This window comes from Aptenodytes patagonicus, chromosome 3 (genome assembly GCF_965638725.1).
Source record: "Aptenodytes patagonicus chromosome 3, bAptPat1.pri.cur, whole genome shotgun sequence".
In the NCBI taxonomy this organism is placed as follows: Eukaryota; Metazoa; Chordata; class Aves; order Sphenisciformes; family Spheniscidae; genus Aptenodytes; species Aptenodytes patagonicus.
In genome coordinates, this window is record NC_134951.1 from 16,816,434 (window position 1) to 16,929,132 (window position 112,699).

General features: G+C 38.3%; 1 protein-coding gene across 1 annotated transcript; it reads right to left on the minus strand.

Annotated features, from left to right (window-relative positions):
• Positions 1-4,958: 4,958 nt before the first annotated feature.
• Positions 4,959-109,322, minus strand: GREB1 (growth regulating estrogen receptor binding 1). The gene is made up of 33 exons (XM_076332768.1): positions 109,316-109,322; positions 67,012-67,168; positions 60,360-60,479; positions 59,421-59,597; positions 52,601-52,783; positions 52,141-52,284; positions 50,704-50,829; positions 48,694-48,816; positions 47,683-47,820; positions 47,315-47,500; positions 46,402-46,752; positions 44,815-44,943; positions 43,115-43,240; positions 42,451-42,648; positions 42,180-42,360; positions 40,152-40,344; positions 39,406-39,542; positions 37,699-38,038; positions 36,041-36,156; positions 35,128-35,327; positions 33,218-33,307; positions 30,554-31,164; positions 23,159-23,261; positions 21,535-21,693; positions 18,948-19,090; positions 18,035-18,196; positions 16,149-16,353; positions 15,168-15,342; positions 13,980-14,198; positions 11,554-11,689; positions 10,814-11,014; positions 9,042-9,180; positions 4,959-7,178 (listed from the first exon to the last, which is right to left on the minus strand). Exons 2-33 carry the CDS (start codon positions 67,166-67,168, stop codon positions 7,015-7,017), a joined length of 5,832 nt encoding a protein of 1,943 aa, XP_076188883.1. The 5' UTR covers positions 109,316-109,322; the 3' UTR covers positions 4,959-7,014.
• Positions 109,323-112,699: the final 3,377 nt, after the last annotated feature.

Here is a 112,699-nt window from a genome sequence, read left to right on the forward strand (position 1 = left end):
CATAGCATTGAGTAGAGAAATAGCCTGTTGCCAGCGTATGGTCTCTCATCGCTGCGAGTGTCGTTAAGCTGGGCAGCATGTAAAGGCAGAGAGGACTAAAAAGTGACAGCCCTTTCTGATAGCTGGTAGCCCAGCAGGCATCGTCAGCTTGAGGGTTAGGGTATCACAGTCGCACAGGCTGTGGGTTGACAGTGTGTTATTTTCAACAGCAACATCAGCATCAGCTGTACTTGCCTCCGTCATCCTCCTTATCCCAAACTACAACATGCAGGGCTTTTTAAAGTCTGAAACAGTTTCCTAAAGCAATTTATTCTGGGGTCTCAAGAAGAGCAGTGACATCCCAGCTGAGAGGGAAGCTCACTGCTGCATGGAGTTGTCTTTAAGCTTTGGGAGTATTGGGAACGAGGTGTTATTCCTGTGCATCAACCAAAACTAACACAGCTGCCAAACTGCTGCAAATGTCTGACACGGCAAAGGAAATGTCAGTTTGCATCACAGGACAGGCATCAGGTGCAAGCAACACCCTCTCGGCTCACTCAGTTACTCCCTGGGCCTATGGGAGTCCGCTGGGGTGCCCTCAGCATCCCTCCTGTGCTGGCAGGCAGCCTCGTGCTGCCATCTCTGACCTGCTCCTGTCCCTGAAACTCTGCCACTCTGGCCCACTGGCGCCAGTCCCCGATGGACATCCCTCCTGATGGGTGACTTAGGATCACAGGACATTGACTTGGAAGACATCTGGAAGAGACCTGATTTTCAGAAAAATTGATGCTTACTTAGGCTCTTTCACGTTTCACATTAGAAACTCAGAATCTGAAGTGGCCCAATAGCCAAGTCACTCTCAAGGTGTAGGCTAACACTTCCAAGAGAAAACAGCACAGCACTTAAGTTACCAAGATGCTCGAGTTACTCGTTTCTGTTGTACACCAAATGTTGTAAGTAAGTAAGCACAGAAACCCATTTATTAGCTATCTGACAGATCACATTTTCTTTCTGGAACAATTTTGGGGAAGGAAATTCAATACAATCCTTCTCATTTCAGCTAAACAGGGAAACGCCACACCTAATGAATTTCAATGGCATTCCTGCTTCTGCTGAAAGGTCTATTCACTAAACTTAAAAGATAGGAACCACTGTTTGTTGGAGTAATTTTCCACTGTCCCACCCATTTCTTCTGTTGAATTTGCTTTCAAGCTGTGATGGGTAAGTATAACAATCTGTCGGAAATACTGTTTAAATCATTGTAATACGTTGCATAATGTTTATTTCTAAAATTCTTCAAGAAGTGGCTGTGCGTCTTTCCCAGCACACTGTATTTCTGAAGCCTTTGTCATATTCTGCACCGTCCAGCTTCAGGACCTTTCTGCTTTCACCAGGAAGCACTAACAAGTACGAGCATTTCTTCTGTGCAACATACACGAACGCAACGACTGCTGTTCCTAGATCAGTGCATCTGATAGTCTGGTATCCTATGTCCAAGGGTGACAATCACCAAACACTTCTGACCAAGATATCCAGAAATGGACTAATAACCAGATGTAAAAAGAACTTTCTCCATAATTTTCATAAAAGAGGACAGTGGTTCCCAGCCTTTTCCCAAGGTTGCCATTCCACCACCTGCTCCCCTTCCCACCTCCTCTGCTGCCATGCCCCCACAGCCAGGCCACTGGCTCTTCGCCTCCTTCCCAGTGCTCCCCCACGACCCCAGCAGTTGCTTTTCCCTCACTCCCTTCCCATTTCCCCACTCTCAGGACTTCACGACTTTGCTGCTACTTCCCAAGTTGGTGTTTTCAACCAAAGACACGCGTGGAACAGGGGGGCTGACACAAAATTCACAGAAGATATTCTCAGACTCACGGTTCACATGAGCTTCACAACAGTTTTTGGACTCCTGCTCAGCTTGTAGCCTCTGTGAGATCCTGTAGCTACGAGTTTCATTGGATAATTATGCAGTGTAAACAGAAATCTTGATGTCAGTTTTAAACACTGCCTAATGATTTCACTGCATGATGACACAGGGTAAACAGGAACCAACTCCTTTTTATAAACAGCGTTTGTAAGTGCTGTATCATGAGAAGCAAAAAAACATTTGCAATCATCCCAGAATATTTAAATATAGTAATATTAGCTCATGGTAACCTTCGTGTGAACTTTATTTTGCTGAACTGATAAGATTATGTCATCTTATTTTTAATAGAATAATTGTTCAACTTAAAGATTAATTTAAGATATTTTTAAATACAATCACAACTCTAATGTACTGGGACAGCATCACTCACCTAAAATAGTTTAACTTTCTCCAGTCTTTTCACGTTACTGCAGTTGCCGTGGACAAAGCGTATGGAACTGCTCTTTTCTATTTTCTTTCTGTAAAGGCTTTTGTCTCATAAACACCCATGGCAATTTATAGCACCTTGATACCTGAAATAGGGCTAACAAGAATAAAATCTACCTTACACAGCTGCTGAGTTGTAACTCTCCTGTTTTGCATCTCCTGCAGAGGTAAGATTCAAGATGTTGCACGTTCAGCCCAAACATGAGCCTAGTGGGGGATTTCGGACTGGTACACAGTGCTGCCAACCTGCCCCAACACAGGTGCCATCTTGTCTGGGACAGACCTATGAGATTTATGGCTGATAAATCAACAGTATTTACAAGAATAATTTAAGTTCGAACAGAAAGAAATCACACCATCACCAAAAAACAGGTTCTGTGTGTTTGGAAAAGCACGTTCTGCATAGGTATCCTATGATGCAGAATTAATCCAGTGGTTACCGCAATACCCTGTGAGCCAATAACTGATCTTCAAACTGTTACTGGTCCCTATAGGTAGTAACAAGTAAAAACTCACTTTCCTGTCAATCCTGTTGTCTCCAAGTATAAAGAAAACTGTTAAGTTGCTGTTAAGAGTGCCACTCAACATTTTCTATAGCACCTCAGCACACACTGCCAGAATAATACTCCTTAGTATGTTCAGGGTTTAAGTGCATAATCAACACATCGGTCATGTTCAAGTGTGAAGAAATTTCCTTCTGTTTATATTACTATGTAAATCTAAATCAAACATTTCAATTTTCTTGAGGATTTTAATCAAAACCACATTTACATATGAAGCAACTTTATGAAGCCTTTCTTAAAATCATGGCAGTTGATTCCAAACATCTTTTTCTCACTGAGTAGGAGTCTCGCTGTTACATCCGACACCCCATCACTCCCTTGCCAAAAAATATGTCAGCAATGGGCAATGCCAGCAATTGAACAATTGCCTCAAAACTCCCGGAGTTGTGTCCTCCCCAGTCATCAATGGTTATTTTGGGGGCTGTCAAAACAGGACTGGAAATGTTATAAAAACATTTGCAAATGACCAGAACCACTGAAAATTTCTTCAGGTGAAGACTGGAGCAGGGACAAGGGGTAGAAGACAGTCAACAGGCAGAGGATGTGTGGGACTAGTTTTACTTTTCGCCGAACAGCTGTGTCCTTAAGGAAGTAGGGGAAAGGAAAGAATATGGATTTTATTTCACACCAGCATAGCCACCGTATTTCAGTGACAGCTGATGAAATATTAAGGCTGGTTGCTAAAGGGTGGGGGACGGTGTGTGAGCGGAGGGCTCTGTTGGGAGAACGGAAAGGCAGGGTGGCAGATTGTGCGTGGTGCGGTGAAAGGCTGTGTAGCGGGTGTGTGGGTGCCTGCCAGTGTGCAGGACAGTGCTCACTGGGTAAGCGGCGCGTGGCAGGTGGATGCAAGCAGAGGTTGGTCTTTAAGATAACTGCAATGCGTTACGACTCTGAGAAACAGCTCTGGCACCGTCATTTCTGCTACAGGCGCCGTGGCAGTGGCTGGGGAACAGACCCCAGGAAGGAGTGATGCCCTGTGATCCCCCACCAAGCCCCGCAGGCAGCCCAGCCCAGCAGCCCGCGGCAGATGGCCGGGACCTGTTGAGCTGGGTGCTCACGCCACCCACCTGAATGCCCCCTGCCGTGGAAATCCTGATTCTTTTGCACTGCACACAGCCCCTGCCCAGGGCCCTTCTGCCCCAACAAACACTTCCTACCACAGCCAGGAGCCCTACTTGCCCCCCAGCTTCTTCCATGCTGCTGCCTCCATTCATAGCCCCCACTTCCCTCGCTCTCCATTTTCCACGCTGTAAGCCTCTCTCCTGACCCTTCCTTTGCATTGTCTATTACTGTACTTGTTTCTTTTTGTGTGAGTGACACATTTCACCACAGAGTGTCACAGATACAGCCTTTGAAAAGCAGCCCCCTCTCAAGCAATATTTGGCAGCTGCTTTTAGATGCAGAGTGGGAGCCGAGATCTGTACATTCCCTGTCACAACGGGAGGCACTTGCTAGGGAAGGATGAAACCCCTTACATCCTCTAGTGTTCAAATCATCTGTGATGATTAGATACCAGACATTAGTGATTAAGTGCTTGTGAAGAGTGCTTTGATAGTGGAGAGAGGATGGTAAGAAGGAAAATAATGTCACCTTCCCAGTAACCTCCTCTATATTTGGACTTCACTCTGACACACAATACAGAACATGCTAACAATACTATCTGCAGGTGATAATAGTGGGTGGCTAAACCAGCAAGCATGGAAGGCAATAGAGAAGAAAGTAGAGGCTGTAAAAAGTCTGCAAAAGCATGCAGGCAATGCCTTTTATTTTGTTTGCTACTACATTATCAAGTCAATCCATGTGACGAAGAACTCTATCTTCTTGCCACCTTAAAGTCAGAAAGGAAAGACTTAAGAGATCTGTGTACGTAACGGGCATGGGACAAGGTTTCTCGCAAAGGTAGCTGGGACTGAAAGCCAATAATTCCCTCCCACAAAAGGCAAGACAAGAGAAGGGTGGAGCTGGGACCTGGGTTCCCAGCCCAACACATGCACCCATGGTAAACAGCTACAGCAGGAAGAAGTTGCAGCACAGGATGCCAGTCCCACCCAAACAGATTTGCTTTTATTTATCATTATTATTTATTTGTATTACTGTATCACTTCCAAGTCTTAGTTGGACACGAACCCTACACTGTTGCTCTCCGTGAAAGCTTACAGTCTAAGGGAGCTTAGCTTGTAAACTAGTGAGGGATGAAGAAACTTTTGGATGGAGCTCTGGAGAGCGGCTCTCCCTGACGGATCCACCATTACCATTTGGCTCAGCTCCAAAACACAGGGAAAGTTTACAGACACTTAAGTTGTTTAAGTATTTGGTTACAGGAAAGGAGATTTCAGCCCACCGTATTTCGTTCTGAGTTCTTGTAAAAACTCTTATACCTTTGAGGCTGCATTATGCTTTAGGCCATTAAGCAGCACTGTATTTTCTCTTGATCAGTTCAGAGCATTCCTTAATTATATTAGCTCCTTTCAGCCAACCATTTTTTTCCCCTACAAAAGCATACTTGACAGTCCTGTACATCACCAAGACAGATGTCCATGCAGCATGAACTTTATTTATAAAGGATGGATTAAACATGAATGCCACACTTCTTTAAAAAAGTTTAAATTAACTAATTAACTGGTAAAAACTGAACAGGTAATACTATTTACATAGGACAATGCCCACCTTCCTTCCCAAAACTTAAAGTGAATTCTCACTCTGCATCAAGGACAATGAAATACAGAAACACACTGATTTCTAGCAGTTATCTTGTAAATAGCAATCTAAGTCTCTCAAACTTACAGAACTTACCTTTTCCCTGTAAATGAACCTAAATTAGCTCTTTGGCACAGTCATACTGATGTCTGCATTTCAAGGCCAGTACTGTAATGGACTCGGCCACCTGATGGCATTTCATCAGTATAAAATCAATGATCCTCCCATTGGTGTATCCAGCAAGAAAGGACTGTCCAAATATTAGATGTCTTCTGACAATGTCTATACTCATCCTTCCTGCACCTGGACTGAGTGAAGTTAACACTGATTCTATAAAGACAAACATGACGTTTGCAACTCAGAGAATATTTCCAAAAACCTAGACAAAGACTGTGATCACTGACTTCACATTTAGAACGTACAAAATACCATGATGCCTGGTGCCATTCTAGAACATGTTTTTAGATTTCCACCTGAATTCCTCAGAGATGTAGTCTCCATTTTCGTACACTTTTGAAGCACCTTGGCAGGAAAATATCCCCAGAAATTGTATTGGGAGTGTTTCAGAACCATCTCATCTGCTGTCTTGAGTGCACTGGGCCCAGCTTGAAGTCTGTAGCCAGTGCAACTATTTAATCAGAAACCGGGAAACACCACTGTTCTAGATGTAATAAGTCACTTGCAGGTCAGTCTCTCCATTTGGTCTCTTCAGTTACTCAAGGTAATTTCAGTTTCAGGTTTAAATGTTTAGATCTCATTTTAAAATCTACCTTCTTGATTCTCTTCCTTATGCTAATAAAACCAGACATATAATTATGCTTCTATTCCAAGAGTCCTGTATGGTAAAACTAGCCAGTGTGGCACCTGTTCCAAAAATTAAGGCTCCAACTGAGTTCCCATTATTTAAGAAATATACTTTACAAATCTTCATATAAAAAGCCTACCTGGATCAATCAGTAGCAGTATACTACAAAACTGTAACAATTTGGGTTGCCTTGTGCCAGCTGTTAGATAAATAAGACTTGTAAAACAAAATCTGCTCCTAACTTTACATTTTCTATTTCTGGAATGTACAAAAAGTTTTCTAAAACTCTTGCTTATGAACTTGCATGTGGTCTTTTTTGTCACAGAAGAAGTGCATTCATTGACCTCCCTTCTGATGCAAAATGATTTCCGCCATGCAGAGTAGTAAGTTTCTGCATCTCTCCCAGGAATTAGGAATTACTTCCATCAGAAAATTAAATTAGAAAAGTCACTTCGGTGTTTGGAAATATGAGCGCAAATTGACTGATTAGATATCATTCTAATAAACAATGGAAAACAGTCCTGTTTCTGTTCAGAAAGCAGAGCCTCTCAAAAGTCATTTCATAAGATGGTGGCAATTAGTCTCTTGTATCATTCAGGAAATGTGTCTCTTTTCAATTAAATATGTCGTCCAGTCAGGAAGAAAAGTGGTCTGTCCTCTTTTGCATTGGCAGTCTGGAATTCATCCCGCAGTCGGAACTGCCATTCGTCTTCCAGCTCTAGCCGGACAACAGTCTGGCGAAGAGAATTGCGATCTTGACAAATCACACACAGGGTGGCACCTAAGCAAGCAGTTAAAAAGAAACCCACGTGAGTATCCCCTTTGTTCTCATATCACCCAGCTCCCACCACCCCTTAGCATGTAGAACTCCACCACTTTCACAACAGGAGTTACAAATGGGCTTGGGAGAAAATTAAGACACTCATGTAGGACTGAGCAGAGCTATGTTCAGCTCCCTATTGATCAAGATCTTCTTGTGTAACTTGAGGTGTCTAGTATTCATCTAGTAAACAGGACTAACAATACATTCCCTACTCTTTAGGGTAAGGAAGGGTAAAACTGTCAGGTCTAAGGAGGTGGTGATGGGTCCTGGCAGAAAACAAGATAAAGCCCAACATCCATTACTGTTCTAGCCCTACTGATCATTACCTTGTTGAGTGAACCCCTCACTCAGCAGAACACTTACACCACAAGTCAATCACCATCACAGCTGACACAAGCTCTTTGTGCTTTGCTGACCAGAAATGGGCGAAACATGTCCTTAAAACTAATCACAAACTTTAGTGCTTTTCGGATTGGTGAGCTAATGTGCTGGCAAAGAAGAATCTGCTCTGTATGGCTATGGAGACAGGCGAATCCAGAATGCCAAAGTAAGAAATATCATATTTTAGTAAACAGTATCAACTGCCTTGACTGGCATGCTGATACCATTTTAACTTGCATGCATGATTTCCTGGCTTCCGAGAAAAGTGCTCAACTAAGAGGAAATAATTACCTCGCCAGCATTCAATAATCTGAATGAGAGATGGTGAGGTAAATGGAAATGCCCAAGACAAAAAAAGCTGAGAATATAATAAAAAGAAACAAGACAGACAGTCATGTGGTGTTTAATGTTCACGTGGTGGGTTAGAAAATCAAGCAGACTGCCAAGGGAGATGGAGAAATCCTGAATCAAACACACTTTGTGCTACACGCTATAAAAATTGTCTGGTTTATGCAAAATGAAACTGATTGATAGCCTCTGGTCACTCAAAAAATGCAGTACAACAGCACTGCTTTCATTTGCAGTTACTCTGATAGCCTTGTTAGAGAAACTACAGGCTGATTAAAATGTGGACACTGCTCCAGAATGAGCATAGACACTGGCACTCATGTGGCTTCAGTGGCGCGTGCAGGTTAAAGCACTGTATACCCCAGTTTGCACTTTGCTACACATACCTACATGAAACTGTACTAACTGCAACAAAAAACACAGCAGTTCATAACAACTCTGCCTGTTTCAAGAAGGCATTTGCCACGGTGTTCTTCCTCCAGCAACAGTTATAGCTGTGAGTGAAACGAGTCCCCAGAGCGCTAAATGCCTAAGATAGTAGGAGAACAATCCGAAAGAAGTTTGCAATGTGACTGCCTGCAATACAAATGGAAGTTATTTGTCTCCACTGTTATCCACTACCATAAGGACTACATGGAGGAACTGGTTAGTAGGAATAAATTTTAAATAAGCCAGCTTCTATTTCCAAGCATAGTAAATAGATTTTGATGGAGGCTTGTCCAGCACATATTTTCTATTGAAAGTTCGAAAACCTGCAAGAACACAATAGGTAAATGCTTCATACATAAATCTTAAATACTGTTTTCAAACATAAAGTAAGGAGTTACGTATATACACTAGGCATAATGATACAGATCCAACATTCCTCCCCATGTAGAAATCTGCAGAACTTATAGCACTGTTATATACCAGTTTACTACAGTACAGAGCCAGCATGATCAAGAATCAAAGATGGGTGGGGTATATAAAGACAAATATGAATACATGCATATACATATATATACATGTATATTTTCATATAAAATACATTTTTCTCCAGGTTCCCAGAGACCAGGTCATATAATTCTCTGTAATAAAATTATTGCAGCTCACCTTTAAGAAAATGAAACTTCTTCAAAAAGCTAGCTACAACAAAGGAGTCGCAGAGGTACAGCAGGAGACCACTGAATGTCAAACCAGAGGAACTGATATTCAGAGAGTGAGGCCGAGAACTCACATAGCAAACTGCAATCTGATTGGGAGAGGGGGGAAAAAAAAATTAACATTTTTCAAGCTTCTATATAAAGTTAAGTCTTGATATCAAGCTTTCAGTATTTGCACCCGACTCAAATTCAGACTTGCTTTCCAACTCCAAATATTGTGATCTTTATAGTTCCTTCTTAAACATCCCTCTACTTATTAAAAATCTACATAAAAGCACTATTAATAACTATGTATTAGTCATTACTATTCACTACTATTATTATCATGAGGTTTAGATATGATAGGGTTTGAAAGCTGCAGTAACATTAGCTCCTCACAACCATAATGTTGTGACCTGCCCAGCACAGTTTATCTACACATGAGTAAATATAGTAACTGTGCAGTCAGACACAAAAAGAACCCTTTAGAAATGCCTAATTTCATTTACATTATGACAGGATTACTGAAGTCAGTAAAGCTGTGCATATACATAAATGTGCAAGGTTTCCTCTTGTCTAGTTTGTTTTTATGGCTACTCCTCAAATCCACTAGGAACCAGGAATATTCGTAGCACTCTTTCAGGACTTATAAATTTAAATTAAGGAATCTTCCACACAAGGCTTTGTTTCCAAAGTGCCATTGTACTACTTAGTTGGGGCAGACCCTGGATCTAGCATAAATCAGCATGATTCAGTGGAGGAAAGTTGACCCACAGCAACTGAGACTCTGGCCCAGGATGCCTATATTTATCCATATTCCTTCAATCCTATTGTATCATATTCCAGCTCAGGTAACAATTCCAGAACTGAATTGAACTCATTTCATGTGCTGAATGGGTTAGAGCTGAAAGGATGCAATGGATGAAGACAGTAACAGTACAATGCCCTTCCACAGAGTTTGTTTTTCCAAGCATGGTGGGAACGTAGACCTGTAAGAGATCAGCCAGAAAGGAAATTAAAAGATATAGTTCAAAATGTTCTGGGAGCAGCGTATATGGGAAGGTCATTACACAGCTGTTTTGGTAAAGAAGTTTAGTAAATCCAGCAAGACTGAATTTCATTTAGTATTCAAGTCAGGTGAAAAGGTAAAAACAGATTCTCTCACCTGAACAACAACACCTTAGTATCATACTTCTATCCGACCTACATTTGAGTTTAAGTATGACCTTGGCTTTAGATCCAAACCCATCAGAGAGAGCCAACGGCTCCTGAGATCTCATGTCAGCTTCTCCCATTCTGACTGTTTTCTTGGTATTTGCTTCTCTGCCTCAGCTTATCAGTCAAAAGTGAACTAAAACATTTGTATTTTGAAGTGCTTTCTAAGAGCTAGCTAGTATTTGTAAAACACTCTTGTGGAAGAAATTTGCTGTAGGAAGGGCCAAATTATAGCAGACTGAGAAAACACTTCTTAAAGAAAAATGCGCTCTGTGTTAATTCAGAATCTAATATAATTCACAGAATACATTAGTATTTAGGACAACTCTGGTATTGTTCTCCATGTACTTTATCTGTAGCCTCTAATAATATCTCTACGGGACTAAGAATTTGATTTTAACATTATAGGGATCTAGTACCTGATTCTTCAAAGGCTGTGTAACTATTATTAAGGAACGCATCAAGGAACTCATCCAAAACATAGCCTATACATTTCTAGAGCTGCTTGAAGATTATTTTGTTCAGTACCTGTGGTCCTAAGTTAAGGTAACAGTCCACAGATAGCACTGGATGGCTATAGTTCTTCAGTGAGAGAGGGAAGAAGCGATGGCTGTGATACTGGAGGTATTTTTCAAGGAGCAACTGAGCAGGTGCTGCCAAGAAGGTATGCTTGCTGTCAGGAGCACAAATGTACTGAGCAGGTGAGATTGAAACTGGAGTGTCAGATACCTATGAGGAAAAATATTTCTGGTACAGATCAATCCTGATCAATCAAGTTGTACTTATCTGAATTTTGGTTTGTATAAAATGTATCTCTATCCTACAAATCTAAGATTTATATAAGAAGCAAAGTCATTCAGCCAAAAATATCTGCTACCAAAAAGTTTCAGAGTTTCACGGATTTATATTTGTATTTATAGAGTCTTTGGGGTTTCTTGTTTGAACCCAAAGTACTCCTACATATGAAGTCATATGAAGATGAGCAATTCAATAGCTATAGATAAAAAGCTCATAGTGAATGGTTACCTGGATCGTAAAGAGACACTTTAGATGTTTTTAAAAGTTTTAAAGGAAAATTATTAAGGAAAGGTACATTTATGCCAAGAATATTGTGGATTTCAGAAAGAAATTAAAAAAAACAAAACATTGCAGACATAACACATTACTGGCAACTGGTGATGCACCAAAATACCTCAGCTCTCCTGGTTCAGGGTGCAAAAAGGAAAACAGAATTTTAACAATAATGAAACAGAGGTCACAGTTCCCACCTTAGACTTAATGTGGAAGGATCGCTGTCCTCCTACTGCAATTTGCTTTTTCATGACACTGAAGTGATTGAACCGACAGATGAGAAGGCCAGCACTGTGGACGCGCAAGTTGAAGTCAACATCATCACACGTAAATCTGGAAAGAATAAAATCATAGCAGTTCAGAGGAATGTTTCTCATCACACAGTAACAAATACAAGCACTCAGGGTCTTTCATCAGCACCGTAGAAAGGACAGGTGTCAAACATACTGACCCTCCACCAGCGCCTATCAGTCAGGGAAAGAGGCTTCAGCTTTGTAATAATAAACTAGGCTAGAACGAGTTCAAGAAGATCAGAATGAGGGAGGGAACCACTTAGGGCGTGAAAGCACCAGAAACGCATATGAAAGTGGAAGCAGAAAGGTAGGAAATTGTCAAGGAAAAGACCTAGGAGTTAAAATATTTTCTTTGCCTTTTACTACAATAACGCAGTCATAGAAAATAGCTACATACATTACTACCCCAAATAAGGTGAAGGAAATTAATTCCTTTGACTTCTGAGGAAATGGATGAGGCCCTACATTTGATTTGTCAAATGCACAGAGGTCTCTGACTACTCATTTTTCCCTTAGAATACGAATATCCAGTAAATTTTTTTCAGTATTCCTCTACAGAAATAATGTCATTTTACATTAGAGACAAAAGGAGTCTTAATACACCAGAACTGGTGAGACATAGGAATAAATTAAGCAGAATGAGGCCAAACATCCCTGAGCTAAATTTGATCCATTTTAAAAATAAGATGGAGCAGAATAAAAGGTAAACTCCTAAAGCTGACTAAATTCAAATTCTCTGGCCTTTGGAAAATTCAGACTCAGTTCTCCATTTTGAATGTAGATATGATGATGTGCAGAACTGTTGGATTAACATCCAGGGCTTGGATTTAAGAGAGCTGAGCAATTACTGCAACAGTGAACATCAGTGAGAAATGTGGCATTTAATTATGTGTTTCTAAAATCTTGTCTTTGATCTTAGTAATATTTACATGGATATTTGGTATTCCTGAATGTCAGTGTCTCTGTGTTTTAAAATGTACCTTTTTTCCTTGCCAGCCCAGGCTTGGAATGTCATACAATACTTCAGGCTCAACAGCACCCACACAGAGGATTATGGTGAGCCACACATGGTTTAAGGACACAGGCAGGAAATGGGCGGTGTGATCTGGCATTCCTGACATTTTAACATTGCTGCCTGTACTCCAATCATTTTGCTTTATTGTCGTTCTCTTCATTAGCCCTTCATAGCGCTTCATAAGGTAATACAGTTAGACAGCCTGGGAGCACAGTTCTGCACTAGGAGATGCACTGAAGCAAGTTTAAAATGCTCTTTTAAACTGCCAGGCTGGTGACGATAGAAATTTAGGTTGTCTGTTTATCCACAGAATAATGAAAGCAGAAGTGCTTCCCTGCAGTTATAAGTAAACTTGCACTTCAGAAGCCATCGTCCTGAGATAGGAGAGTTCTTCTGAGAAGCACAGTGACTGATTTTCAGTAATCGAAGTCTAGGTGTGTAGAGCCACTTTAGATTACCTGGGGTACCCCACCTAGCTCACAGAAAAACACATGTAGATTTCATGTCATACCTGTCAGCCCCATATGGACATCTTGCATATTCTGAGGTGCCTAAAGACCAGCTTTAGACAAGTGAATCCCACCTCTAGTGATATCTATTTCATTCTGTTGTAATAAATGCTCGTCCCTCAGAAATGGGGCCAAAACCACAGTTTATTTCACAGAGATCAGTGAAATTCTGTGAGATGATGTACCTAGTGAATACAGTTCTGGTAACTGGTGATACTGCGTATGGCAATAATATAATCTGATATATCCTATGTGGCACAATAAATGAAAAAGTGGGATTTCTGAGACAGCTGAATGTGAGAAACAACCACCAATGTCAACGAGGTTTATTTATTCCTTTCTTCTGATTGTCCTGATAAGCACACATGCAGTATGCTCCAGTGTTGTGCTACTCAGGGTAAAAAGTCCAGCTATATCTCAGTTCCATGTCAGAACAAGACTTGGTTATGCGCCATTCACCCATACACTCCTGTTTCCTTTCGAAGGGAGTGCAGGTAAGCGGGCAGGAGGGGAAGTACAGTGTTTACCAAACGGCCACTTGGACTAGACAACTGGGGGACCAATACTGCAGGGCACACTGCTGAGCATGTCTACCCTGTAATTCAAATATGACTGTTTTATTTGGAACTATGGAAATTAGTGTCTTTTTCCAACTGCTGGCAATTTGGTAAGGATTTGAACCATCAGTAAGAAAACAAAATCTGTCTGCATCCCATTAACAACCTCCCCAAAAAACCAAGAGCTTTTGTAAAACTTCCTTTATTTGGTTCATTATCTCTGTTGAAAGATGCTACTGATTCACTTACCTGTTCTGATTGTACTGTACATTCTGTGTCAGATCAACATTCAGCATAATGAAATCATGCACATGGCAGCAGGAGAATGGTTCCTTGATCTCAGCACTGTTTGTTTTACTGGACCATTTCCTCATACCAATTAAGGCATAGTGAGTGACATTGGGAGTTGCTTCAATATGTTGCAGAATTTGCTTCAAGGAAACATTCCTCTCGGTCCATGTATAGTCACTACAATAATTACAAAAATGTGTTAATTTAAAGTATATAGAGAATATTCAGAATCTCATTCAGCTGAAGAGCAATTCTTAACAGTCGAAAGTAGTTATGAGTATCAGGTAGATAACTTCAGTGTTGTCTTACTTTACTGCAACTTTTTGTCTCTCACTCTAATCAAAACTTAAAATTAATTAGTGCTTATGTGGTGGGGACTGGTATGACAGATCTGAAACTTAGTCTGGATCTTCCAAAATATTCACTCAGATATGTAAACTTTTAGTTACCTGGATAATGTTCCAGGTGGGGAGGGTTGACTCTGGGAGGGTTGCTGACTTTGTGCCATAACCTAAGTGCAAAGTATAAGATCCTCCTAGCCCACCCCTACAGTCCATAAATCTCAGTTTTCACTGAGTTTAGTTCTCTTTGAGGGTTTGCTGTAAATCCTGCATAGCACCACTCTGGGAATAGATAAACATATCTAGTACAAACAATGCTCTAAAGTAATGGAAACAAAAATACTTGTTTGGGGACTTGGGGAGCTAATAAAGGAGCCATACAAACTGGGACTGACAAAAGACCCAAAGGAAATCAGCTGCACAATTTGCACAGAAATGTCTTTTAGCTTCCTTAGAAAAATCCTGTTAAAAACGTACATGTGAATGCCCATGCTTGCCCAGTGCATCAGGGATTGTTTACAGAGTCTGAAATCTGAAGTCCAAGTAACTCTAGTTTGAACTGGAGTCAAGCTATACAGCAAAGGCTGCAGGGCACTTAAATCCTCAGGGGACAGGAATGAAAAACAGGCATTAAACTATATGCTATGCAAAGGCAGATATCTAGGGAAAATACATCTCTCGTTAGGCAAATATTATTCTCTGCTTGTACAGGGTAAAAGTTGTAGTATATCGAACGTAATTTCAAACCTGATATGCAGTGAAAGGTTAAGAGATCAGCTGAAAAAGCATATATTAATCTATTTACCTTTTCCTGTCTCCTGAACAATCAACTTCTACTGCATTCCACATAACACAGGAGTCATCTGAAATGACAATGAAAGGCCAAATATCCTGGGGTTTTATCCCCAGCTCCTCCTGCCGATTTCGTTCAAGCTCCAAGTTATGATAAGACAACTCTTTTATCAGGAAGTGTGCAGCACCTGAAACCAAGGACAATAAACCATCAGATTAAAAGTAGGGGCAGAAATTATTTGCTTTTAACTTGGAAGATTTTTGAAGTGAATATTTCTGCAGACCAGGGTATGAATCACTCTGAAGATTTTAACACCCTAACACTTCCCAGAGCCAACTTACTTTGTCACTTGCCACGCAAGTGACTTATAGGACCCCACTGGGAAGCACACAAAATGAAGCCTGACTTCTGTGGTAAAGATTTGCTAGTGTCTTAAGGGTTTAGTGACTGATTCTTTTAACCTCACAGATATTGGCTCCACTAGCATCTCTAGCGCAAACATCTAGAGATGTTGATTGACCAACTGAATAACATGGGAACAATTTCCCCTGACGATCTACTTTGAATGTTTGTCACTACTGCTGTCTATAAGTTGTTCCAGCAGTAAAAGCAAGGTGCTGAATATTTCACAGATATTGTGTTAGCAGAACCTACCTAAGAGATGTACCTAATCAGTGCATCACTGCCTATGCAAATTGTACATAAGAGGAAACAGAGTAGGTAACTCCATCTGAGTTAACACCCTCAGCTCCCTTTAAAATCAACAGAGGAGAGTAAGTATTTCTAGGGTGCAATTCATCTAGCTTGTTTTAGGTAACCTGGATTAAATGAATTGCATCTTCGACTGTGACACATTGTCTTCAAAGAGAATCCAGACCACCAGATCAGATACGCTAGCTACAAGGTGTGTGTCTACATTTCACTATTGACTAACAACACTTCAAGGGCCCAAGTCATGTGTCCACATTTGTTAGAGCTTTCTGTTATACTTACCTACTCCTGCACTGTTGAAAATGCTTGGAAGAACAAGCATGATGTGGTTGGGCCAATACTTCTTATATATGGCCATTTCATATTCCTTGACAACTAAAACATGCAAATGACTGGCTCCATCCATTGCATGATATAAATTGAAAAGTCCATGTTCATGACGACCAGTGGTGGGAGTAAAAGTGGGGCTTTTAATGTAATCTTCACTCTGTAAATAAAAAGAAGTGTGAGTTTCTCCATTAAGCTGGAGGATGTTTAAACAAAGAGAACCAGATCCTTCAGGAGAATAAATCAGATTCATTGCACTGGACAAACTGATACATTTTAAATCAGCTTAATAGGAAAATAAGCAACTCTTGTAAGAGTTGGGAAAAAGAAAACTCTATCCCTTAGCTTATTCGACTAGTGAGAGTGTGGTGGACTGGATAGGACTGCTAACCTTGACCTGCCAAGTGCACAGGGACTTTGAGGCTAGATCTGGAAAAGGATTTAGGTCTGTATGACATAAGATGGTAAGAAACACCTTACTCCAAAACTGCAGTTTCTGACTGGCTATCACCCAATCTTGAATGCATTGAAACTCAATAGGTGCTTCCAAGTTTGATAGTAAAGCCTCTGAAAACCTTGTTTCTACAGACATCCAGGACTGTTCCAGTCTGGGCAACTGATTTTAGCCTGGTTCCTACTAAGGTCATTAAGGACCCAGAATGAAAGTGTGCCTCTTTACAGAGACTCTCCAAAGCCCCCACAATTAAGCACTCCAGATGTGAAACTGCTAAAGCACAAAATGGTGGATTTGATGCCAGTGGAGTTCATGAAAGGAAATTTAAAGTGGATCAAGAAAAATATTTTATAATGGTTTAATAATCCAGGTTGACATCCCACAGCACTTTTCAAGCTTGCAGCAAGATTGCAGGCACCATTTTGGAGCAAGTGAACAGAAAAAGAAGCAAAGGAAGAATAAATGGTTTTGGCAAAGCCTCAAAGCAGGTCAGTGGCAGAAGCAGGAAAGGAATCCACAAGGACCCAGTGCACAGTTCTGACTGAGTAGCCAAGCACAAGTTTACTGGGTGAGGAAGAGCAGGAGGTTTCATCCTCACATTGCACAGTTGCTGCTGTGCTGCTGCCTGGGTTTTCCCGTTTCAAACTTGAACTGGACATAAAAGCCTGAACTGGAGGGTGGTATTGATTGATTATTGTTTATGGGAAACAGTTTATTTTTTCCAGGATAGAAGTGCTACTGCTTACTACTGTTCCACAAATTGCTTCAATACTCCAAGCAGTGTGGCCTGAGCAAGGCACAGCTTCATGTTAGACATGGATATTAGGAGTCACTGTAAAGGCCAACATCAGAGTTTGCATAGCCTGTCAGATGGATGACCTTACAAAGTGTTTTCTACAAGCGTGACATGATTCTTTGGACAGTCTTGAAGCCATGACAAAGATTCTTTGAAAGCCTTATTTTTATATGAAAGCAACTGAGCATTTATGCAGAATAAGACAGGATAATCCGCTGCCTTCCTCTACAGTAAAAAATTGCTTCCTCTTAGTAACTGTATGATAAACACAATGATGTCTCTGAGGCTCACTGCTGAAACCATTGTCACTTTAACATCTTAAACCCATAACCAAAGACCTTTTGCCCCAGATAAGAGTGTTCATACCAAAGGATGAACCTTGATAATGAGCAAAAGAAAAAACGCTTATTGGTGGCTTGACGGTTTTGCTTCATGTCTCCCTTTCTGGGAGAAAATACAAGCTTAGTATCAGGACATCTTCATTATCTCTTGACAGCAGAACCAGAAGTATAAAGAATCCTAATTCAACAAATTGTAAAATTGGTGGTGTCTCTCTCCCGTATATGGCCATAAATATAATTATCCATCTACCTTATCTGTGACTAGTGGTAGCCTCATGCTTTCCAATTGTCGTCCTGGTTGGCTAAAGACAAAATGATGCTCCTTTGACTTTGGAATGATAAAATGCAGCTGGATCTCTTCTCCCAGCATAGAATAGGAAAAGGCAAATGCATGCAGAGTGGACTCATAAAGCTGAGGATGGGAAAAAATAGGGTAATTCCAGTGGTTAGAGTCAAACTACAAGGTCTCAGTGTAGTTAATACACATTTATAACATTACCAAACAGACTGCAATCACTTACTGTATCACATTCAATTTTACCTCATGATTCACTAGGCATTAAGCAATGCCCCCTAGGCTAGAGCATACACTAAAAAAAATATAAATTAAACTGTTCCCTCTTTTGAAACCATTGTTTCAGCTTCGTCTTGGAGATGGTACCAATACTTACAAGCCACTCTCGGCTTTCAGAAATACTGACACATAAAAACCAGTATTTGCATTGCTAATACGTTCTTCCTCACATTCTAATAGGCAGGAAATTGGAGGGTTACTCTGAGTAATAACAGTCTGTATGCCACATATAGACTACTCTACGCTGGACTACTCCTGTATCAGAAGTAGCATCTTTTGCAGTTACTCAGGTGAAAATGTAAGCAAGTCCCAGTGGGAAAAGTTTACTGGGAAAGTAGTTTTAACTGGTAGTATACATGTAGAATGCAGATTGCAGCACTGAATAAGCTAGTGTAAATGAGGCAAGGATTAGTCCTCTGATGTCCCCAAACCTGCAGTCTGGTCAAGGCAGGCAAACCTCAAGAATTGTATTATAACACATACATACAACTTCTAAGCCAATTCATATACAGTGAATGTACACAAAATTGTGTTTAGGTTGTGTCTGCTTCTATTCCTGATCTGCAGAGTAATATCTGGAAATCTTTACCTGGTACCTGGGATTGAAACCCATATACTGATGACACTGTTCACAGTGATGGTAGGTGTTATATGCTGCATACTTGGACAATCTCATCCTAGTTGTTTGACGGCGTGTATACATATCCTCCTGTCTCCTGTTCATTGATCTGTCTATTAAAAAAAGAAACAACTTAAATGTAACATATATTCAAGGCCAGAATGTATTCCCTTGTGACAAACTGTTTCTGTCACTGTAATTAGCTTCTAGGAACAATGGCAGGATTAAACACATGCAAAACAAACTATGAATTCATTCTGAGCATAGTATGTTTTATAAATTGTTATGAACCGCAAAGGGGACTACAAAGAAGTATCTGCAAATTCATGTTTATAATAATTCTGTACAGATTTCACATAAGGCTGAGGTGTAAGTAAAACCAGATTATTAAAATTATTATTGTCGCTGCTGTTATTATTGGTTGAATGCTTGCAAAAGTAATAAATAGTAAAAAAGACTCTTATGACAGACATTTGCAGTCCTGTGACAGACATCACAGTAGATTATGTGAAATGAACTTGGCAAATTTAGCGATGTTGCTCTTTAGATAATATCCACATTTTAAAAAAGGGTCTCCTTTGTGGGAGACTGAAGGAAGATGAGATGTAATTTCTGCTGAAAAAGACTTCTGTTATGTCATCTGGCCAAACCTTTCACTCAGATTTTCAGCATCAGATCAGGTTGTTCAAGGTTGTTCCTTGTCCTGTCAAGTTTTGAAAATCACTAAGAGTGGAGTTTCCACAGACTCCCTGGGCACCTTGCTCCATGGTTTGACCACTTTTATTGTGGAAATATTTTTCATACTATCTAATTGTAATTTCCCATGTTGCAATTTGTGTCTGTTGTCTCTTGTCCTTATGTTGTGTATCTATAATAGTTTGCGTCTATAAGTTCCCATAAGGAAGCTGAAGACAGCAATCAGATGCCCCTGCTAGACTTGTCCAGGCCGAACAAACCCAATTCTCTTTGATTTTCTATGTACATCATGTGCTTCAGGCCTCTATCCATCTTGGTGGCTACCCACTAGATTCACTTCTGTATGTCAATGTCTTTCTTGTACTGGGAAGCCAAAAACTTGACAGAATACTCCAGATGTGGTCTTACAAGTGCCATGCATAGAAGAATAATCACTTCCTTTGACCTGCTTGCTAGATTTTTAGTAAGCCATTAACCCAGTGGAGAACTGGTGACTCACGTTCAAATTGTTGTCCACCAGGATCATCAGGTCACCTTCCTCAAAGTTGCTGTCTATACAGCTGGCCCCAAGCTTGTACAGATGCAAAAAATTATTCCATCCCAAGTGCAAGATCTTGCATTTACCTTTGTTGAACTATATGAGGTTCCTGTTCCTGAGGTTCCTTCCTGGAGGTTCCACTTCTCCAGCCTGTCAAGGTCTTTCTGAATGGCAGTGCTACCTTCCTGCATATTGACTGCTCCCCCCAATTTCGTATCATCCATGAACTTGCTGACGTTGCATTCTGTCCCTTTGACCAGGTTATTAATGGCAATCTTAAACAGCATTTGTGTCACTATCAGTCTCTGAGTATTGCCATGCATACCCAGCTGTCAGTCAGAATTGTGCCACTCATCGCATTTTGAGTTCAGTGGTCCAGCCAATTTCCCACCCACTTTACAATCCACCCATCCAAACCATCTCTCTCCAGTTTTGGCTATGTGGATATCATAGAAGACAGTGACAAAAGCCTTGCTGAAGTCAAGATAAAACCACTGCTCTTCCTTTGTCCATAGTGCCAGTCATGTCATCATAAAATGCAATCGTGTTTACCAATCACGATTTGCCTATGACAGATCCATTCTAGCTGCTCCCAATCACTTTCCTGCCCTTCATGGGTCTGGACATGGCTTACAGGAGAGTTTGTTCCATAATTGTTTTGAGGACTGAGGGTAGGCTGACTAGGCTGTAATTGCTTCGATCCTCCTTCTGTCCTGTAGAGGAAGGGCACGGCATTTTCCTTTTTCCAACCATCAGGAACCTCCACCAATTGTCGTTACCTTTTAAAAATGATAGACAGTAGCCTCACAATGATGTTGGCCAGCTCCCTCAGCAAGCTTGGATACATCCTACCCAGTCCCATGGGCTTGTGTATGTCCAGCTGGCTAATTCAGAGGACTAATTCACACCTCAATACTCCAGGAATCTAGATCTGGACATACGCATCTCATGCTTTCCAAAGCTAAACCAAAACCTAAAAAATAAACCTATAAACACTTTTAAGTACATAAATAACTTTACCCACATAAGTCACTTCATTGCTACAGAGCAGGACAATGCTGCTACATAAAAACATTCAAATACACAAACTTATTGTGGAATCGGAGCTTTTTTAATGAAAGACTACCTATATAATATTCTATAAAACATTTATAAGGCTCATACTCTGGTGCTTCATCTGGCAAACTTCAAATCTTTTTTCACTATTACTTAGTCAAGTGCAATTGTGATAATTTCACTCTGTTTAAAAGTTTAACAGGATTCTCATGTTAAAAACAAATAAATACATATATGTGTACCAATCTAGATTTTTCAAATTCTAACCTTCACTGTTTATAGTCTGAAGCTTTGAACAAATCAGACTTGCATCTTCATATTTTGGGTCATGGATAGTGTAGTCAAAAGGCATCTTCTTAAATGTCTCCAAATCTGGCCACATATCTCCAGGCTGATGGTAGTATTGATCAGATTCTTCTTTTATGTCTATGATATTATTGAAAAATAAGAATTCCTGTAATCACAATTTTTAAAGCTCTTTATATTGCTATAGATGTTTTTGCTATGTCTATTATTTCTGTACCGTTTTTTCTTTCATCATTCTGAGGAAGCAATATTATTATGCATCAAGAGGTGCACTGAACAAATGTACCTCATACCTCAATGCAATTCTGGCTTTTAAACCTTTGTTATCATTTTAAGACCTCTGTAACCTTACTGGAGCAGTTGGTGGGATGATGATGAAAACAATGTCAAGGGTCTGGTACGGCTGATCTACCTGCATCCAGGCATTTGGAGTCTTTCCACTGACCACCACTGACCACCACGTTTGTGAACTCAGTTGAGGAAAGATATGTTATTCTCACTGAGGAAAAGAAGCCCTTTTAAAGCTTCAGAAATCGCAGTATTAAATACAGTGCAGAGTTAAAGTCAAATACCCGTTCTAGTGGTAAGACCAGAGGAATCAAAGATAATTCACCCTAGGGTAAGAGAAAAATAGTAAATGGTATTGGTATAATGTGCAGTGAAATCATGCCTTTTTCTGAAACAGGTTAACTGACATAAAAACCCAGATGTACACAAGTCCTTACAAAATACTTTTCTACCTTTGTCAAGAGGATGAAAGATCTGACAAGAGTAAAATGTACAGTAGTGAGGAGTTCAGTTTGGGGGTCAGCTGTAAGCTGCTGTAAAGAGCCATAACTCCATGTCTATGAGTATAGACTAAATTATTATTTACAACAGGTGAGACCCTGTCTTTTGGCACCCAAAGTAACTATGAAACTCAGCTGGAATTAGTCAGATGGTGAAATTATCTTCATGCCCTGACTGTGAGTTACCTCTAAAATCTTGCCTAAAATACAAAGGATTGCTTGCACAAACCTCTCCCCTAGCAGACTGGTCACCTTTTCCACAGCTGTTGCCATAAACCTTGGGGGATAGCTGCCTCTTTCTCAAGCACAGCTCAGTGTGGAGGAAGACTCCTGGGTACTGCCCCAAAAATCCCTCAGAGACAAGAGCTGAGGCACAGTCCCACAGTAAAATGACTGAACAGCTTCCAGCCAGGGTCTGGAACATGAGGACATTGCTCCTCATGGTATAAATCTGCCAGAATATCACTGATTCTTTTTATATACTTTACCACAAAAGTTCATTCCAATTCTAAACTCAGAAACTGGCTGGATATCATTTAATATACATAAATGCTGTTTATTACTTCCCAAGAAAAACAGAGGTATGTGATTTTCATACTGAGAGGAAGACTAAACTCTAAATGATGAGTAAAATAATAAAATATTCTTAAGTATCAGTTGAAGATCACACAAAAATTTTCTTAAAATATTTCAGTAATGTGAATTAATTGCAAAGGTGAATGGCATAGAATATATAGACAACTACTTTTCAATTTAACATAACAATTTTCTACAGTCCCCAAATATCAAGAACTTACTAATGTTGATTTCTTCCTCATCATAAACATCCACTTCTGTCAGTCTAATCAGCATTCGGGACAAAATACTGAGGAACTGCAGATAGGCACCTGTTTTTCCTATCTGTAAATATGTAAATGAGAAAATACAAAAGTAAACTTTCATTTTTCAACATGTTACTTTTCCACATATCTGGAAATTGCAGCTGCAGTGAAACCAAATATTAATATTCAGCACTTGCATATCCCTGTATTTGTATATTCCTTGGCATAAATGAAATGCTTAAATGATCAACAGTTTTGTTCTCTCTATGCAGGAACCTAGTTTGGAAAATGCATTTTATATCACAGGTCTAATTACAGGCCCACAGATGAGAATTTTCTCTCCTGATGTTACAGTTTCTACATAGGCAGTGAACTTTTAAAAATCCATACAAGCTCATAAAATGTTCCAAAAAAACTCCTCAAACTACAAGATAACTAAGGAATTACCTTAACCCTTTCATATTTGCATAATTTACCAGTACACTGACTGCTGCTGAAGTACAGTGACTATCCTGAAGAACAAAATGGCATGCATCTATAGGGGAACTTGTGCAGGCCACTTCCACTCCTGGAGGACGTAGTATATGTAACAATGTGTTGTTCCACCTCTTGTGATGAAAATATACTATTTCCCTTCCACTGTTTTAAAATTACCTTTTAAAAGTTCATTTTAAAATTATCTTAAGATTACAACTTTCTCCTTTCTTTTTTACCCCACCAACACACTAAATCCATTTTCTCTTCATTACGCCAAATAGTATTGCTGCCCTTTTATAGTTTTTTCAGCTGAAAGATAGAAGCCACAGCCAATTATTTACTCAATGGATTGTTCTGTGTCTGCCACATAAAGTTTGCTGATGATAACATCAAGTAAATAATGCCGTATCTAAGCAGACAGCTTTACAAGCCATTACAGTTGAACAGGAAGCAGTACACAATGGGTTTCAATGAGAAAAAAGAGACCGGCAAGCTCATGTCACTCTCACAGGAGAATGCACACGCCGTGATTTCTTGTGTGTGTCTATAGTTCAGCCTCAGAATGGCACTGATGTCCAGTTGACAACTTAAGACTAATGTCACGCCTGTGCAGGGGAGGTTAACATGTAGATCAGTTATGACACATTCTGCTGCAACTGTCTGATTTCACAAAATGGTATCAGATTTTGGACTAAGTCTATATTACTACTAAACTGAAAAGCCAGCTTCACTGCCATTACTGCTAGGACATGTCAGAAGCATAGGGTGTTGAATTACAAAATATAGTGTTGAATTTACTATTTTCCATATATGTCAAGTGACATTTTCATTTTCTCTCAACATTTGAGAAAGGGAGGCTTTGAAGCTGAAGCAAGAGTAGGTAAACATTTGTTTTGATCAAAGTTCAATATCTGTTGTTCTTAATAAATCAAATTGCACTTTAAACAGTTGCTTGCCAAGTGTGGAAAAGGGTATCATTATCCCTGTTGAGAGTCAAATAAGCCTTTCAGGTACACATGGTAGACCATGTGTTAGCACACAACTCTCTGTTATCCAGGAATAACACAGAAAAAAAGTGACTTTGAATAGAGGAAATGATAGCATGGACCATAGTCAGCCCATGGACCAGATGTTTCTAACTCCCAGTCTGGGTTTTTATGTAAAATCCATTCAGACTAATGAGAATCTTTCTACTGACCCTGGAACAAGGTTCTAAACTTGGCTGCAATGGCTATTGGTTGGTGAGCTAAACAAAAACATCTTATCTTCCCACATCCGAGGCAAACTTGATGATACTTTGTTCTAGAAGAAAATACTTTCAATGTTTTCTCTCAAGTCTGAGATTACCTTTATATGCCCTTATGAACGTATGCTTTTAAAGTACCTCTGATCATCATTTCATTAAACGCAGGGTGGCCTGATAGATTAACAGTTCCCTGATTTCAAACAAATGAGAGATCTTTTGTCAAAAGTACACAACCTGTTCCCTTGATATCAGGCATCTATGTGAAAACCTAATTCCTAATCTGTTTGAAGTATACACTTAGAATTGTCAACAGAACAACAGGCTGAAAACCTTAATTTTTCTTTTTGGTAACCATTTAAAACTTATTCTATCAAAATAATGTATTTTTCTTTCCCTGGGGGACGAGTCTTCACCAATGGTTTTCAACAATGTATCTGGGAGTGACTAGGCTACTACTACATGGTACTTAGATGAAAGGTATCAGTTGTCAATTGACTCAAGTATACACAAAGCTGTAGGGTCATGAGTCAAAAATGTTGGAAACCACAGGACTACAAGTGCTAGTCCCTAACCACTAAACAAAAACATAGGTACTTATGATATTCCATGCATCATTGTCTGTCACATAAAAAGTGTCCAATACAGTACTGTGAGCTTTATGAACTGTTATATATTAGCAACACTGTATGTAAAATGATGGTGGGAACTTGCAGGAATCTCTCCACGTTTTCAGAATTATTTTCTGCCAGGAGAGAGATGAGGCTGAGCACATAGCAACGTTCATATTTGGACTCCATTCACTTGCACATTGGCCTGCATTTGCTGCTGAAGAAATGAACTGGTGAAATAGAGAACACCTTTTCCAGGTCATTTTGAGAATAAGATTTTCAAAAAGAAAATGAGAAAAGAATGACTTCTCATTTACAATCAACATTTACTCCAAAAGAGAACCACCTTGAACAACTGAATTTGTAGCATGCCCAGATAGGTAAATGCACCTTTAAAATTAATTGTATTGTTTTCTATATGTACCATCTCTAGGCGAAATGGAACTGCACAGAGTGTCTGTCTTTGTTTGAAAACACTTAATAGCTGTCAATGAACAGAGCTTCCACATCTCTCCAAAGAGTCCTTGCCCCATCTGTCACCACCCCTCTTTTCGATAGTTTGGGCATCGTAGGTAGCTGCAAAGAGATCCTGCAAGGAGGATATGTACAACTTTGAAGCATAAAGCCCTACATTTGCCCATCCTCCATCTCCCAGCTGCAACAAAATAGAAGATCCGCAAAGAAATTTTAAACTGGATACATGATTGGGCTGTAGCTTTACACATCTTTAGAGAAGCCTAGTACAATGCCGTGTTGATCCTAATTAGCGACTCTGGGCTTAAGCATGATACATTAATAATGGTGACAGCTGGTAAGGAAGTACTCTGAGCAAGATGTTTTTCTCCATACCCTGTCTTTACTCTGCACGCAAAAGCTGCAAACAGATTAAAAGAATGAAGGAACCTGGAACTGGGCTGCATTTTTATGATTCCTGAAACAAAACGTACATGAAAGGTGCTGCTACTACAGACAGCTCTACTTCCCAGAAAGAGGTTCCTCAAATATGTGGCAGTGCCTAGCGCCTTAACAGATAAGGCACTCGGGGGCCAATATTCCCAAATAATGGAAGTATTACTCTAATTTGTTTCTATCTACCTGAATTTGGAAGACAGAAGTCTGATGAATCAGACTTGGAAGAAGAAAATCCCAGAAGAGTAAGAAGTAAAAATCTCAAATCTTGTGAAAACTTATGATAACTAAGGAATTTGGGGCCTGCAAAGGTTCAGTATTTTGGTTTCTATTTTCATCCTTAGTGCAAGGGATGATTTGCCCCATAAAAATCTAAGAATATGTTTACCCTGCAGCTTTTCATTCATGAAGAGTGTAGCTGTAGCTGAGCAAGAGGAAGAAATATGAATTCAAATTCTTCCTGCAGAAAATTCAGGAGGTATGAAGGTCTAGTTTTTGTGTCAAAGACATACACTACCTAAGAGGAGTGGAAAGCTCTCCAAAGATTTTGACCACTGAACTGTCCTTGCCATAGGTATCAAGGATAAGCTGAAAACAAACTGTCTGTCCAAGAATCTGAGAGAGAGAGATTCCAGTCAGAGAAATTACATGTATGCCTCCACACTTATTCATGGAAGTGACATCCAAAAGTGCTGTTGCAACAGGTCTAACAGTAACGAGTTCCCTTTTTTTAACTCGTTCCAGACACTGGACACCGGGATCATTAGAAGTACTTTATTATTCTTACATGTTGCTATGAAGTATCATCTGATTTCAGTCTTCACATTTGGAGAAATATGGCAAAAGAGGAAACAATTCCATAAGGCTTTTCTATTTTAATTTCCAGGTGACATAGTTCTTCTCATACCATGACAGTGGTTTTCAAACTGTGGTCTGCGAACCAATGGTGATTCATAGAAAACATGCTGATGGTCCACAGACAGCTGGCCAAACGGTGCTGGCTCTTCTCCTTGTTTCCACTTGCTACATTCTTCTAAAACACAGCTAACGATAGATAAATTAAATATTTCCCTAATATTTTTCTTACGTAAGCTGAATGGTATATAAGCCCATTGTAATACGATTTTAATAGGAGTAAAGGAAAACCAAATAATATGGGCAGCAGTTTTCTTCCTTAGAAAGTGTCTTAAGACGTGCCTGCTTCATTCCCTGGACGTGGTGCCACAGGACTGAGCCGTGCTCACAAGCAGGTTCCACGCTTAAGGAAAAGTTGTAATATCCAGTTAAAAAACAAAGGTACAAAACCTTGATTTGCAGTTTGGGGAACTTTAAGAAGAATGTTTCTAAGAAAAATATTTTAGTGAATTTAGGCTTCCTTATAGGCATTTTCTTGGGTGCACTAGGGACTAGATTTCTAGCTATAGATACGATACATGTTGTTCACGGTGGTGCATATTTATTCATACTCGCTAACCAATGGCTTAACTTCGATGATGTGAGCTAACTTACAGATAAGTATATAGATCTATTCCATACCTATCCAGTTTTTGCTGCATTTCCTAAAGCCTCTTGTAAAAATAATACATGTATTGCCTTCTAATGTACCTAATTGTCCTTGTAAAAATGCATCAAGTCTTCTAACAAAACATTTTGACCAGTACAGAGGGTAAAATGTCTCTGTGAGGGAAGGCTGAGTGTACTTTATTACTAGTTACCCTGACAGTGAGAATTGTAATTTTGGTTCACTAATGTGCCTAGTTTTCTTCCTGTGTTGATTTCATATTTTTCATTTTAACCAACAAATTGCTTCCTGATTTGCATTTTAGTAAAGTAATTGCTGCCTGATAAAGAAAACAACTACTTCCTAGTTTTTGAAACGACAGTACTCTGGAAGTGTTCTACTTTGGCTGAGATGTTATTTAACACTCAGATAGGTGCCGTCTAATAATTGTTTTTATTTCTGCCTATATCTCTTCATGCATTAAGCATTAAGTCCATGTAAAATGTTAATATTATCAAAACACATGTGAGTAAAACCTATTTCAGGAAGCAAAATTATTTCTTCCCAAAAAGAGAAGGGTAAGTCTAATTTCTGTATATTTTATTGTAACTATTCCCTAGAAGAAACATTGTATTGTTATACCTTAAACCAATAAACAATCAACATACTTTTACAGCTCTTTGTTTGGTTTACAGGAGTTTTTTGTACTTTGGGAGGTTAAAATAGTAAAGGAAGCAAAGCTGCTGTCTTTTTCCACATACTGAAATGAATATATACCCCTACATTTTGATACTTAGGAAGAAGACATGATACTCCTAATTTGATGCATGTGAATTTGTTCTGTGTGAAACAGGTATATTCTTCAGAAAGAACTGAGGAATATAAAATGAATAAACATGTGAAGAGTGTCCTTTAGGAACTGATCCAACTATATGACCCAATGCAAGACTAGGAAATAACCTGCATTGTGGAGACAGCTGGAGAAGAGATGGAGTTTCAAGTAAAAGAAGTGATATCAAGGCTGAAATTCACTGCTGTACAGAGGGTCAACAGGAGTCCTATTCAGTATTTGAAAAAGAAAGGTTTGATAGTGAAAAGTGGTGAATACCATACCCTGGAATGGAGCTGATGAATAAATAAGCTGCCTGTTTAATTATAATTAGTTAAATGGCAAGTACCAAGTGTGTGAAGCATCAAAACCTTCTCACAGGTGTGTAGTATGCTCTCAGAAGTCTCTGAATGACTCTTCTGAGAATCACAGATTTACATTTGTGACCCATAACCAAATGAATACCAAAGAAATATTTACTTATCAGCTAATCTGGATATTTAGGGTGGCTTTGTGAATAGTATCTTTGTGGGGTTTGATGTGTATGCATATAAAATTCTAACAAAAATTGTCACAGCCTGTGTTTTTCTTTCAGATGGAAATGAACAACATCTCTCTTCCAGAATGTATTCGTTTTTATGCTGCAGCTGAGTATGAAATTCAGTTTCTTGGTCACATACTACCTCAATCTTTGGCAAACACGGACAATTTAGATCAAAGGAATGGACAGTGAAAAACTGCTCATCAGAGTACTTTCTGGAATCCTTTATGAATTACAGTAACATTTGCAGGAAGTCCCAATATGAAAAGCCCATTTATGCTCTTTCTACTCTACTGCACCATAAACTTGGGTGTACAATGGAATACAATCATTTAACGAATAGCAGTATGCAGTTTCCTTTTGCAATGGATGGGCATAGAAGAGTGGATCATGTGGCAAGTTAAATCAGTAACTATCTTTAGATTAATTCTTTGGGTTGATGTTACAACGACTGCAAACATGGGTCTTTGTCTTGGTTTGGATTTATTCTTTTTGACTTCTGAGGTTCACAGGACATATATATGCTCTCAGTAGGCATGGTGTCTCTTCCTGTCTTGTTGCTTCGTACTTCAGCAGAACATGAGAGGCACAATATTACCTTCAGCATGTAACACGTGCATTGAACTAGGAGATACCTTGCTCAGAGGTAAGTGCTAAACATTCTTAGAGAATTTAGAAGAGAAGGAATTTCTTAGGAGTATACCCATTTCCATATATCTTTTCAAAGTCATTAAAAAACTCTTGGGTCAGCTACTCATCTTGTAAATAGGGCTCTACTAATGTTGAACTGGCCTTCTTGCATGTATTATTTACAACAGCTTCTATTTCTGTCTGCTGTGTGGAGGAAACAGATAAAATAACTTAATTACAAACTCCCAACTGTCTTCAGAGTGATCATAAGAAAGTGGTTTTGTGAAGATCTTTGATCTTTATTTGAAATGTAAATGCATATTCAACTTTAACAAACTGAAATTATACATGAAATCTATCTCTTGAGCAGACTCTTTTAAAACATTTTAATGGAGAGAGACTGACATAAAATGAACATTGCTGCAGCTTCACTGTCTTTGAACTCAGGCTAAGAGTAAAGAAAGAAAGATTATTTTATTAGAAAGGATTAGGAAATAAAATATAAGCGACTTACTCTCCACCAAAAAAACCCCTTCAAGTATGAATAATAATAACTAATCTATTTTTTCTGAGATTATGATAAAATTAAACAAAATAAATCAATGATAATACCTTGTTCTTATTACACACCTGTGGTGGCCCACTCAGCAGCAGCCTCCTTGGGTGAAAGGTGTCCATTCTGCCCTCATTTCTATTGTTGTAGTCCATATGGATTGGCTTGGGAACTGTCCATTGGCGGTAGTATAGAGACTGCTCCGTGCAAGTCATCATCTTACTCATAAGAGGACGAAAAGAACTTGCCCACATAACAGAATGATAAGGCAAGAGCGAAGATGATTTGGGAAGTCCACTGCTGTCCGTAGAAGTAATAATGTCATAAACCAGTTTGGGCAGGAAAACTATGGGAGGCTGTTTTGAGGCTTTGGTCATGGAGCATTGAGAGGTCTGTAGGATGAAGGAGTTATGAGTAGGTGCAGAGGAAGAAGAAGAGGAGGAGAAAGGTGAGGAGGATGACGAGGTGATTTGGGCGCTTTTTATGTTTTGTTTTGTATCCAGCTGTTCAGTTACCGGTGGCAAGTGTTTGCTGATTGTTGTTTGTGCTCCTTTGTCTACTTTCTGCTTCTGCCTTTCATAGTTATTTGTAGTTTCTTCAGCGCTGTTGCTTAGGACTTGGTGGGGGGATTTTACTGTATCCCCTGCTGCTATCAAAGGAGGAGATGACTCACTGCAGAATGCTGTAACTAAAAGAAAATTTGTATTTCAACACAGTGCAACTATCTCTGCTAGAAAAAAATAATCATTTAGCTAGAGTGTACATCAAACATTGCAATCCCACTCCTGTTCTTGCTTTCACCTTTCTCGTACAGGGAGTCATAATGGGACTAGTTTGGAGTATTCATCTCAATGCAGAAAGTGGCTTTTAAAGTACTGAAGTGCATAGGAAAGATGTCAGGGATTGTCCTGTCTTCTACTTCCCTCATCGATTCCTCGCTTAAGGTGTTCAGCAGATACTTTCATCACTCAAGACAAATACAAAATTACTGAAACCATTGTTTAAAAGAGTGTAAGAAAATAAGTATTCACAGGCTATTACCCCATCAGACTACAGAAATGTCTACACAGACTGACATCTAGAAACAGTCCTCAGCTCTAAGTCAGATCTGATCTGACACTCGTGTCTGCGTCACTGCAGCACTTAGTCTGATCTAATAAAACCTGGCTCTCAAGTCTCTGGTGCTCCATAATGCATTAATGCATTCATACAGCTTTTGGTCAGCTCAGAGCACATATTGGACTCACGAATGCTGGCCTTGAATAAGTCATGTAGATATACCCCACAGCTAATTGCTGATTTCCTGGAAGTGGTATATTTTTACCTTACATATTCTAACTACTAAGATTTCTTGAAAGTTTAAGGCCTCATTTTAAGTGGTTCTGAGCATCTTTAATGCTTAGTGAATTCCAAAGAGGAGATGCAAATACTTCACAGTCTTCAAAGTACACTGAGAACTGGTTGAGGAATTTGTCTCCACATGGTAATAGGAATGTCTGTCTGAAGCTGAACGTAGATAAAAACAGCTTTCCTCCCATGGTGAATATAACAGTCTTGGTTCTCAAAAAAAACCCACATTTTGAACTAATAAAAGTCCATAGCTTCTCTTGGTCTCAGGAAATAATAAGATATACTCTAGCTGCATATTAATCTAAACTACCCAGTAAAGGACATTAGCATAAATACAAAAATATCGCCGCCAGTATGAATGGTTTCAAGTAAAACCACTGTGACATCCCTCAAAATACCAGTATCCAAGAGCACAGAAAAATAAAGGAAAAAAGATTTCTTTAACTACAGGCAAATTGAGGCCACAGTGCCACAGGCAGGCCACAAGGACACTGTAGTACTGATGAGCAGTCCAACTTTAAAGGAAAAAAATTTTGAAAATTAAAGTGTTGATGAAGCTTATCCAAATGTTTTCAAGCTTTTTTTCCTTTTATAACCACCACTGTGCCTGTAGAAAAGAAATCATGGGCCAAATATGCATGTCACCATGTTGCAAACTACAATTAGATCAAAAAGAATTTACTGTTACTGACAAAAAACAACATGTTTTAAAAAGTTGCATGAGATTGCGACTCCTAGGAAGTCATGGTACAATTTATATTCCCCACTTTTATTCAGGTCTCCTCTTAATATTGTCTGCATAAAAAGCAAGCGAAGAAATTTATCTGACAAAAGAGCTGTAGTAGTTCTCAACATTGCCTCACGCTTTCTACATCACTTTGCAGATTAAAAAGGAACCGAAGATTTAAAATATTGTCCACCTCCAAAAGAGCTTTCAAACAGTGCAAAATTAATGAGTGAACATTCCAGAGCAAAAACAAAAAGGTAAAAATACCAATGAGACCAAGCATGCTTTTTCTCCTACAGATTTTCAAAAGATTTTTTAAAAATGTGAAGCATGTTTTCTTTTTAATAAATTGTCATAGCTTCAGTGAACGTTCTCAGCCATCACAGTACTGACTGAGGATTCATACCTCAGTGGCACACATTAAAGAAGTGCCTGGTTTAGGCACCCCACCCTGTGATTACTTTTCAAGCAAGAAAAGATCTTATTTCTTATATTTCAGAAGTCTGATGCTTTTTTTTTAGAAGTTATCTTTAGTGATCCCATTAAAATAGGCCTTACCAAAACCTTAGCGATTTATGCCTTTTATTATTTCTCTAATAAGCTGAATAAAAGGTCTCTTTTATGTCCTAAATGTAACTTAATAGAGATGATCTTAAGGTCTTACTGGAAGCTTTTGAAGAGAGAGATGAAGATGCAGAGTCATGGGAACGAGATCTTTCTCTTTTCATAGGACTTCTCTTTTCTGAAGTAGAACCTGTTTCACGAACGGTAGTAGCGGAAAATAAAAACAAAATATAATCTAAGTAAGCCTGTAAGAAGGCACAGCTACATTGTCAAAGTAGGGAAAAGCACACAAGAGTTTGTGTGGGTTTTGTCCTCATTCTAACACTGTTTTCAGTGTGGAGAGTATCTGTTCCTACCACGCAATATTGGATCAGCCTATGGTCTAATCTAACTATGCTGAGCTGCAACAGCTTCACAAAATCAATGCTGCAGACAGGAGCTGGTAATTTCTAGGCATGTCCCAACCATGTTTTCTCTTTCTACTCATGTCTTACTTTCCTCACTAATCCAGTGTCAGGGAAACCAACAGGCAACAAGCTCTATTTTGTCAGTATGTTATGAAATTACCTCCTACCCCGCACATTACAGCTTTATGGCCAGATTATATCTCAGCTGTTGATGAAAACCCATATTTGGACGGCCACCAAGGATATTCACTTGAGGTTCCTAGTTTAGGCTTCTAAGTTAAGATGCTTGTTTCTGTACAGTTTTACCATGATAACCAGAGCATAAGCACTGCCAGCAGAAAACTTAGACTGTAAGTCTATAACAGGTGTTCTGAATCGGACTCTGGAGGAGCATAACATACTTCATGGACTAGGAAAGCAGCCTTACAACTTAGATGCCGAACAACTTAGGTGCCCATTTGACTCAGATCACATACAATCTCAGTGTACTTCAAGTAAAGGGACAGAAGGACTCATCACATCTAAAGTAGGCCTCTATTGTAGACAGTATGAGTATGACCTCAGGTATTTCATTCCTCTATGAAAAGTACATATGTGATTAAAGTAAATATTTTTGTTCTGCTTGTTCTGCTATCCTTATTATCAATGAGTAATAACTTAATAGGTGAACAGTAACCAGCTCTCTTCCTCCTCATAGTATAGAAAAGGAAATGAAGGCAAGCAGTTTGAGATTTAAATAACCTATGGGGATAAAAATCCCTTGTTTTCCACAGTTGCAAGGCATAACAGACAGTAAAGAAAAATGTAAAGAACTTAATGATAACTGATAATGCCCATCAGCTATCACTCAAAAAAACCCCAACAGTTCCTGGGTAAATTATTTTTGTTTGTTTACACATTTGTATGTTCTTAATTGCTCTCTTAAGAAATTATAAACTCCCCAACTCTACATTGTCAATTTGAATTCATGGACATTTTCAAGGACTACTCAGAAGTTACTATGTTCAGATACATTGTCTAGCCATACTATTTAATACCTTACAAACTAGAGACTACTCAGCTGTACTATATACAGTTTCCTTGGGAGGAATCTTCATCATTGTCAGTATGTAAGCATAGGTTCAGTAGCATCAGTCAGGGACAGTTTAGGTGGAGTTGCCCCTGCTGTGAGGGAGGGGATCAGGTCACTGCTTCCCAGACAGCAAAGCACACACTTCTGTGCTGTGGGGAGGGCAACACAGCACAGCACTCCAAACAGTGAGCGTCACTGGATGTACCCACTCGAGCTCCACTTTGCAGCTGCCAGAACATACAGGGCAAAGGAGTAGGGAGGGAGCGGAGAGAAGGGAGCCAAAAAACAGAGAGAGAGAACAGGTGCAGCAGCAAGACTGCAAGAGATTAAAATGCTGCTGCAGCAGCAGCAGTCCTTGGGCAGGGAGGGTGACGAAACACAGATTCAATGAGATGAAGCAAAACCGAGGAGCAGAGCTGACTCAGTAAGGCTAACTCCAGAAACCCTCACCGAGTAGGTATCCATATAATCATGCTTTTTCTAATACAACTCAAATCATTTTACAGCTTCTTTTATTATCACTACTAATACCTTCCGTCGCTATTTCTTCATCTTCATTATCAGTGCTGCTTAGTTTCTCTGGGTCACTTTCTAACACATCATTCACAACTGCTTTCTCTGTGTGAATTTCTGAGCTCACAAAGTATGCTGCCAAACCAAGTTCTTGCTCCAAGGTTGTCCTTACCAAAGAAGATGAATTTATTAAACGTAGGTCACAGTATCTCAGTGACCTGGAGAGAAACAAGAGGGGGTAGTATGAAAACTCACTGTAATCTACTCCCTTATTTCTTTTGCAAACACAGCCAAAGGGGAATTTTTTCATGATCTGCTTAAACTACGGATGAGATAGAACACAGTATATCTTTTGTGCTTAATAAGTTTACCACTGTGATGCATACACTTTTCTTTTTCTTAACCCAGTTATGCAGCTTAATCTAGTGCACTGAACATTAGCATCAGCATAAGAAAAAGAATAATCATTTGGGTTCTAAGCCTAACACACAGAATGGGATTCAGCTGAACATACAAAAGCATTTAGTACCACCTTAACAGCCCCAGGGCATCCTGTCTGGCTTCCAGCTGCCACTCCAGAAGGCACTGATCTCTCCACACATCCTGTAGCCAGCATCATGCAGATGTCTCAGCTACCCTAAGGTATCTAATGTAGCTATACTTTTTTTTTTACATACCCTTATCTTCTCCCCTAAACTGGGACAATTCTCATAATATTTTTGAGCTATTTATATCTTGCTATAAACAGGAGGTTATTATTAATAATATGGGGTTTGTATTTATGATATAAAAACTGCCAAAAAATGGAAAAGAAACACCTTGACACTGAAATCTGTTTTATTCTCCCACAAGTAATTACACAGTTAATCTTTAGCCATTTGGTAAGCAATGGATAAAAAACTGTCACTGAGAAAATACTGGCTCTTCTTACCGTGGCAAAGACTCCCCTTGTGGATCCATACCACTAAATATCAATATACAAGGCAAACCTTCCAATTCCAAATAGGTCTGTGGCCTCCAATCTACATCTTCAATTTTCTGCCAGACCTGTATAAGGTAAGAAACACTGTTGGACATATCTATATGGCACAAATAAAAATACAGAAATATATACTTTTATCATCCATTATATGAAACAATTTGTACAGTAGATAGATGTTCCACCAAGGGAAGCCACAGAGCAGAGCCAATTTCAACATAGGTAGATTGCACAATTCCTAGAGCTTTACAGGTAGCAATCTGCCTGCTGTAAGTCTGAGGAGATTGGGACAGTATGTTCCAGTCTGAAAAGCCTCCCAGTTTCCCAGCTGCATAGCACTGAGGCCAGGGCATATATGGGTAGAGTGGGTACAGTACAATAGACAGTAAAGCTGAGTAAGAGCTTTTGGGGAGAGAAAAGTACAGAAGCCTGCTTCTTGTGGCAGATAATGTATGGATGTCTGAGTCCAAGGACAAAAATGAGCTAGGAATGAGACTTTTTCACCTTAGAGGAATAGGGGAAAGCTGGAAGTGTTCAACACACACATACCACTGTCCTCACTTGCTACCCTCCGAAGTCTGCTCTCACCCAAAGCTATCAGTTTTCCTGATAACTTCATGAGAAGTATGATAACTAGATCTATTGTGTGACCGTTTAGCATCAGGCTGTACTGCTCTACTTACACCAGTCAGTCCTTTTTGCTGTGAGACGGATCTACAGATAAGGAATACACAGTAGGACCAACAGTAGGACAACTCAGCCTCTGACATTCATACATGTACCACTATTATGCATGTCAGAGAACATAACCAGGATGTGATTCAGAACTAATACTGATTTCTCAGAATAAGTTATGCCTAATCTGTAGCAGAATGAGATCAGCATTAGGCCCTGGATCTCAAATGACTTCACCTAACATGTATTGAATCAGACACAGTACAGAGTGTACCATATATATATTACACCATCCTAGAATGTAAACACACTTTTGCTTTGGTGATCAGATGATGGTAATATTATGAAAAGCAAGGCAGTATCAGAGGCTTTTGTTAAACAGATGACACAAGACTCTGGACCTAAAGGATATAAATTAATCCATAAACCAACACATGATCCAGAAAACATAAAGTTCTGAGCTGTGAATACTGGGGTGTTCTAGGACCCATAACTAGCAACACTGATTTGGTGCCTTCATGCCACCTGCTAGTGACAAGAATAATATAACTCTGAACTGGTCACTGATTAAAATCTTTTTGCACTATGATGATTTTGTGAGAAAATTCTGCTAAAACTGTGACAATTTTATTTGGCTTTTTTCCTTATTGCTTATGGTCCCTGTAGATAAAAGCAGTTCAACTGTTTGGGAGGGTTGCTGCTGGAAGTCAAGTTCTACCCATATTAGTTAATACTCCACTGAGTATTACCAGAGGTAGGACAGTAGAGGAGTCACAGACAGTATGCCTAAAAGATGAAAGTCATGCTCCTTATGGTAGTTCTTATTTTTACTAGTAAGACCCGCACTTCAGCTCACGACCATAACTCTCACCGGTAAAGTCTCCCCACCTACCCATCTAATGAAGCTTCCCAGTATATGTCATTCTGCAAGTTACCTTTAGTTGCTCCACAAAGTGCTTCCCTATTGTGATTCCAGAATTAGGATTTCCCAAGATTATTTCAAAGTTATCTTCAAGGGCTAGTCTTTCCCTTACATTATACAGACGTTCATATGCCACTGCAGCCAGCGGAGTACATGGAATTCTCAACACTACCATGAGGCCATGACCACTAGGACATTGTCTTGAAGAGTTTATTAGGTTTTGGGTGATTTCCAGAGTTTCAACTGAGGTGTAATTCTTCATCTGAGAAAGACCACACACTGCCATCATAGCTGCAGAGTAGTGCTGTATGAGGACAAAAGTCCTTATCACTGCACTGTGTAATCTGGGGAACCTGAAATAAATGGTGAATTAAATAGTGAAGTACTAAAGGCTAAAGTGAAAAAGCTAATTTTTACAAAATATAGTAAACTCAGGATTTTCTCCTGTAAAGAATCCTTCACATCTGTTATACCATAGAATCTCACCAAATTGCAGTTGGATAGCCTTTGCAAGGCATCATTTCACAATCAGAACTGATGTTGTCTCTCCATTTCTTAGTAAAGATTTACTAAGCAAGTAGTCAAGTAAAGTTGCATCACTTTAAGTTACCAAGACTTTACTGCTGTTACAAAATTTATCACAGAGTATTTGCTAAGGCACTCAGTAATATCATCAATCAAAATTAAATTCTCTTATCAATAAGAATAGTATTCTTCATGATGTGTTATTCTTAAGGGGCAGGGGGTGGGATGGTGTTTCTCTTGTTTTCTTACTGAAGCCCTAAACCAACTTACTCTTGTTTCCAAGAGGACTGAATACGTAGGCAGCATCCAATGAGCACTCCAAGTTCCCAAGCCCAGGTACACTCTGTCTCAATCCCCAATCTATGGAAGGGAGAGACGTGGATATGCAATAGCTTCCTGTGCTCTGGTTTTCACAGAAATGAAATCCAGTTGCACAGTAAAAAGAGGAACTATGGCTTGCTCAGAGAAGTGCCTGATATGTGTGATCAGAGCTCCACAGCACCCTGTAGCAAGCCCGAGCAGTTAAGTGTGGATGTGCTCAGTCTCCCAATTAGCAAAACAAATTCACAAGATTTTACTTGTCCTGTCTCATTCTTCTTACGTATCCCAAAAAGTTCATTCACAGCTGCACGTACGCGCATAATATGTCACTACTCTTTTGCGGTGATTCTAGACTTGCTCCACAGGGACCAAGGAAAACTGATAATGTATTTTCAAGCTCTGATGATGCTTTGAAGTTTTTATCACTGATTTAAGTATACAAAACACAGTGATAAGTCTACTTCTCTTTGTGGTCCAAGTGCAGTATACACAAATTCTATACATCAAAAGGAGCCAGGGTCAGCAAGTGATAACATTGGACAAAAATAATAACGCATTTGAAATTACATGATGATGCAATGTTAGATTATTATAATATAGAAGTAGCTACTAGTCGCAACAAGAACACACTCTAAATTGGGCTAAACAGTGTGCATGTCCATAGTAAGAGACAGCCTAGACTGATGAGATTACAGGCCAAATATATACAAAAAAGAGGGAAGGAGAAAATAAGGAGTGAAATGCCCTTGCATACACAGCTGATTTGTGGGACAGCAAAGAAAAAAAAAAAAAGAACCAGGCTTCTAGCTAGTAACTCAAGTCACTAGAATGCACCTCCTAAATTTCCTGTGTTAAACAAAGGAGGGTACCATACCTCTTTCCCAAAGCCATGACCATTGCTTCAAAAGAGCTGTCGTACCGAAGCAGTGGAATACTATGTCCAGAGAGGGTGGACTCAATGAATTCAGACAGTCCAAAGTATTTCTTGTTTTCATGGTATAAATCTACACCCTAAAGCAAATGAAGCAATAAAAATATAAAGGTAAAGTCTATCAATTATTAATTTACAGTTGATTAACCATTGGTATGTGATATATTTGCAATCACATTCTCTAACAAGCATACGTCTACTCAGATGTATTAAAACAAGGAGAGAAAGAAACAGAATTAATTTTTTTGAGAGAACAGAAGTTTGACCCAATTTTTCCTTGTTTCTTTCTCTCTCTCTTTCTCTCTCCCCGCATATACATATACACAGACAGAACAGATATGTATGGAATAAATATGCACATATATGAAGAAAATCCATGTATGTACACATATTTACGCAGTAATGCACTAGAGACAGATTTTCAGATGGTTTCCATTTATGTAGCTCAAAGATTTTTAGCAGAGCTACTACAGTTTATAGAAGATATAAAAGGAATAAAGAAAAAAAGCAAGAAATGACAGGATAAGCAAAGGGAAAAAGAACTTGCCACAGACTGAACAAGAAAAAGATGCCATGCAAACTTCATTCTTGTTTACAAAATTCATGGGGCCTCCACAGTTTCACCAAGTATGTAAATGTAAAATAACTTATGAAAAGCTCACAAAAGCACCTCAAAGCATCCGTCTTACATTGCTGTATGAAGAAGGCCAGTGGATCTCATTGTAAGGGCTGATATGAGTATGCTGTGTCTGCAGCGCATAGGGGAAGGAAGTCACATGGAGGGTCACAATATTTGGCGCCTCTTTCACCTCCCTGCAGTTCAACAGTCTATCAACAAGTCCTGTAGACAGTTCTGTTTGAGGATAAAGGCTATGCATAGCACTGCAAAAAAGAAACCCAAAACTCTCCAAAGTGATCAGCACAAGGGAACATTTATATCAGTGGAATAGCTTTAACCTGGACGTGAAATTGAAGTTAAACACGTACAAGGAACTTAGGACTCTATTCTTCGCCCTGCTTTTGTTGCACAGAAGGATGGGAAAAGAAATGCAAATTATTTCACTGCAGCTGAAAATTTCTGTAAGTCTGATAAGCTCCCTAGGTAACAAACTACCAGTCCCTTACAGCTATCAGAATATGAGAGATAAAGGATGAAAGGAAGCTGATGTTTTGGCAGTTACCAATAGACACATAGTCCTGTAGTAACTTTGGCTAGATTGTTAGTGCTGCCCTTAAGAAAATATAATTCTTACCTACAAAAATCAAGATAGAAAATGACAGACAGTAAGTCAGTATGACAGACAAACAGAGGGAAACTACCTGTGATAGAGCTATTACGAAAGGGAAGAATAGTTATTGTTAGGGCAAATGCCAGCATCATGGAACACCTACAGTCAATTCCTTGCTCCGGTGTAAAACTTCAGGTCCAAATTCATGCTATTTAATTTTTGACATTTACCTGCAGTGACTAAGTTACAAGTCTAGTCACTGCAAGCTCCTTCTGTTACCAGCAGAGAGAGATAAGTAACTCCAGAAATTAACTATGTCTACCCGTGATCTAAGTCAGCCCTCAGAGATGCCCGTGTCTCTGTTGTGACTATGTAGGCAATTACACTCCTCTTTTAGGCACCTTATTTAACTGACTTCAGTTAGGTGGCATGAATCCTGCTGTGCAGAATGGTCACTTAAATATTTGTCACTTACATATCCTTATTAGACAAGAGGAAAAAATATCAGAGTTAAGCAGCAATACAGGTACTTCCCTACCACTCAAGGATGCTGAGTGATGAATAAATGCCTTAAAGGCTGTGACAGCTGTAATAGGTCATGTAAGTTCCTAAGACATAGAGGAGTTGAACAGGAAACCCTCACATGCAAAAATAAAGTTTTGGTGAAAATCATCATTCTTAACCAGTGTGAAAGACAAGACATTGCTATTTCATTCACAAGCAAGATTCCACAGTTTTTGGTTTCAGAAACACTACCATGCTCCCAAAGTTGGAATATGTTGGTGTTTCTGGAACTCAGTATGTTCTCCAAGCTCCCCAGTGCCTCAGGAGCCAGAAAGCAAAAGCAGCCCAACTTCTCAGCAGGCAGATTGTTGAGAAGCCAAGGAAACAGGGCTCTGTGAGGGAAGCAATGAGTTATGCAAGTGAGCTGATGGGGAACTTGGTAAACAGATAGGAACCTCCCTGCTTCCCTGAGAAATCTACCTGACATTACTATGTATCCACAGAAGCTTTCAGTTCTTACAAATCAGTGATTCTGGACAGAAAAAACATTGTACTGGAAAATTTCCAATCAGTTAAAAAAATAAGCAGCAGTGTTGGCTCACTAGTTGTCTACTCACTGTGGAGGGTTTTTGCATGTTTTACAGCCCAGAGGACACTGACAGAGGATAATGAGCTCTGTGTACTTTCACAGGAAGCTTTCCTTTGAATAAATGACAACCAGCCGAAAAAACAATAGCTGTGGCTGAAAGAAGATAAGACTGGTGAGCAAGGAAAGCTGAAATGTTCCACTGAGGCATAATATAATAAGCAGGATAAGAATAAGTCATGAAGGACCTTAAAAGATAACATGTTTATTCAACGCATGGGAAGAGAGAGTTAGCCGAAAGATGCAAACAAAGATGAAGGAAGGGATAAATCAGAAAGCTGATCTTGAGAGCTAAGGCAAACAATAATTTCTCTAAAAACAAGTTACAGTTTTCTTACCTCATTAGATCCCAGTGTGCGTGATCATGGATTAGGACAAACAGTGTATGTGGATTCTGCATAGAGTTTTGTAAAAAGACTTTGAATTTAATGTGGGCTTCTGCATCTAGTTTCATAACATACTGTTCCACCCTCTGCTTTGTAAGATGTTCCTTCTCTAATCCAAGTTCTAATAAAATACCTAAAGAAATAGAACAAATGTCAGTATTTCCAGATACAAATGCATTTAACAGTTTCCTGTAAATCTAAAATAAAGCTAACTAATAAGCACCTGAGTGCCAGAGATGAAACAATGTCTGCTGATAAGTCACTTCAGAGGGTGGAACACAAATCAAGAAATCAATTTTCTCGAAGGAACCCAAATCAAGATTTTGAGTGCTGGAGTCAGCAATTGAGCAAATATGGGACAGCAATTTCTGAGCCACTGCTAGCTGGAATGGACGAATCTGATGTCGTTCAATCTCATAACCTGGAAAAAGGCAAAATTCTGTTTAGATAATGCCCGAAGTCTAATCTAACGCAAAATGTTAGAGTCTGGCAAAGAATGATTGATCTACTCTTTAAGGTACTTTGCTTAGGAACAGGAGTTCCAGTTTATGAAAATCTATATGGAATATGCAAAGACATCTTTCTGCATTTGGGCATTTTGGTTCTATAAGTCTCTTAAATGTCTGAGAGCTGAAACTGAACTTGTGCAATAGTGTTCTGCTACCATAGAAGTAAGACTTAGAGCTTCAGACTACAATACCCAGTGGAATGAAGCCGAGCATCCATCAGTGTAAATGTGAATATCCCAAGACATGAGTTGCTATTTGCCTCAGGACCTTTGCCTTCAAGAGCCTAGGACTCTGCCCAGATGGATCTAACCTCACACCCAGAGACCTGGTCTCAAGTATCCTACTCTGTTACCTCTTTACAAAATCCTCCTTACTTACTTGTACACGCAGCTGCTCCAGTTCCATTCAGTGCTGTTGGTTTATTCACTGAAGCAGAAAGTGATGAAGATATGTGCCCTTGGTTTTCCTGATAAAATTTCTCCAGCAAAAGATCAATGTCACCCTCTATCAAATTGAAGGGATAGTGGAATAAACATCCATGTTAATAAGAGCTGCATTTCATACTGATTTTGTTTTGTAGATCTCAAAGAGCTTTATAGTGCAAGCTAGTTATCCTGCCCTTGGTTTATTGGCTGTTTTATACAGGAACCCTCTTGTTATTTTCTATTGCATCTGTTTTTACAGCATATCACTAATAAAATGCAAACCAGGCCAGGGAATGACAGACCAACTCTGCAGATCACTGGCTAGGACATTTATGGAGGATAGTAGAAAACTAGCCTCAAGGCCTTGATGCGTATCAGCAACAACAAAGACATGAAACTGGCTTAGTTTATGTTCAGACTATGGAGCTATACTGTTCACTAATAAGGATTACAAGAAGCTTTGGAAAATCTGATAAATATTTTTAAATCTTTAACATTTTTGAGAGACAGAAAGAAAAATAATTCCTTATAAAGCTGAAAGAGAAATATGAGTTTTGTAGCTACATGCAATGCTGAAGCAAGCAAGGTGTGTTTTATTGAACTATGTGTATCTGTAAATAGATCCTATTCTATTCAGCAGGGGCCCTGCTTACAGATTAAAGCTATGCAGCAAATACAGTATGCCTGTCCTGAGTATTTAGTATTTTCTCAGCAGTTGAAAAGATGTTTGAACATGTCTGCACTGAGCTCAGAAAGGCAGGGTCTGCCCCGTTAAGTGCAATCCAGTGGATACAGATGGCAACTATTTTTAGGATGCTCATTCACTTGTTCTGCTCAAACAACAGCAATAGCAAAAGTGATTTTAAGAACCATACTTGGAAGATGCTAAGAGCAGAAACACTAACATAACTACATGATGGTTCAAGGAAAATGAGTTTCTCTTAAGTGACCACTCAAAATACCATGACACATCCAGAAGGGTTCTTGTGATCTAAGTACAGATTTACCGATGTGACGTGAATGGCAAAGGGGACTGTGACATCCCATTAACATTGACAAATATGCTGCATTTGCTCTAGTTGTGTGATACGGTTTAACTTTCCATGGGGCTGGATGTATCCCCAGATAATCCTGCCTGTAGTAATCCTCAGTATACTCAGTTAAAAAAAGATCCAGTAACCCTGGCTCTCTGCAATTTTCCTCTCTTTCCCATGCATCATGATCAAGTTTACAGTATGGTAAGTTGAAAGGACAAATCCTTCCTTTGATAAAATAACTCTGTTCTATCATGGTCTAAACGAATTCTGTGCTTAGGGCAAAAGAATTTATACATTCATATGGATATAGACTTGCATAGTATATATGGATGGATTTGCATAGCTAAGAATAATATTATATATATTATATATATAATATATAAGAATAATATGCTCAGCTATTTGCTGGCATATTTTTATGAAACTGAGGGATTTTAGAAACTGACACTTTTAGGAGGAATTTCAATTGAAATGTACTTTCACAACTTCGTTCTGCATTTTTTATATATTTCTCATAATGTCTTGCTTCTGGAAAGGTAATGAGCACAGCTATTTTCTCTCTGACTTAAAAGTTTCAGGGACTTGGAAACATGCCTCCTTACAACCTGTTAGGTACCTGGGCAGAGTGTGCTAAAGAAGGACCCCAGAGTTTCCACTTTCCCTGTGACCAGCTGATAGTTCACTTCTTTTTGGTAGTCCAAAGGAGTGAGCATGCTCTCAGACAGAACTCTTGCCTGATACTTTCCTAAAAGACAAAAAAGTAATTTTGAAAGCACTTCAAACTCAAGTAAAAATGTTCTAAGTCGTAATAAAAATACTACCCAGTTAAATGAATACCACACACACAAAAATGGCAGAGATGAGTCTTTTCTCTCTCCTATAGATGTATGCACCAGACACCTGTAAGATAGATTCATGTTTTATAATTCTTTGTGTTTCTTTCCCTTTTTAGGAAAGATTTGTTGATGCAGTATATAAAAAGAGCATATAAATAGTCAAAGGAATTGTCAATTATCTTACACTCATAATGAATCTTTGAATGGCCATTCAAATAATTTGTTTAATTATCAGCATAGAATCGTAGAATAGTTTGGGTTGGAAGGGACCTTTAAAGGTCATCTAGTCCAACCCCCCTGCAACAAGCAGGGACATCTTCAACTAGATCAGGTTGCTCAGAGCCCCCTCCAACCTGACCTTGAAGGTTTCCAGGGATGGGGCATCCACCACCTCTCGGGGCAACCTGTGCCAGTGTTTCACCACCCTCAGTGTAAAAAATTTCTTCTTTATATCTAGTCTCAATCTACCTCCCTTTAGTTTAAAGCCATTCCACCTTGTCCTGTTGCAACAGGCCCTGCTAAGAAGTTTGTTCCCATCTTTCTTATAAGCCCCCTTGAAGTACTGAAAGGCTGCAATAAGGTCTCCCTGAAGCCTTCTCCTCTCCAGGAGGAGAGGAGAATACTCTCCAGGCTGAACAACCCCAACTCTCTCAGCCTTTCTTCATAGGAGAGGTGTTCCATCCCCCTGATCACTTTCATGACCCTCCTCTGGACCTGCTCCAACAGGTCCGTGTCTTTCTTATGCTGAGGGCTCCAGAGCTGGACGCAGGACTCCAGGTGGGGTCTCACCAGAGCAGAGTAGAGGGGCAGAATCCCCTCCCTCGACCTGCTGGCCACGCTTCTTTGGATGCAGCCCAGGATACCATTGGCCTTCTGGGCTGTGAGCGCACATTGCTGGCTCGTGTCCAGCTTTTTATCCACCAGTACCCCCAAGTCCTTCTCTGCAGGGCTGCTCTCAATCCCTTCAACCCCCAGCCTGTATCGATACTGGGGGTATCCAGGCTGTCGAAGGGAATGACATTGAAAGACCATCTTTTAGAAGCTAAGAAAATGCTTGGCCCTCTGCTCGCAGTATTATCGCAGTCACACAGAGCAAGAGAGCTTTATGCACTATGTGTGCTGTAATATGCCATTATCTGTTTGTAGTAGTGTTGGCTGGGATGCCTTGGTGAGAAAACAGGTAACTCGGGCAGAATGTGATTTGCTGGGGAGAGACCCAACTGTGCAGCATCAACTTGGGTTCATCAAAACCCATTATTTGTTGGTCAAAGCTCTGCTTTCTGAGGCAGCTTATTGAAACTCCAACCAAACTCCTCATAGCATTGAATTACTCTGTTTTGCCTGGAGATACACCCTTGGGATCTCACCTGTTATCACAATGCAGGAATCAATGGCTCGATTTCTACTGGCACATATGATCACCACGTAGTTTGTCTTTATTAATTTTCCTTCAATGAGCAGCTTAAACATTTCTGAAAGCCCTTCAGCCAGCGAGTAGCTGCACTCAATGATATGGACGCTATCATTACAGGAGCTAGCTGCGAGGCCCGCCAGCCAGGGGAGCTGGGCTGAAGTCACTGGTGCAATCTGGCTGGGCACTTGAGAAAAGGTTTGTGGAATAGCCTGTTGGTACTGACGGATTTCAGACAGGTGTGATTCCCGCCATGAACGCATGAATATTTGTTCCAAATCCTCAATCAAAGGGACCTGGTCCGAGGCTAAAAAAATTTAAGAGGAAAGTATTATGAAACAATTAAACAAAACTGTTGAGTTGAAAACATCTTTTTTCAAGATATGTACTTTTTTAGAGATGGTCATGTTTCAAGATTTATGCATGCATGACTCTATTGCCTTTAGCAGATGTGAACCAATTTTTTCATTTTGAAGTGCCTTTGTGATACTCAAGTAAAGCTGCCCTAATTGGAACCTGAGTATCAGTAATTAGAAATATTTAAGAGGTTGAGTGCTGCCTGTCTCAGCATAATACTACTTCTAAACCACAGACTGTATGCAAGAGCAGTGAATTACAGCTCTTTTCCTTTTTTTATTTTCATTTACCGAGGTCCCAGATTATAGAAGATGAACTTTGTATGATTATATTTCAATCTGTCTGATCTTCAAGAACTAATGATTTAGTTTTGTTTCAGTACCACAAATGAAATTGTTTAATATCACGTCCTAAGACTGATATTTAATATTGTCCTGCCCTAATATTCCCTTTCTCATTTACCAGCATGTAATATGTTCATTGAAGTCTTTCTGGATGTAAAATAATCTTACCTAGTTGAACAAGGTAGTAGACAGTCAGTAAGAGCTGCATTTCCTCTGAAATAGGCTGTATTGTGGAGGCGCCATATTGTTCATAAGCTCTAGATAAAGACTGTGAATTTCTGTAACAGGTGTACAACAAAGAGCTCACTATCACATCATTAATGTTCCCACAAAGATAAGGGAAGTTTCCATGACCTACAAAATAAACAATGTTTGTACACATCGCATTAATTTCATAATTTCCCATGTATACATTAAACAGTTCTAATAGTAAACCTTTTAAAATTGACAGCTTTAGCAGTGTTTAGCAGTAGGACATATCTTTACATCCCTTACAAAAAAGAGTTAAGGTCTTGTTGGAGGGTTGGGGTTTTTACCTTTAAAAATAACTGGCTTTGCTTTACAGATTTTCAACAAGTTGTCAGGAACTGAGACTGGTTCTCCTGAGCCCACCATTGGAGATGAGGCTGGCCCCACCAAAGCAGAATGTGGTAAAGATGATAGGCTTCCTCCATCTAAGATTTTAGACATATTATTACTGGAGTCAGGTCTAATAATTATTTCCTCAAAGAAAAGTTATTCAACATCATCTCATACCCACATTTGGTTTCAGTATTAAATGCTTTTTCTGGTTACATCACATTTCATGAGCTGTTACTACAACCCATACTATTATGCTAACTTTCTTGGAGAACTAATTATATTGTTACAATCTTGAACATTGCACATGCATCTGAAGATTTTGAAATGTTTATAAACAAACAGTTCCAGATATGAATGCAAGAATACAGAGACTTATGTGATATCAATGCACAAATAGTTATGATTTGTGTGTTCTGTATGATATATTTAATTTCATTACTTCTAAACAGGTTTTCTGGAAAGAAAGAAAAAAATAAGATTCAATGTTTGCTCAATCGTAACTTCTTTACTGTAATTTTAATTTAAACAATAGCACATTACAAGAAAACATTTTGGGGAAAGCAGGTTTATTTTACTGCACGTCACTCTAGTCTGTGTCTAGACTATAAAATCCAAGTGCCAAGAACCCTGTGACAAATAATTGAAACAATGGATGGTACCTTGTCCTGAGTTATGACAATAATTTTAATATCCCAAAGGTGTTTCGGTGTCTAAAGATGGACACAGGCACCAGTTGGGATTTGTTAATAACAACTTGATGACTGGATCCCAATGAGAGTTAAGCTCAGAGCCTCAAAAAGAAATCAATGGAAATGAAGCACCTAAATGTAGGTGAGCATGTAGGTATCAAACACCTTTCAAAACTCTAACGCGAATCTGCATCCGTCTTTAAAATATTGCCTCTTTTCCCCCATTATTTTCTGAATAATGAAACAAACATTATCGTTACCTTGGGTATAGCTTACCATTTTTAATTCTGTTTGGAGCCTGTGGGTTGAGCTGCAAGTTCCAAGTTTCAGTAGATGATGGAGATTCTGGTGACCAACCTTTATGGCGCTTTTTTGGAGGCCCTGAATTTGTTAAAGTGCCTGAATAACAGTAATATTTCAGAAAAGTATTAGAATAAAATGTATTTAGTTTTGTGCATGGTAATTCAATATGTTTTGATAGACTGAATGTGTGCATTAAGTACTGTGGTAGACAGGGTCAACTCCATGAATATAATAATTCTTTATGGTTTTTATTTTACTTTGCTATGTCCTGCTTAAATCTCTGGAAATTTTCTGGTGCAGAGAACTCTTAATTATCTAGGCAGACTTCACTTCTTTTATAGCAATGTTTACTCTGTACTAAGAATAACGTAGTAAGAATGAGACAGGTACTAAGAATGCTTCTGAGTGTTAATATTTTGAAGTCAACACTGTGGGCATTTTGCTCCTTTTATTTCTGAACACGACACAGTGTTTCATGTAACTTATTGCAAAATAAAATTCTCAAGGGTTTCAGGGTAATAGTAATAAAGATCTGAGTTCTTTTCAACAATTTTCCCATTTACAGGATTTTAATGCTGGTTACCATCTTTGGTTTTATGTTATTCCATATTAACTCCTAGCAAATTACTTCTGCGCTTTTCTCTTACCCACGTGTAGCTCCAACACCTTTGTCTGTAAAAACATAACTTTCTCAGTTTTTCTAAAAGCTCCTGATGATTAATTTCTTGAATCTTCTTGTGCACTCCTACAAAATCCTAGAATGATGAGCTTCCACTAACAAAGTATTTCTAATTATTGAGAGTCAATGGTCCTCCAGGAATTGCTCAGCATCTTGCAGGATTGAGCTATTTCTCTTTCTGGACATGACTATGCAGAGGTCATAACACTACTTCACACTGGCCAGGGCTTTATCTCCTGGCAGAATGGTTAGTCCCACATAAAATTCAAGACAGAGTAAGAATCTTATATAAAAAAGGGGGGGTTAATTTTGCAAAAGATATTAAAATTAAAAATAAACCTGAAGTCTTCAGATCTAGAATAAGATTGTTCACTTGCAGAAGAACCTTATGTACAGGTTTTCAAAGATGACTTTGTCCTTTAAACTTTTACCACGTGAGGGCAGTATTTAGCCATTTGTGCTACTCATTCTTTCGTTTAGTTTCCTGGCATAATGTTGTGACAAAAGTCACAAGATAGTTAGAGCAAAACAAAGACTTTTTTATTTGAAAATGTCGTACTCTTTCCTGCAGATATGTTGATATGTGAAAGTAATCTGTCTGAAATGAATTGGCAAGAGTATGTTGCTGCATGGAAGAAAGAGATCAAGAACCTGAATGGGTAGAGAAAGAATTTGGCTGTGATGCCAGCCGGGAAACTTGAGAAGACTTATTCTAAAATAGAGCTATAGCATGTTTCTAGCCATATTGAAGACTAACTTTCTTGCTTAAACAAGCCAGTGACACAGAGTACAGTTTGTGACAGAAAACAATTAACACAAATCATGATGATAATGGTGCAGTGAGGACAGTTTCTTTAATTTGGAGCCAGTTGTCAAAAGTCTAGTTCTCCATCCCAAGGTGAACTGCAACATAGGAATTATCCTATGAGTGTTTACTTATAAATCTTTCTTAATTCCCCTCACAAAACCTGTTGGTGAGATTGATGCAAACTGACACATTCTTTAAGAACCTGGATTCAAAATCTAGACTGTACTTCTATTAAATGAATGAACTGCAAATACAATGAAAAACTTCCAATTAATAATCTGAACTGTAACAAACTATGGCTGAAAACATATAAATAATATATTTTTTTTTTTAAATTAACAGAGAAAAAAGTGTTATGGTCAGAAAGGACTTGGAAGGGAATAGTAATTTCTATTCATACAGGAAATTACGATCATGATATCATTTGTTCAATGCTTCTATTATACCCATGGAATATAGAGTTTAGGGTTATTAAACAACAAATCCATACAAATACCTAATACCGAAGGTCTTGTCAGAGCAGACAGGTTATTTTTCACCAACTGTTGTTTAGGCGATTCCTTGCCATTATAAACTGCTGAGCTGAACGCTGCTGTTGAAGGGATGTGATCTATGGCTGCAGCTGGCAAGAAAAAAAACAAAGTATTTACATGAAACATTTCTAGATCAAGATCCCAATTGATATAATAAACTGATCACTTGATCATTTACTTTAATAGAGCCATATGGATCTGCTCAGAGTGAATGCAATGCTGAACAAAACAAACCCACTTCTGATCTTATACCAGATTATTGCTGACTCCCAAGTAAGTGCCTGAGTAAAATCCGATTCTGCAATTAAATACATATGTCAGATCCTTTAGCTTCTTTGCAGATGGACCCTAGCTCTTACATGAAGTTTACTCAAGAACCAGCTAAAAGAGTAAGAGAGGTTGTTTAAAATTTACTAAAAATCTCCTAAGCCTCCATTCCAATTCCATCCTCTTTCCAAGCTTCTTTTTAACTATGCTGCATTAAAGAGAGAGGTTTTCTCAAGCGTAATATGCTTGTAATTAATGTAGCTTTTTTATATATGTAATCTCTGACAAAAAAAATGCCAATCTGCTATTATAAAGAGATTAATGATTTGTTCTGGAGGGGTACCAGTATTCCAGATCACAACTATTTAACAGGCTTTTATCTCACCGAGAGAATATAACCACCAACAGATGCGCCTCAGTTCTGCTGTGTGAATCTCTGCAACAGTCACAAGACATTAAAGAGCTGTTTTCATTAGGAAGAAGCTCAGAGAGATCACTCCAGCCTCTATCATCCATCACCTTTCACATATGTCAAGCTAATGGAAAAGTAAATGTTTCAGAAAGAACTTTTAATACAAAAAAAGTTACAGATACTGATCATTAGTTTGTTTTTTAATACTAAAGCCACTTTTCTCAGCAGAAGAAAAAACCCAGAAGCTTTTAAACTGATGCCCATATAATGCCTGCAATAGAGAGGATTCTGGTCATAACATAAAATAGACTGGATCAGAAAAAAAAGCTGAAACGACACTGGTTCCTGTAACATTTGTCATCTGTGACCAGACAAGCAACAGCTGGAGGAACGTAATACCCATTCTCAGCAACTTTAAAAATAATGGCTTTTAAAAAATTTTTATTTGCCTTAGCTATGAGCAAGCTGCAGAACACCTATTTTATTATTTGCTAAGCTTTAATACATAAACCTGAGGGGAAAAAATGGACAGTAAGAACCCTTCAAAGTATGATTGTTTTCTTTATTTGTAATATATCTCTAAATCTATTCAACCTGTTTTATTTTATGTGGTAGCGTGCTTATTTGTTTGTCTTTCCATTCACACAAGTACACACAAATACACATGCACAGAGGAGTAAGAGTAGGTGCTAACCCAGCGTGTTTTCCTTCTAAGTGGTACCTGTTTGCTGAGTCCCAGACGGAGCACTTGGGTTTGCTGCTGGGAGCGGCTCACTTGAGGTGCTTCCTGAGAGGCCCGAACTTTCTGGCAGTTGGAACAATGTGCTTGAGCAGGTGCTGGACGAAGACTGCCGGCCTCTGAACTCTTAACAAAAAAGAAACTTCTTATCCCCTGACAACAGCGGCATTTGCTTTTTCTCTGCAGATTTGATTTGATAATTTCACACATGAATTACCTGGGGACTACAGCACTTGGAAGGGAGGAACCGATGTCTTCAGACATGCCATCCTCATATTAGGTCAGTCAATTGCTTTTTATAGCTGCTCTAGTAATCACCTAGCTTTAAAGAGTCTTTCTTTCAACTGATCTGTCTTAGGTTTAACACAGACGCCAGTCGCTGTGATAGCTAAGCTTGGATGATGAAAACCAGAGCTCGAGGAAGACAGCTTCATTATCTTACCTGCCCCTTTCCAGCAGATTACAGATCCTTTGGTCAGAGCTCCCTGTGCATTCCTGACCAGATAATACTTTAAGTGTTTCTGTTTCTTGGGCTGAGTGGTCAGTTTAAGATTAATGTGATTTGAGAATTCTGTAAAGTAGCAGAAACCCTTCTTGCCGCAGCCAACACAATTGCCAGAGAAGCCTGATAAAATAAACAATACATATAATCCAATGAGATAGGTGGGTCACTATTAATAACATCCAAACACAACTCTTTCCTGGAGAAAAGTGTATTTGTGGTTTTTTTTCACAGACTGAACTTTTTATTAACATTTTCCCCAAAAAAAATATTACATCAAATCCACTGTATTGCACTTTGGCTACCAGATTGCAAAAACAGAGCCCCACATTTACAGAATAATTAAAATAGGCCGTATTTTTCATTTTCTCACACCAGAAGAAGTTCACGATTCCTATTTATTACCTACCTGTGAAACGTGAAACCAAGAAGTTTCTGATTGAAGAGTACTGAATCACATGCTTAACCCCAGCCCTATTCAACACCACAGAAGATACATGCTTCACTTGTTTCAGCTTTCATTGAAATTAAACATGCAATTAAGTCTCAAGAAATTAAGTATATTTAATCTATTATATTTAATCAGATCTAAGTATATTTAAGTACCAAGTTCCTACTACAGATGCATTTTTCGAGAGGAAAAAATACTAAAGACTTCCTGGGCTATTAATGTAAAGTAGCTTTCTCAAATTATAGCTGGACTGTGTTAGCACTTCACAGCAGTTTAAACTATTTATGATTACGGAAACAAAGTGTCTGCAACTTTATAGACAAGACAGACATAGTCCTTGCACGTAAAGAAGCTTATTGTACTAAGGCTTGATGGGGCACTTCCAGGGATACTGCCATTTCCTCTCATTCCGAGATACACAGTTTGAGCCTCAAAGAGGGGCTCATGATGGTGATGTCGTTATCACTGTAAATAAAGGGCATTCCTTGCACAGCTGACTATCTGCCTTTCATTCTTAAACAGCTTTTTTTGTCCATTTTCCAAAGTATTTCCTAGGAAATTTGCATCTTGCATCAGACCAATGCAACTGTCTGAAAATACGTATTTTCTACAAAGAAATCCTACAGTGTGCAATTAGAAGATGATCTTTCCCATGGAAATTTTCTCTCTGTTCCCTACACGAGACCTGAACCATGAAGTTTTCTTTTATTTTAATCGTATCTAATATACATTTTTATGCATTGTCACAGGAATTGAAATGGAAAGGGTGTGTTCAGTGAATTGAAAGATGGCAAAAATAAAATAAAGGAAATGCATTTCACATAACAGATGGAGAATAACTTTGGAAATAAATAGTATAACTGGAGTAAAGGGTCAATAGTATGGTAGATAAAGTGAAGAGCTATTTAACGAGAATGATGATCTCAATCACATATTTCAGGCAAATTAAGTTTTCAAATTAACAGTCAATACTTTTTTTCCTTCTGTAAAATACAAGCACTGAAATACAATGTTTTGTAAACACCTGTTGCTTGGTTTACAAGCCGAGCACTTTCATTAGTTTTCAAATGGCTCAGAAGAATTTATTAAAAACATAAGTTCATGTGGAAATTGGTCTGGGAACCAGACTTGTTCCGTGGGAACAAGTGGCTAACAACTATTGAAAGCTGCCTATTATCTCTCTGATCCTGGTCAGTAAGATGATAAAGGTTATTATGACTCATAAAATCAGGACAAGGCATGACTCTGCAGAATCCTCTGTGTTACATCAGCACAAAAGCATCTGTCTAACATCACAGAGCCTTCAGTAGCTGCAATAAAAGTAACAACAAAAGGAAACAAAACTAGAACGGATGTGGCAAAAGCTGTAGAGTTTGCATGCATTTTATGCAGATTAAGAAATCATGAAAAATGCTTCTGCTAGTAAATGAAAACTTCCCATACATTTGGCAGCACACTGAGCATGACCAGCAGCACTGCAATTTTTGCCTGGTTGCCACTTACAAGCCCTTACATGTTTTCAAATACAAGCACAAGGGGACCATTCCCAAAAGTAAAGTAGAAGTACCTGTACACTTTAGGTTTTATCATTTTGCTGAGAGTGACCAGCAACTTGCCAAAGCCACAGGTAGAAATATTTGTTCAACAGAAGTTGGACAGTGGACATAAAATCTTTTCATGTGGACTTTAGATCAGTCATTATTGGTAACTTTTGTAAATCATCCTCTGCCTAAAACAGATTAACTTCTACCTGAAATAACCTTTTGCCCTAATCACTTATTTTTAACTCTGTGAGGTCTACTGGAAAATTAGTTTACACCACATATAGCATACAGGTGAGGCCTAGTAAGTATTAAACAGATCTAAATTGCCCACTTGTTTTGAAAAGTCCTTGGAGAACATTTTAGAAGTTTATTTTTTAATTTTCCTTTTAAGTCAAACTATCATCTTTCACCTCAAGCTTCCCCAGTTCCTCTGAGTCAGACTGAGTCCTTTCTTGCAAGCTCCTGCCAACACCATTTTTCATCCCATTCATTCTGACCAACGCTCTCGTTGATGACAGCCATTGCTTCGTTAATACAGCTCAGCCCTGACACCACAGATAGAACATAGCATGATCTTATAATTCCAATGCAATAAAACGCTGTTCAATCATCACTCACTGCAGGGCTCTGCCAACCTTGCTCGTAGCACTTTATGTAGCAGATTGAGGAACATGGAGAACCCAAACATTTCATCATCCTCCTTTCTCTGCACGCCCTGTTCACGTGCCGTGGCCCGAGGCAGCAGCTGATAGAGGGGACAGCTTGTTTCATAAACAAGCTGCATTAAATATTCTTCCATACATTATAGAGAGGACAAAGGTCAGGGGAGTTGGGGCAGCCATAAGGTGACTCAATACATCTATGTCATGGGATTGATTTCACAAGAGAATTAGAAATCAATGCCTGGAGTTTAGGGGCTAAAAGCCTTTCACCTTTAGGTCACCAGTTCATATCCAACTCAGTTCAGTAGTGACTTAAGGCTGTTATGCTCTGAAGATTATTTAATCAGAAGGTATTTGATTGTGTCTGGAATTTTATCATATGCATTTGCTTGAATTTGCTCACATCACAATGATCAATTGCTCATAATTTAAAAAGCTCTTCCACAGTAGGGACCTTGCGGTCAGAAGGACCTTGGACTAAAAGGGTATGAAACCCGATCTACCTTCTCACTGGGGAAATGGTTCCTTTGGATCAACAGTGAGCTTGTGCTAGGGATAAAGAGAGGACCTCAAGATGGAAGGATATCCATCTAATATTTCATAATCTAATATTTCATAATCCAATCTTTCATAAATTGGCAGAAAATTTTCTTCCTGTTTCTCTTTTAAATGAATAATAGGCTTTTAATTAATGTTAATATTTTTGTGGAAAGTTGGCAGCTTGCTTAAGACAAAGAATGATTATATTTCCAACTTTTCAGCAAAAGTATTTCTTCTTTTCAGTCCTACTCACAAGAAAAAGCACACAGACACTGACAATGCTCCACATTTTTCCCTCCTTCTTAGTACCACTCCATTTGAAGATTGAAGTCCTAAATTTAAAAAATAAATTAAATCAATATGGTCAAGCTGGAGAGCTCCATTGTACAGAAACTCACTACTGTTACAAAAGCCCAATAGAACATTGCACATTTTAACAGAAGCAGCCACAGTATTTTATACTACAACGTTTCCATCTTACACACAGCTAACAATGCAAGCAAACTAATCTTTTCCTCCGTCATTCTGACCTCAGGGACCCACTGGAAAAAAAAGGGATTTCTTATTCCCTGCTAGGAAAGTGGACAGCTGTTTGGTCTTTTGGGAAGGAAAATGATGGGTGAATAGCTGCTTTGTTTCTCATGAGAGACTCTCCTTAAGAGTGAGAACTGGGAAAAAAACCCAAAAGAGGAAAAAAACCTTTGGGAGTGGTACACGTTAGCTGCTTTTACTAGGAAACAATAAATATCGCACTATCACAGAAGTGCTTCCTCCATCTAAGCATTCCTTTAGGTCACAAAAACTCTGAGAAACAGCTTCCTAAAGGCAAAGAGCTGAATCTGTTTTGCAGAGTAGTTAAACCTGTGATCTAACTTGATTAACAGAAGTGTACGAGGTACATGCTCAGACACAGAGAACTTTTTGCTTGCCAAAAATATAGTGTTTTCCAGAAAAAAAAATTTTTTCTATGGAACCATACGTCAATTGTAAAACCAAAGAAACAAAACAACCTCCAACAGAAATTACTTTCAAATCACCAGCACATATGCCTTGATGGTGGGACAACTTATTACCATAATCAATAAACTGGCACATGCCCCACAGGCATATCAATAGCCCCTAATGGGAACAAGACCATAAGTCAAAAGCTGGCCCGGAAAATACCAAGACATTTCCTGTTTTCTTCTGGAATTTTTGTATGCTCCACAGGCATCTTCACAAACATATTCAGGCGGACCATGAGAAATCAGGAAACTATTGGGTAATTCATTAGTGTCTTTTCCCTTCAAATAAATTATTTTGGAAAATATCTACAGTACTGAGTAACAGCTTACAAAAACACAGTATATTAAGAGAAAAAGCATGAAATTAAGAAAAAACAATGGGGTTGAAGGGTTACAAGTGATGTGCCTGTATCACCAATAAGCCTTACCAGAAGTGTGGGATATACTCTGACTCATGATGACAGCTCATTTCAATGCAAAATGAATCCAATTCAATTTCCCTCTGAACTTAGAAAGGCTTGAGGGGATCACTTTCCATGCTGTTTCAAAAGGCCAACATGTTTGAAGGAGAACAGCCTAAACTCAGCATACCAAAAATAAGCCTTCTATCCTGTCTTTAAAAGCAAGACAATAAAAAGAGCTTCCCTTCTTCATGTATAATATTTTCAACTTAAATCTGTCATGAGACAGAGGTCAGTGTGTTATACTAATAGACAGAAAATTTAAAGCAAGAACAGTTTTGTCTTTTATCTCACTGTCTGAAACTGTGAGACTATTCATGTCTGCTTCTAATTTTACTTCCCTGATTTGACTTGCATCAGTGTATGAAAACCAGAATCAATAATTTCTATCTACAGTATGATCTATTGTACGAATAGTATGCTATCGTCATGTCAATAAGAAAAATCGTGGTTTTTCATTAGATTAGGGACCAGGAACATTATTTTTTTCCCAGCTTTCAGATGAAGACTTTGGATCTTAAAGTATGTAAGTTTTTTCACATTTAAGCTTGTTATAGAATACATAAAAGTCATCCTACAGAATTACTAAAATTATTTGCAAAAGAATGTGATTCACTGGTGTTTAAGTGCATAACAGCCAAAAATAAGCATTTAAATGGTTTCAGGAAACTAAAATGTATTAAATAAGCAAGCTGAGGATGCAAGTAGCATAAAAACCTCCCAGTTATGTTCCTGTTGCCTTTTTCTATTCTTGTTTAGCATGCAATTAACAAATACATTACTTCCTCTCTGCTAACAGCCTAAGGAGCTTAAGCTGTTAATAGTGCTAGCACTGAATGACTTGAGTGGTACAACATTCCTGTCTTTATCTTTAAAATGACAACACGTGTGTGATTTACAACCCTCTTAATTCTTTTACAATCACTGGCCAAATGTACTGTGACCAATCCAACTCTGCAAGATCACATGAGGAAAGAAATTACTGTACATAGAATTACATTATGCACCTTCACACTACACTGTCATCCCAAATGCCTTGAAGAGTTGCTCAAACTGACATAACCACTGAGTTCACATCATATCCCTCAGTGTTTGTGAAAGAAAACAGTTAAAAGACGTAACAAATGTTTCCTTTTTGCTATTTAAAGCTCGGACTGGTACACAGATATATGATGCAGCATTTTTTGGTTAACTAACTAAGAAAATAATACATAAGTACCTGAGAGTGCCTGACTGAAAAAAAGTGTTCTCCATCCGATTATATAGCACTTGTCCCAGAATAAAAACTATTCCATTTTAATAACATTAATATTCAGTTCATTCATTCACATGATTGCAGATCATCCCTATTTGGGTTGATTTGGATGAGGCTAATGGCCATCAGAAAGTCTATAATAAAAATAGATAGAAGGACCTAGTTTTATGTCAGAAGTTAGACTTTTAAATAGATGAAAAGCAAGAAATTAGAGTATCCTACAAACAGTATTATTCAGACACACAGTATTACCTGATTACACATATAGGAAAAATTTCAACTTATAATCATTCGTATTTATTTATATTGTGATAATAGCAAAAAGTCATAGGTTAGGATCCAGAACCCATGCTATTGTTCAAACACAGTGGAGAATATTACCCCATCTCAAAGAGATAAATCAAAAAGATCATAAATTTTTATAGTCCAAACTATCTTCAAACTGTTTACATGTATATAGTAGCCTGAAAGTTCCACTTGACAGATCTACTGTCTGTCCATGTTAGTATTTGGAAAGCTAAAATAGAGACAGGCAGCAGTTCAACAAGTCCAGTTACCAGATGCGCAGTTCCAGCGACTAGGACATAAACTGATCAGGCAATGGTTTTAGCCCTGGACTAACGGATAGAAGGTGGTGAAGCATTTCTAATGAACTGGCTCACTCTGTATCTTTCCAAAGCAAACATAGCCAGCTCCGAGTTGTTATCCTGTTGTGCGTCACCAGTGAGTGTTACTGTAGACGTGAAATGGAAATAAGATCTGCTGAACTCACTCTGCAAAAAAAGATTAGCTATTAATTGTAGTCCACAGAAGCATCCACTTACTGCAATCACAGACACTTACCCAACAGGGCATTGCGCCCATTGTCATCTGGCAGGAATCTTTTATCCACAGCACACACTAAAAGGTGATCAGGTAAATTTGGTGACTTTGCACCAACAAGTAAAAAACCTGATGGTACCTCAATATGTTCATTGGAAATTGAAACGAGTCTCAAATCTTTACCAGCCTGGCAGAAACCTAGAAAAAAATCAATTCAACGTATTTTTAAGTTGACAAGACTTTTTTTTGTTTAATACTCACAATTGTCTTTATTAAAGGACTTCCTGTATTTTTAATAAAAAACAAAGTTGTATCCTCTGAGGTCAAGGGCAAACTAAGAGATAATTTTCTTCCCTGCCTTTTGGTCAGCCATAAACAGATGCTATCAGTACAATAAATAAATAAAAATCTGAAAATGTACAGTGAAGTTTCTCTTAATGATGTTTTGCAACCTACATACTTATGGGACTATTTACTAACATCATCATAACTTAGGTCAGACATTCAAAAATTGAGATAACAGTTCTCAATATCTGGTGAAATTCACCGGTTTTTCCTGGGTTTTCGAATATTTTTTACAGCAACATTGAATAAAGTACACTTTAAATAGAAAAGAGCAAGGATAAAGCTGTAAGAATTACCACATTCATTTTCGCAAACGCCATGCCTGCAAACTCAACCTTTTAAAGGTCACATTGCCTAAGAGAACAGAAGTTCTGTCCTCATGCCAGGCGTTCCAACACAAACGCTTATCTGACACACTGGGCAAAGACCCTATCAAATATAAAAGCAACCAAGAGCAATCCAGCTTTATCCGGCAGGCAATGAACACTGACATTTTTAGTATTTCTATATTGTATAGATTATCTCATTCTGATGAATTATAGGGGAAATGGCCCCAATCCTACCCTTTTCAGCAGGGCAAATGCCTTCTGACAGCACGTTTAGTGCATTTCTTACCATCAGTAGTGCAACATCCTTCTGGGGGAGGCTTCATCTGGTAAGAAACAGGACTACTTGATTCTGAGCCTTCTTCCTCCTCCTCTTCTTCTTCTTCCTCATTATCTGCTCTGCTGCCTGCTACAAATTATCATAGCATAAATGACTTAAGACAACAGAAAACACTGGCAACAAACCAATGAATGAACAGGGTGACCCAGTTACAGAAAGTATTACAGCAAACTGGATTCTCTCCTCTTGACAATGACTTCACTGTTGCCAACTCTTAAGATATTTGTTGTTTCCTTAAAGCTTCAACTTCCAGTCATACTTACAATAGAATTTCTTTCATTAAAAAAATAAAGCTTTTAGCTCCTGTGCAAAAAAAATTCAAAAGCATGACGCAACTGCACCTGAGAAAGTAAAAAAAAACCCTGAAGGACAAATAAAAAGAAGCCTCAATTTGTTATTTTTTTAAATCTCATTATTTTTAAGCTAACCTCACAATTTTTAGAAGCCTAACTCCTGATGTTTGAATTCTTACTGATCACAACAGTGTAACTGTATCCTTTGTTTATAATATTAACAGCCAATATAAACCCAAAGTCATTAATTCTTAGCACTTTAGAATGTCCTGGCTACAGTCCAAGTACAGATTTTATTAATTAGGTATTGACCATGTCCTTGATGTTGTACAGGAAACTGAAGAAACGGTTCCTGTTTGAAACTAGGTTCACCACAGATGATGCCACGATAAGAACACCTAATTCTCAGGCCGTCTGTCTCCTACCAGAAGCCAGAACTCTGAGTAAAGCACTGCTGCTCCCCGTACAATGTCATGGAAAGGCAGATGTCTAGGAAGATGATTCACAGCAGCCTATGCATGGACTGTGCTAGTCTAGGAGGCAATACTGAATGCTGAGGAGAAGAATACATGATATAGGCTCCATTTTTTAGAGGGTTTTAGGTGTTTCTTCTTCAGATTCTCTGCTGTAAACTACTTTTCTGGTGCACCAGCTACCTAAATCCGCATTTTTACCTGATAGCTTGCTTGTTAAGAGAATTCACCTGTGTATTATTGGTGTATGTTTCAGCCTTCCAACTAGAGACTGCTTCTTTCCTTCTCTCTACCCATAGGGCAATAATTTTTTCATGCATAATGCAACAGCTCCAGCAAAACATAGTGAGCGATGACTCCATCCCCTCTTACGGCTCAGACATGCTCATGGCAAATGGGACAAAGCTGGCAAGCAGAGGAGTGCAGCTAAATAGTAAATGGGAGAACACTTCTACGGGCAGGACTAAGGAAAATTTCAGACAAGATCCAGCCTTACATATGACAGAGATGGGGCACAATTACTAAGTCAACCCAGTGGTGCTTATGTCTTAGGCTTCTAGCTTCCATAGGGACATGCCTGCAGCAAACACAAAGAGCTTTCACTCGCAAAATTGGGTGGTGAAGGGCTGCAGGTACTTGAGAATCAGCAAGAAGCCAAATAGCTGTTTGGACTTGGGCAAGTAAAATAGCAGTTAGGCTCCTACATTATTCTGTTGATCCAGCTTTTAGTCTTGAAACAGAAAAACAATGGAGCACACTGCAGTCATCCTCCAAAGTTCAGTGTCAACTGGACGTACTCTCTTTGCTTCAACTGACTTTGGATCAGGCACTCAGAATCCCATAGGATATTCATCGAGGATTTTTTTTTTCCTATGACCCTCCTCAGAATATGATTTTATTTTATTGACAAATTATTGTAGAAAGAGCTAAACAAATACTACAGGATAAATGAGAATTAGGGAGGAAGCTGAAGAAAGTAAATCTGGATTTTGAAGATTTGTCTCTAAGGGTTATTAAGACTTACACCTCAATCTAGAAGAGGATTTGAAGGGTATGTTTACTTTTAAGTATCTAAACATCAAGCTTCAGTCCTGTTGCACACAGATAAGGACAGAACGTTACACACGGCTGTTTTAAGGGTGTAGTCTAAAGAGAAAAATGCTGAAAGTGAACAAAGGGAGAAGTGAAGCTCTCTGTCTTTGCTATTTAAGTCAGGGGTAAGTTATGTGGTATGACTTAACCTTGACTAACTTCCAAACGCAATGCAAAAGGGGTGAGTCTGGCTCTCCTCTCTTTCCCCACACTCCCAGCCATCAAGTTCCTTCCTTCCTCTTTATGCCAGTTCTGACACTTACTGGAGCCTGTGCTGAGCCATCCCAGCTTGCTAACCCAGCAGAAAACTAAGCAAACAAAAGTGACCAGGTTTTTTTACTGAGTTTATGTATTAAGTTAGCTCAGTGGAAGATCCAAAAAATGCCAAAATTGATGAAAAGGGAGAAAATGGGAACATGTGGCTAGGAGGAGTGTGGGGAGCAGGATGTGGGATTTTCCCCTTTGGGCAGTGGTAAACTGTTAGGTTTGTTCAGCCATAACAGGTAATTTCACATTTAAAAAAAAAAAAAAAAGATAGAGACAAGAAATGGAAGTGGAGACTAAGAAATAGGAGAGCTACAGCACTTTCAGGTCAAAAATGAACAGAGTACAAGAGCGAATATGAGCTGCTGTCACCTGTAAAGGGCATCATTAGGGTTTCTGCTGCTTGTTTGAAAAAAGATCTACAGTTTCTTCTTCGTTTTACTTTTAAAGCAGGGCCCTTTCAAAGACCTTTATGTTTGCATGTGCCTGTTCCACATCTTCTTTTCTTAAACAATGCCAGAAGAACACACAATCAAGCACTCAAAACCAGAGACAAGGTGATGGCAAAAGTGGACTCACAACCATAGTTCTTCTGTTGTATGTTACAGAACTAGGCAGTCAGCTGACGTAACAATATAGCACCATTAAACCAATAGACATACTGTGAAGACTCTGTCCATATTTTACGGATTTTAAATTTATTCATAGATACTATAAACACCATTGTCTGCTTTAAGGAATTCTTTTCAGTTCTCACAAAGGATTTATTAGAACTTTATGCTTATACAGTTGTGATTAAGACATTTCACATGGAAAATTCTTCTCTCCTTAAGGTATAATTTAAATGTAAGTTAAGTTCTGCCAATATTTTAATATACATATAATTTTTTCTCAGCAGGACTATTCATAGGGCTGATATTATCCACAAACTGATTGCAGCATCAGGACTTAAATCAACAGCCACAAAATATATTGTATCCATGAACAGACAGCCTCCCTTAAATGCAGATCAAGGAAGGAAGCAGTTAACCAAAGGCACAAGTTCGCTGCAAAGTTCACATCAGAACGTGGTGCTGCTATCAGAGCTGAATACAACACCACCCAATGAACCACCTCACTGCAGTGGAGCCAACTGCCACACTGCTGCTCTGCATTGCTTTGCCACGCCGCTTCCCACCCTTTTCCCACTGAAGTCCCAGTGGTATCAGTGGTATAGGACTTGGATGCTAACAGAAAAATAATGGTTGTCATTAACTTTTGAAACCAACTTCACACCTCTTTGGCAGAAACATAATACACAGGCCTAAAAGATGGCACCCAAATGCATCTAAGAGCACAAGAGAAAAATGGCAGAAATATATTTTGTATTTGAGAAATAAGATGTGATTAGAGAATCAAAACTGTGAATGTGATTGTGATTCAAATGGGATTTTGATTTCAGAAGTGAAGAATTAGATTAAAAAGCCTCACTGATCTGTACATAGTGACTTCTAATAACTGGCAATCCAGTCCACAGGTTTAATTTGCAGTTTATATGGTAATAACTAGGCAAACAGAGATATGCAAGAAATCTAAACCTGTTAAAGCCAAATAACCTTGCCTTCTATTGCAAAGAGTTTTTAATGCACATTCCTAGAAAGTTCCTGAACATAGAGACCATTTATTGCCATTTGCAAATATGTTCTGCAATTACAAAGGCTAAGAAAATTAAGACGACTTTAGAAGACCCTCATTAGAAATGTACGACCACAGCAAACTGCAGGCTTTTTGATAAAATGAAAAATCTAGCAAAAGGTTTAAGTAAAGATAACATTTTTGGACTATTTTAAGCACTACATGAATTTGCCAGGTCTGGAGAAGTGAGGAAACACATCAATAATAAAAAGGCAGAAAAAAAAAAAAAACAGAATGAAAAAACATACTATTATTGGAGCCAAGGAGATCTGATATTATGTCTAAACCAACTTAGGTGAACGTGGCACTTTTAATTTACATAGCTAGAAATAATTTTATAGGCAAATGTAATTATATAAATGACTATAAAGGCATGCATTTATAACTTTTTTTTTTTCCAAACCTAGAATGTGTAGACTGGAAAACCATACTCACTGGAAAATACATGTTTGCAAGTTCACTGCAAAAAATGTAACATCTAGGCCAGAAGGGACCAACATGTTCATTTAACTTGTCTCCAGGCACACTACAGTCTCTTTTGCACAAATAAATTATTTTTAGGCATAAATTATCATGACAGATATGTAATGATATTAGGCTAGTGTCAGTGGCTACGTACTTTTTTCTGGTTTAGATGGTCATTTATGTATCAAAAGGACACAGAAAAATGTTTTTTAAACAAAAAAATATAAACCTAAAAATAATGACAAGTTACAACAGGTGATTGATAAAGCTTAAAAAAAAAATTCCAATTGTTTTTTTCTTAAACTGACTATATACTCAATTGTCAGGCTTTCTAGCAATTTTGATACTGTAACATCATCAGAGACAAAAATCCATAATATCAGCCTTATTTACCAGTGGCTGGTTTTGTTGCCAAATGCTACTCTGAACATCTAAAACGTGTTATCAGTCCACAAAATGGAAAGCCAAAACATTTGGGTTGCATTGACCCATTGCACTACCTTGTCTAAATTATTTATATCATGTCTGCTTCACCATAGGAAAACACTTGCTGTATTGAGGACCAACAGGCAGCTATGACCAAGGATAGTCCGAGTATATCACCATGTCAGAATGCCAGGGCCAAGGAAAGATAACAATGAGAGGGGAGGACAGGGGCTTATACAAGACCCCAAGGATGGGTCTCTGCTTCAGATGCCTCCTGGCCCTCAGAGCACAGAGATTCATGTGGCTAGAAGTGGAAATTTCAATTTATGATGAGGCTAGAGTACATGACACCAGCTTGCAGAGCTCTCCCACCTGAGGAACTACCTAGGAAAAACTCTATTACAGGTCCCTTCAGAGTTCCCCTTGTCTGAAACTTTCATGAAAGGAACGTTCTCTGCCAGGCTGTTGTTGAGACTTTTAATTAATTACAGTTCAATTCTGTTTCCATTAACTGCAAAGAAAACAGAATCAGCCCCTCAAGGTTTGGAAAGTTCTGTGAAAGAAGTTACAGAAGTGTGAAATCGCACTTTTGTTCCTGAACAATGCATCTGCTCCTGTAGCTTCTTTCCCAACTGATGTCATAATCCATTTTGTGACATCACAGGTGGTTGCCATGGAAAAGTTTATAAAATCCTCATAGAAGGGTTTGGTAGAAGGATCACTTTGTGAAGGGAATAAGCAGCATATATATTTAAACAATGAATGTATATTCATTATTATGTCCCATATTAGCAAGAAGAAAAAAAAAAGGAAGAAATTACTAATGATGTGTGAGCTGTGAGCAGATTTACTTTTTCAAGAAATGTTTTCTCAGCTGTTACCATGAGGTAATAGTAAAGAGTTTCATCTATGCAAAATACTTTTATCTACTACTATTTCTTGGGCTGATTTTTTTTTTTTCTCTTACTGTGGATTGTTAACCATTATGCATTTTTCATTACATATATATCTAAGCCATCTTTAGCAAAGTATGACAGGGGAAGTAGACCTGGTCAAAAGAAATGAAACACCACCCTGGTGACAGAAATGGCTAAATAATGAAATTATTAAACATAACCTTGTACCAACATGCCGGTGTTCTGCATACGCCAGTAAACTCACTGAAAACCATGAGACTACTACACATAACAGCACACCAAAACACCAAAATGTATCATGAGTTTGCTTATCAGATCTATACAGTTCATTTAAACTATACTACTTCCAAGAAAAAAAAAAAAAAGACTGAGCAAATGAAACTCAGACAGCAGGTTTCTCGAAACACACACAGAAATTCAGTGAGAAATCCCATGTGTTAAACACCAACTTCTGCAGGGTTTACAAGAGAACACATCCTAAATTTTTACCTTTGCAACCACAGAATAACCAAAAATATTATGCCCAAAGTAATTACAAACTTTCTTAAAAGCTAAAAGTATTTCTGCTGTATTCATTCACAATGAAAATCAGTCTTAGCATATATCTTTTATAAATCTGTCACGTGTTTACCATCATTTACTGTATAACTTTCAGCAGTGTATGATAAATTATAGGATAACAAATTTATGTTCCAAATCTCCAAAGATTCCTCCACACATTTAATGGAACAATTCCTAGTACTTCAATTTATGTATATTGATAAATCTGAGCAAGCAAGTGGCTTAATTTTGTCAAAATAAAAGACAATGCAGTTTGTATTTTTAATCCAATTCTAATACATAAATATATGTATTTGTAGATCATAAAAAATCCAAAGAAAAACTTTAAATACTTTTGGTTTTTCTGTATTCTGATTTGAAATGTGTGTGCTGAGCCTTGGGAGAGCAAACAGCAGAATTGTCTTTGAGCAGAAATATAAATTCCACTATTTCCTACCTTCCAGTGATGAGAGTTGCTGTTCAGCTTCCAAATACAACTGAGAAAAGATTGGTCTGGGAACTAAGTTGTTTGAGCGGAGAGAGGCCTCAATAGAATTATGCAACACTTCTTCAAACCGTGTTGTCTTGAGCTGACCAGCGTAAGAATTTCCCATCTTCTCAAACAAAAAAGAGACAAGAAGAAAAAAAAAAGGTATTTCAATTTTAGCAGTCAGAACTTGATCACTGCATGTTGATGTCAGACTACAACATTTCTCATGAAAGAGAGAAGCTTCAGTGTCCACAAAGAAAGGCAAAGGAAAAGAACATTGACTGCAGCAGTCGCTGAGCAGATCCTGCTGGTAAATTACAGGAAGTTATCTAAAAGTAACAGCTTTCTCTAATTCAGCAGAAAGGCAGCAAGCTTTGACACCTTCTTGAAGATGTGGCTAGAAATCTAATTTGAGTAATTTCTTGGTTTATATAGCAACTGAGGAGATGCATTTTCAATAGTCAGCAATCTCATCTGTTAAACAGCCTTTCTGTTTTACATGATTTGAACAGAATAAATGTTAAAGGATCTGGGGAATAGCAGTTTGTGTATTTATCTTTGCATGGCCCATCATGGCTGAAAACTCATGGCTAAAGCAGTTCAACATATCTTTTAGAGGTGCTGTCTCAAAAATAACGTAGCATTGCTGTAACTCAGATATTGTGAAATATAATGGCTTTACCTTCTCACCTTAAGCAGTATTTTTCCCTGTAAACATGCATTTTTTTTTTTTTAGAATGAGACATTATCAAGTATCTATTTGATTTTGCATTTAATTATTAAGACTTTCTTATTAGTGAAACCGCATAATTTACTCCTTCTGTCATTGAAGAGTCAGTCTATTCCAGCTGAATATCCCACATACTTAACTGCTGCCTGCTTTCCACAGTGAATACAATGAACTGGTATAACCAAAAGCCATGTCAGCTTTCTTTTCCTATTACAAAGTAGCTCTTGCCCTGGGCCCCATGTCCTTTCCCTCCTCAAGTAACTGTGAATAGAAAGCACGAAACGCTTCCTGTTTGTGGCAGTAATTCCTAAACACTGAACAGCCCCTCCTCAGCACTGGGTACTGCTTGGGAAATGAGCCTGTTGGGAAGCATCCTGTAGGAATCAGTCAAGCACAAGAAAAACTACTGTCAAACCACATACTGATCTTGATGGCAAAAGGGGTTTGAAAGGAACAGCACACAAAGTTGACGATTTGGATATCTTTTTATGAGTTTGTAAAGCATATTTTACATATATAATCACATTTTTGTATACTTGTTTGTATCATGTTAATGCTATATAGATAGTATAATTAATACTATATAATATAGCATATTCATACTATATATAGTATTAATAGAAGCACAATAAGAATTTTAAAACAATGCAGGCAGCATTTAAGAACATGATCTAGATTAAAAGCAGGCACTACTGACAAAATATTCATGTATATACACAAAATCAAACAGAAAAGTTGCAGTGAGTAGTACTGATGTACCCATTTGGTGAAGGGTAGATGGGAAGCTGCAAAGCCTGTTAATGATGTTCAGTGCTAAAATGGAAGTGAGGATGCATCTTCTCTTCCAACACAAAAAGCAGATTACAGTTCCCTTTCTGCATTGATAGGAACCCTCTGGCTCCTCTTGTTTTAAGTACTGCTTCATCTACACCAAACACAGCTGAAGACAATGAGGAAAGCCTGACATTAGTATTGTCCTTAAAAAGCTTTATCAGAAGTGTATGCAGGAAACCCAAGGTCAAGCTCTGAAATGAATTATACTAAATGCTGTTTCTACACAAAAGCACTAGAAGATGTTTAGTTCTAATTCTAATCCATCTTTCAACCATCATATGACTGTCAAGTATCTTGATAATTATTGGTCTTTGTTACATTGATGTTTTATGTTTAATGTAACAGGGACAAATAATTATCAAGATAGCTGACAGATACCTATTTAATTCTTTGTTCTTTTAAATTCCTTCCCATATTATGAACTCATATTTTCTCATTAGATTGGAAGCACCTGCAGGCTCAGGGACCCACCTCTACATTTTCAGGTGCAGGTGTATTTTCAGGTGTATTGTTCTACACGACTGTTCATCACAGTCTTGAAAGTCCAGACTGAAGAGAAATAAAAATATATGAACATGCTCTCAACATGTTAACATTCAAAGTTACACCTTCAGGAATGGAAACAGCATTCAGCTATCATCCATTCCACACACTTTCTTACATAGACTGCTTTATTTAAATACAGAGCCAAAACATGAAAAAATTATATAACATCCAAAAGACTTTTTGCACTTAAAAAAAAAAAAATCACTGATACAGCACAAAGAGAATCCAAAAGTTTGACTGCAGTGGCAGAGGCTTGTCTTACAAAGGGCTGGATTCTACCTGTTCTCAACATGACCATGCAAAGCAGACTGGTCTACCTGATTTTCAAACTTATTACTTCTTGAAAAGCTTCACTAAATAGGAATGAAAAATAGGAAGTTTTTTTTAATTCATCCAGAGTGAGACAAAACATTCTGAGACAGCTCAAAAGCATTACCAGACGAATAGGCACACAGACTGCTTTATGCAATGAAGGCTTACTTGCTCTACTGATCACTATCTGGATCTAATTGTGATGAATGAGAAAACACTGTAATATTTCTGTTTATAAACTCTATTCCATAGACATAGTCAGCTATTATCCTGTACAGTTTTGTTAGGAACAGAAATAGATTTAACATTTACAGGGATTTAACACACATGCTCAGGATTCACAGAGTCCACTAGTGGACAAAACAGAAACTGTTATTTAACCCTGGGGATGGCAGAAACCAGCGTCTTACCGATGTGATGTTTACAGATAAGGAATCAGTTAAGATTAAGTTATTTGTGCAAGGGGCAGGTCCTGGAATCCTTTACAACATAAACATGTTTGTTTATCCATTGGGGTGCTAATTTAATTATGTGAATGGGTTTGTAAAATGAAACAAAAATATGCTTTCTGGATTTGTACACCTGGTAAGCTCTCGTGTACCTGTGGGATCTTACAATCACAGTGCCAAACACAATCATAAATCCAGGAACATACTTTGGAAGATGTGATAAGCATTTTATAGCCATTTTTCATCATCACACACACACCACTGGAACCAGAAAATAGGCATTGCAGGAGCTTTTTTTGCCAGCATCAGCCTTTGTCATTCAGAGTCCCAGTGACTCTCTCAGTTGCAGGAGAAATTACTTCTACGGAGCAAGCAAGGGGGAAGCTGTTTCTCACTAACTCTACGATGGTTGTCATCCCCTCTTCTCTTTAAAGCTGCTCAGACTGCGGTACCTGAATTGTAAATTGCTGACTCTGTGGCACCAGGAAGCAAAGGCTTTGAGTCCTATTTCCCTGCTTCAATGAACTCAGCGTTCCCAGCCCAGGTTTATGTCTCTCTTGGATACAAGTGGGTGGCACAGGCTAAACTTTCAAATGCTTGTGAAATTCCAAGCCATGAACATAGACGGTGATCAGATCTATTAAAAAAAAACACCACCACAGTGACACAGAAGGATAGCCCTCGACCCCAACTACTGATCAATCAAAGGGCACCTCCCTATCACACTGTCAGTTTCCATGGAAAGCATGCAGAGAAAAATACTTGCCAATACAAAGGGGAGAAAAAAGGGAAGGACCTGGACCTGGAAGAGCTGCTTAAAACCAGGACAAAAAGAAGAAAACCACTCTGAGGAACTTGGGAGCCTAAGAAACAATTGCAGATACAAACAAAGCAGGTCACGCCAATGTCTTAGAAACCCATGGATAATGCTGCCAAAGAGAGATGCCAAGTCCAGGCATCTGAAAATGAGAGTAGAAGTGTGTTAGTCACTGAAGAGAACAGCCCTCAAATTCCAAACAAGGAACTGTCAGGATTCCTGTGGCAAACAGGGATTACATGACTAGGAAAAACAGGGATCTTAAGGGTTAATGTCTATCACATACAGAGTCAACTTCAAGTTCAGCTGCAGTTGAACTAGTCAGGATTTGAAGAAAACCTACACTGTTCTGCTATGACCCTGTACTCCAGCTGCTGTGATTTAGAAAAGGAGTTCCCTCTCAGCCACGAGGGCAGTACTGACCACAAGAGCCATGACAGCCACTGGTCACGATAACACAAAGCGATTGCCAGCAGCAGAAGGACATGCAGTCCCATCACCTAGATCTTGGAGGGAGATCTTTGCGCAGTGGAACAAAGACGGTAACACACTAGTGGCTTTTTAGTTGCAGTTGTCTGTGATAAAGATCAGTGAAGAGTATTAAGATTTTGTGAAGACTGAAGATCTAGCACAGAAATTCTGGTCAAAATTTGTCCTATACCTAGGACAGACTGGGTATCCTAAGGAAAGCTATGGACTTTACAGCACAGAAATTAGTCCAGGGCTTTTGACAACTCCCATTAAAATAGACTGATAAAGAAAGTCTGCCTTCAGCAGAAACTGAGTAAAGTAAAGAATATATGTGGGCTGTGTAAAGAAGGCCTGAAAAAATAGTCAAGGGATCTAAGTGGGAAATTAGGAAGACACAGTTAATTATTAACAAATTCAATCTTAGATACAACTTACAAATTATTACAGGAGGAAAAGTTTCATATTAAGTTGCGGATTTTTTGCATTCTAAAATATAATTGACATTACTACTGTAATATATTCCAGCAAAACAGTATAGCAATGGATACATTTTCCCAGTTTAAGCAGCCAGCTTTCATACTTTTGAAACGGCCTAACAGAGTAATTTCTATTGTATCATTTCTAAGAGGAGAATGGTAGGATGCTTCCAAGCTCACTGTTATTCCAAAATAATTTGTTATTGCTATGGCAAGCGGCACTTCATCACTTGCATAAAATGAGGGGTTTTCTTGGGATGAACTATGGATTTAGGTATCCAAAAGGCTATCTGGGAGGAGAAAGCATTCTTTACTGCAGGTAAACAATTTGTTCACAGATCAGTACCGGAAAAGTTGTAAGTGTGATCCTTTTGCTCTTTGAACATGAGTTAAATCCACCTAGTAACATCCAAAATCCATCAATATTTCTAAAGTTCGGTACAGTCTCTAATAATTCTTGAAAACCTGTATTAAAAACAACAATCTGATTAAGAAGAAAGAAATCCAAGGGCAGGGACTCGTATGTAAATGTAACTATAAGAAGAAAAATAAATTTGGAGACAGCACAAAACTGATTCTCTTCAATGGTAGTGATACATACTATAAGATCTTCCTCATGGATTCAGTTCAGCCACAAGACAGTGTAATCATGTTTTACTCTTTTATTTCCACGAAGCTATCTGTAATTCTAGACAGTGCTTTCTTTAGCTTTGGATTTAGAAGAATGAATTATTTTTAATTTTCTATATTAACATTTGTCTTGTGTAAAAGTGATACTGTGTGGTAAATCTATTCCCACAGGTTATATAAAATTCTTGACTCAGGAGAACTAAGAGAGACTCTTACTGATATTCACCCCCCCACCAGACTCAGCATAGTATTATAGCTATGTCTTTACTACTAGCCTCAAAACAAGGTTACTCCATCCAAAATGCCTTTTGGGAACGGTCACCGGCCCATCATAACTTTTGAAGTGTGCCTGGGAATTGCTGCAGAGAGTGAGTGCTAGCACCAGAGCCATGCCAAGACATTACAACAGAAAATTGTTTTCTGGCACACAGGAATTTTTCCTGCAACTGTTTAATTTTCTAACACAGCTGTAGCTTATATGGGCAAAGACAAAGAAAAACTTACTCTTTCAGAAAGCAATCTGGTTGTTCATGTACCACAAAATTATCACTTGTAGAAGTAATTTACCAAGTTTTTTATTTGTTGGTACAAAGCCACCTACAGGCATAGTAAATAGGTAGACTATTGTCAATTTCTGCCAAGAATATTAGTTTCTGGAAGTCAAATCTGTTTCCTCATAATATTCTGCCAGAATGACTTGGCAGTAAGAGAGAGGAAAAAAGGGCTCAGGAGACTGATGGTTATGATATAATACTGGAGTGTGGGAAACATTTAAATACATTTCCTCATTTGAAATCACTTCCAGCCCAATGTTTTACTATTCCTGTGATTTTCATCAAAATCTTCAAAAAGGGTTCAATTTTCTGTTGTTAGTCTTACCCAGAAAGAGAAATTTTGAAGCTTCAAAAGTTGCTGAGAAAGGAAATTATGATCCTCAGCTGAGCTCAACTCTATAGTACCAGTAAGACTAAAATCAGTAGTCACTTATGGATCTGCTGATTGAAATCCACTTCTTCACTGAAGTAATTTATTCCACATCAATAAAGCTGTCAAATCATTTAAAAGTCTCTAGTCGTTCTGTGTTTCATATATTAATAAAGTTATGGCAATTCAGTAGACCCCATTTGGCCATTACATTTTAAAGGCAACATAAAAGCTCTAACTTAAACCACAGTTACCTTTGCCAGAAATTCCAGCTCCTTTTCTGTTACCAGATCTTAGAACTCATATATCTCCTGTGGAATTATATTAGAAATGTTATCTACAGACCAGACCAGATTAAACTTAATGGTTTCCTAATAATGCCACCTTGGAAAGTAGTTCATGATTAAACACAGAGACTCTGATTAAGGTTGATGACAGGTCACAGAGAACATAATCCCACCATCTTTATACAGCCAAGAACAATTCTGCTACTGTTTCCATAAAGAGAATATACTGCAAGACGACTACTCAGATCTCTTCACTTCTTTTTCTTCTGCGTTTGCTTTTAATTTTCATCTGAGATCTTCTTTTGATTTTGAAAATCAAGCTGACTACAGACATGGGATTCCTCCTGCATTAACAGTGAGATGATTTCCTCCACTGACTCATGTTTCCAAGCAACAGGATGTTGGAACGAGAGCGCAGATGGAAAGGTGCCAAGCTTTCAAGTGCACTGGGAAGAGTGGGAAGTGGGAAGACATCACCGAGTTTTTTTGGCAACTTTAGATCCCAAGCCAAATTGCTTCTATTAATCACTGAAATCAGTTCTCTCACTCACTTCAGAAGTAAATAACAGTGAGATGTCTTTATTCTCAGGAGATTGCTGCAGAGATTAATACGGACACCTTTGCAATGAAATCAAATATATGCAATTTTCCCCACCTACTGAAAAATCAAGCCCATTTGTTAACTGCCCTCTGAGCCCTTGGAAAAAATCACACAGATCCATATCAAAAGGGATGAAAACAGACTTGGACAAATCAATGTTAAACAACCTCAATAAAAACACTATTAAAAAGCTGTTGCTTTCTTTTTTCCTTCAGGCAGACAATAAATCAAACTATTTAATGGATCATTCTTAATATGAAATTATTTCACATCCATTTTGGCCACTGGAAAGAGAACTTCAGCTAAAAACAAGTATTTTCTTATTTTTGCTGAAATTTTTCAACTGCAAACCAACAAGCATTACTTTTGAGGACAGTGTGTCCATTTTTCAATGAAAATGCTACAATTCATGCAGGGTACAGTAGCAAAAATAGCAAATGAATATTTTCTACAGAAAAAGGAAAAAAGCATTTCCAGATATGTCTGCAAAAAAAACCCCCAGATTTTTAAACTTCTCATACAAATTCAACTTTACTTTGAACCAAGAAAATAAAGCTTGACTACATACAAAGCAATCTAACTTGTCATAAACCCATTAAAATATACAGCTATGCTTGGAGATCTGGACTAAGGCATGTTGGCAATTTAGTGACAAGGAATCTAAGCTGTGACAGCCTACATTGTAGTTTTCTGGGGAAACAGAAAACTCCAATTGCAACCAGATTCCTTTAATTATTTAAGGATGAAAGGCTGTTTTGGTTTTAAGACATAGTTTAGTCTTCCTTTACGACTACAGAAAACTTAAACTTTCTTCACCCTAGGAACTTTTATGCCTACTCTCAAACCCGAGTTGAATTATTCTGAGACATTTAAAGTAATGATTTGTTTAAAAATGGCACTCTATTTTAGCTTATCTTAATCTAGAAGAAAAAATGCCAAAGTTCAAATTGGTCACAGTAGAAAGTCCTTTGTGAAAAGTCATACATTGGATTACTACTCGAATTTTTAAAAAATCGTAACCATAATCACTACTGGGACCGATGCCTGATAAAAATCTGTATCTGCAAAAAGAATTCAGGAGAAATCTTAATTAGACTTTTTATAGATGACTGAACATCTATTATTAACTTGTTAATTATAATTTTCACTGGAAATCTATTATCAGACATACATAATGATAACACTGATTTTCATTTACTTGCTTTTCTGATTTAGCGTGAACCTTCTTTTCATAGACAATCATACATGTCATTCCTTAATATCCTGACAACTGGGCTAAGGAGCCACTTCATAAAAGTAAATGTAGAGGTGGGTGATAGCCCAGTGTTGTAATAATAGTGCAGACTGAGACTAATATATGATATGGCAATAAATACATTTAGGCAATGGCTCTTCATCCTGTAAATGCTTTCACATTCCTCTCTGCAGGAAACAACGTATTCTCATGCGGATTTCTTTGATTTTCCTGCAGGATCTCATAAACTTTGCAGGTGTTAGTGGAGAGAAAATCCCTTATCAGCAGCTTCCAGCATAGTTCAGCTGATATGCTTTACTATTTCTCCAGCACAGAACCCTGACCCTATGGCTGGTCAGGCAGCTCTGCCTTGGCTCCTATTCGGCTTTTGTGTGTTGCTTTGATCAGCTCCTGGCTTTGGATGAAAGCAATTCTTTCAGAGACCACCTTCAAACTCTCTTAAAAAAAGAATTACATACATAAAACCAATTGAGCTTGTTAAGCAGCAGGAAGAAGCCAAGTAGAGGGAGGAGAAAGGGAGGGAAGGAGGTGCCACAAATCAATGCTAGGAAGCGATGATCAAAGTGGTGAGTGGAAAATCAGTAAAAAATGATCTCTAAGTTGTACAGGTCTAGGTCATTCCCTTTCCCAGCTCCGTAAGCGCAAAGGCTTTCTCACTATTACCCAGGAAAGAGATACAACTCTCTTTCCAAGAATTGTCTCACACACCTGCTCAGTACCTTTGAGTACAGGAGCACTTGAGATCTTATAGTAAAGCAGCAGGAAGCAGACTGGCAAGGCAAAAGGAGAGAGATTATCTTGAAATGCTTGTTTTCCAAAGAAAATTCTAAGAAATTAGCACATGGTGTATATTACTCTTTCTTCCAGTTACTGGTGCTAGAGACTGTTTCTGAGAATCTTTTCAGAACCCAAAATGAATATACAAAGAGTAATCCTACACTGATTGTACAGATTAGCTTTTGAGCCATCCTCAAAACTAGACTTTTGGTTTTCCTTACCCCAAGCCTACCCCTCTAGGCTCATTCCTGGAAGCAGCGCAGCAGCGGTCTGTGGGGCAGCCACATGCACACACGGAGACCGGGATGTATAGCTTAAAGACACTCTGGAGCCGTCTCTTTCAGAGCAGCAGAGGCAGAGCCAGACAGTCTCTGTGGCGGTTCTCCAAGGATATACACAGAGCGCACAGGTTTAGAGGCTTTACCTCATTCACAGAGAAGGGCCTCGCTGCTTGAAAGACATCTTCACTGATTTCTTCTGACAGAGCACACTACGCTATATCTGGATCATATTTTCCATCTAATGAACAAAGAGTGGACAGAAATACAATGGGAGCAGTCTATAATATGCTTCACCATCTGTGGATAGCAAATACATCTCTAGGTGAATGTATTACATTGCAAAATAAAACTGAACATCAAGGTATACTCAATCAGATCAGTTGCACATGTATTATATGTTGAAAATACATTAAATAAGAAACATTCACAAACATAAATATGCAATCCGAAAGCATTAAACAAGAATCTTTAGTTAAAGAACCACTACAAAGGTCAAATTTCATCAATTTAAGAAAATGAACTTAGCAGTTTGAGATTTGAGCTGTCTATTTTAAGGGTTTAAAAATTCAAGTTGTCTGCATTTTTTTTTTAATATTTCAAAGTTTTCCTGAGAGGAAATCACTCACCCCAAAGACAGCAAATGACTGACAAGGCAGGAGGCACACAAAACGCAGACCAGTGCCTATACTTAAAACATGAGTATTAGCTGTAAAATGTCTCTCAACTACAATACTTGAACAGTAACCAATATCAGGCCGTGCGAGTATGTTATCTTATGAAATGTTTATGTTTTCATTAAACAGTATTTTTCAGCAAGGAAATACTAGCTATGTAATAAAAAATATACTGTACCGTAATGAAAGCATGTGCTCCTCAATGACATCCAGTAAATTACTCCCAAAGTTTCATATTCTGATTGCACTGCTGAACATCTTACACCTGTGGTAACTGCCAGTGATTATATCTTTATGGAGTTTTCCTTCTTTAGGTTTAGAAGAGTCTGCTGCTTGGCGAATTGGTTAGGACACTTAAGGCTCCTGAGTCAGCACTGTACGCAGCTGAACAACTCAGTCGGGTCGCCATGACATGAACACTCTCCTGTCACAGTAGAGCACAGGAAGGTTTCAATGCTATCTATTCTGCAACTACGGCAAAAACAAAGTAATGAGACCACAATATACCCTGGCAAGCTGTTCTCTAATTTGTGTGCTGGCTATACTAAATGATAAATGGTCTGACTTCATGTCTTATTAATACAGAAGTGCTGTGCTGGGTCATGGTGCTCCTGGCCAGGCACATATCAATCTATCAGCGTGAAGCATTATTAACGTCAACAATTTTGTTGCAGGTTTTTGGAAGGACTGAAGGTGGGGGTTTTTAAAGAAATGGGGGTGTCCTCTTGCATTATATAGATAACAAAATCACTAAAGAAAGCACAAAGTGTATACTGTGGGTACTTCATTTTGCTAATAGAAGAAAAGATTAACAGGAGACCAGAAATTAGATATGTAGCATTATCTTAGATAATTATTAGATATTAGCAATATTACAGATATGCCTGTATCTTCTGAATAAAAGGATAGGAAATGAAAACAATATTTGAGAGATTATGACCAATATAATGCTGAATATACAAAGAAACAGCTATTGTATCATGTTTAAACAAACACTGCCTCTTTTCAAGATACATCTAGAGTACATGTACGGAGAACGTTTATTTCTGGTAAAAGTATATTTATCAAACGTTTCCTTAGGCCACAAATTGCAAGCACATCACTTCAGAAGATGAAAGCAATTATTCTGAAAAATTGAATTTTCTTTTTCCTATGGCTCCAAGTCATGAAACATTCAGATATGTGCTTGATTTTAAACTCAGTTAAGTATCACTGAAATTAGTAAAATTAAGCACTTATCTAGACTCTCCGTTGAATTAAGGTTCTGTGTAACCTTTGTATGCAGGATACACTGAACAATGAAAAGAGATTATTTTTTGGTACAGCTTGTGAAACTTGGTTTTCACCCTTCACACTCAGGGTACGATTTCATGACTGGCTCAAGCTGCTCTAAACTCAAGTTACAGCTGAAAAGGAATATCTCTCACTCTTGATCATATATTCCCCCTCTGTTGTTCAGTGGCATGGATCTCAGCTGATATGGTTGAAAACTAGTAATTTTAGTAGGGTTATGTTTGGCTAGATCAGATCCTTCATCTAGCTACACATAAAGTATATCGCCGTTAATCTATGCAAAAGAAAAGGACCAAAAACACGTGGCTAGGGATGACGGTGAGAGCAGGATCTTTTTCTCCAGACTATGAAAATGCTTTAAATAACATTTTTAAATCTTAAAACTAGACCTTCTGATTCTTCTTCTGTAACACAAAGGGGAAAAAATTGAATTTTAAAGCCTGCTGAGGAATCCCTTGGAGACTTAGGTGATTTAGTGTTTTCACTCAAAACAATTTTCATATTAATGGAAAGCTTTCCTTGTTTATTTGGTAATTTTTAAAAATATATACTCTATATATACTCAGTGTTTAAGAGGCATTTGAACAATGCCCTTAATAACATGCTTTAACTTTTGGTCAGCCCTGAAGTGGTCAGGCAGTTGAACTAGATGATCGTTGTAGGTCCCTTCCAACTGAAATAGTCCGTTCTGTTCTATTCTGTATTTAAATTTTAGATGCAAGCACTGTATGAAAGAATGCGAAAAAGAAACTGTACAGAAAGTAGTAAGTAATGCTCTAGGAGAGCGACTGGTATGTTTTTCTGTTACTATGGAAGTGAACTAGAAGTTTTATAAATGTTCTATACTTAACGCCAAATATGGGAGACCTCAGTCATGTCATTTTCAAGTAGGGTACAAAATCATTCAGCTAGGAACGCAGAAATCACCGTCTGGTTTCCTATCAGCACTGTACAATTGTGTACCTTAAACATATTAACCTGACAAGATGACACTTAAAAGACTGTATTGACAGCCAAAGTTTAGAGAAATCCAAAAGGAAAACAAACACTGCAAGAAATACATAGGCATGTGTGTGAAAGCACATAATTTTTGGAAGAGTCACTTTTAATAATTTACCAGGTCAACAATAACACAAGCCAGAAAAGTCACATTTTATAGAGGTATAACTTGATTGACGCCAGCCAAACATCCTTGCCCGATAACTGTAGTGCATTCATGAACAAAACTTCTCTAGGATGATGCGTAGGGTGCCATCTAGAATGAAGCCTAGGATGCTGCAGTGCCTGCCTCTGACTTTGCTTTGGGGCTGGAAACACCACATCACTCTTAAAGAACATTAGTATAGGGTAGGTGTTAAAGAAGATGATGTTAATCTGATATTCAGTAATGGAATGCAGAAAGTAAAAGGGGCCTGCCTGCTTTGGATATAGGCATGGAGCAGAAGTTCCAGAGAAGGAGAAAGGGCAAGCAGGCACAGAGGGGCATATTGTGTTTGATTAGTACCCAGAGCCGGAATGCCAGGAATGGGTGATGAGCATGGAGGTTATGTATAGGAGATCCTGTACACAGAACCAGTGGGAGTTGGTCAGTACGCAGCTGCTGATGCGACATACATCAGAAAAGAGTGGGTCTGCCTGCTGAAATGAGTTGCTGAATCTGTGTGAAATGAGTCAGTAATGTAAGTGATGAATTGACACAACAGTTGTTAGGGGAAAGCTGACCATGTAATTATCCCACAAAAGGTATGTAAAATATATACCTTGTACCCTAGGCACTTACAGAAAAGAATCTTCTTTTTTACAGGAATCTACAGGGCATGATTTCCAAAGTTTGAGAACACTGGAATAGAAGTGAAACAAGGGACATAGCCTGAGGTTATAACCTCAGAGTAACAAGATTTTCAGAAGTTCAAAGCACAGACTAAGATACAAGGACAAAAATCATAAACAGCATCATGAAAATATTTTACCAGGACATTCATTTATAAGGAAGAACAAGGAAAGAGTTGGTCCACTGTGCAACCAGAAAGGAAAATTAAGAGATGATTGTTAAGGTTAATGCTTTTTTCCCAAGAAGATAAGCAAAGGTTATTTGCGATCAAATGACTGATTTGTCCAGCAGCTTTAGCAGGGAAAAATGGAGACTGTCCCTCCAAAACACCCAACAACTTAGTATTTGAAGCATTCTGCATGTTGATTGTGTATGAAAGAACAAAAACTGGGTCCTGCCAATCAGAATGACTGGTTTAATTGCAAGACAATGACTTTTCTTCTCAAAATGTTTTTTAAATGGTTGCAGGCATACCTGCCTTTTGTGTTTATGCAGAAATATTGAAATGTGTATGAAATCTTATAAAATGTCATATACATAGGCTAAAAATACCTACCATGTTGAGCTTTTCAGGGTACTTATGTGAAGCCCAGATGGCCTCCTCCATGAGAAATATGCTCAGTCTTGTACTTTGGACATGCACAAAAGGAGACCTTTAAGATAATCTAGAAATATGGAGTGTGATTCAGCTACTTAACCACAGGCATCTTCTAACGTTGAGATGTCTTGGGGTATCCTGTCTGGATTCTAGCTGCTGCTCCAAAGAAGCAGAGGTCTAAGGCAAGTCCTCTGTCATATCTGCCAGTCCTTTATGGACATCTCAGGTAAACCAATGAACTTCAAATGAAACGAGGTACCTATATTTAGGCAACTGAATCAGACTGCAGGTATCTACTGGTTCACAAGGCAGAAATTACCATTATAATCAATAAAATCAGTGGAGCTGAAAGAGTGATTCAGCTGACCAGCTGCTGGTGTTTATTTACTTCAACATGAGCTGAATCACTCACCTGGCTCCATTGACCACATTGGCTATATCGTCATTGACTAACAGGAGTTGCCGCTGTAGATGTCTACATGAAGACCTCTATATTTAGGAGTCTTGGGGCTCAATTTAGTTGCTTACACATAGATGTTTAGTGGTCTTTGATATGTTCCAGGGCATCTGAGACAGTTGCATAGGTCCCACAAACACAATGTACGACCCGCAGGAGACCAAGCCAGGCAGTACCCGAGGACATCTCAAATGTCAAAAGAAGCATGTAAACAAGAAACTGAATCAAATCCTTAATCTCAGACTAAATCCCACTCCCAAAGTCAAAAATTGGCATGTCTACGGATACATCTACATTGTCAAACTACTTGGCTTCCAGTTTGCTTCTAGCTCCTGATCACCCGATTGTCTACACTGCATACACATTAGTTTACATCCAGGCATTCTGCACTCAGCTTTAGTTCTGCTAGTAGTTAAATAAGGCACTCCGTTCTCTAGACAGCATGGACAAGATTGTGTCAGATTTGCTTCCATCACCCTACACAGTTCTCCACCAGTTTCCCAAAAGGCCTGGTGCCCTCACCCACCTGTTCTCACTCCATGCTCCCAGGCATGCAGCACGTCACACCGTGAGACCATGAACAGTCCATTCTGGCTAGCTGTGAAACATACTTCACAGTATTTCGGTCATCTGAACACACATGCACAAAACCTGCGCCTTAGAGGCACAAAAGTCATGTGAAGAGCACTGCAGACACAGCCCGTCCATTCTGAAGAATGCTACCCTGAGCAGTGTGGGTAAGAGCCACTGCACAGCATGGCCCTTGGGCCATATCTCCCTGGACAGCTGTGGGTCCAAAGAACTGGACTTGGGTTCTTCTGGGGTACTCAGGACTTCAGTTTGGGATGTTCTGTGTAAATTCTTCCAAGTCCTTTGCCTGCATTTTTTCTTTTGTGGTTTGGTTTTTTTTTTTTTCTGTAACCTCAATGTCCTTTCACTGTTTAACTGTAAATTGGGGATAATATCACTTCTCTAAGGTGCAGAGAACAGTTACACTCAAGATTGCGAGCTATTCCAATCATGCTGCCAGAAAAAACATGTCAGGAGACTACTCTTCAGTTTTTGTAGGTATTAAAGAAACACGAGTTTCAAAAAAGACGTTGAGGAGAATTGCAAAATAATGTGCAGACATCTACTGTGAAATACTAACAAATGTGAAGGAAACTGAGGAAGCAAGTGTAGCAAACTGCTATTTATAAAGTAACAGGATAGCTGGAATAGGATTGGTTTTCATATGAAAGTGTATTAAAGGCACATAACCTTTTTAAATACTGCTTTGTATTTAAAATCATACAAGTACTTTTGTTCTTCATATCACTGAACTGACAAGGATCTTAACCATGACAGTATATGTTTTTAAAATCTCTGGGGAAAAAAAAGTTACTAAAGAGTAAAATAAAAGGTCAATTAAGTTTTATAAAACAACCAAGTGCTTCGATAATGAATGAGAAGAAAAAAAAAAAAAAGAAAATAATGAAAGGAAATACACACTTGCCAAAAACTAGAGAAACCAATAAATTGCTATCTCTTGCTAATTCCTCCTTAAACACCAACTGCACAGACCCTCAAGACTGAAAAATTAAAATAAACAGGGTCATGCTGACATTAAGGCAAGCAACAGACTTAATTACTGCAACAGACAACGATGAATCATACCTAAGCAAACCTCCCATTCCTTTTCAATAGAATGCATTATTAATCAGACACATTGTTTTACAACTGGTACAACCTATGCCAGAAAAAGTCTTCGTTTTCTCAGTGCAAACAGGAACATTTCAGAGTGTCACAACTGTTTCTTCATCGCTCTTAACGGTAACCGAAACTGTTGCTGCTTTCATATCTCACCCACATTTCATTTTTATTCACACACTACACAGAAGCACCCACTACTTGTTCAGTCATGCTGCACCTGTGTAAAAATCTTAAATGAATGTTCAAAGACCATTTTTTAAAAACTTAAAAGCTACAGCCTGACTGATACTTCTGTAGCTATTAACAGCTCTAACTGTTCAAAACACTTCCTTAAGAGTGTTCCTTCATCTCTAGTAATTGTCATACTGGCAAAAAAACCTCCAAATCTCCAGGCTGAGTAACATCCATTTGAGTGCTTAGAAAAACAGCTCTTAAGAACTCTCAACTTTCTTCGCTCTCATTGTGAAAGACCTCGTATGCCAAGCCATGTGATGCAGGACGCTGTATAGTACATTGGGTCAGGAGACAAGATGTGGCACCATCTTATACCTGGGGAACAGGCACGTGACATTCTGTTGCGAATGTGAACTGAAACTAATTGAACAAGTCTTGTGCTCAGTGTGTGTGATTTGAGACGCTTATGTTAACCCACCACCTTGTCCAACTTCAAAGACAGTGATGGTGCTATTCCACTGCAAACTATTAAAAATACTTACACAATTCCCATTGTCATTGCCATGTTTTGTACCTATTTCCCAATCTGCCATTTACCTATGTTCCCAAACCCTATATATACTTGGGAAGGAATCATGTCGACGTGTACAAATGGATGGCTTTTTTTCATACTCAATGAATTAGAGAGGAATACATATTTCTGCTTGTAAGCAAAACAAATATACTACAGCACAACTACACACACAACTGTTGTACTACAGAACAACTTTCTATCAGACCCTCTTACTATAATTACCAGGTATCATTAGAGGTTTAATCTTTTTAGTTTACCTTGGGTTTACATACATTTTTCTTAAGAATTCTATCATCTGGCCGCTTGATACTAAAGAGCTTAGTGCTGCATATTGGATGCATTAATTGAGAATGCTCATAACAGCATAGTTTTCAATCTCACTTAAATAAAAACTATGTCCTCTTAGTTTTGAGAAGCACCAGAATCTCCAGTTCGTCTTTCTTCAGATCCTGGAATATGTATCATAATTCCTGAACACTTCAGTGGTTAATAACATCACCCTTGGAGAACCACAGGGAAGTCAGGATATGTTCTACCTCCATTTTACTGATGGGAAATTATGGTCTGAAGTGATAATAGCATAGCTCCCGTGAGCATCTGAATCCCTAGTTACAACTGAAATCCATGGCAGGTAATGTTATCTAAATAGTTTTAAGAGTCTGAGTTCAAATATTTCAATCAAAGTCATACTGTGGAATTGTGGAAAAGCTCAGATCTGAATACAGCTCTCCTGGGATACCTCTCTGTACTGGATCATCATCTGTTCTAGCATCTTATTAAATATTTACCTGTTTAGTTTAAATGCTGGTAGATGTGTAGAGTTTGGAGGGTATGGTGGAGTTAATCTTTCAATTTCTGTAATTCTACTTGGAAAGCCTAACGATCCAGCCATGTAGAAACAACCTTTGAAATAAGTTTTCCGATAAAAAGTAGATTTTTTTCCTTACTTAGGTAAATGATGCTAGAAATTCCCTGAAACTTCTAAATTAGCGTAAGCTATAGATGAGGAAAAATAAAGCATACAGCTTTCCCATCTCCTGTCGTCTTCCTCTACAGTTTCTTAATTGATCTGCAATAATAGTAGAGATCAAAACCCAGTGAGATCTACAGGCTTTGGGTCAAACCTGACATTCTTTTCAACTGTTTTATGAATGATCTCAGACGTTAACCAGATTTCCTGATTATTTTCATTCATTAAAATATTGTATGTTCCAGTGAAAATTCAGCATCATATCAAACTTTATATAAATGTTACAGAAATTTAAGAAAAGGTTCTCCTCTATAATGCATTTAGTTAGTTATACAGCTAGCATCTTATTCCTCTGGTTTGCCAAGCTCTCATAGTTATCAGTCACACGGCTCCACTAGCAAACAGAACAGATCCTGCAAATTTTTATGCTGAAAATTACTCACATCTACAAATGTTAACAATACTGGAACAATGTAATGCTGAAACAATACAAAACACAATGTCAGAAGATTAGCAACTCTCAAATATCATGCAAGTGTTACCTGCTTTGAGTGTTAGCTATGCTGGAGGTACGGAGGCTCTTGAGACTCCAAGCAAAGCCAACTTAGATCTCATACGATCTATCAGGTTAAGTATAGGCCATGTGACCACAGCTATACTATAGTCTTCCAGGTCTGTTCCGCTACTATGGGTTGTACAGATAGGTCCTGCTGCACTGAGAGTCAATACAGAACTATTCTAGTTGATACTACACTGTGTTAGCCAGCATTGCAGTCATATTAATTTCTCATCACCCAGGTATCCCAGCCCCACCTTACCTTGTACAATGAGGAGTTACCTGTGGAATAAAAATGAATAGGCCAATAATCCAAAGATGCTGAAATGCTGCAATCATGAGCTCACAGTAGGTTTTAAGTACCCAAGTAGACAGGCAAGATAATAACAGACTCCTTTGAATACTACTCCTTTGAAAATTACTTGAAGACTCTATTAAAAATGTCAATATCAAGCAACTAAGAAACAAATCCTTGTTTTCATCCAAGGAAAGGTGGGTAAGCAGCTAAATTTGCTTTTATTTGCATCTGGAAGGCTATGGAACAAGTTCCAACATAAGAAACAGGATATAAATTGGACAATACAAATGCTGATTCCCTCTGCATCCACGATCTGTAAGGCTGCTTGTGAACAATCCTAATGCCAGCTGCCTTTTGGTAAGGCCTGTAAATGTACAGCAGAATAGCACCCAACAGAATCAAGCCCAAAAACAAATATCTTCACATGTGAGTTCAGAAAGGCTGTGAAAATGGCTTACTCAAAACTCTTCCACAGAGTAACTTCTAGCAGGTGGAGACCCAGCTGTTGGTCCTAATAATAGTAAAAATGAAGGTTAAGCAGAACTCAGCTCAGCATGCTTCCTCCAGCCCTGCTGAAATATCTTCTTCTCTTTCCCTAGAGATATGACAAGAGCAGATGACACAGATACGGTCAATTTTATGTAACTGTTTGCTAAAAATGGAAGAACCAGAAGACAAGCATAAGGGATTCCATGTTTATTTTAAATTTTACATTGCATGAACCAGTTTTACGGTACCTACCTCATTACCTAGCAAAGTTCTGTAGCTGACAGTGCAGTTGCTTGTACATAGGGATTTTTCTAACGTTAAAAAAAAAAAAAAACAAACGGGTCTAGTATTTGCAAATAGCATAAAATAGTATTAGCAGACTAGGAATCCAGCTGCCTCTGTTTTTTCATTATATAAAAATGAGAGGCAGTTGTTTGGAGGAGCTATGGACACTGTTTTGCAAACTTTGGATCCTTTTTCTCACATTCTGTTCTTGAGAATCAATTCATAATTACTGTAAAGTTTTATTATACTTAATTCAAAACAGCACAGCCATTTAAACAAGTTTAGTCTAACAACTGACCCCAAGCAAAAAATAGAAAGGAATGATTTTTGCATCGTTTTCTTATATATTAACATCATTGTGCTTTTCAACTGAGTACATAAAATTATCAGCTGTGAACATAGTATGAACAATGTGAAAATATTTTCATTGTTATCACCAAATAAATTTTAGTGCCGTTTCCAAGGCCTCAAAACTTAGCTTTTAACAGAATACTGAGTGTCAAACTGCAAAGGCAAAGGTCCTACAAAATCTATTCTAGCTTAACATTCTGCACATCCAAAATTTGGTGCTGAAATAGCATAGCAACTATATATGAGGCTGTTGACTTTTGGAAAAAAAAGTAAAAATTTAAGAAAGCAAGCCTTTATTATAAAATGAGATGATTAAGTATAATGTTTGCTCTTTTATCCTCAGAATTTATCAAAAAGCAATTCTGGGCTCGAGTCTGCCAGAATGATAATAAATTCTTCAACAAAATTTGAACTTAATTTGACAGATGTGTAATTTCTGACGTTATATTGAAAGCAATGTTAAAATCTTTACCATTTTTCAACACATACTACAGAAAAGAAGCTGGAGAGGAAGAACACTGTCATTATGACATTTTTGCCCTGTTTGATATTTTGTCTTGCTCTGGTTTGAAACCATTATTGCATGTTATATGACACATACACAAAAGGTATTAGTAGGACAGACAATCCAGAGCAATAGATCTACACAAAGAGGAATACAAATTACTAGTAAGTTTTTTTACCATAAAAATCTTAAGACAGCACAATGGCAATTATGTACTACATAATGACAATCACATTCTCTCTCCCTCTGTCGGACATAGGTGTTGTATAATCCTAATGATTATGGTGTTTATATTTGTAATTACAGTGATCAAAGAAAACAGCTATTAAGAATTATTTCTTTATACTTGAAATTATTTTACACTCCTATAGTAAAAATGGCCTAGAACTTCACTGTCTTGGTTGAGAAAAGCAACCTCAGCAGTGTATTAAGTGACTTTCTTAGTTACTTCTAACATTTGAATTTTTTTTTTGTTTTCAATAACAAGCAAAAAAGCAAATCAGAATTTAAGAATTAAGCAGAAAGGAGCCAAGAGCAAAACACAAAACATGATTATGCCACTGGATAAATCCACAATCTGCTTACACTGGAGTGCACTGTGTGCCCTTTGGGTCCACTGTGTCAAAAAGGACCTAGTAGAGCTTGAAAAGGTTCAAAGAAAGACAAGAAGGAAGACCGAAAGGATTAACAAGCTTCAGGACTACCTAGTTGGCTTGGATTCTTCAGAACAGAAAAGAGGTGACTTAGAGGCATATGCTAGAAGTCTACAAAATCATGACTGGCACATCAAAGGTGCATAAGGACACATAGTTCACTGTTTCTTCAAGTATAAAAATTAGAACACTCTCTCATTTATATTATTTTTAATGCCATTATTTCAGTTGGTTGATAGTGCCCCATATTTTTCAAAAAAGCTGGGCATTGCTCTCACATCTGAGTATTATCCATTATACATTGTCCCTGCAGCAGAGAACAGTCTCTCATGATCAAGAAGATTTAAAAGAACAGAGCTCATGTGACTAGATGAAAGAATGGAATAGCACTCTAAACAGACAGCACGAACAGTACAAAATGGTATGTCTGAAACACCACAACTGGACATATTGTACCGATCAACATGTTAGGAACAAGCTTTTATGTAACAGCAAAATTCTTGCCTTAAAGGGCCAACTCTTTCACATCTGCCAGCATCCATTTATCCTGTAATTACGCATCCAGTATATTTTACACACACATATCACTTGTTCAATAGCAGTAAACATTTCTTATAAAGGACAGGTTTTTTCCCTAGACATTTGATAAAGGCTCTTTCAGAAAAATATATCTTAGCTTTATGGTATAATTTGAAAGCATGAAGAAGATGCATTCAGAAATGTTAGCACAAGATCAGCAGGCAACAAGTTTAGATTTCTAATTCAAACTTTGAAAATGACAATTTTCTTTGATTCCGAGCAGGTCGCTTCACCTGCCCACCACAGGGCACCTTGGTCCCACTACTTTGTCCCATATCTCTGGTTTTGGGAGGCCCAAGATTATCCTAATTTGTCATAACACATCCTAATACATTAATGTTATGATCTCAGCTCTTGTTTTCTAAACCTATATATAGTTTCTCACTGAAAAATACAGATAATTCTACTTACTGAAAATGTAGTTTCTTGAAAATGCCTTGGATCCCAAAGTACTGCTTATTTTGTAAACACTATTACACGACTTTCAGGAAACAGCACTGCATTAGAACTTAACTTTTGAAGAATAAAGGAAAACATTATTTTAAAGGTACCCAAACAGTAGCTCTATGACAGAATATGGGATGAACCATATATGAAGAATTCTAAAGAATGTATCCTATGGAGATGTTTCCCTACATAAGTACTGAGGAATAATCATTATAACTGTTGCTTGTCTACAAGCTGTCTAAGACTCAGGAACATAATCTCTGGCTAAAGAAGAGTATGAGTCAGGCCCACAAGGGGCCCAGGTCACTTTCAGCTAGAAATATTACTTTTCCTCATTGCCTCCTGCGCCAGAAGCTGTGAAGCAGAAAAGGGAGGAATAACTGGTTCACACAGTTGCAAACCCTACCTCTACTAAAATTCTGTTATCAAAGTCCTTCCTTTTCTTCTAACACTCTGACTGGTAACTTCTTTCAGTGCTTGATATTATGGACTCAGAAATAGTATATTATTATCTTTTCCTCATCATCTTCTGCATTCAGTTAACAGTCTATATACTACATGAATAGCATCTTCCCATTAAGGTGCTTATCTTTTACCAAACTAGAGCTTTATAAAACTTTTTCTTATTGAATAGGTTTTTACTTTATAAGCAATTTTGAAGCTTTGCTTCCTTCGAATAAATTCTGCTTATCACCTTCTTAATTTTTTCAGACAACAGTGTCCTCGTATGCTATTAAGAAGCTCTTTCTAAGCAATAGCTATATCCCAGTGATGGATAAAAATAAATCAGGTGGGTAGGTACTACCTGTACATACACACATATCAACACATACACACACACACACAGTCTTATGTGTCCTGAGGCTCAGTTATCAATGCATAACATGACACTTATTTATGCAGTAGTTTCCTTCATCAGCTGACATTCATTGCTCTACTTTCATGACCTCACAAGAATTTTACACAAAAGGCAAAGACAAAATATGCCCCTTATGCAGTAATACAACTTTTAGTTATTCCTGTTAGTCACTTTTTCTCTATGTGTCACATTCAACAGTCCTTAGTGGTAGACTCCATAGAAATGAGTTTATTGGAAGACCCAGATGAAGCCCCTGTCATTAGCGCTACTCAATAAGGCAGGCACTCCCATTCAGGTGAGGTTGCAGTTTCACAGCGGCCCCATCCATTTATCAGCTACATCCAAAGAGGGAATGTCGTTCCTTTGCTATATCTATACTGCTAAATAAAACCAGGCCACAGGTCATTCTGTGGCATGCCCATGCTAGCTTTCTTGGATACATGTAGTGCCCTATGGCTTTGTGGAAATAATCATTATGTGTGGTTTGAGACAGAATTTTAATCAATGCCAGTGCTGTGTTGCAAGTCATCATAGTGATGCTTTCACAACATGAAACTGAAGGGCTGTGAAAATGTTTTAGTGGGAAAAAGCCTGCTGGGACAGTATGTGAGGTCCATGCACACTGGGAACAGTCCCCAGTGCATGCCATTCCCAGCCCAGGCAGTCTGAAAGACTATTAACTGCCACAGGCCAAAACTGTACCAGGAACCACTCTAATCAGAAGTTCCAGTGCTCAGGCTCACCACAAGCCATTTTATTTAGCACTGCAGACCCTGCCTTCAAGTCCTTGTGCACCCTGGTCACAGTTTGCCCTTCTTCATCCTACTTTCTCTGATCTCTCTTCTATTCACTGTCTTTTTAAAACTGTTCTCTCTAAATGCCCTTCCCAAAAATTATATACACACACCACTTCCACCTACTTCTCCTTTCCAAGAACTGAAATATTCAGCAATGAAACGACTAATACTGACATTTACACACCATTAGGCTTTAAAATTATCATTGTTATGAAAGATTAAGAACGTTGCATTTTGAGACTGTGTTGCAGACCCAGAGGCACTATACTGGTTGTATTGCAGCTGCACATATACCCATGCAACCATGAGAAGAGACATCATTTTCTTTACCTTTAAACTACATAGACTAAGTAAATACCTGAGCAAGTTGAGTATCTGCCTTCTTTGTATTAGTAAAGCTTCTACATCAACTCCTGATTTTCTGTGGGTGGATTGTCCAAACTGTAATTTAAGTCTTGTCTTCACTCCGTGCCTTTGGTTACGCACACCACCACAGAGGATGACACGCTGCTCAGACCACTCAGCAGCAAATTTCTTAAGACTGTTCCCGTTCTCCTCACAAACAGGTTCACGTTCTTCATGTGTACTCTTATTAGTTTGCATATTTTAAACTGCTTTTACTTCATCTCTGTTACTCTGTCCCATCATTATGCAGTATCAATGAGAACTGACTGTACAATGCCAGCTCTTCATTTTTTGAGGCAAGTCAGACTCGACAGGAGATTCAGCATACATTAAAAAGAATAAAAAGCCTATGATGACAAAATGGCCTGAGAAATTTCTCTCACTAAAATACATTAAGCCTGCTTTTACGTTTTTCCTGGCATAGTAAGAGTTATTTTAATTTCATTTTAACTTAAAATTATTTCAAGCATCTAACCAGCTAAGCAATAACAAGGCTCATTTAAAAACATAGCAATTAAAGGTTAGAACCTCTTTTTTGCAGGGGAGCTGATACAGTTTGCTGCAAAATTTCATCTGAACTTAGGCTGCAACTTCTCTGAGCATGAAACCTGTATTATCCAGCAGCATTTACTTTTAACTTCTTTTCAGATTACTCAAATTCCTGTGCACTCTCCCATGGTATGTAACAGGTTTCCTGTCTCATTCTTTCTGATAACTTTGGGACAGAATTTAAGATCTCAAACATCAATACATCTCTAGTTACCCACAATCAAACCTTGCTTCTGAAAGACTATTAGATCAAAAACTTGCTGAACACCATAGGAGACCACTTTTTTAGAAATTATTGCAAAATTCAAGCTTAACTATTTCATCTAAATGCACCCATTTTTTATATGTGACATAGTTCAGAAGTGAGATCTAAACCATTCTCTCATGATGAAAATGAGCATATGCATAAGAAAAGTGCTATGGAGAAGCACAGGAAGTCAAACATAAAAACCAGAAAAGAATAAATAATGAAAGCAACCCGTTTCTTCATTTTGGATTTGTTGCACAATAATTCCAGTGACTCCTCTAATTCTTTTATTAGGAAAAATAGTGAGTAAGTATGTCCAGTACAATTTATTATCTTTCATTACCTTCTAGGCCTCCTAGAACTTCTATCCCCTCTTCCTGTGTTTCCCAAACCTGAAGAACTCTTGCCCATCCAGTCTTTCCTATGGAAACTCCTCCATACCCCCCGTCATCCTTGTCTCCACTCCAGGACTCCTCTGGCTCTACTCTACTCTAAGACCAGAACTGCACATATAAGATATGGGTAGACAGCAGATTAATACAGTGGCAAAATACTGGTTTCCTTTTTTTTACTTTATTTTTCTTTTAATAATTATTAATTTTTTACTTGCCTAACTGCCAGAGTTTTGACCTAACAACTTTAAAACCTGTCTCTTGAGGGAGAAGAGTTAATTCAGATCACATCACTATGCATGGATATTTAGTTGCCATATATATTACTTTTCATTTTTTTGTAACACTAGACACTATCATCTAATTACTAGGTCATCAATTCTACCCTACAATTAGGGATGGAAATCTACAATGTCTGATTTCCCTTTACAAAAGTTACAATGACTTTTCCAGCAGCTCTTGTAATTCTAATTAGGATTCTCTAGACTGAATGATATAGAATGAAGGCCAGTACTTAAAAATGAATTTTTTAAAAATCATTTTGACAGACAAGTGTTCTACAGCAGATACACAGAAATATCAGAGACAGGCCAGCCCATCTGAATTTGGAAAAGGCAATTTCTGTGCTTCTAAGAACGTCAACATTGCACTTCTTACTTCAGCTGTGAACATTTGCGAACATGTACAAGTAGGTGTCAGAAGGGGGAATCCATTCTCCCCTAGCACAGGTTCTGAATAATTTTTTCAGTAGTTTTTCCAGTTTGTGCAGTGAGTACCTGACCCAAGCTACACATTCATGCCTCTTATTTTGTTTGGACATAGGTATTCATACATGGACATGTTAAGCGAGATTAGAGCATGACCTAGCTGAAAAAATTATCTATTGCTTCTTTTTCTAAGCTGATTTTCAGCCAGATCAGTCCCTTAAACTATTTCACCATATAGCCACATGAATGCATATGCCACCTATGCAGCCGTGCAACTGTTGTGGGAACAAGTGGCTAGCAGCAGCAACTGCCTAAGTGATGATGGCCATAGTCATCAGGAGTATTATATAGCAAATCTATTTTTTAAAATACATTTTTAATGGTGGTGAGGAAAGAAAGACTGTTCATAAATTCATATAGCAGAATGTTCTGCATGAGTGTCCAGTAGAGATAAATGAAGAGGCAATTCTGTTAACCTCAAAGATGGTCTGGAAATCTTTATGAGAAAAATTACATTTTTCTCTTGTTTCCTTGAATTCTGTATCTTCTTATCCTTATTTATAAATTATGCATTTGTGACGTAACAGAATATGCCTTCTGTGGCAAACAGCACTGACCTATTCATTAGCTAAGCCTATTATCTAAGCCACTGCTGAAATAAGATACTTGTAGACATGTATCACTTCTGATAGATAAAGGGGGCTTATAAAAAAGATGGCGGCAAACTTTTTAGCAGGGCCTGTTGCGACAGGACAAGGGGGAATGGCTTTAAACTAAAGGGGGGTAGATTGAGACTAGATATAAAGAAGAAATTTTTTATGCCAAGGGTGGTGAAGCACTGGCACAGGTTGCCCCAAGAGGTGGTGGATGCCCCAACCCTGGAAACATTCAAGGTCAGGTTGGAGGGGGCTCTGAGCAACCTGATGTAGTTGAAGATGTCCCTGCCCACGGCAGGGGGGTTGGACTAGATGACCTTTAGAGGTCCCTTCCAACTCAAACTATTCTATGATTCTATGATAAAAATTTAAATTAATCTATTTAGCCATAGGATCAGAATTTAACTACAGGATCAGGATCTCACTTCTGTAAACACTGCCCTTTTGTGTGGAGTTTGTCCTCCTTCCCTCATTGGAACTGTTCTCTTGTGTAAAGCTAGGGACAGAGATGTTTGCAAAATTGGGATACAACTGTGACAAGAAAAACAATGCAGGGGTGGTAAGAAAAAGGATGAAATATTATAAGAGGTGCAATACTTTGTTCTCCGTGTTTTTCTAAAAGTAATATATTATAAAATATATTAACTATAGAATACACAAGCTGCAGTATCAATGTTCACTATCCATATTCTGAAAGTGAGAAGTGTTTACTTTGGACTCTCAGTGTAGCAATGAAAACAAATACAATCATCTAGCCCCTCTGGGGTCACTCAGGCACGCTAGCAAATCTGTAACTCCTGATCTTCTTTACTAGATGAGGATATAGGAAGGTAAGTAATGGTGAGTCATGTAGCAGCCCAAAATATCAGTTTTCAAGTGCTATATCCGTCCAAATAAATAACAATTATGCCAGCACATCTGTTACTGGTTATTAAGTTTAGTGTAGCAACAGTGATAATATTATACATGTTCTTCTAGTTAAAGTTAACTCACACATTTATATCAAAGTTTTCTCTTCAGTCCTAAATTACAATAAAATGAACTATGGTAGAGAAACACATTCTCCTTAAACAGTTTAATTTCAGACTTTTGAAAACACATCACACTTACATTTTTAGCTATATTTAAAGATGTCACATAACCACGTACTGACAAATACCAGATCCAATTTCCTCTTTTTAAGAAAGAGTCATTGATTCAACCACAGGTTTGTTTTATTTTTAATACTTATATTACCATTCGGCTTAAGTATCTGATATTGAATTCATATAGTTTTCTTATGACAATAATGCAGTTATTTGTATTGATGTGGCCTAATTTATTAGTAAAGATTTCAGGTATATTCTAATTAATAATATACTCTTAGCAAAATGTGCGCAGCAATGAATCCTAAAAGCTGGTTTTATTAAATATTCCTAGAGACTGATCCATAGCCAGAAATTCTACTTAGCCCTCAGTCCCTCAAAGAATGTTTTTTACATTGTGCCTACGTACTTCAAGAATGACAGCGTTATTGCATAATGACATAGGCACTATCATTGGTTCTGAATCAACAAAAAACCACAGAGTTAGATTCACAAGAATCACAAGCAAAGGCCCATTTCTAGGCTGACTTCCTCTCTGTTGCTACCTATCTTAGGCTTAATGAGCTCTCACACGGCTGGGCCCCCAGACTATTACCCTGGTTGTTCACCACTAAAACTTGCAGTATCTCTTTGCAACATTGGGGATTTAAAGAACTCTGATCTCTAAAAAGAAATCAAAAATGACAAGGAGCAAACAATATGCTTTGGTTTTGCACATGGGCAACGATAGAATATACTCATAATAGACTTCTTTCCTCATAACATTTTCAGAACAGATTTTTTTTATTGCATTTAGCACAAAGAAACAGCTAGCAATGGTTATTCCTTTGCCAGTGTACAAACAGGGTGAATAGGCAATACAGGAGCTGAAATATATTAGGTACAGGCTTTGTTTCGATACTGTAACTTTTATTTGTTGATGAGGAAAGCAATCCATCTTGAAAATGATGGCATAACTCTTCCAGACATCAAAGTCAATGTTTTAAGCATGAATTGATTCAAATATCAGCTCATTTTTTTCCTTTATAAGTACCTCAGTACATACAACCCATGAATAAAAAAACCCAAACTTCTTTGCAAGTGTTAAAGAAAGGTGGGGGTTTTGTTTTGTTTTCTCAGAACAGTTCTCCATAATACGTCAAAGCAGGCAGAAAAGGAAATTTTTAGAAAGTAAGGTCTCATAACATCTACATTATGAAAAAACATTAAAATTTATTCTTGGATGCACAATGTATAATTTATAGGCTTGCCTAATCTGCATTTTTAGAAACTAACAGATTGTTTTGCTAGTTAGTACAAACGTTATTGATCTGCTTTCTTGCTGAATTAATAGTGCTAGCATAGGACAACTTGCTTTCTCAGCTTTCCCAATGTTTTCCTGAAAAGAGGCCCATTACATGGCAGGGGGCAAAGGACAGGCCTAGATAACACTGTTTAGACATTTCTTTGATGTCCACAGGCATCATCCTCGACAACTGACCACTAGAGACAAAAGAGCACTCTTAGGCTGCTGGAAATCCCAGCCATTCTTCTCACCACCTTTTGATATCCCAAGGCTTCTATACCCTGACCTCTGCACTCTGACACAAAGATCTTATTTGAAGGATGGTCAGCCATGTCAAAAATTCATTCCAAATTTAGCCAATATACTAAGGATTTCTTTTGCTTTTCATAATTGCTTTGTGTCCTAATGTACCAGTGGGAACACTAAGAAGATTTTACAAAAAGAGCGGAAGGAAAAGTGTCAACGAGAAAAAAACTTTCAATTTTCTCATTTTGAAATCATTCTCAAACATCTACTTTCTTTCACAGACAACTCTGTCTAAAGCTTCTTGATGGTGCCGTGTTGTGCACATGTACCCACAGTATTTCTACCTAGTCAGTGTCATACAGAATTCCAGTTTTAACGTGCAGATGTATGAGCTTGCTAATGTAATTTCACTCAATAAATGTACACATTTTAAATGGTGTGCATGCTGTCGTTTAAGGACTGATACAAATTTCTACACATTTGTTCATATTTTAAAAAGAAATGTCATTTTAATGGTTTTTAAAATCTTTTCCTCCCTACATACGGTGTGATTGATAATTGGACCCTTTTCCCATTGTCTTCCAGAATATTTAGAGAAAACTCTTTCCATGAAACTATCAGATGTGACCATGGGTACTTTTAATCAAGTAGTTTCATTTTCCCCCTTTCTGAGGGATTAAAATTGAACAAAATGGTCAAATAGAAATAATACACCTCTAGCCAAGACATTGGGAGTCCCCTAACATCATTAACAACACAATACATTCCCTGCAGCATTTAAACAACATTTTCTGCACAAGCTCAGCCAGGAAAACACCTAGAGAAACACCGTTCTCCCCTTCATTATTATGGGAAGTCCTGCTGAAAACCCACTTTAGATACAGGAAGTCCTGCTGAAAACCCACTTTAGATACGTAAATGAAATCACATGTAAATAATAACTCTAACAAGACAAACTTACTGACGATGTATGTACAAATTTGGAGTCCAAAGTAGTGTCTATGTTCAGTCTCTTGTGCTTTGGACAACCACTTTTGTAATACACTGCTAAAATATCGTCCTGCCATGTTCTATTGCTGGGAATAAGGACAAAGTCTGGTCCAAAATTTGATGGATTTCACAGTATACACTCTTCAAAACTAACTTTAATTTAAAAATCTATGCTCAAGTGGTAGTGTTTTGCATTGACTTTTTTTCAAACTGGCATTGATACAATTTTTTTCTACACTGACAATAGTCCTCCTAATTTATAAGTCAATGACATATCAGTGATAACGCAACAGATAAAGAAAGCATACATGCCAACATTTTAAAAATAAAACTATTCATAATTTATAATGCAAACATTGGAATTCATAATGCGTGTTTTAAAGCCAGTTCTAAATCACCTAATATTTTCTACTCAGCTCAGCCAATGTTTATTTACTTTAATGTTGATGTCTATCGGAAAACAGTGAAACTGAATTCACAAAAGGAATGGAGTGTGATCAGAATGACCAAGAATCTTGCCATCTTTATAAACTCTCTTCTCCTCTATATTAATTTACTACCATAAAAAATAAGGCATATACCAGCAAATAGTAGAAAAGAGGGGAAAAAAAGAGGGGTTTTTTTAAGTTTTAGAATTCAGAAAGTTCTCAGACAAAATGCTGATGATAGCCATACAAGGGCTGTTAGAATTGATCCTATTGGTTTCGGTGGGTTTTGAACTAAACCAGACCCTGAGCATTTTTGCTCAATGATTACTCTTGTTATTTTAAAAATAAATTGCATGTCTTTAGATAGAACAGGGGACTCGACTCTGAATCAGTACAGAGCCCTCAGAGCAGCTCCAGCATGAACGTAAAACAGACAAAGTTAAACCAGGGTAAAAAAAGATCTACAGAATCACAAGTGTCTAAATATTTTCATTTGACTGAATCCTGACCATGGATAACATAAACTACACCCAAACAGGCAACATATATACGAACTTAAGGTCATATCTATCATAGAATCATAGAATCATTAAGGTTGGAAAAGACCTCTAAGATCATCAAGTCCAACCGTCAACCAAACACCACCATGCCCACTAAACCATGTTCCCAAGCGCCTCATCTACTCATCTTTTAAATACCTCCAGGGATGGGGACTCAACCACTTCCCTGGGCAGCCTGTTCCAATGTTTAACCACTCTTTCAGTAAAGACATTTTTCCTCACGTCCAATCTAAACCTCCCCTGGTGCAACTTGAGGCCATTTCCTCTCATCCTATTGCTAGTTCCTTGGGAGAAGAGACCGACACCCACCTCGCTACAACCTCCTTTCAGGTAGTTATAAGAGGGCGATGAGGTCTCCCCTCAGCCTCCTTTTCTCCAGGCTAAACAACCCCAGTTCCTTCAGCCGATCCTCATAAGACTTGTTCTCCAGACCCCTCACCAGCCTCGTTGCCCTTCTCTGGACATGCTCCCGCACCTCGATGTCCTTCTTGTAGTGAGGGGCCCAAAACTGAACACAGTATTCGAGGTGCGGCCTCACCAGTGCCGAGGACAGGGGCACAATCGCTTCCCTACTCCTGCTGGCCACACTAGTTCTGATAGAGGCCAGGATGCCATTGGCCTTCTTGGCCACCTGGGCACACTGCCGGCTCATGTTCAGACGGCTGTCAACCAACACCCCCAGGTCCTTTTCCACCAGGCAGCTTTCCAGCCACTCTTCCCCAAGCCTGTAGCGCTGCATGGGGTTGTTGTGGCCCAAGTGCAGGACCCGGCACTTGGCCTTGTTGAATCTCATACAGTTGGCCTCGGCCCATCGATCCAGCCTGTCCAGGTCCCTCTGCAGAGCCTTCCTACCCTCGAGCAGATCAACACTCCCGCCCAACTTGGTGTCGTCTGCAAACTTACTGAGGGTGCACTCAATCCCCTCATCCAGATCGTCGATAAAGATATTGAACAAGACCGGCCCCAAAACCGAGCCCTGGAGAACACCGCTCGTGACCGGCCGCCAACTGGATTGAACTCCATTCACCACAACTCTCTGGGCCCGGCCATCCAGCCAGTTTTTTACCCAGCGAAGAGTACACCTGTCTAAGCCATGAGCCGCCAGCTTCTCTAGGAGAATGCTGTGGGAAACAGTGTCAAAGGCCTTGCTGAAGTCCAGGTAGACCACATCCACAGCCTTTTCCTCATCCACTAGGTGGGTCACCTGGTCATAGAAGGAGATCAGGTTGGTCAAGCAGGACCTGCCTCTCATGAATCCATGCTGGCTGGGCACGGATATATATATCATGTTGCTATATAGCAACATGAAAAGACTAAAAAATCAGTGGCGTAAATTCAATGCACATAAGGCCATTGACAAATCTTCCAGTTCTGGCAGTTTCCACTGAAAAGATTACAATCACTTTTATAGAGGCTCATTACTGCTCCGATGCTGGAAATTATTGCCCTGCCAGTTTTACCCACATAGTTGCTCCTGTGAGCAATCCCTGAACCTCTTCAGTAAAAAAAGCTAAAACTGTTAAAATAATAGATTTTCACCACTGCCATTCATTTCAAGCAACACAGATTAGGAACCATGTACGGGAGCAGCTCAGCTGGCAGAGTCACCTGTGATAAGCTCTGACAGAAGTGCAATGATGAGGTACTAGGGGCAGTAACCTTCTTAGCCAGCACAGCTGCAGTCAGAAGAGGATGTGTGAATAAAGCCTTAACGAACCACACTAGATTTTCATGTGCATGCTTTTATACGTGGCCCTGAGTGTAGGCAAATTCTATGGCTGCAGTTACACTTAACTCTGATGTAGGTAGAAGACATAAGATTCAACAGATTATTCCTTTGTAGTCTTGCTATTTGTCAGACTATTCTTTCTCCATTGTGTCAACTTCATTAGGAGTTGCCAGGCTTTCATCACATAACCTAACAAACACAATTGTGTAAGCAGTTTCTAATTGGATATATCAAAAGATGCACCTTAAAAAGAAAAATTCATTTCATCCTAGATCCACAGAAGCACACAGTGAAAAAAACAAACCTCAGGGAAGCTTTCCCTGTAGATTAAAACCTCATTTGCAAAGTTTAAAGGGATCACTCCGACACTTAGTAAGATTTAGCTTGAATTCAAGATAGCCTTTTTTTCTTTAGAAAGTGAACACATTGCCAAAGAAACCAAATTACATGCAAAAGCAATGCCACCTAGCAGTGAAAAGACTGTGAAGCAGTATAGCTAATTTGAAATGTGGATAGCGCCAACCGTAAAGTTTTGCTTTCTTGCTGCCATCCTACACAAGATTACTTCACAACCAGATTGGCCTGTCAACGTGACCTTACACCTCTACTGCTAAAAGCATCTGGCCCAGGAAAAGATGCCTGGCTTTTATGTCAAGGGATGGAGAATTGCTTGCGTTCACATTGCAGGATCACGTTCACATCATTTGATGCTTGGCCAAAGTGTCTTTGGGCCTCTGTTGGGCCTCCGTGGCCCTGACGTAACTATTTGTATGTGCTCTTTCCCCCAGTTGGTTTAATTCAATTATTATGCAGGCTATAGTGCAGCTTTTATCACAGCGACATTTTTTGGCATGGAACTAAAAGCATGTGATACATGATCCAGGATGTTGCATCACATTATACACAGGGTACGAGACCTACTTAAATAGTGTTAGAAAATTGTGCAGGATTAAGAAAGTCCTAAGTAATTGTGTCATCCATATTGCCTAGTGGGAGCAGCCTTTGAAGTAAATTAGCCCCAGAACCACGCTTAAGTTTTGTCTTGAAGAGAAATCACTGAATTACTGTAAAAGAGAACCCAAGAGAGAACACCATACAGTGAAACTCATCAGTGGGCTGGAACCTCCGAATGAACTGAGAAGCGAAGTCACCTGCCCCACTTCCTGCACTCTTTTTCATACCAACTGATACTCCCAGTTGCATCCCTCAGCTGTTTTTGGCTTCCCCTTGTGCATATAAAAAGCTGGCTGTACAACAGAAAGAAAAGAACTAAAATAAATATCAGAATGTGTTGGGAAACTTCACTGCATAAAACAAAACAAGACACACGCACACGAAGACATATACTAACATCTTTAGAAGACTACACACAGTCATTGCCTGAGATTTTACAGAGGTTAATATTTTAATTCATGTGAAATTAAAAAAGGTAAACTGATCTTTTGAGATTGGAGGGATCCTTTAAAGCACAGTAATAATGAAATGCTAAAAATGCATAGATATAACTAAGCATTTGCATTTTCAGGGTTATAAAGTCATTATCCAGCTTTTTAATAGCACACATGCTTTAAAGCATATCTTTTTTACAAAATATTGCAGTCTTAAATTCAGACTTACATTATAGCTGGAGAATACTATCATTTTTTATGCACTTTAACTAATCAGCCAAACTGTAGATAAAAACATGTATCTGATTTGATACATACAGTACATGGAATCATTGCCTTCCCCACATGGGGAGGCAGCCCATTAGAAAGATACGGCATCCATACAAAAAGCATCCATATGGATAGTGATGTTATGGCTTGATTACTCAGATGGATAGGAGCACAAAATTAATCAGACAAAGCAATATTCTAGATCATACGAATCATACATGAATTAAGCTATAAAAATATATGGCTGGAGCATAACAGAAAAAAGAATGATCAGTGGTGAAGCCAAAGATAGGTCCATTAAAAACTAGCAGGTCCATTAACCAAAGAGCCTCATTAACATAGCTATCTGAACTGGTATGAATAAGACCAGTTTTTGCATCAGCAAACTCACTGCCTGTTTAATAATTCGAAGGAAAAGAGAGCTGACAGTACTTCCCTTCTATTCTGCCGCCACTGCTAAGTACATCTTCCCAGAAAACAGCAACAACGCCTGTTTTCTTAGTTGTTCCTCCTATTATTCTTCTAAACAGGAGCCCTTTTTCTTTTTGTATTAAACCTCTGTATGTGACCCTTAAATTGGGAGATGTAGGATTGTCAGTGTAAAGATTGCTTGTAGACGAGTACATGAAGTTAATAGCTTGCCTTTCAAAAATCCCCATTTTCATGCTCCCAGACCACCGAGAATTGTACCAAGAATTGTACCAAAAAGGACTTATACATTACAGTATATGGAGCTTTAAAAAAAAAAAAAGAGAAAGATTAAAAAAAGAAAAGAAGATTATGATGAGGTTTGATGGAAGAGGAAGGAAATGGCAGAAGAATAGAAGAAATGTAGAGCATGAGGTTGGAAACACAGTTTGTAAGACAGAGATTGTGGTGAAGTCTTGGTGCAAAGTAACCTAAGGTCTCTTACTTCTTTATTGAAGTCTTACAGACAAAAACTTTTAGTCATGGGTAACTACGACAGAGCAGCTGATCAAGCGTGCAGCTAAGCCATGGTAACTTACACATATATCCATAACATATGTTGTCTGTTTAGGCTGTAAACTCTTGTTTATGCATGTACAGTTTGTAAAAGAAATAGTCTATGGTTCAAGCTGGGACCATGTGAACTTTAGCGGCAATATTGGTCCTAGTGTTCATCAGTGGGCTAGCATAGGCAAATGGAAGATACTCTAAAAATGGAAGTTGTTATAATTTCACTCATTTCATGTTTTTGTTAATTTTATTGCTGGAGAAAAAAGGCTAGTTGCTTTTTCTAAGTTACAATGCTATGAAATTTACAGCTGACTGTTCAAAGGTGGTCAAGATACAGTAACATTATAGGACAACTTCTGTTTCATATAAAAAAAAAAATCTGTCATTTTGAGGACAAACTTCTCAAAAGCAAGACAACAAAATGAGATGCTTTACTATATGGCTTCTTTCCTGTGTCCAGGTTTCCTCTAAAGAGCTCCATAAGCAAGAAAGTGTACATTATGATGGCTCTCCCACAAGTATTACATAAAAAGCAATGGACTTTCAAAGATCAATTTCTCCTGACATCACAGATAAATGTCTGGGAATCTACCACAGTAATCTGAACCTGCCGCATATGGCTGCAGAGCAACACTTAATATTTATCGATGAATTCTGAGGCCTGGTACCAAAACTCAGTAAAAGTCAGAAGGATCTAACCAGTGGTTCAGAACTCAGCTGTTCAAAGCTGTCAGTAACTTGTGCATTGCCATGCTCTCTGACCTGGAGCAACAGTACACAGCACCCTCCTCAGTGGTAAGAATTAAAATAAGATTTACCAATATCCAACTCCACAATATAATATTCCTTGATGATTTTATGACTCGTGCCTAGGATGTAAGAAGATTGACCTTACTACCCTGAAAGCTGGATACTTACTTTTTTCAATCTGAGCAAGACCTAGACAAGCATCACTAGATAAAAATAAATTTTCAACTAATTCATAAAATTAACTTTCTAAACAATCCTCTAAATTGCAAGAGAAAACACATTCAAATACACTCAGATTATATAAGAGACGGTAAATTCCACAATAATCCATCAACAATATTAAAACTATAGCAAGTTCTCCTTGTGGAGCTGCACCCTCATTTCACATTGTGGAAGCCTACTTGCCCCTAGAGAACAGACTGCAGTATCAGTGGAAGACCAGAGTTTTCCAAACACCATCTCTCTGATTCTGCACCCAGATTTGCTCCACAGACTTTTCCAGGTCTTCATAAGCTCTTGTAAATACAGAATGTGCACCATCCGTTGCTTTTTGCTCAGCCACCCTCTCGCATGAGTAGGCCTGGTCAATATCTCATGGCCCCCACCATGCTGGGCCATGTATCACACAAATGGAATTGGACTAATGCCGCTGCCTAGGAAGTGTTCCTTCTAAATGGTCTTTCAAATGGGGACCCCACTGTGAGGCAGAGTACAACAGTACATCACCGAGATTCCTCTCCTGCTTTTCCAGTATCACGTGAACTTCAAAGCAGGAGATATACTATAATGCTGCACTGTAAGTGCGTAAGATGCTTGTGTCATAGCTGGGGGGCTGGATATCGGGTCAAACATTTGTCTCATGCTGAGAAGATGAGACTTGGCTTATCTGCTTTCTTTTAAGGCTGTCTTGCTTCAAGGCCCTTCTGAGCAACAGAGACATAATTACCACTGATGTGAATGCTATGCTCTTCTTTACAGAAAAGATGACAAATGACAAAAAATGTGGGAATATAGCAGAACAAGGGGGAAAACAACGAAGCGTATAGCAGCATGTACACTTGTTGACAGATGATTTTTAATTGAATAAAATGATAAAACTGAAAACTACTCATCAAAGTCAGATATATTCTAGCAAGTCTGAACTGGCTGGCATCTAAACGCATTTCCTCTTAAATGGGAGTGACAAGTGACTTTTTCACAGATGGCAGGAATAATTGAGCCCAATTTACATATATATGTCTATGCATATCTCCACAGCATATTCATGCATGGTTTTTCAACAATTAGGGCCTGAATCATTTATAGTTCCATCTATACAAAAATGCCACTGAGACCTGGATCCCTCACTTAGCTAGAGCATCCTCTCCATTGCAGTCAAGTAACTCACAAATGTTTTCTTTAAAAACAAATGCATTTACATAATAAACCAACCATTTCATTACCTCTGGGGTGAAAATAATTAAAATAGCTGTCAGATTAGGATCAAACAATCTTTACAACTTTTCAGCAACTTCCAAATCATTCTTGTGTTCAAAAATATTTTCACTACTGTTATTACAAGTAACGTCCTGAATTACTACACCAGTGATATCTACGGTTTTATCCACCACTCTATACGTATGGTTTGACCGCTTTGTGTATGGGGTATTACTTTGCTACTTTAATCTCTAGTTCATACAGAAACTGGGAGAGTATAGAGATTTTGAAAACATGTGAAAATGTGGTTCCAAATCAGAAAAGACTATACTTTCCTTTTTTAATGCACTAAACTTCTAGTTGATAGAAGCAAAACTGGTGCTTTTAAACCTGTCTGTATACCCATTCAAGTCCTCTCGCAGTTGATACATACACCCTGTAGATGAGGACCTGTGCGATGAAATCATAATAGAAGTGCAGTCATGATCATTAAAAACTAGCTTATCATTTCAAAGCACTGTATAATGACACTAGAACTTCACAGAACAGGATCAGACTATTATTTTTATTTTAAATAAATGTTTATCCTTGGAAAAAGGATAAGAAACATTGTGGAAATAAAGATTTCCCATCCCCAAAAGATGAAATCTACATTATTTCTCCTTCTCATAAAAACAGAAGACCTAGCCCCACACTTTCCTACTAAGGACCTCTAAAAACTAAGACAGCTAGGTTAAAAACAAGGATACATTTTGCAGGCAACCATTTAAAACAACACAAAAAGTGTTAAAAGAGTCAATAAGCTAAGTATCAGGATGAATTCTCATACCTATAAATACATCTGTGATGGCAATTTTTTGTCCGTACTGCCTATTTTTATGACTGTGATGTTAATATACTTTCTACAAATAATTTTTCATTTCTATCTACTGCATAATTACATAAAATATGCCTCCAACATCATTACAGACTGGTTTTAGTACATAAAGTACTGCTACGCTGTTTAGCTAGAAAAAAGGATATTTTCTTCATATAACACTTAATCCAATCAGTATTTATATTTTACAGCAATTTCTTCTAAGATATACAATGTCTAAACGGCAATTTTCTTTTACTGTTTCTTCAGAAATACACCACTGGCTACGTTACTTCTTAGACTTCCTTTATTCCTCACATAAACATTCAAGCATGAAAGGCAACACATGGATAATGGCAAATGAAGGCAAACTGAAAATCAAACCAATGTTCCTTGGAATCCTTAGGTGTAATTATAAAGGAGCAGCTACAAATGTCTACAAAATGAGCATAAGTGACACATTTAAATTTCCTTAGTAAATAACAGTATCTCTCCCCACAGTCTGCATAACAGAAGTTTTTAAGAGTTAGTCAGATTTGCAGACTGACTGAATCATTAACCACAGTCTAAGTGGAAAAAAGCAAAGAATTTTCAGCTGTAGTTAAAGATGCAATGCTTTCCCTGTGCATGTGTGTAATACACAAATGCAGTCATGTTTTTGTGTAAGTAAGGATATTTGTATGTAGATTTTGGTTGTTGTTAGTTACACTAGCCTTTTATGCCCTTTCATGTAGCTTTTATTCACATGAAATAAACCCATGGTTGTGCCTGATCTCAGCTGAGAGCAAGTAAATGCTTTATCTTGTATGAGGATGAAAAAAGGAGTGACAGATCACTTATCATTCGCTGTGCAGACTTTGTATTCATTAGAAGAGCCACAATCAATAAGAACCAAAGGCAATTTTTCCCTAAAGATAATTATGCCCAGCATCACAAGAGTGTTTAGGAGTCTGACAGGCTTTCATTTATTAACAAGAATCACCTTTGAAAGTTTACAACTTCCTAATCCAAATTTGGCCTTACATAACGAGTGCTGTAGAATGTTTCTGGTTTATTTTGTTATACAATACTATACTGTTTTTCTCATGGTTACTTTTACATTGTGTAAGTTGCATAAGTTTCAAATGCAGAAAAACTGCAAATATCAAACTGACTGCCACTTTTCACTACTTATAGAGCAATCTCTTCTTGGTTTTGGGGGGCAGGTGGTGTTTTCTTAAAAGAGAAACTATGGAAGCCATTAGTTTCTTACACAGAATATGTTCTTTCAGTTAACAAGAAAAATAGAATTCAAACCATTGTTTTTAACTTGCTATTTCTCATTAGAAAACTCTTTCCTTAACTTATGCATATTATGCATAGTATTATTGAGGTTATAAAATCTCATCTAAGAGATTCTGTATCCGAAGACAGACTCGCTTAACAAAGTCTTTAAATATAGACACAAATAGACAATAGATCTGAGACCCAAATTAGAAGAAAATTTCTGCAAAACTATATATTCACAATACCAAGGAATACAGACATTTTCAACACAAAATGAATGAAGCTTTGCTTCAAAAACATTCTGCCTAACACATATTCACAACGCAAAGACGATCATGGTGTAAGTGAAATTCCATCCCTAAATCATTCTGTTCTGTGCCTGTGCTAAGATCTTCTGTCAGAAGCTAATCTCACGTGACAGGCCTGATCCAAAGCCATTTGAAGTCAATGGAATGTCTCTTCCTGACTTCAGGGAGCTTTGCATCCAGCCCATATAAACTTCAAGAACAATACAGTTCATAGAAGGTTGTTTTAAGAGAACAATAGCTAACTATTGTCTAAGTAGAAAAGAATGTTAGCTTCAAATGAAATTCACCTGCAGTAGTAGATTTGTGTTAGGTTTGTTTTGCTATTGTTTTTTTATGCACATAACACAGTTAAACCTTTCCAAAGTGAGAACATTCCATTTCTTTAGCAGAAGCCACAGAAAATCAAAACTGTAGTCAAATTAAAAAAAAAAAAAATTAAGCAATTTTGTACGTAGTAAGTTTAGTTTTTCTAAAGAAACAAAAGATCACTTTTAAGGCCTCAATTAATTTGAGGTTTTCTTAAACATCTGTACATTAAGGACAAGACAGAACAAGAGGTTTCAAAAATATATCAGGCATTCCTGCAGTTAGCAAACCAAAAGATAGATTAAAAAAATAAAACCAGTTGTGTAAGCAAGGGTGTAGGCTGACAGGAACAGAATTTATTTTGTTTTTTCTTTTTTTAATAAAAACCCCGATTCTCTACTGACTGAAGTCAATTTCAAAGCTAGAGCTGACAACTACCACACCAGATAAAGTGACCAAAGTCAGACTGTTATTTATTGTTTTTAAAAAATAACAGAACTGTAAGCCCTGAAATAGCAATTAACTTCATTGTAAAAACTGGTGAAAGAAAAGTCCATTGCTGTGATGTGGCTCTTCTCTCTTTCCTAAGAAAAATGGGGCAATGATGAAGCAGACTGGTACAGAACATGATGGTGATCCCATGTACACTTGTACCAGTAAATTTACAGTTATGAAAAAGCAAATAAAAATCAGGTCTACCATCTCCAGGTTCCTCAAGGCAGCAGAGAATGGTGGTTCTAACTTCCCTACTCACACACCAAATTAACTCACTACAACTATTACCTAGTCTGGAGATGAAAACACAGAAACTTCCAGTTAAGCACGAATATTCCAGTATGTCCACCTTTGGAGACCGATTCTATGTTTCATAGTGAAAAAAATACATTAAATCCTAAAGAATCTTATTCATAAGACATACAAGCCACTGTTAATGTTCTTCGTAGCTGGTTCAACATGTTTAACAACAAACACTGGCATTACTGCCATTATTAGTTAATAATTTTCAGAAGGGTCTATGAGGCGTTAGATCAAAACCAAGGTAGCTCATACCTCAAAAAGTAAAGTAAATGAGACAAAGCACAACGAAAAAGCAAGCATCGATTTCTCCAATGTATAGACGCTATACTTTCTGTCTCCTTCATCTAAGCTTCCAGTATCCGCAACTAAAAATAAACTTTATAAATACACCTAACCAAACTGCTGAGTTCTTAGGCTGAGTGGGTGAATCAAACATAATTATAAATTTCATTTCAAGCCAGTACAAAATTATGTTGTTTTTTTCTAAATGAAATTAAACAGTATTTCTCAGGTCAAACAGCATACTTTGTTTTGGTATCACAAATATTTTCTTACAATAATTGTCAAACAGCTCATTTTGTTTGACTCAAAAAAAACCAAAAACATTTAATTTGGGTGTTCCACCTTTTTTCCTCCTTCTTGCTATTAAATGCATTTCTGAACTGAAACATTGTCCTAAAATGAAAAATCAAACTTTCATGTAAAAAAGTCTAAACAATATGCAGACTTTAGCTTTGCTTTTCATTTATATTTTTTTCTTCTGACATGCACAAATTAATGAATTGTTTTATTCACTCCAGAAATACATTTTGGTTAAATAAACCATTCATATATTTTGTTAAGCCTTATTTAGCCATGCATTTCAGGTATCAGAGCATTTACTTTCATAGTTCTACCCTATTCTATCCTCTTTCTACACAGGCAGTTGGGATGCAAACTACCCACAGCTGAATATTGCTACCTGGTATCCGGATCCCCTCAGACCTGATCTGCTCCCCTCTTACTCCGTTCTTGTTGCTTGCTGCTGCTAACACTTCCTTAGCCTTCAGGGGACCTGAGCTTCCCGTTACCCCCCTGCCGCCTCTGAGCATTCTCAGGTACTGATAATCTTTTCTCTGTATTGTTGCTGCTGCTTCTCCTTATTTTGGCAGATGCTACAGCTTTGCAAGTTGCAAGGATCTTACCTCTGAGACCCTCTTTGTTGCTCTGTCTGCGACCACGTTGGAAGCAGGGAGTGATGGATATTAGGGAAGCATGAGCCTCCCCTCGCTGTTTAGCAGCGTGGTCTGCAAAGAAAGATAGAGATGCTGCTCTCTCCTCCTCCCCCCTCGCTGTCCCAGCTTCCTCCTCCCTCCTCCTCGCTCCCTCCTTCCCATCCACAAACTCTAGTTCTGTCTGTGCTTCAACACAATACGCTACCTCTCAGCACCAGCTACCTAAGGTCAAGAATAAAACCCCCTCACCCTTCCCCCCCGCCTTTTCCTCTCCAGTCTCAGGCATCCTCACCCCTGCTTCCCACTGAATATGGTATCTTCCCAACTAGACATGCCTTATTTGGCTCTAGGGTCTGAAGCGCAGACAATTTCAGCAGCCCTGGGACAAAAAAGAGTTATAAAACAGAAGATGCACAGGGAAGACCAGGGGTATGAAGGGAAAGTGGAAGACTGCTGGAGAAACTGGAAACTTCGGGGGTTTAGCGGTGTGTGAAAGAAATCTAGTCACAGTAGTCAAAGCCTGCCACTTGGAGATTAGTTTAAAAGATCTATACAGATTAAAGAAAAGTGCCCTGGATAGCTAGTTATCTCCCAAATCCAGCTTACCTATTGTTTGTGCTCTTTGTTTCTCGATCCTTATTCTAAATAGCTTTTTTTAAAGAAGCTTCCAAACTTTTCCCCTGCAAAGCCAGACTTAAATACCAGTATAATCTGATGATGCAATAGTGAATGAAAGTGAAAAAGTAACCAGTGATATTTTTTAAGATTATGAGCTATGAAATAATCACCTTTAAGATCATGGAAAACACAGGCACAAGTCCTCTGACTTTTCAACCTGAATGATAAATGTGTTCAAGTGGTCTTTTTACACTTTCAGCAGTTATGATGACTAGAAGCACCTTCAAGTGACCAGTACATGGCTTCCAAAAATCACATATAATTACACCTAGCCAGCATGTTCTTCTTAAGGACCTAATTTTGGACAGGCGATAAACTAGTCCTTCTAAAGTGTTTATGTTTGTTACAGAGACTGGAGAGAGGTAGGTGATGCTGAAGACTTCTAAAAGATCTTGTCTGCTTAAGGTTAAACACTTTAGTTAAGTGGACAGGATCTCCCTCTGGAGGCCTTGAGAGGCACCTGACTCTCTCTGGTGACGTGTGAAGATGTATTAGGCACTTACTTCATGAGGTCTGTTTTACTGACTGCCTAAAATTAAGCAGCAAGTTAGCTACTGCACAGCCAAGGCCAGACACAATGAAGGTGTAGTAATTACAAGTTATCTTAAAACTTTAGATAGCCTAGCCCGTGTTTCTTCATTGTTGCTGGCCTCATATGGCAATTAGGAGGCATGACACATCTAAGGTCAGCAGAAGGTGGTCCACAGGGCAGAGACACAATGGCTCACATTCCCTGGATCATCTCATAAATAAAAGAAAGATACCTCCTAAGGAGGCTCTTGAGCACAACAGCAACATCCACCATATCAAAACAATCTGTTGATCAATCTTTGTAAAACTCTTATCAATTTGAAAAGAATCAGAACATAGTCTTTATCTTCATTCAGTGTTAGGACAAGCTCAGTAACTACTGCAAACAATACAGATTTGATCCAGCTTGAGAATGATAACCTAAATGACTGAAATGAAATTAAGGAACTAGCCTATTCACTCTGTCATAATCATCTCAATCATTTTGCCCAGAAATGAAGACTTAAAAAAAAATTATAATCCAGACTTGCCAAATCTCATACACTCAGTATGTGATTCAATCAAGCAGCTGCTTCCATCTTCTCCTCTGCAGCAAGACCTGTATCACAGCACACTGGTATTTCCCCTCTCCCTCTTGAAGGCACAGCAAATGCAGCTCTTGGCAAATTGTTTAAACTTAACCAAATGCATCTGATACTTACATTCAATACTCAGAAATGAGCTGCAGTGTCGTGCTGCAGCAAAAGGGCGTACTGCCTATTTTCATGCTCAAGTGACTTGCACCTCAGCTCATTTAAAGAACCAAATTCATCTCATGTCTCAAAACCAGTGCAGAGCTTTTTCAAAAATCAAGGCAAAGTAAAGACCTGAACGTCTGGATAACTTTCGACAATTAGCCAGACTGCCAGCATCAAGACTCTCCTTCCTGAGTTGTGGGTTGCAATATGCTTTTTAAGAACTAGTGCCATCTTGCACTACATACAGAAATATTTCCTACCAACCTTCACTATACACACTACTTTCCAATAGCCTTTACCACTCCAAAAGGACAAGAGTACCACTCCTAAGTTGTAGCAGAAAGTCACTCGGAACTTTGCATGTGCAACAAAGTTTTCAGACCAGAAACAATCCTTATAATCATTACAGCAACAACCTCCGGATAAGTATGAGTAATCATCCCAAACTGATGCTGTTCATGTTGCAGTTGATAAGAGGACTAAGTCAGAGCTCGTAATTTGGATGAGTTTTTATTTTAACACCAGGTGAACTTTAAAAATAAAAAAGGTTAAAAAAAAGAAAGGAAAGAGAATCAGGTGTCTCATCTATTTTAGTGCTAAAAGATCTCTATAAAATCGGCTAGATGCTTTTTCTAGAACACTCCAGAGATGTCACATGTCAGCACAACTTCTGAAGGTCAGAACTTCTTCCTGATGGTCAGCAAAGGAAGCTTTAGAATGCACAGGTCATTTGGAAGTAACATATCACCAGGACCAGAAGTTTTTTACCCAAATACAAAGCTGCTGAACTACTAGCTATAGGGTAAGACATATAACCTATAGCTTAAACCAACTTCAGTACCAGAAGAGTGGTAACTGAGTGGTACACCAATGACTGATGGCCTGTGTCTCTCAGCGTATTCTCCAATCATCTGGAGAAGGAGATGAACGCTGCTGTGACAAAGCGTGATAAATTGTACAACGCAGAACAGTGAAATGACAGAAAATTATTCAGGATACCCAAATATAGACTGTGAAATGTTGTAGGCATATCTCAGAGTACTGGATAATTGAAAAGGCAGGTTAAATTAAGTACTAATAAATGAAAAACAATGGATGTGCAATAAAAGATCTGCCTTGTAGCTCTAGCAAGCCATTATGGCACTCAGGGCAGGAAGAATCATAGAATGGTTTGGGTTGGAAGGGACCTTTAAAGGTCACCTAGTCCAACCCCCCTGCAATAAGCAGGGACATCTTCAACTAGATCAGGTTGCTCAGAGCCCCCTCCAACCTGACCCTGAATATTTCCAGGGATGGGGCATCCACCACCTCTCAGGGCAACCTGTGCCAGTGCTTCACCACCCTCAGCGTAAAAAATGTCTTCCTTAGATCTAGTCTAAATCTACCCCCCTTTAGTTTAAAGCCATTC

Bases quoted from the DNA above. Each gene is read 5' to 3' on its own strand.
- GREB1 (XM_076332768.1), bottom strand. From the start codon at position 67,168: ATGGGAAATTCTTACGCTGGTCAGCTCAAGACAACACGGTTTGAAGAA. The intron at 40,345-42,179 runs GTAAGAAAACTG...TCTTTTTTGCAG, and splicing joins GCACACTGGGATCTAATGAG to TGCTATGCATAGCCTTTATC. The intron at 16,354-18,034 runs GTAGATGGATAA...TTTTATTTACAG, and splicing joins TACCACTAGTCACAGATAAG to AGTGAAGATTACATTAAAAG.